Genomic DNA, 125708 nt, shown 5'->3' with positions numbered 1-125708 from the left:
ATAGTGGGTGAAGTTTTTTGGTTAAGCATTTAAAGTTTAGACAAATAAAAACGTTTTTCTTAAATGTCAATGGAAATCACTTTAATTTTATAATATTATTTCACCAAAAGTAAAGTCTTTAATGGATCAAAATTTAGACGGCCAGAACAGTGTTTTGATCATGATAACAGCATAATATATTAAGGGAAAAATTATAATGGGTCATTGATCTAAAAGAGTATAAGCTGGAAAATAATTTGCAAGTATTCTAATAAAAGTAATATGAAAATAATAGTCAAATCTCATGGACATTTACAATTATACATAACGTATTCACACACGACAACACAGGTATAAATATATGTATACGTATATGATGTATCCATAAACTAAATATAATGAACATCTTGCTCAAATGTCACTTCTGAAAATCATATGCATAAACCTGCAAATTGATCAGTATAGTTTAAGCATTTTGTTGCCCGGTATCATTCATCATAACATATATTAATTTAATTATTTGAATTAAATATATTAAATTATTTAACAATTTTCTGTTATATATAATTTTTATATAAAGATACTTTTAAGCAATCACTATTTATATATATATCTTTTTTCCAACAAACAAATGCTATCTACCCTTCCCTCGGCTACCTTGATTTTTGGCTTATATATACGTGTAGATAATTAATATTTTAATATTGTTATCAAATTTGGCCACTTATTAGCAAGGTAGAGAAAATTGAGATTTTACGTGAAATCGAACAAGTAAATAAAAAACGTAAAACGTAAAATCTTAACAAGATTTAAATTGTAAAATCGTCAGACATAGTACAAATTTCGTAAAATCGATAAACTCATTTAAAATCGTAATATCGAAAGATTTTAAGAGTTAAATCGAGATTCTAGCTACTATGCTTATTAGGCTAGCCATTCTCTTTAATTAATTTGAAGTTTGAAGCACGTGTCTTTTTTTTAAAGATAAATTCTTAATTTTGTAAAATAAATAATGTAGTGTAGTTAAAAATTATTTAAAATGGTTATAAATTTATACAACAATCAACAAATTAAATTATTCACCAAATCGAAAAAAGAATAGAAAGAAAAAAACTCGTCACAATATATACTTAATTAATAGTATTTGTTAAAAGGGATTACAAGGGGATAGTAGAAATTAAAAAATAAATAAATAATAGAAAAATAAGCTCAAATCATATTCATTTTTTAAGTTTTAACACAAAATAACACTACAAAACAAAAAACGATGAGTATCATCAAATTTATTGTCAGAAAATCGAATAAAATTCAACAGTATATAAATGTCAGATTTTGCGTCGGTATTTATCTATCGAAATAAATCTTGTTGATAACATAATAGCGACAGGCTTTTTTTGTCCGATGGTAATTTCCGTTGAATATAGCGATGGTAATTTTCGTCGGATATAGCGACGGAGTACACTTAGGAAGCAGAAGAGATCCGTTGAATGTAACACCCTAACTACCAAAGCTCACGCTTCCGGCTGCGCAACTCTGATAGCTCGGATATTACAACGACACTTATACTATTTAATACTAAAATATGAGCCTGTTTAAAACTTTAAACCGCAATACCGCTCCCAAAATATTTTCATCCGATAACATACATCCATAAATACCATACAACTTACAAAACTCATAAAGAGTACATCCATATATATATACAAATATATATATAAATAATATTACAAACATAAACCAATACAATCCCTATCCCTCTTACAGATTATATCAAGATAAAGGCGAGGGTACAATAAACCATAACTAAAACAAATCAGAGCATCACAACAACAATTAAATAAGCTCTTCGTAACTTCTGCGCCCATATCCTGAAAGGGGAAAAATGTAGGGGGTGAGAACATCATCCTCGAAAGGGTTCTCAGTAGAGGGTTTTTGGGAATTACTGTAATAGGATACATGAAGATAAACCGTACCAGTGATTAATAACCGTCTTATGCCTCTTTTCAAAAACAACGGTTTACAATAAAAGTAACGTCGGAAATCTTTTCTGAAAGAGGAACCATTCAATTCTCAAGAACTCAAAAACCTTTCAAAACGGTTTATCTATACTGAAACAAAATAGCCTTTCATATTTTATTCCAAACCAGAAATACAAAACCGAAATCAACCATCGGTTCATCTCATTCCAGCCACGGCCCTAGGCCCAAACAATCCAACCAACAACCAATCACCACAATCCAACAGAGTCCCAGATGCAAACACAGGAAGGAAGTTCAAGCACAAACAAACAGTTATTACAAGTAGAACAGTTAGCAATTAATCACATAGGCAAACCAAGTATAATATGCACACCCAACCAATGTCACACAAATGCATATGATGCATGCCTGTCCCTAGTGGCTGATGATATCATCTGTCAGTTATAGAGCCAACCCGACAAGTCCTGGTAGCTAACCATTGGACTGTCCCTCTGTCGTGTATCCCCAACTCGAGTTATACTCATCATAAACTTGATCATAATCATGATCCATATCCATCACCCTCACTGGTGAATATTTATGGGGGCGAGCTCATCCAGGCCTTTCACAGTGCCCGGCCACACTTACGACATTGGGTTAACAGAGCTTCGAGTCTCAACCTGGAGCACATGGTGGCTAGCCATTGCTACTACCCAGGGAAACCCTCATCTCCAATAGTGGAAGTGCAAAAATCACAATTATCAATAATTCAGCATATACATGCATTCATTCTCATCCATGGATCAACATCCATCTCAGCCATCCGGCTTACGGTTCAGTCCAGAACCAACCAATATTGATAATCACACACAGCCATTCCGGCTCACGGTTCAATCCAGAACCAGTCAATATTCATAATCATACATAGCCATTTCGGCTCATAATAAAACAGCACTTCCACATTCAAAATCATCAAATTCATGAAATCGGCATTTAAGCCATAAATCATTTTCTCAATTCATTTCACTTTGAAATCAAGTTTCAACTCTTTTCAGCCTTGGCTTTAAAGATCTCATTTCTCAAATTATCTCAGGCTCATAAGCCAATTTTACTCAAGGAAAATTCCCTTTTTGAAATAAGCCACTCTCGGCTTCCTCTTTCCAAAACTTCCAAAACCATGGAAAGTTAAAGATTTATTTCAAAGTATTCAAAATCACCCATACAACAATGGGATTTCATAACAAAAGTTTCTCGGCAGAGTCCCAAGTCTTTAGGGGAGAATAACATAACTCATTTTGCCAAATTCATTTAAAATCATTAAAACATTGGCTTTCTGATTTGAGTAAGCAAATAGGATCTAAGCCAAACCGAGTCATGTAATCATTTACTTCTTTCAAAGCCGCTTCCTTTACTTAGGCAAAATCAACTTCAACCCCCATGATAAATTCTAGAACGTTTCAACTGTTCAAAATTGTTTTAGTCTTGCAAGAATTCAGAATTCAAAGAGTACTTAAAACCTTTCTCAAAACATTTCAAAATGAAACTTGTCAATAGACATTCAGGTTCTTTCAAAGTCATTGAAACTTCTTTAATTGAAACCCCCAAGTCAAATTCAAAGGCATAAACCCTTTTCACATCCAAACAGCTTTAAAACACAAGTTTCATCTAAATAACCTTTTCCTGAAAGAGATACAATGCCTTTCTTAAGAAGCAAGACTAAATCACAATTTCCTCTTTATTAATTCATTTCGAAAGCATGAATCATCCTTTTCTCGATAATTCAAATAAAATAGTAGAAGTCTTTAACTCATCATTTTCCAAACAATATTTCAATAAAGACTCGGATTTTATAGAAATTTCGGCAGCACCTCCCCTAAAACTTGGACTTTTGCCACCCGGTTCGGGTCCCAACTAAACCGTTTCTCATTCCTTTTCAACAGCTCAAAACCAGAAATCAATTCAAAAGCAAGCTAAATCCAACAGTTGCCTCAATGGCATACCTCAAGAAAACCATTTCAAAAATCAACTCAATATCAACCGATTTAACTCATTTATAAAGCTTTAAAGAATCGGTTCAGCAATAAATCATTTATCAAAACCAGAGCAATTAAAGCAACCCAGGCTGAATTTCAAGAGCATTCTATTTTCACATCATCAAAATAATTGACTCAATTCAAACCAATCCTCAACGGATTAAACTCATTTCAAATATTTAAAGAATCAACTTCAAACATTATATTTCACAAGCCACACAACAATTCAGCCAAGCCAACATCCATAATCATTCGAGTCAATCAAATAATACATAAGGCAGATACAATCACTAATTACACCATATCTCACATCAGTATCCATATGTAATAATTCCAATAATAAACTGTAGTTTTCAGAAAGTGCCCCTACCTCAAAACGCAATTCCATAAACCAAACGTCTCACAGAGTCCTTTCCGCCTCAACCCGAACTGACGGCAACCAAAACCTCAGCTCCCAGTCACGTGCGCAATAACCATAGCAACACTAATCGCAACATACAATAATCAGGACTCGACCCCACGTTATCAAAACTCATAATTAACCAAACACAACCGAAAACTAACGTGAGGCTTTTCGAAACATAATTTCTTACCGGAAATGACAACACGAAGCAGTTTCGACTTCGAACCGGCCCCGACAACAGCTCCGGCGGCGGCCAGAAGCTTCGGTGGATCAACTAAAAAAAACCGCGCAGCATTAAAACCTTCTCAGATCCAAAATGACCAAAACCGCAAATTAAAACCCTTACCAGCAGAGTTCTCCGGCAATGGCAATAGGGTTCTCCGACGGCAGAGGCAGCTTCGCCCCCTTTTTACCCATAATCAACCACGTCGGAGGTAAAGCTAGTAGTGACGGCGGCGGTTCCGACGGAGGCGACGCCGGCGACGTGAATGGCGGCTGGTTGCGGTGGTTGGACCTCCAGCTCGGCCTCAGCTCTCTATGTCTCCTCTGCTCGGTGTGACTGGACGGCCTTCCTCCCAACGGCACGGAGGTGGCAAACCCTAGCAGTGGCGGCGGTCTTCCCCGGACGACAGTGGCAGTGCGACAGACCGGAGCAACGCGGCGGCAGCGAGCTTCGATCGCGGCAAGGGATGGCGCCGTTCTCCTTTTCCATTTTCGCGCAGCTCCCTTCCTCAAAGCTCGCCTCAATCTCTCTCTCTCTGCTCTACCATAAATGACGGCAACTGCCTCGGTGGCAAAGGTAATGGCGGCACGGTGAGGACGACAGCGTTAGCACACGGCGGCGCAACGGGTCGTGCTCCTCGCGTCACTGGCCCGCGCTCTCCTCCCTCAGTGCCGCGCAGTTTCTCTCCTCTGGGCTTCCTCGACAGCGACGACTCCTCGGCGACGGCGCGGCTAGGAGTGATGGTGTGACGAACAGAGGCGGCGGCGAGCTAGTCGGCGGCAAGTCCTCCTCCTTCTCTTCCTCTTCTCCCGCCGCAGCCCCCTGCCTCTCATCCCACAGATCCCTTTCTCTCTTTGTTTCTTTCTTTCTTTCAAGCAGCTTGCAGCTGCTGCTGCATTAGGTACCCTGGTGTGTACCGGGTCAGGGGAACTGGGTAGGGTTTTTAGGATTAGGGTTTTCCTTATTTGAAAATTAGGGTTAAGGGTACTTTGGTGATTTCAAATAAAATTGGGAATAATGTAGTAATTGAAACCCAAACTAAATCCAACACTATTTGTATATAGAAAATACTATTTGCTCATCAATTTTAAAAATTATTTTCAATAAAATGCCCAAATCTAAAAATTAGAAATAATCTAATTAATTTCTCTATTTTCCAAAATAGCAGTATTAATATTTAAAATATTAATTATTTAATCCAAATCATATAGAAATCCTTATTATTTCACAACTACCAGCTTTATAATTTGAATATAGAAAATAATCCAATAATTGTGGGATTGGATAATGATCATAACTTATCTCAAATCCAATAAATCAAAACTTGCTTTAATTATCTTTAATAAAATAATCTCTTAAATTAAGGCTATAAATAACTGTAGGATTTGAGACTTGATCATAATAAGACTTTTCAAAAGTTCTGGATCTTACATTGAACGTTACCGTCGGATTACGTTGGCGCCATTTAATATGTCTCCGTGCCATCTTACCGTCAGATTATGCCGACGAAAATTTTTTTTATTTTTTTTTAAAATTGGCTAGGCTATTACCGTTGGTGTATTCCGACGGTAGGCTTTTATAATTTTTTTTTTATGAAATTTTCCATCCATATGTCATGTACCCTGATAACCAATAATTGAAACAGTACTTTAAACCTGCTGTGAAATATCAAACATACAAATTATGAACACGGAATAATGGTAATTAAAATATCTGGAACGATGTTAATTATATTTACATTAGCCATATTCAAATTCATCATCTTCGTCCTCTGGTTCACCATCCTTCTCTTCTAATGTAGTTTCCTGACCATCGAACTTAGCTTCCTCCACTTCATCGTCGTCCTCTGGTGTAGTGCGTCGGCATGTAGAATAAGGTCAATGATGTCATCATCCATAACAGCCGACCTAAGGGTGATCAGCTCACCAATATCAACCACTGTTTTTGAAGGAGTTTGGTCATCATTCTGGTAAGGTTTCTGACCCTCTGTCCTATCATCAGACTCGATGCGGCCTCTTGACTTAATCTTAACCACAACCATCCAACTAGACTTGCATGAACCCGGATAAGGCAAATAGTATAATTGTCGTGTATTTTGAGATAGAATAAAAGGATTGTAGTGCTTATATTTCATTGTTACATTAACTTTAGTGATATCTTAGTCATTGTGCTTTCGTGTTCCTTGTTGTGAACTTGGATCATACCATTCACATTTAAACACCCACACCTTGTACGTAGTGCGACTGAAATACTCTAATTCAATTATGTTGTTCAACACACTAAATTCAACCAATCAGAATGACCCTGCCTGAATCATCACGAATCAAAACTCTAATGTGGATGTTTTCTTAGCTAAGAATGTTTCGCAGATGATGCCCTCAATCCAAGCTCTACTCTTCACTGTGCGCTTGAATGAATCAATTATCCTCTCAAATGGGTACATCCACCGAAATTAGACTGGTCCACATAGTATTACTTCATACGGTAGGTGAACTGCTAAGTGTTCTATAACATCAAAAAAAGATGGAGGGAATATCCTCTTTATCTTACAAAGTATGATGGGAATGTTCTTGTCCATGACTGTGAGATTATTAATGCTAAGTTTTGTAGCACATAACTCCCTAAAGAACTCGCTTATTTTTGTGAGGGGTTTCCATATGTTGGTTGGAAGCTTTTTGAACGTCGTAGGAAGCAAAGACTCCATGAAAATGTGGCAATCATGACTCTTTAACCCAACAAGCCTACCCTGTGATACGTTTGCACATCTGCTCAAATTAGAGGCATAACTATCAGGAAATCTTAATCCTCTAATCCACTTACAAACATTTGTCTCTGGTCCTTCATTAGAGCGAACACCACCTTTGGTTTAGTCCACCGCCCGTTATCAAGTTTCTTTAAGTTTAGATCTGACCCTTTGCAAATGTCAACCAAGTCTAACATAGCCTTATCATTATCCTTTGTTCGCTCATCGTCTATTACTACGTGCATGATGTTATCAAACACGTTTTTTTCATTGTCCATCACATAAAGACAATGTCGAACCAAGTTGTCTTTCCAATAAGGCAAATCCTAAAATATACTATGTTTAATCAAATTATTCTCCCTACTATATCCCGGAGGTCTCATACCTGTCCAATTATCGACGATCATTGGCATTCTACTAATACGATGCCAAACTTGCCTACCACCTAACCTTACGGGTGCCTCTTGGTGTTCAGTTGTATTCTTTTTGAACGAGTCTTTGTTGCGCTGAAATGGATGATCCATGTCGAGGAATCCTCGATGACGATCAAACCACGGATTTTTACCGTCATTCATCAACCAAAATGTCTTTGTATCCTCCATGCAACTGGGACATGCCATTTTGCCCTAAGTGGACCAACCTAACAATATCTCGTATGCAAAAAAATCGTTAATGGTGCACATCAACGCAGCACACATTTAAAAGTTTGTCTTTGTTGAAATATCATACGCTTCTACCCCATGGGTCTACAGCTCTTTCAACTCATCCACCAATGGCTGCATGTAGACATCTATTGTGGCCTTTAAATTGCTGGGACCAGGTATGATGCAAGTTAGGAACATGTATGGGTCCTTCATGCACATTTCGGGACTCAGGTTATAAGGAGTAACCACTACAGGCCAACAAGAATACGCGTTGCCGAAATTAGAATTCGGTGCCAACCCGTCAGAGCTCAAAGCTAATCTAACGTTTTTCGACTTGCTCACAAATGTAGGATAGACCCGATCAAAATATTTCCATACTTCTCCGTGTGACAGATGCGTCATGATTCTATCATCTCTCTTGTTGTTGCTATGCCAGGTCATGTGAGGGGTCAAACTCATCGATACATACAATCATTTTAGCCTAGGAATTTAAGGCAAGTAGTGCATCCATTTCATTGGAACTCTCTTTAACCGGAATTTACCAATCTATTCTCTTTCAACTTGAAACCTCGGTGATCTACAGAATCTGCATTCAGTTAGGTTTGTATACCCCTGTAATATAGCATACAACTATTCAAACAACAATCAATTTTCACCGAATTTAGACCTAATTTCAAAACTAGTTTCTTTGCTTCGTAGTGGTTACAAGGGATGTCAATGGTCCCGACAAGTACCAGTTTGTTACACATGGTGGCCCACTTATCAAAAGACTCTTGGGTATGATTTGACTCCGACTTAATACTCATCATTCTAATATATACAGACAACTCTGAATGAATACAACCCTCAAACAACAGTCTCACAGCAGATTCTAACAGATGATAAGATCTCTTTGCCTCCGGGTTAGGCTCTTGTTCAATCTCTTCCAATTCCATAACACCTGTTACATCAAACACCATCTCGTTGTACCTTTCTTAGTTACTCTCCCAAGCCATTTCTTCCATATTTAGTTCTCTCACCATCCGAACCCTCTCGTTGATCGACAATTGGACCTATTCAAATTCGAGGCAGATCGGTTAATTCCTTGATCGTCCACTTCTCTGTGTGTCATCCACATCCAATACCCATCCATCAAAACCGTTATGATAGATGAAGCGTTATATCCGCAAGTCCTAACCACTTAGTCAGCCAATACTTTTCACACAGACACCTGGAAAGCCCTTCAGACAAAAACGATTTCATGCTAAAGACATGCGCAACAAATGCGTCAATTCCCTTAAAAGATTCAGGGTTTAAACTCCCTCCACCATTATCCCTATCATACATCCATAGACGATGACTTTGAATCATATTAAAATACACACCCTAGATTTCAATGAACAACACAAATTATTATATGTTTTAGAATATTCGGCAGAGTGTATCCTATAATTAAAATCTTCCGTCAAATACAATTATCATTTTCTGACAAACTAAACATGTTCTAAAACAAATTAAACAAAATTTTGGCAAAACTTTCTCTTAATTCAGAGACATCCATCAAATAAAGATAACAATTTTTGTAGAGAAAACAACAGTAGACATAAATTAGAACAAACACGAATTCAATAACACGTCAAATCCTAAGCATTCTAGTGTGCAACCCCTTATAACTCCATAATTTTCTAGTAAACTTAAAAATTGATTATAGTTAGAGATAGAAAACCTACATGGAACACGGATGCATAGAATACGATAGAAGCAAAATCCAATGATCTCAGGGATATAGCACTGTCCTAATAAAAAAACTTATTAAACTTATAAGGTGAAACTAATTAATTCAATAAACTACACATAGTCTTCTAATAATATCGATCACTCTTAATCTCACTCTACTTAATCTTTTGTTACTTAATTTAATTTCTATTTACATTAAATTAACATAAAAAATCCTAATAATAAACTTTATTACCCTAATTTAATCAATATTTGATAATAAAATACATAACAAAACCCTAAACTAAAAAAAAAATAAAAAAACTAAAAATCCTAAACCAAATTAAACCCTAATCACAAACTTCATTACCTTAATTTAATCAATAATTTAATAATAAAATACATAACAAAACCCTAAACTAATAAAAAAATCTAAAAAAAAAAACTAAAAATCCTAAATCAAATTAAATCCTAATCACAAACTTCATTACTCTAATTTAATCAATAATTTGGTAAAACAACAAACAAAATGCTAAATTCACAAAAAATCTGAAAGACCCTAAAAAAAACTATGCCAAATTCTAATCATAAACTTCATTACACTAATTTAATCAATAATTTCAAAAACAACTTAACCAAAAAATTCTAAACTCATATAAGAATACTAAAAAAATAAAAAATATTCCAAAATTACCTCTGTTGGTCACTGCAGAATGGTGGAGGCATGATGGTAACAGGAGGCGGCAGTGACCACAGACGCGAATAGTGGCGGCGTTTCCAACACCTCCAGCACTGACCGAGAGCTCCAGCAGCGAGAATGTCAAGTGGCGGAGGCGGCAGCGGAGTCTCCAGTAGATGGCATCAATGCCGACAGCTTCAGCGGCGAGGAGACACCATGAGAGGAGAAAGAGAGTGAGTTTAGAGAACTGAGGGGGGGGGTTTGCGTTTGAAATTTAACCCAATATTATCGTTGGATTTACTGGCGGAACCTTCCGACAAAAAATTGTTTAAATGCAGCGTTTTACTAAAGTGACTTACTATCAACGATATCCAACTGTAGATCCGCGACCGGTATTCTTGGTGCTAAAAAAATAATATTTCGCTATCCTAGGAAAAGTAAGTCTAACATAAAACTTAAACAATTGATTATAGTTTGAGATAGAAAACCTACCTAGAATACGAATGCACAGAATACGATAGAAGCGAAATCCAATTGATCTCAGAGATATAGCACTATCCTAATAAAAGAAAAAAACTTATTAAACTCACAAGGTAAAACTAATTAATTCAACAAACTACACAAAGTCTTCTAATAATCTCGATCACTCTTAATCTCACTCTACTTAATCTTTTGCTACTTAATTTAATTTTTATTTACATTAAATTAACATAAGAAATCCTAATCACAAACTTCATTACCCTAATTTAATCAATATTTAATAATAAAATACATAACAAAATCTTAAATTAAAAAAAATTGAAAAAACTAAAAACCCTAAATCAAATTAAACCCTAATCACAAACTTCATTATCCTAATTTAATCAATAATTTAATAATAAAATACATAACAAAATTCTAAACTAAAAAAAATCTGAAAAAAAAAAACTAAAAATCCTAAACCAAATTAAACCTTAATCACAAACTTCATTACTCTAATTTAATCAATAATTTGGTAAAATAACTAACAAAAACCTAAATTCACAAAAAATCTGAAAGACACTAAAAAAATTATAACAAATCCTAATCCTAAACTTCATTACACTAATTTACTCAATAATTTCAAAAACAACTTAACCAAAAAAATTCTAAACTCACATAAAAATTCTAAAAACATAAAAAATATTCCAAAATTATCTCTATTGGTCGCTGTAGAATGGTGGAAACGTGGTGGTAACAAGAGGTGGGAGTGACAATGACCACGTCCCTATCGTTGACGGCAGTGACCACAGACGCGAACAGCAGTGGCATTTCCAACGCCTCCAGCACTGACCGAGAGCTCCAGTGCCGACAGTTTCAGCGGCGAGGAGACACTATGCGAGAAGAGAGAGAGAGAGTGATTTCAGAGAAGTGAGGGGGAGGGATTCACGTTTGAAATTTAACCCAATATTATCGTTGAATTTACCGGCGGAATCTTCCGATAAAAAATTGTTTCAATGTAGTGTTTTACTAAAGTGACTTATCGTCGACAAAATTCGATTGTAGATCCGCGGCCAGTATTCTTGGTGCCAAAAAAATAATATTTCGCGCCACTTATCACCATCGTGAAATCCGATAGTAAACAATTCATGTAACCAAATATAGCTTGTATCTGACGCAAAAATCAATGCTAAATTCGATAGTAATAGACGTTGCTAAATCCGACGGATATTTCGACAATATTAAGCGTTTTTTTTTTATAGTGTAAATAGCACTTAATCATCTTTATCTATATATATATAAAGAGTTTAGTGTATAAATTTTATGTTCTAAAATATCTTTTATTGTATTTAACCTATAGAAATAGAGTATTGTTATTTCTAATATTCGAATTTTTTAGTTAAGAAATATTTATTTTTACTAATTTTATATTTTATATTTTTTATAATTTTTTAATTTTATAAGTTAAAAAATTAATTTGTTAAAGATATAAATTTTATTTAAAAATTTATTATTGATAAATGAATTGATATATATACAAATTAAAATAATATTTAAATTTTTTATATTTATTTAAATAGACGAATGATGAACTAATTATTAAAATCTTATTTTAATTTATAAAAAAAAGTTGGATTGATATGCACTAGTATATATGTAGTTTTCATTAATTAACTCTGTGCTTTTCTATAACTAACCAATAAGTGGTTGACTTAAGGATAAATAGTACTGCACTTTTTCTCCTATCTATTCTAATTAACATAATGTGATATATAACATCTTAATCTCCTAATTACTTTTTGTGCAAACCATAACATTATTATTTTTTTCTATTAAATAAAAAGAAAAGTATATGATAAAATAATGACTGAGTTTCAGAGTACACAAAAAATATTTACACACAAGTGCTTCTCGATACTAATACAATGCTGTAAAACACGAAAACATGACATTGGTATATAATGTGTGTGGAAAATTCATAATCACATAAAAGCAGCTTTCACTACTGCATCATTTGCAAGCTTACTACTCCTACACCCTAAACCATAGGAGATTGACCGAAATGCCCTCCACAACCCTTTGCAATTATTATTCCTCTTCTCCTTCGCCTCCGGTGGTGCCACCGCGGCAAACTTCGTTCTGTGGCTGTGGCTACGACTGCGGCTCTGCCTGCTTCTAATGTCACTTAGTTCCATGCCATTGTTGCTGGGCAACCTAGACATGCCAAACATGAAGAATAACCACCTTGACTTTGTGGTTGACCTCATTAGGGACACCTTTCCTATTGATGGGTGCTCACATGTGAAATTACTCTTTTCACCCTTCTTTACTTTTTGGCCCTTTTTGGAGTTAATATTATCATTGTAATTCTTCCATGGATGAACAAGTGTACCCTTTTGACGATGAATGTTGTTTTTCCCATCAGCTTCCTTGTAAGGGATGAGTTTCCCACAAAAGATTATGTTATCTGAAATATTAGTTTTGGTAGAGGTGGTGATGAATTCTTCACTGAAGAATTCAAAGAAATCATCGTCGTCATCTTCTTCTTCTTTGGATCGTGAGAGATCAAAATAATCATCACGAACCATTGAACCTACTGACGATGATGAGGAAGAAGAATCGTTGCTATAAAGAGGAAGATCACAAAGGGAGAGAGCTTCGTCATCATCTTCTTGATCTTCTAACAATAAAGGATCATCATCTTTTTCTTTCTCTTGAAGGAGTGTGCTTTCTTCTTCCAAGTAAAACTCCTTAGCCACCATTGTACTTTACACTTTACACTACTAATGAAGAAGAGACAAATAGAATTAGATAGAAGGATTAAATAAGGAATGTTAGTATATATAGATGTATGTGATGAAGAAGGTGCCAATTGAGTCCATTGTATGCATTCCAATTTTATATATATATATATGTGTCATGGAAGAGAAGATTTATTAGATTATTATTTTATAAAATAATAAAGATGAGAGAGTAAAAGATAGTGATGATGTCGATGCCTTCTATGCTTCTAGATGAATAAAGGAAAAAATAAAAGCAGTGGTCATTAATCAAACGATTACAAGGTTCTTAAGTCCACCTCTTTATTTATTAGTCATCTAGAAGAAGAGCAGGCCCCGCTAAACGCCTAGAAGTTAAAGCTCCTCATATTATATGTAGTAGTTATTAACCTAAAAATGTTGTCAAATCGTTTTGTTATATATATAATTCACATAAAATAAATTATATATCTATATCTATATCTATATTATTATTATTATTATTATTATTATGTATATAATGAAAATATAAAAAAATGTGCAAGATTTTTTTTAAAATATATTTTATTATGTATAATCTATAAAAAAAATATTATTTTTAAACTCAAGATTTCTTATTAATTAAGTTCAAAATTATTTATTATCTCAACTAATTTTATTTTTATTATTTTTACACATATTTAATGAATAAAAATGAATTAATAAGTAAGGTAGTAAACACTTGTATATAATGAGAATCAAGTTAAATTTGTGTACAATTTTTTAAAGATGTTTTTCCATAATATTATTTGATAAATCTAAAATTTGAACCCAAGATTTAATCATAGTATAAGATGTTTGTCATTTTGATCAATTAATTAGTCATCATATTTGTTCTTATTAAATACAATTAATAAATAAAGAGGTGGTTATTTTTTTTATAAAAGCTAAATAAAGAAATAGATTAATAGACAAAATTTGGAATTAATATGTTGTTACACACATAATATTACATTAGTGTATATATAATTGTGCCCACAAATATTAAAGAAAGAAAATGTGGCCTAATAATAACAAATTTCTATATAAATAATAACGCGCTAATAGCTTCTAGATGAAGGTTTGCATGGTGGTATGGTACCATTTTCTCTTTTCCTTTTATAATTATTTATGAGTGGAGGCTGCTTGGGATTGGCTCCACATGTCTTAGCCTAAGTTCATGTTTGGAGCATAGCACCCCAAGTCATATACCAAGGTCCCACATGCATTAAGCTCATAGAGGGATTCCTTATTTCCTTTGCAATAATATCTTTTATAAAGCTTGGCACATTTGACATTTTTGGAGCCGGCAACTGTAGCATATACTCTTCAATTTCTAGAGCTGCAATTCTAGATCTTTAATATTTATATTTCTATATTTATACGTGTTAAGTATAGTGCACTGACATTGACTCGTTTGGTTGGGTATTTCGTGTGCTTCATATTATTATTGGGGACTAAGATCTTGAATTGTCGTCTATGACTTGCTATGCAAGATAGATGGAGTAATTAGGTAAATATTTTGGAAAAGCTTTTAAGCATATCACTGTATCGGTGTTTCAGTGATTTTTAACGGTTGATTTTAACTATATATATTTTTTATAATTAAAATTAACCATTAAAAATTACTGAATACCAGTATACTAATATATTTAAAAAAAATTTAATATTTTATTCATATTATGATTTAAAGATAGTCATGATCTAAATATACAAATCTAAAAAATCTAATAGATCTGCATGAGTTAATCTTGTCATTTGTCCCGACTTAAGGGCACGAGAAAATTCTTCAAATATTAGAGGAATAATTATCTACTGTTGCAAATATTTAGATTTATGAAAATTGTCAAACATCAAATATCATTTATCTTTATAAGCATTAGAATCCTTGCAGGTACCCCCACTATCTTCATTTAAGGACGTCGGCTACGATGATGGAAAGGGGACAATAATTCTCAAATTAATAATTTATACACACTAGATCTCTAATTTTTTGGTTTGGTTTTTTTTTTTAATTTTAAATTTTCTTCTCTTATATTTTTTATGTTGGACTCTTCTAACTCCGTCCCTGACTTCACCCCCTCTGACTCTTCATCTAGAATAACTTAAACCTATGTCTATGTCCAAATCAACTTAATTTCAGGTGTTTTTCTAAAATACATTTATTGTCTTGAATTTATAATTTGAAAAAAAAATTACAAAATGTATCTTAATGTAAGAGTAAATAACTTCACATAAAATTGGAAAATAATGCTAATTTTATGCATAAAATTTGTCTGTTGAGAATTCAACATCTACATAGTCAATGAGATACTTGCAAATGAATATTTGAGGATGTTCTGGTTGAAAGGTCAGAGAAATCTATTTGTAAATTGTAAGTTAATTTTATTCAGGGTATATTCATTTTTTGGAAAAAAAATAGAGGTAGTTAAAGCATATATTTTAGGGCAAATCACATAAACAAATTATAGGGTTTTAATTTTATATGAATGTCCTAAATACAAAAAGCTGACGTGAAAGTTCTAAAATTATGTAAATTCAATCAATATAATTTGATTTACCTTTATAACTTCATTTCATATAAATCGAAGCAATGTAATTCAATTTACCTTGATTTTATGTAAATCGAAACAATACAATTTGATTTACCTTGGAATCGTGTAAATCAAATTTATATGATTCGATTTAGTAAGAATGTCTGTTACAGGTATTAAATTGAAACAACTTGTTTCGATTTAAAAAAATTGGTAGCTCATGGTAAATCGAATCTAATAGATTTGATATACTAGAAAAGGCATGCATTTGATTAAATCGAATTGATTTAATTCGATTTACTAAAGAGCGTGTGCTATATAAATAGGATCAGAACGTGGAGTATTCAATAGAGGTAAATTTACAATGGCTAGTGAAGATAATTTTTTAGTTCTAGTGTACTACAAAGGCACGATTAAAAAAAAAAACGCGAGCGGAAATAAAATTTACTAATAAGGATCTGTTGAGTGTCTTTATCAAACTTTCTATGAGCCTTGTTGATTTTTAAAATACTGTACTATAAAAATTGGGACTGCATAGAATGAAACAGGTAGAGAAGTTATATTATAAAATTCTGGTTTCTATTGTTTGCGATGGGTGAAGTACGACTTATTTGTGATAGACAGTGACGAGGATTTGCAAGTTTTATTTCACTGTTGTCACCAATTTTCCGAGGTGAGAATCCTTGAACTATTGGCCAAGCTTGTGAATGTGGTTTCTAGTTCAGGAAGATCGATAACAGCATCATGATGTACGCTCTCGCATACCTCCTGACCGTCTCCTCATCTACGCCCTGAGAAAAGTCACTGAATGTTTCCTGTATCCAAGTGCACTTTACAGTGAACTTGTCAATGCAGTCCGCTGGAGGCAACACACCCAATAACTCCTCGAACCAAGCCCATGCAGGCCAGCCGCCCTCAATGTACTGCTCGAAGTTCATCAAACATCCACTGACGTACTGTCTGTCGATCGAGAGACCTAACTGGTACACAACATCCTGTAGCATAATCGTGCACTTCCCGAATGACATGTGAAAGGTATGCATCTCGGGATGCTATCGCTCGACAAATGCACTGACCAGCGGCTCATCCAACCTAAACCAGTGGTCGTTGAGCCTTGCGAGATCAGCTAAGCCGGCCATCTGTAGGTACGGTATGATCCTGTCGTCTAGGGACATACCATACTGCCTCCTCATGCTGGTGATACATCGGTGAGGCTGTATGACGATGAAAAAATTCTCTAAGAACCATAGCAATTAACAAAACAATTCACTAAACAACCATTAAGTAATATAGACCTTTTCGACAAAATACACTAAACCCTAACAAATAATCTTACAATACTCATATTTCCAACAAATTCAAGAAAATCATATCCAAGCTAAATAAAAATTACCTAAAACGGAGAATTCTAATAAAAATAAATTTTAATATAAAAGATATTGCAACCCTGAATAAAAAATTACCTAAAACGGAGAATTCTAATAAAAATAAATTTTAATATAAAAGATATTACAACCCTGAATAGATAACCTAATATTTAAGAATTAAATTAAATTAAATTAAACCAAATTAAATTAAATTATAACAGAACATAGTTAATCTAATATTTAAGACGTAAATTAAAAAATTAAATTAAATTAAATTAAATTAAATTAATTTAAACTGTAACTAAGTTTCTAGTGTCTCGTTAATCTAACATTTAAGAATTATATTGAATTTAAATAAATTAAATTATATTAAATTAAATCCTTATTAAATTTCTACTACCTAATTAATCTAACATTTGAAACCTAAATTAAATTAAGTTAAACTCCAATAAAATTTTTAACCTAGTTAAACTTCTAACATTTAAACCTTAGGGTTAAGTATGGTTTTGGTCTCTAAGATATAGGCTAAAAATATTTTTCGTTTCCAACTTTTTTTTGCATGTAAAGTCGTCTCTAAGTTTAAAATCAAACTTTAAAATCGTCATTTTTACTTAAATATTAAAATTTTAGATCAAATTAGCCATAACAAAAAAATTATAAAATAAAAAACAAATAAGAGATCAGAAAAAGAGTGTTTCTCCTCATGCGAAGGGGGAAGGGAAGAAGAAGAAGGGAGAAGGGAAGAAGAAGCTTCCACGATCCACCTCTGCATCCGCTTCTGTCGCCACCTCTGTACGATTTTGGTCCCTAAGGTAAGGACAATTTTAAAACTAAGTTAAATCTTAGGGATGATTTTGTATGTAAAAAAAAAAAATTCGGGACGAAAAAAATTTTGGACCTATACTTTAGGAACCAAAATTGTGCTTACAAATTCTAACAGAACCTCTAATCACTATTCTAACTATTATGACCGTTATACATCACTGGAAAGTTATAGCTCGGCTAATTTTCTTGTAACCGATATATTAACTTCGTCGAATTATGATTATAAATGATTTGTTCAATAACGTCGGAAAGGGTATTAAATCCTCTTAAACGTCGGAAAACGGTTATCCTCGTTCCCTAATTATAAAAGAGAACTATCAGAATTCAAAAGGTAGGTCATCTTTCTAAGATAATAACTCTTCTCATAATTCTCATCAACTGACTTGATCGTCGGAGTGCTTTTTGCAGGTGCTCCCCCTCCTGTTTCATTTGGTGACCAAGGCATATCCTGATTCGGATAATAGGTCGGCCAACTCTCGCTGGGAAACAAGTTATAGCTCGGCTAAGGCAGGATATAGCTCGGCTGAACCAGGCAAGAACATTTGGCGCCCACCGTGGGGCCGAAAATTTAGAATATCTACCTTTATAGGCCCCAAATACCCAAACATCCGTCAATGGCCGATGCACCTCCTCCCACCCCGTCTGAGCTCCTTCGGATGGTAACCGAGCTTCAGCAAGCAAACCAGCGTTTGGCCGAGGCGAATCAGCGTATGGCGGATGAGAATCAAAGGATGCAGCAACAAATTCAGCAATTAGCCAATGCTCGCCTTGAACACAACAATAATCGGCAGACAAATGATGAACGTCAATTCGAACCGACCCATATCTCGGAAACGCCTCAGAATGATGATGATGATGGAGATCCTCGGAATGACAATGCTTCACCTGAGGGCGAGGACGATGAGCTTGATAATTCTACAGGACCGTTCACAGCCGACATCATGAATTACCAACTTCCCAGACAATTCACCTTACCGACGACTCTAACCCCGTACGATGGGCTAGGAGATCCTAAGCAGCACATCAAAAAATTCCGATCTATTATGATCGTCAATGGTGCATCTGATCCTATTTTATGTCGTTGTTTTCCGTCTTTTCTAGATGGTCCTGCACTTGACTGGTTTTGCTCTTTGCCTGCAGATTCTATCTCACGTTTCCAAGAACTGGCGAAGCAATTCGAAGATCACTTTGCGGCATCGGCAATATATTTGCATGATTCCGATTATCTGACTACCATTAAGCAAGGTCCGCAAGAAAGTCTGAAGGACTACATTACTCGATTCACGAAGATAGCGATGAGGATCCCCGACCTTCACCCTGAAGTCCACTTGCATGCCATTAAAAGCGGCCTTCGCCCAGGCAAATTCCAAGAAGCCATCGCGGTGGCCAAACCAAAGACTCTGGCCGACTTTCGGGAGAAGGCGAAGGGACAGATTGACATTGAAGAGCTCCGCCAGGCACGGAGGGCTGAAAAGTCGGCAGTCAACAAGGACGACGATAAATCTCGGGATAACAAGAAGAGCTTCAGACCTATGCCCCGCTACGAGTCATACACCCAGTTTAACACAAAAAAGGGATGATATTATTAAGGAAATATTGAACTCCAAGCTGATTAAACCTCCTCGCAAAGCTGGGAGTTATCCTGAGCCAAAGAACACTGACAAATCTAAATATTGCACATTTCATCAGAAGTACGGTCATACAACTGATGAATGTGTGATAGCAAAAGATCTCCTGGAACGCCTAGCAAGACAAGGGCATCTTGACAAGTTTATTGCAGGTCATATCCAGAAAAGAACTGGTCCAACCACTGATCCATCCGCCATAAGTACATCATCAAGAGAAAAGGACAAGGCCCCTACTCAACCCAGAGGCATCATCAATTGCATCTCGGGAGGTTACGCCGGAGGCGGACACACAAGCTCGGCCAGGAAACGCACTTACAGGGCCATGTTGGCCCTTGGGGATACCACTAATAAACCTCAACCAGCCCAAAATGTGCCAGAGCTGACCTTTTGCCCTTCCGACTTTAGTTGCAATGACAGCAATTTAGATGACCCTGTGGTCATCTCCATCCAGTTGGGAGACCTAATAGTTCGGAAAGTTCTGCTAGACCCGGGTAGCAGCGCCGATGTATTATTTTTTACTACATTTGAAAAGATGAAACTGAGTACTAACATTTTGCAGCCATCTGTTGGAGATTTAGTTGGATTTTCAGGAGAACGGGTCCCTGTTATGGGTTCAGTGTGGTTGCAAACCACACTCGGTGAGCAGCCACTATCTAAGACACGAGATATCCAATATCTTGTAGTCGACTGTTTTAGTCCTTATAATCTAATCTTAGGAAGACCTTTTTTAAATAGATTTGCTGCAATTGTCTCCACAATTCATCTCTGTGTAAAGTTTCCTGTGCAGGACAATATAGTGGCTACGGTTCATGGTGACCTTCAAGAAGCTCGGCACTGCTATAACACAAGCTTAAAGCCTATCAAAAGAAGCAGTGAGCGGAGGATTAATTCTATACATGCTGAACAGCCAACCCTTGCCGAATTAGATCCCAGAGCCGACTTTCAAGACCGTCCTCTGCCAAATGAAGAGCTAATAAAGGTCACATTAACCGACGACCCGATGAAGTTTACTTTCGTAGGAACATCCACTAAAGATGGGGAAAAGGAAAAACTCGTCCAATTTTTACAACAGAACGCCGATCTATTCGCTTGGACCTCCGGAGACATGCCAGGCATAGACCCCTCTGTGATCACACATAAACTGGCAATAAGTCTAGCCGCCCGACCAGTATCTCAGAAAAAACGAAACCTTGGAACCGAGAAGAGGCTTGCATCCATGGCCGAGGCCAAGAAGCTCATCGACGCAAATTTCATCCGAGAAATCAGATTTACAACATGGTTAGCCAATGTTGTCATGGTAAAGAAAAGTAATGGTAAATGGCGCATGTGCGTCGACTTTACTGATCTAAACAAAGCTTGTCCTAAAGATGCTTATCCATTACCGTGCATTGATACTTTAGTAGATAACTCCTGTGGTTATGGTACCTTGAGTTTTATGGACGCATACTCTGGTTATAACCAGATTCTTATGCATCCATCAGACCAAGAGAAAACAGCCTTTATAACAGAATATGGTAATTATTGTTATAATGTGATGCCTTTTGGTTTAAAGAACGCAGGTGCGACGTACTAACGACTGATGAACAAGATCTTCGACCGGCAAATAGGTCGGAACATTGAGGTGTACGTCGACGATATGGTCGCCAAGACAAAAGCCGACCACTCTCACATTGATGATCTTACTGAAATCTTCGGCCAAATCCGAGCTTATAACATGCGGCTTAATCCTGAAAAGTGCGCCTTCGGCGTACGAGGAGGAAAATTCCTCGGTTTCATACTTACCAGCCGAGGAATTGAGGCAAACCCCGAAAAATGTCAAGCAATCCTCGACATGAATAGTCCCACAACGATCAAAGAGGTTCAGCGATTAACAGGGAGATTAGCGGCGTTGTCGAGATTTCTGCCGTGCTTGGCATCTAAATCCTCTAACTTTTTTCAGTGTTTGAGGAAAAATACAACTTTTCAATGGGATGAAAACTGTGAAGCTGCATTTACAAGTTTAAAAGAAATTCTTTCTAAACCACCTGTTTTACAAAAACCTAAGATCGGCGAGCCATTATATTTGTACTTATCAATTACTAATATGGCAATTAGTTCTGTTCTTGTTGCAGAAAACCAGAAAATACAACAACCAGTTTACTTTGTAAGCAAGTCATTGCAGAACGCCGAGCTTCGCTACCCGAGGTTGGAAAAGCTCGCCTATGCGCTGGTATTCTCTGCAAGAAGGCTCCGTCCTTACTTTCAGAGCCACACAATCAACGTCAGAACTACACAGCCGCTACGCCAGATACTCGCTAAACCCGAATTAGCTGGAAGGTTAATCAAGTGGTCTATCGAACTCTCGGAATTTGATATTCATTATCAACCCAGAGGATCTATAAAATCCCAGTACTTGGCCGACTTTGTTGCCGAGTTCACCGGACCAAACCCAGAAACAGGGAGTACGCAATGGGTATTATTCGTTGACGGAGCATCAAATCCCCAAGGATCAGGAGCGGGAATACTCTTGGAAAATTCTGAAGGAGTTGTCGTCGAGCATTCTCTTCGATTTTCCTTTAGGGCCAGCAATAATCAGGCCGAATACGAAGCACTAATTGCTGGACTCAGGTTACCAATTGAATTGCATGTTACTGATTTAAAAGTCTACTGTGATTCCTTATTAGTTGTCCAGCAGGTAAATCAGTATTTTCAAACCAAGGATCCGATCTTGTTAAAATACCTAGATATTGTCAGCCACCTTGTGGGCAGTTTTTCAAAGATTGAAATTACTCATATACCTAGGGAACAAAATCACAGAGCAGATTTACTCTCTAAACTAGCTACCACTCAATCACACACTGCCACACTTTTACAGTCTACCCTGGATAAGCCGAGTATAAATCTAATCGGCACTTTTAACATCGTCCATGAAAATAGTTGGCAAAAGCCCTATATACAGTTCCTCAGAAATGGGGATATTCCAGAGGAAGTCAGAGATCAGAAAAAATTTAAAAGACAGGCATCCTTCTTTACACTTTTAAATAACGATTTGTATAGGCGAGGTTATTCTCGACCTCTATTGAAATGTTTAGACAGATCGGAGGCCGACCTTGTTATTGATGAAGCTCATGAAGGCATTTGCGGAATACATTCTGGAGCAAGAAGCCTAGCGCAAAAGATTCTCCGAGCTGGTTTTTACTGGCCGACAATATGGGAAGACAGCAGGAAAAAGGTCAGAACCTGCGATCGTTGCCAGAAGCATGCTCCGATCATTAACATACCAGCTGAAAAACTGCATCACTCAGTGGTAAGCTGGCCATTTAACCAATGGGGAATTGACATCCTCGGACCTTTTCCCACCGCTCCGAGACAGGTGAAATATTTAGTTGTTGCAATTGATTATTTTTCTAAATGGATTGAAGCTCAACCTTTAGCAAGAATTACTTCAAGTCAAATGATCTCCTTTGTATGGAAGAACATAATTTGTAGATTTGGTTTACCTCGACATATCATCACTGACAATGGTCGCCAGTTTACCGACCATAATTTCAAAGCTTTTTTGCAGAATTTGCAAATAAAACAACACTTTTCGTCAGTAGAGCATCCACAGTCAAACGGATTAGCAGAGGCGGCAAATAAAGTTCTCCTACAAGCATTAAGAAAAAAGGTTGATGATGCCAAAGGCTTATGGGCCGAGCTTATTCCCGAAATACTGTGGGGATATAACACTACAGTGCATTCAACAACTAAAGAAACACCATTTTGTTTGGTATATGGTTCAGAAGCAATACTACCAATTGAAGTCTCACATGGCTCCTTCCGAACAGAAGCCGTAGAACATGAACAAGCTCGGCAATCCGAGCTTGATTTAATTGAAGAAGTGCGAAGCATGGCGGCTGTACGACATCAAGCACTACAACAACGGATAGGTCGGCGGCATGACCGAAGAGTACAACCAAGATCTTTTAATATAGGCGACCTGGTACTAAGAAAGACTGAAGAAGCCCGAAGACCTTCCTCCCATGGAAAGCTCTCAGCAGCATGGGACGGACCTTACAGAGTACATGAAGTCCTTGGCAGAGGAGCTTATCAACTGGAGAGATTGGACGGGACAAAACTACCCAATACTTGGAATATCAGTTCCTTAAAACAATATTACAGTTAAACACAGCAGCACCCTAGTACTCTTTTTCCTACCCCGAGATTTTTCCCAAAGAGAGGTTTTGCTCGAGGAGGTTTTAATGAGGCTAGCTTACCTGATTTGAATTTGTACAGGTACTGCATTCAATAAATGTTTCTTTTCTATTTTTACCAAATTCTTATACAATAACGCCTTTGCCATACAAGAATACGCTCATTTCTTACTCTATTATAACAACGTTGTTACTTCAGCAAAAAAGATCTATTTCTTCAAACTAAAAGTCGCATTAGATGACGAATGCGCAAAAACTATGTTAAACATCGTTTAAGCAATACAGCCTCATAATCAAATCCTCTTTTATCAGAGGTATGAACAACAAATTAGGAACAGACAAGGCCTAATTTAACAGATAAATGCAGTCAGCAAAAATTCCATACTCAAAACAGTCTAAAACATCAGTTCTTACAAGGCTTTCACATATCATGTGTCAGAAGAAGCCTTCCAAAAACAAAACACAATTAAAATACTTGAAATAAAAACATCTTTTTCAATCAGCTAAGTTATCATCGCCTTCCTCGGCGACCTCCTCATCATCCACCAAATGGCCCTCCCGAACTACCTTACTCGGATCCATGGCAGTAAAATTCCCATCTGGCACCATGAATTTTGCTTGGGTAACAGCACGCTCGAAACCCTCGGCAAAAGCGTCCAAGATCTCTGCCTCTCGGCTAGCTTCCATCTTCTTCATTTTTAAAGTAACCTCAATCATCTGTTCACTCATAATAGATAAATCGTTCTCCTTTTTTCTCAGAGTTTCAACATCTCTTTCATGATTTTCTTTCTCCAACCTTAATTCTTCCTTAACTACGTCAAGTTCTTTTTTAAGCTTACTTAGGACAGACTCTTTTGATTCCAACTGCCCTTTAAGCACATCACTCTCTACAGCAGTCCGTAGCATTTTTCTATGCTTTTTCTCCTGACTCCGGCCTATGCTGACCAGCTGAAACCCTAATACCTGGTGCACAAACACAACTCACATAATAAATATCATAGCTACTACATATTCCTAAGTAAAATGTGCAGCAAGCAAGCCTCACCTGCATGAATTGATCAATACCCACATCCCCAACCTCATCAATACGAGACACATCAGAAGCAGCCTGAACAACTTCGTCTGCCACAACATTAAAAGGAAAATTTCTATCCCATACAGACGAGCCGTCCCTCCCGTCTTCAAAAACATGAAGTCTTTCTTGCTTCACAGTGAAACTCGATAATTCATCAAGTTGAATTGCCTTATCCTTTTCTTCTGCATCCACGATAACTACCTCAGACTTCCTCTTTTTGAAAACAATGCCTTTCTTTTTCGGTGGCGGTTGGTTAACCTCAGCCTCACCTTCCATTTTTTCCAGATTTGATGAAGACCCTTCGAAATTTTTTACTTTGAAACGGGCCCTCAGACTTGATGCTGAAACCCCGGGATACTTCCCAGCTGCAAAAACAAAGTACAGTTAGTACAATAAATAAGTACATCATCAAAATCTATTGAGATAAATTACGATCCCTCACCAAGATAATTCTTGACTGAAGCTCTATTTTCATCCCAGGGAAGCAAATGTGAAACAGATATTAAACCACCCTTGCTGACCATTTCCATAAGGAAAGCTAATATACATTCATTCCTAGGAGTTATAAGCTCAGGGCCTAATATGTGCTGGGGTTGACAGCACCAATAAATCGGAAATTTCTCACCTAAGTGTTCATCCAAATAAAATGGAAATTCTTCGTCAACCGTTTTTACTTTAAGAAACATTTCCTTAAAATCTTTGAAAGAGGATTTGTATAACTTGAAAACAGAAAATCCAGGGGTGCTGTTCAGATTAACCCAGAGCCCCTTCCAGACCCCTTTGGCTTGAAAAAGGCTAAAGAAAAGTTCAATTTCTGGTTCAATTTCAAGAAACTGCATCAAAACTTGAAAACATTTTAAAAATGCCCACCCATTCGGATGAATTTAGGAGGGTGCACAGTTCATCTGTTTTAATACATCACACTCAAACTTTGTGAAAGGCAGTTTAATGAAAAGTTCCTCAAGAACACAGCTATACATAAAGAAGTTTTCAAAATCTTTCTTCCTATGAAACACACGATCCATGCGATTGCATGGCAGCAACTCAATTCGAAAACCAGGCCTAATAATCCTGGATAAATTCACCTCACTAACACTCCCCTTGTTAACAAAAAGAGAAGCTCTTATCTTAACATCATTGTCTACCCATTCGTAAGATTCATCATCATCAACCTTAGGCAAAACCTTCACTTTCTTCTCAACCATTTTTCCTTTTTGAAAAATCAGAAAGTAACTAAAAGGTTAAAGAGTATTTTTACTAACCTCTTTGAGTCATTCTCTTCGTGTCTCTGGAACCAGCAATAGTTAAAACCACAACGCTTTGTTTCAGTAAGTGTAACTTGAATTAATTCCAAGCCATCCATTCAATAAACCATTCAGTTCCACAATAAATCCCAACCCTTCATTAAAACCCCATTCCAACGGATACAAGCCTGCTTAGGAAATTGCACCATTTTTTGATTACAGTTAACATTAAATGGCACTTATCACGACTTTTCCAATTTCTTAAAAAAAAATATATATATATATATAATAAAAATAAATAAATAAATAAAAATAATAAAAAGTTTAACTTCCTTTAATAGCCAATGAGACACGTTGATCTGGGGGCTCCCTCACGCCGAGCTATAATTCAGATTCATAAAGCTCAACCTGCCTCATTTTAAACCAGGCTAAGCTTGGGGGCTGTGTTATAACCGTTATACATCACTGGAAAGTTATAGCTCGGCTAATTTTCTTGTAACCGATATATTAACTTCGTCGAATTATGATTATAAATGATTTGTTCAATAACGTCGGAAAGGGTATTAAATCCTCTTAAATGTCGGAAAACGGTTATCCTCGTTCCCTAATTATAAAAGAGAACTATCAGAATTCAAAAGGTAGGTCATCTTTCTAAGATAATAACTCTTCTCATAATTCTCATCAACTGACTTGATCGTCGGAGTGCTTTTTGCAGGTGCTCCCCCTCCTGTTTCATTTGGTGACCAAGGCATATCCTGATTCGGATAATAGGTCGGCCAACTCTCGCTGGGAAACAAGTTATAGCTCGGCTAAGGCAGGATATAGCTCGGCTGAACCAGGCAAGAACACTAACTAACAGTTATTTATCACTCCTCCAACTTGCATAACCTCTAATCACTATTCTAACTAACAATTATTTATCACTCCTTCAACTTGCATTTGTAGTTTCAAAATTCTAACAAACTACTAAATCACTACTCTAACTACCATTTATAGTTTAAAAATTCTAATAACGCATATAATAAAATTCTAAGCGACTTAATATCACAAATAATTTTTATTTTTTTTAAAAAAATAAATTTAATTTACTAATCTCTTCATGGATAGAACAAGTAATATGGGCAACTCTGTCCAATTGATAGATACGATTCGGATCGTCTTCTATTTTCGCAGTTTGAATATTGTGGTTTTCTTTTCTCACTTTTCTTTGGATAGTGCGTTTTGGGAGATGGGGATTTGGTAAAATGCAATTCGAAACAAGTGAATTTGAATTCTATATATAGGTATATATATACTAAATCAAATCTAATGGATTCGATTTACCACTAGTAAACGTTACTACTAAATTGAATTCAATCAATTCGATTTACTAAGGGATTAAATCGAATTCAATCAATTTAAATTACTAGAGGTATAAACCATAGGCCTAAATCGAAGTACCTAGTTTCAATTTACTATGGGTAGCTCAATTCGAATTTCAAATCATAGTAAATTAAAGCTATTAAATTCGATTTACATATAAATCTAGTAATTCAAATCTTATTGATTCCATTTAATACTAGAATGGCTAAATCAAATTTAGTAAATTCAATTTATATATAAATGTCAATCAAGACATGCATATAACGTTTTCTATTTTAGGACATTCATATAAAATTAAATCTTATTTAGTTTGTTTATTTAGGTGATTTGTCCTATATTTTATTCTTAAACTTTTAAATTTTTAAAAGTTTGTATAATATATAATTGGATTCAAATTTTTCTTACATATTTAAAATGAATGTTAGTTCTATTTTCATTATTATTTTTCTAACCGTTAACATATAGTCAAATTGTTGCTGCCACTTTTACTTTTATTGGCAAGTTTTTTGCTCTGAATTTTAAACTTTAATATATAGCGTTATATATTAAGAGGCCAAATGTATATAAAAAAACAACAATCGTCTTAAATATATACAAAAATAATTACCAAATTAATTATTTACATAAAATATATATTACAATATAAATTATATATTAAAATATGTAAAACAACTTAAATATATGCACAAAAATACATAATATATATAGTTAATTTGATAGTTTATTTTTTCTGTAAACATATTTTTTTTTAAATATATTTTATATAAAGTTAAATTATTTTATCAATCTTTATATTTTTACTAAATTTATAATTAAATTTTTATAATTTAAAAGTTTTGAATTGGACTTCTGTTTTAAATTTTGTAATTAAATAATTACCGTATTAAAAGATTATATTTAATTCTTAAGTGTGAATATTGTCAATTTAAAAAAATATTTTGTTAATTATAATATTTTTTAAGAATTTAATTATAAAAAATTTAGAATAACATAAAAAACTAATAAAAAATTTTAAAATTGTACAAAATTAATTATAAATTAGTGACATTATAAGGTGAGAGACTATAATTTATTTATATATATAACACAATAAATAAATAAAAAAACTATTGCAAGTTGGTAAACGATACTTTCATATAAATTTGATAATGGTATGTTTAGACTTTTGATGAGATACAAATGGAAAAAATTAACATTTGTATATTCATGTTTAGATATATGTCTTTTTCTTTTTTAAATAGTATTGATGATACAATGGACATATAGAGTAACAAGTTGGTGAAAAAGGGGGAAAGATATTGTATAGATATTTTGGAGAATTTGATAGAGTAAATCTTTAAAACGGTTTTTGAAATTAACGTTCTGTATTAAAATTATTTTTAAAATTTAAATTGTAGTAATTATATTTTTGAGATTGACAAAATAATATTATGTTAGTTTCTGATCTCTTTTTTGTTAACGATACGCTGACGTAAATTTTTGCTGTGTTTGATTTTGTGGACATGAGAGAACATATCATAAAATAAAGACACTAAAAATTATTCTTTATATATTGTGTTTAGATATAATATATAAGACACTAATATAATATTTAATTTTTTTGGTGACACACTATTATAATATTTAATATTATGTTTAGATACACATAAACAAAGTTAAAATATTATACAAAATAACTAAAATATTTTTATTTTAGATATCACTCATACCCTCCTTTCCTTCTCTCTGTCTCTTATTCCTTCTTTACTACCTAATCCTTTCCCAAAGCACGGTGGAGGAATAATGATACCTGCTATATATATTTGCTAAACTCTACTTCTGCCAATTCAATTTTTTTTGCCCAACTCAACGTTCAAAATTTTTTTTGTACAATTCATTTTTGTATTTTTTTAAAATTTTTTATTTTTTTTTGTTTTTGAATTTTTATTGTGTAAATTGAAAGATTCAATAGATGTTGAATTTGGTCTTTTTACCCCAGTTGAAGGAAGAAGAAGAACACTATGAAAAAAAATATAAAAATAGAGAAAAAGCAGAAAAAAGAGAGTACCTTTCTGTATTCTCTGAGTACCTCTTTGAGAACCTCTTTGAGAACGACAATATAGAGAAGAAGTTTAAATTAGGATTTAAAAAAAAAACGGGTAATTATATGTAGATAAAAAGAAAAAAGTTTCATAAAAAATTCGTGTCCACCCTCCCAAATTCCATGTTCATCAATGTTCTTTATTTAAAAGTAGACACAAAAATGAAAAATACTATTAATGTCTCTTTGTCCAAATACTTTTTAGATGTTTATTGTCCATGTTTCTGTGTCCTGTCCACAAAAACAAACGCAGTCTTAGTGATACGTGTCATTTCATGGTTTGGCCACATATAACAGTATGATGACGGATCGACCAGTGACACATGGCATGCTGATGTTAATTCTATTTTTCACAAATTGTTTAAATATAAGTATTTTTATAAATTTCAAGATTTAGTTTTAATCATACAAATTTTTTTCCATAATAATTTAATATCGATCAATTTTGTAATATATAATTATATTATTTAATAAAATAATTATATGATTAATTAAAAAAAAGTATGGAGAGACAAAGAGTTTATTGTACAATTTGTATAATAGGAGTAAAATTAAAATTAAAATTAAATAATAATTAAATTAATTAATTTTTAATAATTTTCAATTTGAAATTCAAATTAAATAAGGATTTGCAAGTAAAACGGTCTCCCTCTCCCCGTGCAAGGTGACTTCCTTCTCGCCCAGACTCTCCTGTCTCAACGGTGCCACGCCGCCACCGACAGTAGCCGCCGTCGTCCATAGCTCCGCTTGACGTCGCCGTGCGCACTGCAAACACCCGAGTAGCACCGTCGTGCAGTTTGTGTCAATCGCCCAACCTCTTCGCGTTCCGCTTGTCCTCCCCGTCGCGCCGTTATTGTTGTTGTGCCTCGACGCCGCCCTTACTCCCACCGATTCGACTCCTCCTCCTCTTCCATCTCTATCCAATGTTGTTGTTGTTACGTTAGTTATTGTTCGCATGCTGCCATGGCTAACAACTTTCTGGCGTTAACCTGCGTATGCAACGATGGAGGCTTGAGTTTCGGCCACCTTTTGCAACGTATATGTTCTTAACAACTGTGCTTAGGTCCTCTTCTACCCCACTTTTGTTAACGAGGAGACCATTTAAGAGGCCATTGAAGATGCTGGTTTTGAAGCTACCTTAGACAGAGACGAATTCAATGAAAGAAATGTTCAGGTATAAGGATGCACATCAAAGGAATGACTTGCACCTCTTGTTCCTCCATCGTTGAATCTCCTCCCCTGCTTCCATGTGTCAACGTCGACTCTTTCTACCCATAAATGTGTTGGATGTTCAATTCACTAGGTACGTAGATGGTTATTTTAATTCTTAATTGGATGGTTATTTTGTTCAATTCAGTTTAAGTATATACAATTAACAAATGTTGGATGGTTATTTTACTAGGTAGCCGGATGATTATTTTAATGAGGAATGCTAGGGGGCCAGCAACTTTTGTGATTTGTAGCCATCAAATAGCCATCAATGATGGTTTTAATGGTGTGAGATTGATGTGAGATTTCATCCAATGGCTCACTTTTCTTTGCTGGTTACATGCTGGCCAGAATTTAACAAAGTTGCTGGCCCCCTAGACTTTTCCTATTTTAATAACTATGTGGATGGTTGTTTGATGGCCGGTGAGGGAACTTCTAAGGCCGGAGAGGTGAGATGATTGATGAGGGTGGAGTAGTAGACGGCTTGGGGGAGAAGCGGATGTTTGAGTAAATTCCTTTGATAAATTGGGGTTGGGATGGTTAATTTTTTGAAATAACTGTTTGGGTTTTTTTTTCTTGTATTGGACCAAATTCAAAACCCATTATACATATTGTCAAGATTTCTCATTGTCTTCTTAGTGGAGTTCAATTAAAAAATATTTTTTTTATTTTAGTCTAAAAAACATGTATTTTATAAGAATCGAAAAAATAAAAAATTGTGTATTTTCTTAATTTCTTGTTAAAAATATGTGTGATTTTAGACAAAAATAAAAAATGTGAGTTTAATCAATTAAATAATTCTTTTATTAAAATAGCATACTTATATATTACAAAAATTTATCTATATTAAATTTTTGTTGAAAAACATGTATATAATTAAAACTAAAATCTTAAAAGATTTTATAAATCCACTTGTATTTAAAAAAATGTGAACAAATATAATTCAAATTAATGTATCTAAAGATATTGAAAATTTTGAATTTACAAAAACAAAAAAAGAGACAAAATTGGCGAAAAACTAATTTGGTGTATGACATTTAATTTTAGGGACTAAAATCAATCACTTAGTGCAAAGTAAGAGACCAATTTGATGCATCTGTAATGATAACATAGCAAATGACATATGGACAAATAATATTGTGACACGTGACACAAACTGACATGTGGTCAAATAATATTGTGAGATGTGGCATAACCGTCTATGTTAGCATGCTACGTGTCATTGACTGACCCATCATCATACTATTACACGTGGCCAAATCATGATGTGACATATGTCTCTTCACGTCATCATCACATCAGCGCTTCGTTGTTAATGGAAAACGGGTCAGGGACTAATGTGGTGCATTTTAACCAATTTCAAAGACATAATTGGAGCAATTAAAAATTCTAAAACGATTTTAGTACACAATGCCAATCTCAAAAACTATTTTGTTGATTTACTCATCTGGTGCAAGATTGTGAGGTAATGTGACAAGTTTGTTTGGATAGTTTGTTAGCATATTTTTTCTATTACTCCTTCTGTAGGTAGCAAAATAAACGTGTGTATATAAAGCTGGCATCAACAATAGAATGAGTGAGATTTCATCACTCTTAAAACAAGCTTTTATTTTTTGAATTTCTTTCCCTTTCATGGAGTAAGTTCCATTGTTTTCATCACCATTCTCTACAAGTTGAACAGAGATTTAACATAGTGCAATGAATATGGAGGCTTGCAAAAAGAGTGACTTGTTCACCTTATGATAGGATCTGTTTTTTGAAAATACATGAAGGCTAGTTCTGTTAATTTGACTATTAATAGCGTCAAATAATCAAGAGGGAGTGGTGAATCCAAACAACCCACAAACGAAAATTTTCAGTGACTGATTTCTAAAATTTTGCATGAATGATAGCTCAATTTTCTGCATTCCAATCTCAGATAGCAAGAATTGATCCATTAATACAAGACTAGACCATCTACTATTATATTCATCTAGTGAGACTCTAAGAATGGTTCTCACTGCCTCACCATTGACCACATTGAATTATCATTCTTGGTCAAGGTCAGTGTGAATTCTCTAAAATCCAAGAAAAGGTCAAAGTTCGTTGATGGTACTCTTCCTAAACCAGAGAAGAATGACCTAACTTTTGAAGCTTGGGACCGTTGTAACACCTTTGTATTGTCTTGGCTGCATGGATCCTTAAGCACAGATATTCTTTAAAGTGTGCTATGGTGTGATAATGCTTTTGATTTATGGATGGATCTAAAACATTGTTTTTATGAAAGCGATTTATTCAGGATTGCAGAATTGAAGGAGGATATGTTCTCAACCAAGCAAGGTGAGATTTCTATTACTTTCTATTGTATAAAACTAAAAAATATATGAGAAGAACTTGATGAATTTAGACCAATTCCTACATACTCTTGCATCAATAACTATAGTTGTGGTTTAGAAACTATGAGATAGTATAGACATTAATCTTATACGATTAGAATTCTTCGTAGCTTGACTGATCAATATATATGCTAGTGTTAGATCCCAGATCATGCTACTCAAACTACTTCCAGATTTGAACACAACTTTTTTTTACTTCTGCAACAAGAAAGGAAATGATGATGCATGCTTCTAATTCTAATCTTAAGGTTTCGATTAATGTTATAAATACTAACAATTTTGGCTCCTATCACAAGAATGTTGGGGATAATTCTAAGACTACCAATGCACCATTTCTCAATAGCTGTGGCAGAGGCAAAGAACGTAGTGGTAGAAAGCGAGAAAATAAAAGAAACTCATTTCGATTGTGTTCATTCTATGGTAAGTCAGGATATTTTATTGATACCTGCTACCAAAAGCATGAGTACCCCATCTCATATGCAACAAAGTCCGTTGAGACAATAAAAAGTCCATCAACAACTATAGGACTAAAAATAATGATGAATGCAGTCTATCACATACTTCTTTTTCAAAGGATGAAAATTTATTTTTGATGGTCTGTTTTCTAATAAGCAAAAAGAGGTGATCCGTACCTATAAAAATGGTCCAACGTTATACCTCGTGATCCGGCCGTTACAAATCCAACATCATAAATCGGCATTGTCATTCATAACTCGGAATTATTCACGTTATTATTCAAAAAGCTGGCGTTATAGTTCGGCATTACAGTCATTAATCGACAATAAACACCATTAATCGGCAACTTACGTTACAACTCAGCTTAACGGACTGCTCCCCAAAAGTGAAACGTCCAACCTAACATTTCACCCTTATTATTGCTCTTTAATACAGGCAATAAAGCAGAAGCATAACCGACTTGCACATTTCCACCCATAAAAGGTATGATCTTCCATCCTAAAAGGACACATTGAATTCTCAATACTGACTTAAGCTTCGGAGTGCCTTTTGCAGGTACACTCCCCCCCTGTTTCTTGCTCAAAACCCTATGCGATTGGACATCCTCTTGGAGTAAAGCTCGGATTACCACAAAGCTCAAAGGTCACACCGAAAGTAACAACTCGGTGTCGATTCCCAGAGACCGAGCTCTCCCTCCAGGTATCCATACAAGAACAATTGGCGCCCACCGTGGGGCCGAGAATATAATCCCTTCCATATATCATCGGCCTCGAGATTCTCGCTTGAGTCATGGCTGAACTACTTCCACCTACACCATCCGAACTTCTTCAGATGGTGACCGAGTTACAGCAAGCCAACCAGTGCATGACTGAGGAGAACCAAAGAATGGCACAGCAAATTGCCAACTTGAACAACTCCCGAATCGAAAAGAACAATGATCGGCAAGAACGAACAGAAGAAGCCGAGCAGCAGTCAGGGCCAACACACGTCTCAGACACTGCTCGGCAGGAAGAGGAGCAACCCGAGCATAATGAGGAAGCTCGAAAAGGCAACGAGAATGACGATCAGGAAAGATCCCCTAGACCATTCACGGCCGAGGTGATGAACTTCGTGCTACCCCGGAGGTTTACTTTGCCGACCACCTTAACTCCCTATGATGGGCTAGGCGATCCGAAGAAATACATTAAGAAGTTCACCTCCATAATGATAGTAAACGGTGCATCTGATAAAGTTTTGTGTCGTTGCTTTCCATCTTATTTAGACAGCTCTGCACTTGATTGGTTTTGTTCTTTGCCTGCAGGTTCTATTTCTCGATTTTGAGACATCTCAAAGCCCTTTGAGGAGTACTTTGCTGGACCGGCCATCTACCTACATGACTCCGATTACCTGAACACGATCAAGCAAGGCCAGCACAAAAGCCTCAAGGACTACATGACACGCTTCACAAAGATAGCCATAAGTATACCCGACCTCCACCCCGAGGTGGAACTACACGCCATAAAAAGCGGATTGTGACCAGGAAAATTCCAGGAAACTATTGCTGTGGCCAAACCTAAGACTATGGCCGAGTTTCGTGAAAAGGCAAAAGGACAGATCGACATCGAGGAACTCCGGCAAGCTCGGAAAATAGAAAAGCCTCATTACAGAGATGACGACAAAACTCGAGACAAAAAGAAGAACTTCAAACCGACTTCGCGATATGAGTCCTACACTCAATTCAACACTAAGCGCGACGATATCATCAAGGAAACCCTGAATTCAAAATTAATCAAGCCACCAAGAAAAGCCGGCAGTTACCCAAATTCAAAAGGTACAGACCGATCAAAATACTGCTCTTTCCACCAGAAGTATGGACACACAACCGACGACTGTGTTATCGCCAAAGACCTACTGGAGCGACTAGCTCGGCAAGGTCACCTGGACAAATACATCGGCGGCCATATACAGCGGCGAACACCCCCCTCTGAAGATCAAAGCTCGGCCACACAACATGGCCGAGATAAAGATCGACCGAACAACAACCATCCCGAACAACCAACACGTATAATTAACTGTATTTCCGGAGGTTTTACAGGTGAAGGAGCCACAAGCTCGGCAAGAAAGAGATCTTACCGAGCCATGCTTTCTATCAATGCCGATCAAATTCAACAGCAGACACTACCACACTCCCCGCAGATAACATTCCAGACAGACGATCATAATAACAATACAGCAAATCTCGATGACCCGGTCGTAATCTCCGTGCAACTCGGAGATTTCCTAGTAAAAAAGGTGTTGCTGGACCCTGGAAGCAGTGCTGATGTACTATTTTACTCCACATTCCAGAAGATGAAATTGAGCAGCAATATCCTCCAACCTTCCATTGGAGACCTGGTGGGTTTTTCAGGTGAGCGAGTGATAAATCACTATTTTATAGTTTATCTTGTGTTTTATTGAGTGGTTTCATCAAGTCTTCACCCACTTATTCATACTAAATGCATGGTTTTACATTTTCCTTCCTAGTATTGTTCTATGGTTGAAACCTTTCTTCCTAAAGATCTTTAGTTAGTATATTTTAATTCTCCTTTATATCATTCGATATCGTGATCCGTGTGTTAAGTGTTCCAGGCTTTATAGGGCAGGAATGACTTAAAGAATGAAGAGGAAGCTTGAAAAAATGGAAGGAACACAAGAAACTAAGGAGATGATCAGCGAACGCCGACGCGCACGCATGGCTCACGTGAGCGCGTGGAATGGAGAAAATTGCAGGGACGCGTGCGCATGCCTGCACATACGCGTGGATTGGACTCTGCACGAATGACGCGAACGCGTGGACGACGCGTACGCGTGACAAGGAAAATCGCTGAATGACGCGCACGCATGACTGACGCGTACGCGTGACCTGCGCGATCTGCAGAATTAACAGAAAATGCTGGGGGCAATTTCGGGCCGCGTTTTGCCCCAGTTTTCAGCCCAGAAACATAGAATAAAGCCAAGGAACATGCAGAGACTCAACACACCTTTCACACAACACAATTTTAGATACATTCACATTCTTATTAGGATAGTTTTAGGTTTTTAGATCTGAATCTAGAGAGGATTACTCTTCCTCTAGGTTCTCTTTACATTCCCAGTTTATTGCTTTTGCTTTTGGATATTGAAGAGTCATTACCTCCGTTGAAGACATTATTCTAGTTTGTTTCCTTACTTACTCTTTTATTTATTCCATATTCTTAATTCTTGTTTAAAGTAGTAATTGGATTATTTTCATGGATTGTTAATGCAAATGATTACTTTTACTTTTAATTTAATTTAATTTATCATGTCTTCTTCTATTATTTTTATGAGCGTTATATTCATGTCAATGGAGTAGACTCCATACTTGATATGGGGGTTGATTAAAAGGAGACACTTGAGTTGGAAGGCTTAAGTGCTGATTAAACTGGAAGTTGTTGGCTAGTTCTGTATTTACTAACGCTAGACCTTCCCAAGGGAGAGGACTAGGATTTGCGAATAAGAGTTAGCTCAATCACTTGACTTTCCTTTATTTAGTAAGGGTTAACTAAGTGAAAACAACAACCTTTTTAATACTACACTCAAGAGACCCAAACAAGGATAGAACTTCCAATTAATCATTCCCCCAATCAAGGCTTTTTATTTACAATATTAATAATCATTCTTAGTTTTTATTGCTTTAATTTACAATTATTTAATTGCTTATCAACCAAACTAAAACTCTCTTGGAAATTCCTAATTAATAAAATAGCATCCTTTCTCGCAACTCGTTGGGAGACGACCTGGGATTCATACTCTCAGTATTTTTATTCTAAATTTTTGTGACACCCATTTTTAAATTGGTGAGGCAGATTTTAGCTGGTTAAGAGCTATACTTGCAACGCTGTTCTCTTATTAAAAATCTCTTAATTGGCCTAACTTCTGCCACGCACCAGTTTTTGGCGCCGTTGCCGGTGAGTTGCGATTGTGTGCTAAATTATTAATTAGTGTACATAATTTTTTTTATTTGCATATTTTATTTTTATTTTATTACCATGAGCTATATGTTTCTTTCATTGAATGACGCGTTCACTGCCTGATCCGAGCTTAGCCGCGTTTAATCCTGAAATTGAAAGAACTATTTCACGTATTAGGCGAGCTCGATGTTGGTTAGCCTCTGAGGGTGGTGAAGTGATTGTTATCGATTCACCAGTCTCATCTGAGGGTGAATTTAAACCGCCATCTGAGAGTGAATTAAGCTCCTTTACTACTGATTCAGTTGATTCACGTGTAGATAGAATGGCAGAACCTAGGAGGATTACTCTCCAGGAAGCTGGAGCCCCAGATTTTACAATTCAGCCGTATCAAGTGCATCATCCAACTCTGGCTGCAGATTTTAAACTGAAGACTGCACTAATCAACTTGATGCCCAAGTTTCATGGTGTACATGCCTAGGAGCCCATCAAGCACCTCAAGGATTTTCAAATAGCCTGTTCTAATGTTAGGCGTCAGGGTGCGAATGAAACTTCTATTCTGTTAACTGCCTTCCCGTTTTCTCTTGAGGAAAAGGCGAGGGAGTGGTACTACTCCCAACCTGAAGCGACTGTTACTAACTGGGATACGCTCAGGAGAGAATTTTTGGAGAAATACTTTCCAGCTGAAGTTACAAACAGACTAAAGAAAGAGATCTCATGCATTGTTCAAGGTGAATCAGAAACTCTCTATGAGTACTGGGAGCATTTTAAGAACCTTCTAGACGCATGCCCCCATCACATGATTGACAGACTAGTGTTGATCAGCTATTTCACTCAAGGCATGAAGCCTCGGGATAAAACTACACTAGATGGTGCTATTAATGGTTCTCTGAAGAAGTACAAGACCGCAGATGAAGCATGGCAACTGATCAGCGACTTAGCTGAGTCTACTAGGAATCACAGGCACATGAGCACCCACTCAAAAGCTGTTGCAGAAATTTCCTCTAGTACTGAGACTTCTGCTCTTACACAGAGTATATGTGAAATAACCAACCTATTGAAGCAATTACAGTTGAATCAATAACAACAATCTCAGCCTTCCCCACCATAGCAAAGCCAATAGTTAGTCCCCCAAAGAGTATGTGGCATATGTGCTGATTATAGTTATTATACGGATGAATGCTCGCAGCTCCAACAAGAAGATAATACTGTGGCAGCTACTCATAACTTCTATGACCGCCCGAATCAAGGATACAATCAACAAGGCGGCAACCACAATCAAGGTGGAAACTATAACCAAGGATGGCAAGACAACTCCAACCAAAGTTGGAGGGATAATTCCAACCATGGCTGGAGGGACAACTATAACAGAGGAGGCAGAGACAATAATGGAAACCAGAGGTGGAATAACAACAACAGACAGCAGAATCAGAACCAACATTACAGAGCTCCTCACTTAAGACAATCACAAAGACCCCAGCATAACCAACAACAAGTACCTCAGATCACTTATCCCACTTCCTCATCAAATGACGAGATGCTTCGTTCTCTTGCACAAGGACAACAAGACATATAGACTACACTAAACTCTACTCTAAATGGTCTGAATGCCACTTTACAAGCTCTCGTTGCCCGGATAGATTCATTACCTACTTCCACTAACCAACCTTTAAACTCCAGTGGAATTCCTTCTCAACCCTTACCTAACCTGAAGGGTGGCATCAATGCCATTACTTTGAGGTCTGGAACCACACTACAAGAGAGGAACCAAGAGGAGCCAAGCCCACAAGTACACGCCCCAGCTGAGGATGTGATAGAAGTGGAAGATGCTGAAGAAGAAGAGGAAGTACAAGACAATGTTGAAGAAGAAGCAACTCAGCAAAGGAATAGAGCCCCAAAGGATGCAAAAGCTGCAAGTGGTGCCATTCCTATCCCATTTCCACATCTTGCAAGGAAGTCCAGAAAGCAGATGGAACTTGATCCCAAAATGGTAGAAATTTTCAAAAAGGTTGAGGTAACTATTCCCATTTTTTATGTTATTTAGCAAGTACCTAAATATACAAAGTTTCTGAAAGATTTATGCATACATAAGGATAAAATTAATGAATTAGAAACTATTCCTTTAGGTAGTTCTATATCTGCTTTAATGGGAGGTATACCTGAAAAATGTAGTGATCCAGGTCCATGCATGGTTAACTGTACGATTGGAGGTGTAATATTTTCTGATTACATGTGTGACTTAGGAGCATGTGTTAGTATAATGCCGTTGTCTATATATGATACTCTAAGGCTCCCTCCCTTAAAAAGGTCGGCAGCTCGTTTTGTGCTAGCAGATAAAAGTATTATTACAGTAGTTGGAATTGCTGAAGATGTATTAGTGAGCATTAAGGGGCTCACATTTTCTATTGACTTCTATATCCTGGAAATGCCCCCTAATGACTCAGGAAGACCATCATCAATCCTGCTTGGAAGACCATTTCTGAAGACTTCAAAATTCAAGCTGGATGCATTCTTAGGAACTTACTCCTTTGAGATAGATGGCAGAACAGTGAGTTTCAGTTTAAATGTAGCTATGAAGCACCCTCCGGAAGATCATTCTATCTTCCAGTGCGACATCATTGATGAAACTATAGCTGAAGTTCACCAAGAAGAATTAGAAGAGAAGCACATGGAGCAAGATCCAAGTGTGGGGACACCTCTAAACATAATGAAGACACTTTACCATTATCACTAGCCCCGGATGATCCAGAGCCTAGCCATGAGCAGCAATTGGAATTAAAGCCCCTTCCTCCACACCTCAAGTATGCTTACCTTGAGGATAATCAGAAGTTTCCAGTTATCATTGCAAGGAAACTCACTTCCCAACATGAAGAACAACTACTCAGTGTGCTGAGAAAACATAAGAAAGCAATTGGGTGGAGTTTGGCGGATATAGTAGGCATCAGCCCTCAAGTTTGTGAGCACAGAATATATTTAGAAGAGGACTTGAAACCTTTCTGTCAACCCCAAAGAAGATTGAATCCAACCATCTTGGAAGTTGTCAAGAAAGAAGTGACCAGGCTACTTGAAGCAGATATCATTTACCCCATCTCAGACAATGAATAGGTCAGTCCAGTACAAGTGGTGCCCAAGAAGTCTGGAGTCACAACAATAAAGAATGAGCATGGAGAACTCCTGACAACAAGAGTGCAGAATTCATGGAGGTTTTGCATTGACTATAGGCGTCTCAACCAAGCTACTCGCAAGGATCATTACCCCTTGCCATTTATTGATCAGATGCTCGATCGCTTGTCAGGTAAATCCCATTATTGATTTTTAGATGGTTATACATGTTACTTTCAAATTCATATAGCTCCTGAAGATCAGGAGAAGACCACTTTTACATATCCCTTTGGAACGTATGCTTATAAAAGAATGCCTTTTGGCTTATGTAATGCACCTGCTACTTTCCAAAGATGCATGATGAGTATCTTTTCAGATCTTATTGAGAACTGTATGGAAGTATTTATGGACCGTTTTAGCGTATATGGTGATTCATTTAACCTTTTCTTGGATAGTTTGGCTAGAGTATTAGACAGGTGTGTTAGTACAAACCTTGTATTGAATTGTGAAAAATGTCACTTTATGGTAAAACAAGGGATTGTTCTAGGACATGTTGTCTCTAAAACTGGTATTTCAGTAGATCCATCAAAGGTAGATGTCATTTCTAGTTTACCTTACCCCTCCTCCGTGAGGGAAGTCCGTTCGTTCCTAGGCCATGCAGGTTTTTACAGGAGATTCATTAAGGACTTCAGTAAGGTAGCATTACCTTTATCCAGACTACTGCAGAAAGATATTGAGTTCGAGTTCAGTGAGGACTGCATGAAAGCGTTTGATAAGCTGAAAATCGCCCTGACTCAAGCTCCGATTGTGAGAGGACCAGACTGGAGCCAGCAATTTGAAATTATGTGTGATGCCTCCAACCATGCAGTAAGAGCGGCACTGGCTCAGCACGAAGGTAAGGATCCTTTCATAATTGCTTATGCATCTAAGACCTTAGATGCTGCTCAGTCTAATTACACTACTACTGAAAAAGAGCTTCTTGCTATTGTTTTTGCTCTGGATAAATTCCGAGCCTATTTACTTGGTACTAAGGTAGTAGTATACTCAGACCATGCAGCTCTAAAATATTTATTAGCTAAAAAAGAGTCTAAACCAAGATTGATACGTTGGATACTGTTGCTGCAAGAATTTGATTTAGAAATTAAGGATAGGAGTGGTAACCAAAATTTAGTGGAAGACCACTTGAGTCGCCTTGAACACATTAAAGATGACTCTACTCCTATCAATGATACTTTCCCATTTGATAGCTTGCATGCAGTGTCTGAAGTAGTTCCTTGGTATGCACCTGTAGCTAATTATCTAGTTAGCCATACTTTCCCTCCCAATTTCACTAAACATCAAAGGGACAAGCTGAAAAGCGAGTCTAAATATTATATATGGGATGACCCATATCTATGGAGGTGTGGTGCTGACCAGGTAATTAGAAGGTGTGTACCCCAATCAGAATTCCATTCCATTTTAGAGGCATGCCACTCTTCTGAGAGTGGAGGACATTTTGGCCCTCAAAAAACAGCTAAAAAAATTTTAGACTGTGGATTCTGGTGGCCTACTCTTTTTAAAGATGCTGCTGAATTTTGTAAATCTTGTTCCCCATGCCAAAGATTTGGTAATATATTCAAGAGGGATGAGATGTCTCAATAGATTATGCTTTTCTGTGAAATTTTTGATGTTTGGGGCATTGACTTTATGGGTCTATTTCCAAACTCTAATGGTTACCTTTATATACTGTTAGCTGTAGATTATGTTTCTAAATGAGTGAAAGCAATTCCTACCTGTACTGATGATGCTAACACTGTTGTTTCCTTTGTTAGAAATCATATTATCTGTCGCTTTGGATCACCACGAGCAATCGTGAGCGATCAAGGCACTCACTTTTGTAACAGGAGACTAACAGGATTACTGAAGAAGCATGGGATAGTTCACAAAGTAGCAACAGCTTATCATCCCCAGACCAATGGACAAGCAGAAGTGTCTAACAGAGAAATGAAACACATTTTGGAGAAGATAGTAAAGCCTTATAGGAAAGACTGGAGTGCCAGGCTACAAGATGCACTCTGGGCATATAGAACAGCGTATAAGACACCCATTGGAATGAGCCCCTTCCGCTTGGTATACGGAAAGGCTTGCCACCTTCCAGTAGAGGTGGAACACAAGGCTTTCTGGGATGTAAGGGAATGCAATATGAATTTTGAAGAATCTGGTGCTGAAAGAAAGCTGCAACTAGCAGAATTAGAGAATCTTCGCCTAGAAGTATATGACAATTCCAGGCGATACAAAGAGAAGATGAAGGCTGTCCATGACAAGCACATAAAAAGGAGAGAATTTAGACCAGGGAAGTTAGTTCTTCTTTATAACTCCAGATTGAGGCTTATGCCAGGAAAACTAAGATCAAGATGGGAAGGTCCTTATAGAGTAGAAAAGGCAGAGCTATACAGAGTTTTTCACCTGCGTCATCCTTCTAGCTTCAAATTCATTAAGGTCAATGGACATCGCCTAAAGCTTTATCATGGAGAGAAGATGAAGGATCACAAAGAACTAGAGATTTTCCTCTTGGAAGACCCACCAACAGAAGCAGAATGAGCCTGCAGACGTCCAACTTAAGGACGTAAAAGCAAAGTGCTAGGTGGGAGACAACCCACCATGGTATGATCGTTCTGTTTCAGTCTTAGTTTTATTCTACTTTATTCTATTTTTATTTTTGTTAATGACTCTTCTCATAACCTCTGGATACAGCTGCATATAGCCTGCATTTGCATTTGCATTCTGCATATATAAAAAAAATGCACATGACGCGTAAGCGTCGCTGACGCGTCCGCGCCATAGGTGCATTCGAAACAAGGAAGAAAAGAAGCAGAGAGTCACGCGAGAGCGTTGCTAGAGGCGTGCTTTAGGCATAAACATACCCACGCGACCGCGTCGCTCACGCATCCGCGTCATCTGAAAAATAGCCTCCCCACGCGTGCACGTCGCCCATGCGCTCGCGTGGCCCTGCAAAATCGATGTAAAGAGGTGTATGGCAAAGAGTTATGATGGAGCTGGGATGGAATGGTGCTGGAAGCACAAGCCTACGACACGAACGCGTGCCCCATGCGGCTGCGTCATTTTTCGAAATATGGCCATTCACGCGTGCGCGTCACCCACGCGTGCGCGTCACCCAGATTTTTGGCAAAATGCATTTAAAACAGAGAGTTGTGCATACGCGAGGCTGCACTCGCGCCAATAGCACAAATCAGGTCACGCAATCGCGTGACCCACGCGTCCGCGTCACCTGAACTTATCACCCACCACGCGATCGCGTGCTCCACGCGTCCGCGTCACATGCGACGCACAGCTTATCCAGATAAACGCCAATATCATATCTTTTCTTTCCCAAATCTAATATTTTCTTTTCCCTTCTTATTTCTTTCTTCTCTCTTCTTCCTTCTTTATTCTTTCTCACTTTTTACTTTCTCCTTCCATATTTTTCACATCCATTATCAAGGTTCTTTTATTTCTTTTTTTACTTTTTACTTTTCCTTTATTATTTTTTTATTTTTCTTTTTATTTTCATTATCTATATTTTCTTTTTCTTTTTCTTTTCTTTTTATTCCTTTAATTGGTGTTAGAAACCTAATTGGGTGATTATTTTCTCTTATATTTTGCTTGTGATTTATTGTGGAATTATTTGACAATTAATATTACTTCTTAAAGGGTTGCTTGCATGTTCAATTTAATACTTTCAATAACATATTCATCATGCATGCTATGTGTTTGTGAAAAAGTCCGTATGGCATTGTGCATTATTTTTATATCACTCTATTCTACTACTCTAATGCCTGTTTTTTTTTTTCACAAAGCCCCTTTTCATATTTTATTATTAAAATATAATTGTCAATACAAACAGATTTTTAGTTTAAGAGACTTGATAATCAAATTGAGCATTTAATGCTTGATCTATGCTACTCATGCCTTTGCCGGCATGCCAATAAACATCTTGCATTTAATAGCCATCACATGCACTTGCTATATTTCCATTGATGAACTTTTCACATGAAGTCATGACCATGTGTTAACGAAATCCCTCTTTACCGTGCATTGATGATCACCTATACATCCTCTTCCTTTATCGAACCCTTAGCTTTAAATATTACTTTCTTTTTCCTTTTTCAGGATGGCCACCAAGAAGGGTAAAGAGAAAGCTACTCTCAAACCACCAGCAAGGAAAGGAACAAAAATAGCACTAGTGGCAGAGCCATCTTCAACAGCAGTAAAGCCCTCAACAAAGCGAATCAAGAGGACCATCAAGGTCGATGAAAAAGAGAAAGCTTTCCCAGCAAAGGATACTGCGCGGTTCACTAACCGCTACTGTGAGCAGATGTTCCCCATCCTGGCTGAGAGAAACTATAACAATGAGTACCTTTTCGTCCTCCCGACCAACATTGTTAAATTTGTTGAGCCCTGCATCGAACAAAGACAATGGGATTCCTACGGAAACAGCTACGGTAGGTTAATCTATCATGGGTAGTTGAATTCTACTCCAATTTTCACATGCCAACCATGCAGTCTGTCTATGTCCGTCAGAAGCAAGTTCCCATAACTGAAGAGGCCATTCAAAAAGCTATAGATCTTCCCCCCAGACCAGAAGGATTGGACGCATTCCAAGAAGCCTCATTCAAGCGCCAGACATACCAATTTGACTGGAATGCCATTCTCAGAGTTATAGCACAACCTGGCAGCAGATGGATCTATGGATACCATCGATCTCGACCTAAGAGCATATTGGCTTCAGCACTCACCTTGGAGGCTCGAGTATGGACACAGATTATGTCCCATTACGTCTTTCCAAGCACTCACGAGTCCTCCTTCACTGCAGACATGGCTGTTCTACTCTGGTGTATCCTTACAGACCAGCACCTCAATTTACCAAGACACATTCGGCATGCTATGAGACACGTACAGATTGCAGGCAACCTACCTTTTCCCACCTTAGTTTCAGATCTAGTCTCAGCAGCCGGAGTCTCCTACAGAGCTGGGGACACCAAGGCCATGATTCCACGGGATGATCAGTACGTCCCTAACGAGAAGTATATTAGACCGCCAGCAGCCACTGCTAGCCGGCCTGCAGACCTGGCCAAAAATATTCCTTCCCCTTCCACATCACAAGCACCTTCAACAAACCAACTGCTCCATCAGATACTTGAGAGGCTAGACCGGCCTGACCGAAAAGGAAAGCAAAGGGAGCACCGTAACAAGCGCCAATTTACATACCTCAAGGAGCTGCTTGTTGGTAACCACCCACCTAAAGAAGACCCAAACACCCCGGACTCCACTTCATTTACAAGCACAGGGAGCCATGACGGTCCCGATTGTGGAGATGCTGCTACTAGCCGCCCGTTGTTCCTGACTGATAGCACCGAGGACGGTGCCAAGCTTTAAGTGTGGGGAGGTCGGTCAGTACCTGACTTCCGGAGGTAATTTCTCTTCCTTAAACACCAATAGAATAGGATATTTAGTTAATTTTTCTTTTGTTAGGATAGGATAAATTGCATAGGTTATTTGCATGCATGTTCTATTTGGTTAGAAAATAATAAGTTTCTTTTTGAGACCCTATTTTTGAAAAATTTCACTGATTTAAACCAAAATTTTTGAGTTAAACTTGTTTGGAAGTTGTATTTAGAACATAGTTAAAAGCTAGAACACACAACCTGTGAGACTTGAGCTTAATGACATGGTTACACTATTTAACCATAATATTTTTATTTTTGTGTTTGCTTCTCTATGATTGTGATCTATATTTTGTTCCATCCTATATGTCCAATATTTAATGTGTTATATGCATGCATATGATTGAGGCCATTATTTTATTAACTCACTTACCCCAAATAGCCTACCCTTTCAATCACCTTTATTAGCCACTTTGAGCCTTTTTAATCCCATTTGTTCTATATTTTACCACATTACTAGCCTTAAGCAGAAAAACAAGTAATACCCCAAATTGAATCTTTGGTTAGCTTAAAATAGAAATTGTGTATCAATTAAGTATGGGAAATTGCGGGAACATCGGTTAATAAGGGAATGTGTCATGATAAAATATTAGAAATTTGGGTACCTACTCATGTGAAACTAGAAAAAATTAAAAATCCATGTGCATTGGCAATGTTATGTTTATTTTTATGCTTCAAAAAAATCCAAAAATATTCAAATAAATAAGTAATTAGATAAATAAATAAGGGGACAAAATTACCCCAATGCTAAGTTAAGTTCAATAAAAATCAATGCATGTGTGATACAAGTTAAGAGGAAAGTTGATGCATGAATATGTAAAACAAAAGTGGGAAAACTTTGGGTAGCTAAGGATGATTTAAAAGTATAGAGTGTATGTATAGGTAAGAGCTTAGGTTAATCAAGGATTCAACTTATAGCTCACTCAACCATATATATACCCTCACATTTATCTTGGCCCCATTACAACCTTGAAAAGACCTCATGATGTTTGCATTGGTACATTAAATACTTGTTGATTGGTTAGGTGAAGAACAAGGTTTAGAAAGCATGATTAAAGAAGAGTAGAGTGATTACCCTATACACTAGAGTGACTAGAGTGCATATACACCATCAGTAAGGGTTCAATGCTTAATTCTATGTTCCCTGCTTTCATGAGCTATCTTTCTATGAGTTTACTTGCTTTTACTGTATAATTTGAATTAGTGGAATTTGATTTATTTTTGTCTTGAAAAACTTATTTATTTTTTAACAAAGTCATTTTATCATATAGTTGCATTCATATACATAGATTGCATTGCATTGCACGAGTCTTACTTTTCCCTACTCATTTGTTTTATCTCCTTAAGCTAAGTATGAGGATATGCTAATGTTTAAGTGTGGGGAGGTTGATAAACCACTATTTTATGGTTTATCTTGTGTTTTATTGAGTGGTTTCATCAAGTCTTCACCCACTTATTCATACTAAATGCATGGTTTTACATTTTCCTTCCTAGTATTGTATTATGGTTGAAAATTTGCTTCCTAGAGATCTTTAGTTAGTATATTTTAATTCTCCTTTATACCATTCAATGCCGTGATCCGTGTGTTAAGTGTTTCAGGCTTTATAGGGCAGGAATGGCTTAGAGAATGAAGACGAAGCTTGCAAAAATGGAAGAAACACAAGAAACTAAGGAGATGACCAGCGAACGCCAACGCGCACGCATGGCTCACGCGAGCGCACGGAATGGAGAAAATTGCAGCGACGCGTGCACGTGCCTGACGCGTACACGTGGATTGGACTCTGCACGAATGACGCGAATGCGTGGACGACGCGTACGCGTGACAAGAAAAATCGCTGAATGACGCACACGCGTGACTGACGCGTACGCATGACCTGCGCGATCTGCAGAATTAACAGAAAATGCTGGGGGCGATTTTGGGCCGCGTTTTGACCCAATTTTCGGCCCAGAAACACAGAATAAAGCCAGGAAACATGCAGAGACTCAACACACCTTTCACACAACACAATTTTAGATACATTCACATTCTTATTAGGATAGTTTTAGGTTTTTAGATCTGAATCTAGAGAGGATTACTCTTCCTCTATGTTCTCTTTACATTCCCAGTTTATTGCTTTTGCTTTTGGATATTGAAGAGTCATTACCTCCGTTGAAGACATTATTCTAGTTTGTTTCCTTACTTACTCTTTTATTTATTCCATATTCTTAATTCTTGTTTAAAGTAGTAATTGGATTATTTTCATGGATTGTTAATGCAAAGGATTACTTTTACTTTTAATTTAATTTAATTTATCATGTCTTCTTCTATTATTTTTATGAGCATTATATTCATGTCAATGGAGTAGACTCCATACTTGACATGGGGGTTGATTAAAAGGAGACACTTGAGTTGGAAGGCTTAAGTGCTGATTAAACTGGAACTTGTTGGCTAGTTCTGTATTTACTAACGCTAGACCTTCCCAAGGAAGAGGACTAGAATTTGCGAATAAGAGTTAGCTCAATCACTTGACTTTCCTTTATTTAGTAAGGGTTAACTAAGTGAAAACAACAACCTTTTTAATACTACACTTAAGAGACCCCAACAAGGATAGAACTTCCAATTAATCATTCCCCCAGTCAAGGTTTTTTATTTAGAATATTAATAATCATTCTTAGTTTTTATTGCTTTAATTTACAATTATTTAATTGCTTATCAACCAAACTAATAAAATAGCATCCTTTCTCGCAACTCGTTGGGAGACGACCTGGGATTCATACTCTCAGTATTTTTATTCTAAATTTTTGTGACACCCCTTTTTAAATTGGTGAGGCGGATTTTAGCTGGTTAAGAGCTATACTTGCAACGCTGTTCTCTTATTAAAAATCTCTTAATTGGCCTAACTTCTGCCACGCACCAGCGAATCCCGGTTATGGGCTCTGTGTGGTTACAAACCACACTTGGTGAGTTTCCTTTCTCAAAAACATCAGACATTCAATACCTAGTTGTTGATTGCTTCAGTCCTTACAATTTAATACTTGGCCGACCTTTCTTAAATAGGTTCGGCGCTATAGTATCTACAATTCATCTTTGTGTTATGTTCCCTTTGCAGGATAACACAATTGCAACCATTCATAGTGATGCCCGAGAAGGCAGGGAATGCTACAACAATATTCTCAAAAGACCTAACCGAAATACAAAAGCCCATGTTCATAACATCGGCAACATGAACGACCAATAAATGCTGGCCGACCTTGACCACAGAGCAGAAACACTGGAAAGGCCAACCCCAACAGAAGACCTGCATAAAATCTATTTCACAGAAAGTACGGACAAATTCACATACGTCGGCTCAACATTATCCTCAGAAGAAAAATCATCATTCCGAGAATTCTTACAGGAAAATGCCGACCTGTTTGCTTGGACCCTAGCTGATATGCCAGGCATCGATCCATCCATCATATCGCACAAGTTGGCGTTAGACCCATCTGTCCGACCAGTAACACAGAAAAAGAGGAATCTCGGCCATGACCGCAAACAAGCCTCCTTGGAGGAAACCAAGAAACTCATCAACGCGGGCTTCATCTGAGAAATCATATTCACAACATGGCTGGCGAATGTCATCATGGTTAAAAAACATAACGGTAAATGGCGCATGTGTGTTGATTTCACCGATCTCAACAAAGCATGCCCCAAAGATTCCTACCCTTTGCCTTCTATTGATTGCTTAGTTGATAATGCATCTGGTTTTGAAAAACTCAGCTTTATGGATGCATACTCTGGGTATAACCAGATCCAAATGCATCCATCCGATCAAAATAAGACAGACTTTATTACTGAATATGGAAACTATTGTTATAAAGTCATGCCATTTGGCCTTAAGAATGCAAGTGTAACATATCAACGTCTCATGCACAAAGTCTTCGCCAAACAAATCGGCAGAAACATTGAGGTCTATGTTGACGATATGGTTGCCAAGACAAAGATCGGCAACAATCACCTTGATGACCTCGCAGAAATCTTCAGACAACTCAGAAAATACAACATGCGCCCGAGAAGTGCGCATTCGGGGTCCAGAGTGGCAAATTTCTCGACTTGCTGCTCACTAGCCGAGGTATTGAGGCAAACCCAGAAAAATGCCAAGCTATTTTAGACATGACAAGTCCACACACCATCAAGGAAGTCCAACGGTTAACAGGGAGACTTGTTGCACTCTCTAGATTCTTACCTTGCCTAGCTTCTAAATCTTTATGTTTTTTCCAAACTTTAAAAAAGAAAAAGGCTTTCCAATGGACGGATGACTGTGAACAAGCATTCACAAACATCAAAGAAACTCTTTCAAAACCACCAATTTTACAAACCCCCTTACAAGGGAAACCATTATTCTTATATTTATCTGTCACTAACTGGGCTATAAGCTCCGCTCTTGTTGCAAAAAGGGAAAAGAAACAGTTCCCGATCTATTTTACCAGCAAAACATTACAGAATGCCGAGCTTCGATATCCGAGCATTGAGAAACTTGCCCTAGCCCTTGTCTTCTCAGCCAGAAGACTCCGACCATATTTTCAGAGCCATGAAATCCATGTCCGGACAGATCATCCTTTGCGGCAAGTCCTTCAAAAACCTGAGCTGGCTGGCCGACTAGTCAAATGGTCGGTGGAGCTATCAGAATTTGACATCAAGTACGAAGGCCGGGCATCCATCAAATCCTAGTTTTTGGCCGACTTTATCGCCAAATTCTCGGTACCATGTACAGCTGAAGACTCCATCAAATGGTCTTTACATGTTGATGGGTCCTCGAACCCACAAGGGTGTGGAGCAGGTATCATTCTTGATGATAGCCACGGCAACGTCATCGAACATTCCCTAAATTTTTCCTTTAAAGCAAGCAACAATCAAAGTGAGTATGAAGCGCTAATTGCTAGCCTTAGACTCGCTGCTGACCTAAACATCACCGAACTTAAGGTATATTGCGACTCCTTACTTATCATCCAGCAGGTAAACAACTTATACCAAGTAAAGGACCCTTTGCTTTCTAAATACCTGGATATCGTACAAAATTTACTTTCAAAATTTTCTAAATATGAAATACAGCACATACCAAGGGAGAGTAATGGCCGAGCTGACATTCTGTCTAAGCTCGCCAGCACTCAACCTAATGGGTCATCACTTTATCAGTCAACACTGCCTAAGCCAAGCATTGAACTAACACAAATCTTAAGTGTAACACAGGAAGCAGATTGGAGATCTCCATACATATAGTATCTCCAAACAGGGATCTTGCCAGGCAACGTCGAAAATGCTCGACACTTCCGCCGACAAGCCTCATTTTTTACAATTTATAATAATTGCCTATATAGGCGAGGATTCTCTCGTCCATTACTTAAATGTCTTTCCAGAACATAAGTCGACCTTGCACTTGCTGAGGCACATGAAGGGATCTGTAGTACACACCTCGGAGCCCGAAGTCTGTCGTCAAAAATCCTCAGAGCTGGATTATATTGGCCGACAATACCATAGGATTGCCAAGCAAAGGTTAAAAGCTGTAACAACTGCCAGAAACACAGTCCGATCACACACCTCCCGACCGAACTCCTACACTATTCCGAGGTAAATCGGTCGTTCCACCAATGGGGCATAGATATACTCGGTCCTTTCCCCACAGCAGCAGGACAGGTAAAATTTCTGGTTGTAGCAATTGATTACTTTTCCAAATGGATAGAGGTGTAGCCCTTAGCCAAAATCATATCACAACAAATGATTTCTTTTGTCTGAAAATATATTATTTGTTGATTTGGCATTCCTCGGCACATTATCACAGATAATGGTCGCCAGTTTGCCGACCAAAAGTTTACATCCTTTTTGCAGGAACTAAAAATCAAACAACAATTCTCCTCAGTCGAGCACCCACAAACATCTTAGCAGAAGCTGAAAATAAAGTAATACTACATGCTCTAAGAAAGAAACTGGATGATGCAAAAAGTCTTTGGGCCGAACTTATCCCAGAGATCATATGGGGATACAACACAACAATTCACTCAACCACAAAGGAGACACCATTCCGTTTAGTCTATGGTTCAGACGCAATGATACCACTGGAGATCTCCCAATCCTCACTACGAACTGCCTTGGCCGACCAAACTACACAAGACACAGCTCGGCAATCCGAGCTTGACCTCATTGAAGAACTCAGATCGTCCACAGTAGTCAAACATTTAGCCATGCAACAGCACATTGCCCGAAGATATAACCAAAGACTTCATCCAAGGTCATTCCGTGTAAATGACCTTGTGCTCAGGAACACAGAACAAGCTAGAAAACCATCCGCACATGGCAAACTAGCAGCTAATTGGGAGGGTCCTTACCGAGTAACAGAAGTAATCGACAATGGAGCCTACCGACTACAAACCTTAGAGGGTAAAGATCTCCCTAACACTTGGAATGTATCTTCCTTAAAGTCATATTACAGTTAATACCAGGGACAGGCCAGTACTCTTTTTCCTACTACCAAGATTTTTCCCACAAGGGTTTTGCTTGGAGAGGTTTTAACGAGGCTAGCCTACCTGAGCCTTTGAAACCAAGGGTTCTTCAATAAATAAATTTCTTATTTTATCAAATCATTATTTTCTCAATTTTATATTTCCGCTTCATCTATAAACATTTAATGCCGACCTATACTATCATTCCGACCATTCGGATACTATCAACACCGATCATATGCCAAAATAGGTCATTTGGAATCTATCCGTTAATCCGATATCCGACCTTTAACAGAATTCGATCACTTGGATACAATCAGTCATTCTGACTGCCGACCTTAAAACGGAATCCGATCACTCGGATACAATCAGTCATTCCGACTGCCGACCTTAAAACAGAATCCGATCACTCGGATACAATGTCATTCCAACTGTCGACCTTTAACGGAATCTGATCACTCGGATACAATGATTCAATCCGATAACCGATCTTCATCTGAAAACCGATCATTCGGAAACATTCAATCAAACAAATATCCGATCTAAATCAAAATTCGATCATTCAAACAAACCTCCGATCTAAATCGGAAGCCGATCATTCAAAATTAAACAAAATATCCGACCTCACTCGGAATCCAACCACTCGGATACTATCATTCAATCAAATATCCGATTATAATTTGAACCCGACCTTTCGGCAAATATCAGTCGAAACAAATCCACGATCTAAAACAAACTACTCTGACTTAATAACAGATTGCCGAGCAATACTCAGAATTACTGCCGACCATTAAACAGAATCCAGTTACACATCATACTATCAATGCCTATTAAATCGGCATCTCAATAAACTCTGCCCACTCAGCCTTTCAATGATACTTCTCCATCAAATTAATGGCATTACACCATTAACACAATTTTGCCTAAAAAAATAAATTGGCTCCAAGCCACAATCACAACTAGGCAAAATTCACCTAACATAACATTATATATTTTCTACAAAATCAACATGTGCAAATAACAAAAAGCCAAATAAACTGTTTACATAAACAGTACCAAAATTAAGAACATACACAGTCATAAGCCCACTACAGGAGCAAAACGAATCACCAACATACATGTTTTAATACACAAAACATACACACTGATCAACTATTCTCATCCTCTTCCTCGGCATCTCCGTCATCTTCAACCATAACTCCATCTCTGACAATTTTACTCGGATCCATCTGAGAAAAATCACAATCGGGAGACAAAAACTTTGCTTGCAAGGAAGCTCTTTCAAATCCCTCAACAAAAGAGTCTAAAATTTCTGTTACCTTACTTTTCTCAACTTCCTTCAATCTCGCTATTACCTCTACAACCTGGGAAGTCATAGAAGAAAGCTCGGCCTCTTTTTTCTTCAAATCTTCAACCTCTTTTGCATAATTTTCCTTCATCAATTTTAGCTATTTCTCAAGATCAGCTACTTTACTCTCCAGTTCTGTAACCCTTACATTCTTCAAGCTCAACTGTTCCTCCAACTTCCCATCTGGCTTCTGCTCGGCCACTTGACGATGTTTCTTTTCTCGGCTACGCCCTAAACTGGCAAGCCTCAGACCAACAACCTTATACAAACAAAGAAAAAAAGGAACCAAATTGGTCATCCATAAAAATATCAAACCAAAACAAACAAATAAATTGCACATTACCTGCATGTACTGATCAATAGCCACATTTCCCACCTCTTCAGCTAAGATAACATCGGCATGAGTCTGACAAACTTCATCGGCAGTAATCATGAAGGGATAATCCTTTCCCCAAAGAAAGGAACCCTCACTCTACCCAACGACCTCATGCAATTTTTTCTGATTATCATAGAACCTCCGCAGCTCCTCAGCCGGAACTCCGACACCATCTTCAGAATCCTCTGACAAATCGACCACGTCAGATTTCCTCCTTTTCAAAATTATCTTTGTCCTCCTCGGCTTTGGCTGATCAACCTCCCCAGCACCTACCATTTTATCTGCCTTTGATGTTGAACCTTCCTTCTCCAAGTTTTTGCTCTTCACCCGAGATCTAAGGGTAGCCGCAGAGACCCCGGGATACTTTCCACCTTCAACAAACAATAATTCAAAATCAGTTACAAAATGAAAACAATTCTTATCTAGACTACATCATTTACAAATAAGCTCACCTAAATAATCCACTACAGCCTGCCTATTCTCATCCCATTTCAACAACTCAAACACCGATAACAAACTTTTCCGATCTATCCCCTCCACCAAAAACTCAATAATACATTCATTTCGGGGACATATTGATTCAGGCCCCAGAACACTCTGAGGTTCCAAACACCACCACAAGGGGAATTTCTCACCCAAAAACTCGTCCACATAAAATGGATAGTCATCCTCCACACTCCTAATCTTCAGATACATCTCCTTAAAGTTTTTGAACGATGATTTGTACAGCTTGAACACAGCAAACCCTGGTGAACTGTTCAAATTCACCCAACCACCCTTCCAAACACCTTTTGCCTGGAACAATGAGAAAAATAACTCCACTATAGGCGGCTCCTCCAAAAACTCCATCAGAATCTCAAATGCACGAAGGAATGCCCAACCATTGGGATGGAGTTGTGAAGGCGCACAGTTCAATTGTTTCAGCACCTGACACTGAAAATCGCTAAATGGAAGCTTCACTCCCAACTCCTCTAAAACACTACTATACATATAAAAGAACTCAAACCCTTCCCCCCTGTAGAACACACGTTCATCAACTGTGCAAGGAAGCAACTCCAATCGCACCCCACACCCACCCGTCACTATCCTACTAACTTCTATCTCCTTAACAGCACCCTCGTCCAAAAACAGCGACGGATACCTCTTCACATCCTCATTCACCCACTCATATGACCAGTCAATCTCTTCCCTCTTCTCTTTCTCAAACCCCATTATCAACCAAAAAACAAAAAGAGAAAGAACAAGAAAAAAGATAACAGAGAAGGAAAGCAAAGATCACAGATGTCAGAAAAAGATGATACCTCTCTTGCTCATATTTTGCTTCAAACTTCTTCTGAAAAGGCTCACACAACCTTATGTCAAACCACCAAACCTTTTCAACTCCAAAAGTTAATCTCAAAACCCGAAAACCGCTTCCCAAAAACCACCAAACAGTCACTTCAACTGACCCAAGAGATATGATGTGCTTTGAAAACACACACGTCATTAATAAGTACGCGCACTATTCTCTCTCTCATTAATATTAATTTATTAATTGTTTAACAAAGCATCTTGAACTGGGGGCTCCTAGACCACGTCAAATGCCGAGTTATGCACCAACTCAAATAACTGACATGTTCATTAAAAAGCTCAACCTGCTTCATTAAACACAATTCCCAGGCCAAGCTTGGGGGCTATGATCCGGCCGTTACAAATCCAACATCATAAATCGGCATTGTCATTCATAACTCGGCATTATTCACGTTATTATTCAGAAAGCTAGCGTTATAGTTCGGCATTACAGTCATTAATTGGCAATAAATACCATTAATCGGCAACTTACGTTACAACTCAGCTTAACGGACTGCTCCCCAAAAGTGAAACGTCCAACCTAACATTTCACCCTTATTATTGCTCTTTAATACAGGCAATAAAGTAGAAGCATAACCGACTTGCACATTTCCACCCATAAAAGGTATGATCTTCCATCCTAAAAGGACACATTGAATTCTCAATATTGACTTAAGTTTCAGAGTGCCTTTGCAGGTACACTACCCCCTGTTTCTTGCTTAAAGCCCTACGCGATTGGACATCCTCTTGGAGTAAAGCTCGGATTACCACAAAGCTCAAAGGTCGGTACCGAAAGTAACAACTCGGCGTCGATTCCCAGAGACCGAGCTCTCCCTTCAGGTATCCATACAAGAACACATCGGATAGACCACGTCTAACCAACGGCACAACTACTGCCAGGTCAAAATCAGATCACACGACTCTAAGAGAAATATCCGAGATTCAGCTCGGATAGAATACTAAGAATCTCGAACCGAAGTAACGTACACACCTTTCGAGTTTAAATAGTGCTATACAGATAGCCTAAACATAAGACAGACACAGACAAAATACAAGGCTAGTCAAGTCATCAATATTATTACTGTTCGGATGTGGAAGGAATTTGCGGTACAGCATATTGAAAAAAGACGTCATTAGCATTTTTTCAACTGCCACCAATCTATACCTCGAAATTAAGTCCTATACCTCTTTCAACTGCCACCAATCTATACCTCGAAATTAAGTCCTATACCTCGAAATCAAGTCCCAAACAGGAACAGGAGGTATTGATTGTTTTATTCCAGTAGTATAAAGACCCTCTTTATAATAGATAATTGGCAACTGTATTTGTTTTTTTTTTTTTTTTTTTGTAAATATACATTAAATTATTTCTTTTTCAAGTCATGCTTTCAGCTTGCATAATTGATTTTGGAGACAGAAACCACTGTTTAGGTATTTTTTCATTAAAATTTTTTAATTCATTAAATATATCAGTCTACTAAAAGTTATTATATCAAATGGTTCAGAAGCTGGAACAAAAGAAAAGAAAACCGCCAAATAAGCTGCTGCCATCCATGAACCAAAAGAAAACCGCCAATATATACATTGCAATTTGCAATACCACCCACATTTTCTGAGTCCAAAAAGCGATGATAAAGCGATCGCACTGACGCACTCCATGTTAAATCTTAATAGTTAATAATACGCATTTCTTTTCCTCGGTCATAAAGCACGCACTTCGTTATTGACCTAACTACTGGAGTGTTCAATGTATCATGTATGATCAATTTCGCATTCACATACACAAGGTCTAAACTCTAAAGTACTATGTAGTTTGTGCCAAATCGCCATATTCAATTCAATTTCAAAACTAACTAGTGCATCCGACATAGTAATAGTAATAATAATCACATAATAATTAAGAATTAAGATACATCACATGTAATTGTAACCAGTATGACACCTAATATACTAACATTACTGCTATCTCATACGGTAATTATACACATTACTAATCTTAGTATTTTCAATATTGTTATTTCGACAACTGCTTGTAAATATTAAAATGTATTTTCTTATTTTAATATTTTTGTGGTCAATAATTATTTAGAAAAAAAACACCCAAATACTATTTACATTTATTTGATATGTTCACACATTGACATTGATAAAACTTTTCTCGTATCATATTATCTTCGCATGAAACAGCAAGAGCTCCACTTTAAATTGTATCCTTTTTAGTGCGCTATTCTTTTTCCCACAATATCCTTTGGTAATCACGTTTGAAGGAAAAAATCACGTTAGAGCTTTTTGAAAACTTCACTTTTTTGTTTGGCTAAATTTCTTCTCTACAAACGGAGAAGTGATTTTGTTCATAAAATCACGTTTAGAAGAAGCAATAATTTCTAGCTTCTCCGTTGCACTAACGTGCTTTTAGCCAATACCTTCAATATTTATTTTTCTTTTACCAACTTTATCCTTTATACATGTTATTGCATTATTTATAGAATTCTTATTATTCTTTTCTATATGAACTCTTTTTTTATTATTTATTATTTATATTTTTTATTAATTTTTTATTTGACATTATATATTTTTATAGTTATAATTTTTGTGTATTGTATTTATTATTATTTTTTTATAATAGAATTTATTGATCCAATCAGGTAAAATAAATTAAATAAAAAAATTAATCATAAATAATAATAATAGTTAAAAATTATAATGTACTAAAAAAGAGTACTAAGAGTATTAAAAATATACTATATAAAAAACATATAAGAGAAAAGTATAAAAAAAATTAAACATATATAAAAAAATAATATTATAATTTAATGTCATGTCCTTTTAAGTAATTATCTATCTAGAAGTGATTTTAACTAATATTATCCAAACAATATTTATTTTATCAAAATCAATTTTGGTAAAGAGTTGCCAAACATAAATCATGTTAACACAAACTTACTTCTATCCAAAATCAATTCTATAAAATCACTTTTATTCAAACTCCAGTTTCACCAACCACAATCCAAACACACACATATCTTTTTCCTACTTTATATATCATGTTATATTATATATTCATTAGGGGGAAAATCAATGTTAGCGATTATTATTGGATTTGGATCCTCTAAATTTTGAATTTCATTTTAAAAGATAAAGTTTGATTTCTTACTATTTATTTTATAGGTGGAACTAAGAAAAAATATAAGAGAGAAATCATTCAAGAGTGAAAGATCACATAATTTACCTTCTAAAGTGAAAATTCAAAATGTAGAGGATCTAAGTTTTTTTTTTGGTTGCCCATGGTATCTCCCAACTCGACAGGTTAAGGACTAATCCGTCGTGGATCTGAGCTCCATTTAAGGGTCTGCCGCTGGCCAATGGGTTGCTGCATGCACAAGGCGGGATTCGAACCCCAAACACTTGCTTAAGCGGATGAGTGAGCTAACCACTCGACCAACCCAAGTTGATTTTTTTTTGGACGTGGCTTTGGGCCAGCAGTCCGACCCAGCCCAAAACAACAGAAACAATTCGCCGCGCAACCCAACCCAGTCCCCGCATGTAATACCCTAATTAGCCTAAGCTTTACCTCGCGTCGTAAAGCAAAGGTTAATCAGAGATTACGACAGTTCTAAGCTCATACATATAATATATATAGAAGGAATAGTATAATCTAGAAGTCCGATGAAGGATATAGCTCAAAAACAGGATTCCAAAGCGCCAAACGTACTACGAAACTACTAACTTAAAGCATAAGAAATAGATGTGATACAAACAAGATAATAGTATAATAGTGTAATATCATAATGAACTAGCCACGACTCGCGGAGTTTAAGCCGGCTAGCCATATACAGACCATACAGAAACCTGACAGTTTAAAAACAACTTATACAAGTTTTTCTCTCATAATACAAGCCTCTAGGCAAAGACAAAATACAAAAGGAGAGATGTATAAACAAGATAAACCAAAAAGACTCCAAAAGAATCTAAGATCCTCCACTTCTGTCACCATCCAAAGCAACTCACCTAGGTGGGTTGCGACCTGCATCTGAAAAACACAACAGAAAATATGGTATGAGAACCGGAGGTTCTCAGTATGGTAACAGTACCCAGTGATGTAGGATATAAGACTCCGGGACGCCAAAGGCAATCCTAAGCTCCATATCTATCACAAGATTCAACTTAAAGCATTCTAAAACAAATAAGCATAATCATATCAACCTTAACTTAAATAAACCAGGTAATCTATCTTAGGGGATTTCTACTCTAACCAAACACCGCTGTCCCACAGCCTTCACCAACCGATCCTCCATGCGATTCCATCGCCACCGCCTTCCGAACCTCCTCAATCCCAGTAGAAAACACAGGTAATATACAATGCAAGTAAAACACAAGTAGAAGCATATAATGCAACAATTCAAATATCAAATAGGCATGTTATACAAATAGGCAAACCATTTCAAATAGGCAAAGCATGCAAACAGATAGGAAATGCATATGATGAATGCCTGCCCTACTAGCTGTGATATCACATTGTCGGTTCAACTGCCAACCTGACACATCTCCATGGAGACGTCGCCCTTTGGAATTCTCATATGGGAACCCCCGAGATATAGTGCTCGGATCACTGTCCAGGTACCGGCGCCTGCACACTCCATAGATCCGAAGGGATGCGAGTGAGATACTCTTGCCACAGACCTCACATCTCAACGCAAGCGGGACGAACCACTGCCCTTACGCCACCGCCGCTACCTCGACAGGCGGGATCCAACCGCCGTCCCTGCCGGGCGCATAGCGTCTCATAATCTCAATATAAAATAATGGTACAGTAGTTTTCAGAAAACATTTTCAGTATAACGTGGATCCATCAATCTCATTCAGAGTCCTCGACTCATCTCAACCACCGTCAATCCGCAATTCAGTTTCCGAACATCAACAATTCATAATTTCTCATCTCATATATCAATCACCCTTCTCATGACATCAAACCATCCTCAGCCCACTAGAAACCTAGGACTCTGTTTTCTAAGTTTTCCAAATAATCATCAACTAAAACCTTTAGGTTATATCCCATGGTCTAATACTCAAAACCAAGCCCAAAAGTCTTAAAATGGTGTTATAGAAGCTTACAAGACCTTGTTGGGAAGGTAGAATAATTGAAAACAAGTAAAATTTGAGAAACAGGGTGTGTGCAGCCGCACAGGGGTGTGTGCATGCGCACGCCCAGGAAGTTTTAAAAGTGTGCGTGCACACAGGGGTGTGTGTACACACGGATACTGAAATTTATAAAGTCTGTTCACTCACACAGGGTGTGCTAGCGCCCCCAACAGACTCCCCTTCCTGACTTGTGCGCGCACGGGGTGTGTGCGTCCGCACAGGTCGCAGTTCTCCAATGATGTGTGCGCGCACCAGCTGTGCTAGTGCTGCAACCAGTGAGCACTTCCCTGCCTGTGCGTGCGTACGTCCGCACAAAACGAAATTTTTACAGGGTTGTGCACGCACACAAGGCTGTGCGTGCGCACACATCAAAAATCATAAAATTCTGCAACTTAGCAAAATTTCAGATTTTTAACACCAACTTTGAAGGATCATAACTTCCCCTACAAAATTCCAAGTTTTCACAAACTTTATATATCTTTAATTCTAAACAAATTTCATCAAATTTTGAAAATCGAGGCAAACGTTATGATCAGACAAAGTTCACCAAAAATTCCTTTTTACCCAACTTTCACATGTACCCAAATTTACCAAATTCACAAGTCACATCCAACTAGATCAATACCAAACTTCCATTTCAAGCACAATCTGCCCTTTTTAAATTACATTGCACCATTCTCAATCATCAAACACCAAATATATGACACTAAGCTCAATTGTTCCCCCAACACATTTACCAACCATCAATTTATTCCTATCAATTCTCACCATCAATTTCATTCATACTTATATCAATATCCAACCACATACAATCATTCAAATCATCAAACATCATAACTCAACATCGTTATTTCCCAACAAAACAACATCAATTTAGCATAACTTCAACCAACTATCATCAACAACCATAAAAATTCAACATATCCTATAGGTCACTAGGTTAAGTGTCTATGAATATTATATACTACATAGAGAAAACCGAAACCATACCTTGGCCGATTCCCTATATGTACCAAAACTCCAATTTAGCACAAACAAGCTCCCAACCACAATCCAAGCTTTCAATTCCACTCCAATAAGCACAAATAAATTTCCAATAGCTCCCAAAGCCACAATAATCAAACTATATGCATATAAATCACCTCAAATCAACCTAGGGTTCCAATTAAATATAAATTCACGAGGGTTTAATGGCTCTTACCTTTTTCAACAGATTTAATAGCAAAAATCCAAGGCTAAGCAAGGATTAGAGCAAACCTAAACATCCAAAATCACAAAAACTTACTTAATCACAAACCCTAAGAACTGAAATTTTGGAGAGAAGAATAGAAAAGATTTCGTGGTTACCTCTCCAATTTTCTGTACGGGTTTTATAGAGCTCTTCACGAGAAACGCGTAGCCACAAACGGTGCGACGATCGGAACTCTCTAGCTCAATATATGAGCTTCGGAAGATTGAAATGAATAGTGAAAATGGAGGTTCTCTCCTTCTTCTTCTCAGCTGGTGTGGTGTTGTGTTTATGTGTGTTATGCTGAAATGGGTTCACTTATGAACCCTTTTATATGTTGGGCTTGGCCCAACTTCGGGCCAAATTTTTAAAATTAACGTCCGGTTTTCCATTTCTAATGTTTTTCTAAGGTTTTTGATGGTTTTCACTTTTTCTCGTGCGGTATTGGGTTGACTTGAACCGGTTCAACCGGTTCAACTGCCGGTTCGTAGTTTTTTACGGTTTTTCGCAGAAAACACATTTTCTGACTCAAAAAAACCCACTGAGTCCAAAAATCACCTTTAAATCCTCAAATTCTCACTCTAACTTTTTGGAATCTAATTTGGATAATTAATCACTTAATTAACCGATTGATTAGTTACGGTTCTTACACCGCACCCGACCCAGATGAAACCCGACCCTACTGGAACCTTAGCTTTGCTCTTCGTCTCCTTCACGCTGAGTTCTGCCACTACTATTGCTGCTTCCTTCAGCTCACCTGAGGTTTGATGCATGTTCCTGATTCCAAGCGCCACCTTTCTGGATGCCATTGTCATCCCTAATCTGGAGGATTTCCTTCTGAATTAGGCCATTGCTGCGCCTCACCGAGGATGCACCTTCCTGACCTGCAACCCCTTTCCTCCCGCTATATGCCATTCCGCACGCCATTCCGCTTTCCTTGGGCTGCAATTGGAGCTGCCCTGAAGCCCCTGGCGATTCTGTGACTTGATGATCGCTACCACTTCTCTGCCATAACGCGTTCTGCGACTCTGTAAGATCGGCTGCGCCCCCACCTCGGTCCATGTCTGCTCTATTGATGGCGTCCTTGTGGTTATCGTTGGTAGGTTGGTGCTTTGCTGTGGGTCGATGTTGCTCCTCGTCTTCAGCTGCTTGCTTGTCTCGAGTTTCCGTTTCCACCCTCCCAGGTAACCCTTTTTCCATATGAAGTCCCTAATGCTGGTTGAGTCGAAAACCTTGTTGACTTGATTCTGTATACCTTGATTATGCTGAATTGATGCGAAACTTGCTTCTGTTCTGATTGTATTCCTAACTTGAGTAGGTGGATTCGTTGTCCACTGTCTCCGTAGTTCATTCCCCGCTGCCATCGCTGCCAGTTGGTGAGCTAATTTGTTGCCATTCCTTGGAGTCCAGGTAGCTCCCACATCTGGAGTCTCATCCAGCAATTGGAGAATGTCTCGGATGATTGCATCTGCTTCCGCTATAGGCATTTTTGCCTTGATTGTCTGAACCAGAGGTAAGCAGTCTGTTTCAACACTATGGGTTTTGGGCCAACAGCAAGTAACAAATGATGGGCCCAAAAGAAAGGCCCAGTTTTAATCACCATCTAGTTGAATAGTTTGGGCTGGTTGTATCTCGCCAGTGTCTATAATACATATTTGACAAAAATGAAAAAACCAGGACTTTTGCCTCCTACTGGTTGTGTGATACGTTATCACTTGAGTTATGGAATAATAATTAACTTAGAGAAATTTGAAATGTTTGATGAAAAAACAAATTGTCACAATGTAATCTTTTAGGATCATTTTAACGTTTAACTTATGTTAGTGTGCAGTATAATATTTCATTTTATTTTTTGCTTGCAATATTCAACTTAAAGCCATTAAAAATAGGATAAACCCATAATTTGTGTGGTTTTAACTTTTGATAAAAAAAAAAACTCATAATAAATTGAAAAAATTTTGCCTTCTAATATGCATATATAGGATTTATGAAGAGTAATTCTGAGCATAGAAAAAAAATAAAGCAATTTTTATTTATTTTGAATATGTATTACAGAAAAAAAAAAAAGGAAAGCTACTTATTATAGACATAGCACTCTCCAAGATAACCAAGAAAAGTATCAAACTATTAATTATGAACAGAAACTTATTTAGAGATATTTATTAACTAAAAGTAATTGATTAATATACCTTCTATATTCCCCCACAAATTCAGAGTGGTTTATTGTGCAAATTGAGTTTGTTCTTAAACTTATCAAACAGGATAATGAATAACGGTTTAGTAAGAACATTAGCTACTTGTTCATTAGATGGTATATGAATGACTGAAATTAGACCCTTCATTACAATTTCTCTAACAAAATATAAGTCCAGGTCAAAGTGCTTTGTTTGCTGATGTAGAATAGAATTGTATGCAAGCAATACTGCTGATATATTGTTGCAAAAAATACTTGGTGAGGTGAGACAAGTCTGTTGCATTTTAAAAGGTAAATTCTAAATCCAAGTTAATTCTGCAAAAGTTGCTGTTAGTGCTCTAAACTCAGTTTCTATAGAACTTTCTATTGATTGAAGCTTGTTTGGTACATTTCTATAAAACCAGATTATGACCATAATAGATGTAATAACCTGTTGTAGACCTCCTATTATCAAGGTCCGAAGCCCAACCAGAATCTGAAAAAGCAGTAATTCTCAAATCAATTGACTTATAAAAATGCAAAGCTTGATCACTAATGCTAGCAAGATATTTTAAAATTCTCTTGACTGCACACCAGTGATCTTGATAAGGTTTAGCCATAAATTGGCTTATTTTATTCACTGAAAAAGCAATGTCAAAGTCTTGTTATAGTAGCATATTTGAGGCCTCCAACAATGCTTCTAAACAGGGTTGGATCCTCGAAGGGAACATTGCCTCGAAGAAGAACCTCCTTAGTAGCATGCGATTTAACCAATACAAATCATGCCAAAAAAATATACATTATTATCTTTAGCAAACCTAGAAACACTGATGAGATTGTTAGCAATTGAAGGCACATGTAATAAGTCATAGAGTTTATATTTTTTATAAATAGGAATATGATTCAAACTAGAATACCCAATATATTTAATATCCATACCTGTACCATTACCTATGTAAACTTGTTCATTTCCATGATAGTCTTCAGAGTGGTGAAAATTGGATAAGTCTAATGTGCAATGATGTGTGGCTCCACTATCAACATACCACGAAGAATCAGCAACAGAAATAGGTATAGTATAAGGGCTTTTGGGTTATGGAAAATGGTGGTGGGGGAAGAGCAGTGTGCGTGGTGGGAGAGTTTGTATGTTGTTGAGCATGCTGAAAACCTTGATCAAATCTGAAATAGCAGTAACAAGTCACATGCCCTAATTTTTCACAAATTTGGCACTGTAGTCTTGTGAAATCGGACCAAGATCCTCGTCCTCCTCTAGTTCCTCTTCCTCATCGACCTCTTCTTCCGAAAGTACCTCTTCCAGAATTGTTAGAGGCTGACCTACCATAGCTAAAAAGATCTTAAGAGCCATGAGTTCCTCTTCTATAAGTAGAAGATTCTAGGCTTCTTGAACTTGATGATGTGGTTTGTGTAAAATTAACTTGAACCATATTTAATTTTGGCTTGTGAAAGTGTTCGATAATGTCTTCGTGAGCCATCAGTAATGCTTCAGGATCTGGATAGAATATGGGGGTTCTTTGGCAGTAACAAATGTGATGAATGATAGTGGTGAACCTACAGCTGCTAAAGAGTTAGCAATCTTCTTGATTTGAAGTAAAGACTCAGATGTGGATCCTTGCTTTTTCACTATTTTGATCTGCATCTGGAGTTGGCGAATTCGAGCTTTGGTCTGTGAAGCAAAGTATGTATGAACACGACTCCAGGTATCATGGACAAATTGACAACCAAGAACTCGATGCTTGAATGAGGAGTCCATGGATGCAAAAAGCCAGGAAGTGACATTGTAATTATTTACTCGCCATTTTTTGTAGGGCTTTGATTCTGTATTTGTTGTTTCATCTGCTGAAGATGCAAATCTTGAAAGAACTTCTCTTTTTTCAAATGATCCTGAAGTTGTTGTCCACAAATTGTCAATGTTGCTAAGTGCTGCCATGTGAAGAAGTTAGTTTTGGCGAGTTTTTCAGAAAAGGGAACAATAAATGGTTTGGTTGGTGGGGTGGTGGTGGTGCCAGAGTTGGCAAGAACGAAAGCTGAGTTTTTAGAAGGGAGATCGTCTATAATTTTATCCATCATGAATCGATGACTCTTGATACCATATAAAATTTATGAAGAAGAGTAATTTTGAGAATAGAAAAAAAAAAGTAATTTTTATATATTGAGGATGTGTATTCTAAAAACAATCCTGCTACGTTATCACTAGGGAACCTACCAATTTCTGCCAATTTTTATTGGGTTCGATCCCAAAGTCCACTTAAATAAAAAAGCCACATCCCAAATTAACCTAGGTTAATCCTAATGTCACTAGTTTACTACTCTAACTCTAATTTACCCTTTACTCATATGTTCTTACTGTTGAAACACTCTCCCAAATCCATCTCCACTTTCAGCGCCGCATAGCCATCCGCCTTACCGTCTTCGCCGGTCGCCGCCGTCAACGGAAGTCAACGCCGCCGGAACACCAGACAGCGCCACTCACGAGTACGTTCTCACATTCGCCCAAGTGTCGCCGTCGCTGCTGCATGTCACCGTCAAAAGTGATTTGAAGACGCATTGAGTTGTCTATCCTTTAACCCGACGCCGCATCCTAGCTCCGCCTCAACACACGCCACAGCTGAACTCTTCCGGCCTCGTGGAGTCACTAACAATGCCACAACTGTTTGGCCAATGCATCCCCCACCCAGCACCTCCCCCTGTCTCACGTCCGAGCCCGCCTCACAGCGTGTCTTCCCTCTGGCACCGGTGCAACAGTAAGAGGTAAGTGGGTCTTCAAAGTTTTCACTAATTGCTGGTACTGGTTTCATTTGTGAGCATTACATTGGGGTTGAGATTGATTCAATATGGTGCTGAGTCTGTTGCATGTTTTATTTAGAAAATTAGAAATGGTGAATTAAGAGTTTTTTTTGTTGACATGGTTCCCTGTACTAAGATGGTTTCTTATACTGTTATCAATTATTTGTGAACATTACATTGGGGTTGAGATTGATTCAATATGGTGTTGAGTCTGTTGCATGTTTTATTTAAAAAATTAGAAATGGTGAATTAAGAGTTTTTTTGTTGACATGGTTCCCTGCACTAAGATGGTTTCTTATACTGTTATCAATTATTTGACAAAAATACTGTTATCATGATTTTATGTTGTTATCAATTACTTAAGAGCTCTTATGTTGATATGGTTTTTTTTTCTATGCATTTTGATTGTGTTATGGAATCTGAAATATAGTTGTGGTCCCCCTCCTATACAATATTGTTGCCATTCTCAACCTTTTTGTTGCTTTTCCCCATGTTTTGGTTTTAATATTCTTTTGAATAATTTAGTAATATATTTAATTTAGTATATATGTCTCCCAACCCCATCAATAGTTTAATTTGTGGAGCCTATCTCTGTTAAATTATTCACTACTCATGAAAAAATAACAAATTAAAACAGTGATGATGAGCCTTATGACGATTCCTTTTGATATGTTACATTTTTTTCTTCTATATCTAGCTATGTATGTGTTATCTTTCATGCATTAACATGCTATTGTGAGCCTCATCACGTTAATTTAGAAAACTTTACCTCAGATGTGTCTTCACATCTCTTTTTAAAATTACAACTTAACTTGAATTGTATGCATATCTCAGTTACTTATTTGTTCAATTTACTTTCAACAATTGTTTATAATTTTTTATCAATAAACTAGATCTAGATATAATAAATACAGGTTTAAAGTAGGAACAATTTGCATAGGTTATTGTGTCTTGTGCTAAATTTTATTATGACACACACAACAGTAGTAAGTAGTACTAAATCTTTTTGCTTTTTGAGCAAGTTGACATGTTAATCAATTTAGTTTATAAGCTTTTAATTATTGTCTTGCTCTTTAGAAGTAAAAAGAAAGTATAAAAGTAACCTTCTGATTAATAAATGCTTCATGCATCAAATAATAATTCACTGAATAATTAGTCAAAAAATTTGCTTTAAAAACACATTTGCTTGTTTTTCAATTAACGCTTGCGATTTCATCCTCAAGATATAATTTTTCTTTTATTATGTGTGCATTGTAGTACAATTGCTATTATCTAGTGAAGTATTGTATTGTAGTTCTCCTTCATTTGAACTCTAATAACATAATTTCTATGATTGTAATTCTAATTCTGGTAATATTGATGTGCACGCATATTACTTGTGCCTTTAGCGTTACAGTAATTCTTTGATTAATATAGGTGGTTTTTGAATTACTTTATGTCTTCTTATCGTTGTACTTGAGATCTAGTTAATCTAGAAAATAAAAAGCTAAAACACAGTTTTCTTTGGGGCTGAATTGTATTTTGTTTAATTATCTAGTACTTAACTTTATTTCATCATGTTCTTGTACCGCTGACTTAGTTGAGTTTGGAGAAGAAAAGACAACTTCAACCCTGGACATAATTTTTAGACTGTTGCAAGAAATCAACTTCAAGACATGGGAAAGCCGGTTTACATCATTCAGAAACTTGTGTTTCATTCTAATTTAGCATTTTGTTTGTTTCTGAAGGACTTGTTTTATGTTGACAGAAATTATTAGAGACAAGGTTCTCACCATGCTACATCGCAGATTTGTTCAAAGATCTGGAAACAAACCAGGCCCAAGCAAAGCTAGATGAGATAGAAGCAATGCGTTTTGGTTTCCTGAAGCTAGTCCCAAAGTGGCATGTTAAACAAGGAATAATGGTGATGTTGGCCAAGACCTACGACACTGAAACGAGCACCCTCAGTGTAGATCATGGAATCATCCGCATTGGGCCCGAGCTATTCCAGTGTGTTTTTGGAATTCCGCCCGATGGTGAGTATACCTTTATCTGTTACGCAGCATTCAATTAGTTAAAATGGTTTCGATCTCCGTGGTTTTTCCTTTATTCTTCCTATTCCGCTGATCATTTTACACTATTTTATACACATCCATGTTGCAGTTGATGACTTCCCACCATTCGACGGCGGGAATGCTGCCCATGTCTTAATAAAAGAAGATTTCACCAGTTGAAAACTATAAAGCTGAGGCATTTTGTCAACTAGTGTGCTATGGATACTAAAGATGACAGGATGGAGTTCAGAAGGCATTTCATCTTGCTTGTGCTGAAGATGTTTCTGTGTCCAACTGTGCAACATGTTATCTCACCGTGACACATCGATACAATACTTGATGTATCTAATTCCGGAAGATACCGTTGGCTGTTGCATATTTTCAAATCGTTAGAACAGGGAATTAGGAAGTACCAACGTAAAAATAATAAGTCTTGTGAGGGCTGCATGTTTGCCTTGCTGGTAACCTTTTGAATTCAAAATGCATTGTAATCTGACTAACCCTTGCATCCCAAAAATTAAGTTGTGTATGTAATATCTCCAAGTGTTGTACTTCCAGAAGCTAAAGCATGGTAAACTCGAGAATTATCAAGAGCCTGAGTTGTGGCTTTCTGCATGGACTGCCGAGGAGCTTTAGCGCTATGGCAGCAACTGTTCAACCTGAGGTATTTATAATTCGAAGCTCGTTTTCTCATGTAATTAACTGCACGTGCCCTTTTGAAGACCTGGCATTTATGGTTGTGCATTGAATTATTAATTACTCTGATTTGCCGGTAATGAGTGTGTCTTTTGTTATAACCATATTTTGGTGTGTTATTGCTGGATGTGTCTTTAGCTGTATGTGTCTTCTGACCAGTTGATGACCCAAAACAAGATTGCAGCGAACCCAGCGGGAACGATAGTGGGGTCATGGAAGGTGCCACAAGAGAGGATACAATGGGCACAGGTCTTGAAAGAGAAGACGCGAACCACACAATAAGACCTGAGGGGTGCAGAAAAGTGAGTTAAGATTACCATTTAATAAATCTTTTTTTTACATGTCTTAAACATAAATCAAGAGAACATTACAGCTTATTTTTTACCTTTTGCTGCTAATACCATGCTTATTATTCCTTAAAGAGACGTTGTATACATTTAAGTTGTGTTGTTAGTGTGAATTGAAGGCACTATGTGCTTGTTGGGAATGAATAGTTTGGTGTTGTAAATTCAGGGATCTGATCGCAGAGAGGGTTTTAGAAACGGACCGATGGACACGGATGCACATGCAATTGCATCGGAAGGTGATGACGATGACGACGAGCCCATTGCAAAGAGACTGCATCGAAAACATGATTGGACAAGGACACCTCAATCTTGTATGACAGAAGGGGAGACCGGAACGACTAGCGAGATAGACAAAATAGAGAACCCAAAAGTGAGTAAAATGTTACGTTTTAAGAATTTGTATGTTGCATGTTTCCAAGTTAGAACACGAGCACGGGTTTAACTTATGTTTAAACAAGTTACTGTTGATGCCATGTTTCGATAAAAGCTATATGATATTCTGTATTAGTTTATCTTGCGTTCATTGTGTGATGTGAATTCACTTTGAGGTTTTTGTGTACCACTAGTTTCATGTTTCGGTTTCAGGGATCCGACATGAAGGCGGGAATTAGTAGCACCTCAGTAATAAAAAATGCTCATTCAATTACATTCGACAAAGATGACGATGATGACCAGCCCATTGGCAAGAGACTCCGCATCAAAATGCACCAAAGAAAAACACCATAGCATCAGAGGACAGAATTGAAAATCATCACAACCAACCTGCCAGAAACAACAAAGCAACCAACCAAGACGGATGATCTTGAACCAAAAGCTCTGACAACAGCATTGGTTGAGTATTCAGGAATTGAGGGATATTCTAGTGAAAAGCTATGGGTAGATATCGAATGACGTTACCCATTGAGACCATTAGCGTCAATCGAATCCAAACAATTATTCCAAAAGGTTCTTCCTACCGCACACCTAGTCCACAGTGCCCATCATTCTCACTTGGGATGACGCAGATCTTTAAAACACCCGCACTATCCCCCCTCGACCCATTCATCCGTTACTTCGGGGACAGAAACTCATTGAGTGGGATGAACAAAGAATCAGAGGGTAGGGTGTGGACACATCTCTTGATATCCAGTAAACAGTGGCGTCGTATGAGGGTAGACCACACCTAGTGCTGGCAAGGGAGGACTTATGCACGCTGAGACCACGTGCTTGGCTCAATAACAATGTATGCAATCCAAAATCTTGTTAATCCAATTTGTTTTGATATCATATTTTGGCGACATTTATTCTTTACAATCTGGTTAAACAGGTCGTGCACTAGATGTGTTATGCATTCAATTACTCAGGGTTAAGAAGATTCATGCATGACTTCTACTGTGTGTGTACGGGGATTCTGGTAAGGATACTTTTATATGAATCATTTATGTACATTGAAACTTATGAACAACTGCATATTCATCTTTGGACAGGAAATGCTGTTGGTCCCAAAGAATATGATGCAATTTTAGGACGGGTCAAATCTGGTGTATGTGGGATTGGGTGAACACTTTGGTGCTGATACAAGGTATTTTGACAAGGTAACAACTTCAAAGAGAAAACGGGTAAGTCTATTTGTCATATGATAAGTTACTATCACGTTGCACCCGAACAATGGCTATGTATTTTTCTTTATAAGTGCACGTAATATGCCTAATTACAATTGTATATTGTTGCAATAGTTTTTCTCTGTATGTATAACCCATCACTGGTGGGTGTATGCATTTGATGTATCTGGAATAAGACTGTTTGTACTAGATAATTTACACAATAAACCACATGATACAGCACGGAGCAAGCTAGATGCATATCCGGTACCACAACATCTCATCACTCTTAGTCTCTATTTAATTCTTGTTATTATATTCTGTTTAAGTGTTTTGAATGTGGTTTAGGTGAGGCTCATTGAAGACATAGCACAGGTGGCCATCCCCACTTATAAGCCCACTCAACAAGGGCTGCCTTGCACATATGCCACTATTCCAATATAACCAAATGGGTGAGTCCCCCGCAAAATCTTCAAATGTATTAATTGTTAAGTTTTATTTAAATACATTTCGGTTATCCTAATACAGTCCGTTATTTTCATTCACATAGTTTTGATTGTGGGGTGTGCGTAATAAAATTCATGGAGTACTGGACCAAAGGCGGGAGTATGAATGACTGGGATTATGTGAGCTTCCAAATTCTAGCTCTAACTAACTGATTTTTTTAACACGTCACTGTCTATACCTAGATGCAGTCATTTAACTGATTTTCACATGCATGTGACTATCAAGTTATATAGGTTGGAAATAATGCTTGACATCATCCTATGTCACAAAAATTCAGTCATTAGAGATGCTTTGAATGCCCTTGACAGCCGTGCTTGACCTCCTGTGCATTGCAACTAACCAAGGAACAAACATAAGGAGGTTAGGACACCGTTCACAGCACCTAGCACAAAAAGCATGCTTCGACAAGCTGCAAGAATGCTGAAGAAAAAGACGATCAAAAGAAGATAAACATGGGAAGAAAAAAGGTTGCATATTACATTCTTGTTTACCTAGGGCAAGGATATCCTCACATTCTGAGCTATATTTTGTTGGGACTATATATTTTTCTTGTATTACAGAAAGAGACAATTTGTTTTGGATTCTTATGCTGTTAGCGAATAGTTGTTTTTTGAACCTTATTGAACTTTGTTGGTTATTTCAACGAGAATACATGCAATGTGGATGTGAATCTTGTCTTTTGCACCTTGGTTTGGGATAATTTTGTGCATAGACTCAACACCTGCTACACTTTGAAATTTTTTTGTTTCTAGTGGTTAATCATGTTGAGGTTTGACTGTCTTATCTTTGGAAATCTCTACTTAAGTTAGTTATGTATTGTTAGTAATGTATTGTTCGCAGGTGCCTGAAAACAAAACTGTTTGCTGATGGAAGTGTCTTGATATATATGTGTCTTCAGTTGCAGGTATCTATCTTAGTCCTGTATTGTTCACAGGTGTGTCTTTTCACAAATGTGTCTTCTGATGGAAGTGTCTTTTTCCGAAGTGTCTTTCGAGTTTTGTTTAACCATGGATGTGTCTTCTGTTGGAGGTGGCTATCTTAGTCGTGTATTGTTCGCAGGTGTGTCTTTTCACGGATGTGTCTTCTGGTGGAAGTGTCTTTTGCCGAAGTGTCTTTTGAGTTTTGATTAACTATGGATGTGTCTTCCGAGGGGCGTTTATATTTTTGTCGTGTCTTCTTCGGAGGGGTCTAGATATGGATGTGTCTATAGATGGATATGTCTTCTGTTGGAGGTGTCTTATGCGAATGTGTCTTTCGTGTTTTCATGTAATCGCGAATGTGTCTTCCAAGGGTCGTGCCTAATATCGTCGTGTCTTCTTCGGAGTTGTCTAGGTATGGATGTGTCTTATACTTTTCAGTAGTTTAGGACAAATCACAAAAACAAACCAAAAGGAGGAGTAAATTACACTATTCTACCAAAATAAAAAACGTTACCTGGATCTCTTAAAACCACCATCTTATGTAATTCGAATGAGTCAAATTTGAATTAGAAAAATCAATAGTAATTCGAATTAGACCAGTTTGATTTAGTTGGGTTGTTAGTAATTCGAATTAAACCAATTCGAATTATACATGCCTGCAGTCGTAGTGTAGTTCGAATCAGAGTGATTCGGATTATGCATGGATGTAACTTATGGTAGTTCGAATGAGAGGGATTCGAATTATGGAAGCATGTAGCGAAGGGTAGTTCGAATCAGATAGATTCGAATTATGCATGAGTATGTTCGAAGTTGGCTGCTTCGAATTATCAAGCCACCCACGTGAATTCCATGACATAAATCTAATCCATGCAATTATTTTAATACACCAACAATTATATCTATTTGGAGCCAATACTAAATCAAATTCAATTAGTTCGATAATACGAGTTTATGAAAAAAAAATGACATTTTATAAAGTTTAAAAATTTTTATTATATGATAGGTTAGTAACGAATACATTACAAATTTTATAGTACTCATCGTAAAAATGTTTAATTTAATAATTGTTATAACAATTTTAGTTGTACTTCGTTACAAAATAAATAATTACAATAATTTTTTTATAAAATTTCCTTAAAAGATACCATGAGTATTATAAAAAGTATCTTGAATCGATTTACATAAATTGACTTACAAATTTTTATAGTACTCATAAAATCTTCTAAAAAATTTTTACATTTTATAAAATTATTTACAATAATAATAATAATAATAATAATAATAATAATAATAATAATAATAATAATAATAATAATAATAAGGTTTAAACATACTTTATTATATCAGGTTAGATAAAAATTAAACTATTTAAATAAATAATTTGGTGTTTAGAAGTCAAGCATTAGAATAGATTTTTGGGAAGTATTTATCATATTTTAAATTCATAATTATGTAAGTATGTGAAGGATTTATTTTTTAAATTATGTTTTAAAATTAAATGGCTTTCAATATTATTAGATTGTCCTATTTTTAAATCGGTCAAGTTATTTTATATTTATATATTGTAATTATTTATTTTGCAATGAGTACAACTAAAATTTTAATAACAATTATTAAATTAAACATTGTTACGATGAGTACTATAAAAATTTGTAATGTACTCGTTACTAACCTATCACATAATAAAAATTTTTAAAATTTATAAAATACAATTTTTTTTCATATACTCGTATTATCGAACTAATTGAATTCGATTTAGCATTGTCTCCATATAGATATAATTGTTGGTGTATTAAAATAATTGCATGAATTAGATTTATTCTATAGAATTCACGTTCAACTGATATTTATAATCTTTTTTTTATACTTTTTGTAATATATTTTTTTATATTATATAGTATTTTTTTTAATATTTTTGGCAAATATTTCACTAATTTTAAATACTAAAAACTAAATTCTAAAGCTTAAATTTTATAATTATTTATATACGTAGGGGGCTTGATAATTCGAATTAGCCAACTTCGAACATACTCATGCATAATTCGAATTTATCTGATTCGAACTACCCTTCGATACATGCTTCCATAATTCGAATCTCTCACATTCAAACTATCATAAGTTACATCCGTGCATAATTCGAATCACTCTGATTTGAACTACACTACGATTGCAGGCATGTATAATTCGAATTGGCTTAATTCAAATTACTAGCAACCCAACTAAATCAAATTGGTCTAATTCGAATTACTATTGGTTTTCCTAATTCGAATTTGATCTAACTCACACCTTTTTGGGTTAGTAACCGTAACATAATAAAACATAGCCTAAATTAAATAAATTTACTTGCCTTTGTCCTCCACTTTAATAGCACTTAACATTCATGATTATTTTGTGAAGCTAATTCAAACGTAACAAACTTGTAACAGTATGATCATATTAGTGGATAAAAAAACTCAATAAGTAATGGTATATCCTCAGCTTAACAATGTTAATTAAATAAAAAACTTGAATACTTTGTCAAAGATAAGTGAAAAAAAGGTAATAATAAAGAAAGAAAAATGTCGATACAAATCTATAATCAAAATTCATCTAAGTATGCCGAAAAGAGTTTAACAAAGACAAGAATCTGCCATGTTCCTGTGATTTATTCGCTCTCACAGCAGAATCCACCACTATATTTGGATTGATTGCTTCATTATTTTCCTAAAAAAAACAAACATTCATAAACAAAAAGTAAATAACAGTTTCAACTTTATCCATCAAGTCATGTTAATAAGTGGTTCGAAACTAACGAAATGGTAAACACATACCGGAGGTGGATTCTTCTTCTTTCTTCACATAGATTTCTTGATGGAGGTGTCCAGTTCAGATCCAAGCCTCTTCAATCTCTGCTGACCCTTCATTGTGACATTTGAAAGACCTCAAATCTTAGAGGCACCAAGAGTGGGATCCTGCTGTGTCACCATGCTGTTCTGTGTAGTTGGAACACTTATGAACCCCAAGTTCGCATGATAATCAAACAACTTGGCCCTTAACTCATCAAGACCCGAATGTAACATGGCTGTTTCTTCTTCACATGTCACGAATTTTCGGGCAACATTAAAGAAGTGTGAACACAGTCCTCTAAATAAGTTGTGGCTTTCATCCGATCACTTCTCATTGTGGCTACTCTTGATGAAAGTGTGTTTGCACTTTACATTCTTGCTCCATCGAGGGAGAACATAGCAAGATGGTACTCTGTCTACTCCGTAATAAAAGAACACAGCAAGAAAGTGACAACAAAGAATACCTCTTGATTCAAACATGTTGCACTCACACCGAATCTTGTGTGTCACTGGGTCAAAATTGACACTGTTCGTCCAGGACCTAGGCTCCCTATATAGTAGGTATTGCTCGTTCACGGTCACACAAAACAAATCACCCTCTTGAGTCACACCACGGACTAAACAATCCCTTTTTTTCCTGAATTCCTATTGTACTTCCCTAAACTTAGAGGTTGTGTACTCACGCTAAAATTGTCTTTCAATTGTAGAGCTCGATGAACAGGGGACAACTCCTTTAGAGTCTGCAGCATTGTCCTCCAATTCCTTCTGCTCCTTGTTCCCAAGCACGTTGTCATACTCATACACGAGTTGAACCAGTCCACTCTTGCAATGCAAGTAACCACCGAAAAAGGTGTGCATACTCTCACTCTGTTGGGTACTTCTCATACCAGCCCAAAATTCCCCTTAAAAATAGATTGGAACCCACATTCGACGATCGTCGTAAAGTTCTACAAAACCAAAAGAAAACAAAGCACTAATCACCATCATGAACAATTAGCTACATCACAACACACGACTATAGACTTAGTGAACCAAGTAGACATCAACCTTTCAAACAGAGATATCCCATAAAAGTATCCAAATAGGATACAAATTATCCGATGACAATGGGACCTAAATTCGAGTATAGTTAAAACAGAGCCTGCATAACAAACCTACTATCCAAAAATAACATAAGAGCACAATACAAAACGAACCTAATAGGCATCTATTTTGCTCTAAGTTAAACTCAGCAATGAATGCACACCAATCCTTCTCGAAAGATTCCACAGACCGGGGATTCCAAATAGTGCCATTCATTCTAGCATCTATTTCTCTGTACTGAGTATATCCTCTAAGCTTATGTGGTATCTTCTTCATTATGTGCCATATGTACCATCCGTGGTGAGTATCTAGAAGGACATTCTTAATAGCACCAAACATAGATTTGCACTGGTCCGTGATGATAGTCTGTAGGGGACTTCCCATGTACTTTAACCATTGCTTAAAGACCCATTCAAAGCTACGAATTTCCTCATTTTCCAGCAAAGCACATCCGAGTAGAGTGGACTTGCTGTGATGGTTGACACCAACGAAAGATGCAAATGGAAGTGCATGCCTGCAATAGATCCAGCCAAAATGACTAGATCACGATAGTGCGAAAACATTAACCCTTTCAATAGAGGTAGAAACACAAACATACTTGTTTCTACTGTACGTTGTATCAAATGATATAATGATACTACGTCTCCATAATATTCATAGGACGCCCTGCATCTTGCATCTACCCAGAGGCGCACTCTTAAACTTGTTAGCTTCGTCCACATCAACTGCATAAAAGAAATTCAGGTTGATGTCTTTCATTCGCATGAAATAGCTAATCATTTCCTTCACATCTGCGTTTTCGTCAGTACAGCGCAGATTGCTTGTAATGTAATTTCTCACATTCTTTTCTGAGTAACCCAACTTTGACGACCCACCATCCTCGTTCTCTAGTGTGAGATAAGTTTTGTTGGGCCGTATGCCAACCTCATCGTTGTCCTGAATCACACACTTGGCATGCATAGTCAGGTCCCTGTACTAAGTGTAATGCACAGCTTGCTTAGCAAAACACGGGTGGGTATGCTTTAATTCTAATTTGGACACCATCTAATTATCCTTCTGCCTATCAAGCATCATGTACATCCTTGCTTTGCATCTGACTGTTGTTATTCTCTTTATTCGAGTTGCTGCCTTTACTCGAGACTCTTGAAAACTTTCACGATTGCAGTGTATCGATCGGTTAATGGGTATCCTTGATTCCTTCCTAGTCTTGTCAAAGTTGTTATTCCTAATCCTAGTCACGAACCCAACTTTCTTTGCATAATTAGAATAGAACTCTTGTGCACGCTGCAACAAAATAACTCTCAATCCTACATACGGGATTTCCTTGATTGGAATGCCAGTGTGATCCAGCAACTACAAATCCATTCAGAAAAAATATCATTCAACACAAAAAATACCCAAGTAATAAATTTCCAATATCTTGTTAATTTTGTGACAAGAATAAAATATATTTCACACATCATGATTCACTGTCGTAGCATCATCTTCTAATTGAATAACGTCTACAGATTCTTTCCTCTGAAATCGATAACCGAGGACATATCACAAAAAAAGATAACCATCCATTATTCGACACTCATAAAAACTCTTCCAACAAGCACTTATTCATTGATTACACTAACTAATAAACAACCAAAACTAACTGATATAAAACAACACTATCCATGTTCATATTTATAAAATAAAAATTAATTAAAGTTGCAAACATCAACTCAACATAGTGAATAAAAAGAATAATAAAACACATCAAATGTAGAAAATGTAACATCGTTCTAGCATAATTGAAAGAAAGAATATACACACCAATTCAAATTAAACAAACGAAATCGCAATCCTTCCAACAAAGCGTATCACTGTTAACAACTCAACAATAAAATAAAAAACACATTGCAAATAAACATAACCAAATATACTACTAAGACACAAATTACCTTATCCACACGTTGTATGTCATCTTCACTCAAAGACGAGACATTAACATCGGTGGAATTAGAATGATCACTCACATCAATGTAATGTGGTCCACTCACCTTCAACGGAGACACATACACTTTTCTCTTATGGATTTTAAAAACTATTTGTCCATGAGAGTGGTTGTTCACGTTGCCGGTGGTCTGTGAAGGCTGTTCACCTTGATCCTATGGAGGAGGAAGGCTATGGCTTAACGGAGGTGGAACGCTATGATTCAATGTGCATCCACAACAACGACGACACCTATGGTGGGGTGCGATAACGGTGCGTATGATGACTTTATCTCTCACGGGAATCGCAGTGTCACAAAATTGGTTCACGTGGAAGAGGCTGTGTCACAAATCGAACGGTGATTGCAGATTCCTGGTGACGAGAAAAATTTCAGGACGGAGAGATTACTAGAAATGGTTGAGGAGAAGAGGGTTGCGTAACACCTTCATACACTCACGTCGTAGTTCTCTTCCAACAGACTGGTGGTGCCACAAAGTGAAATCCGAGAAAAAGGGCAGTCACCGTCGAACAGTAACGACAGCATCCCGGTGACTGGAAAAAAAAGAAGAGCTACTTATACTAACTAAGCATAACTCTCCAACATAACCAAAAAAGGTAACAAACTATTGGTTACAAACAAAAATTTATTTAGAGATATTTACTAACTAAAAGTAATTGGCTAATATACCCTCCATAGCATATTGATTCATGCCTAGTTATCAATGGACTAAGAATCAGATACCAATTTATGGGTGAAAGGATAATATTGTTTTTATTTAATTGTTATGTTGAAGGTAAAACAAATTGAAATATGTTATTCAAAATTTTCATTACAAAATGGCTTTCTTCTCTTGCTTTTTTAATCTTTGGTGGAAAAGGTCGGAGAATGAATATTAAAGCCAATTAATCAACACATGTAAGTTGGTGTAGCAAAATGTTCATTAAAGCAACCTAAGATGTTTAAACAGATAATTACTTTTAACAATGTACTAATACATGACGAAATATGTATGCAAATTGTTATTACAAATAAAATCCTTACTATTTATCACAATCATTGTGATCATTTTTTGAATCGTTGAATGTTAATATTTATTTTATTATTTCATTTTTATTCAATAATTTAATTAGCTCTATAAATTTTGTATTCTAAAATATATAAGAACGTCAATTAGAAAATAATTTCGTACCATATATGGATTATGAATTTAACTAATATGGGTCATTTAGATTATTATTAATAGAAGACTTTAAATTTTTTATGTTAATAAATATATAACAAGGATAGATAAAGTTTAATTTTGATACATTAACAATATAAAGTGCTTTACACTATTATCTAAAAAGTATTTATTTTTGTTAATATAGTACTACGTAATTAGATATACGTATAAAAATATAAAACTGCTTTATATTGACAGTACATCAAAATTAAATCCAACAAAAATATTATATAATTTAATATTTTTGTTGGATTTAATTTTGATGTACTGTCAATATAAAGCAGTTTTACATTTATATATACATTTTTTTAATATATATATATATATATATATCAAACAATATATAGTCGTGGTTTCATCTCCGAGCTGGAGACCTCTCCGCGTTTCACGCTGGTTCCAATCCCAGGTGGAGCCTCTTCTCCACGGTGGCATCTCCTCCAGCGTGGCTTCTCATCTTCAGGGGTGCATGTGCTCCTCTGTCATTCCGCCGTCAGCCATCCCTTTCATCTCCTGTCTCACGCAACCTACCTTCCCTTTCATCGAATCGCTGACGCAACCTACCTTCTTCATGGATTTGTTTGAACAGGTAATGATTAGTTGGAACCCTAGGAGCTTTGCTTTCTTCTCTTTACTTTTTCGTCCTCTGCCCTACCAAACTCTGTGTACGAGCCCTGTTTTCTTGGGAGTTTGCTTCGTCGCCGTTCATCCAGATTAGTGATTTTCCAGTGGAGGCTCAAATCCAAGATCTCCGATCAATCAATCAGGTGCATCCAAACCTATTTTCCTCTTCATCCTTTTTCTTTTCCTTCATTGTGTACATCCTTGTGATCAATCTTGGTTACTGTTCGAGGGTTAACCCAGTTTTAATTGTCTAGGGTTTGTGAAATTTCTAATTGTGCAAATTGTGATTATTTTTTGTATCTGTTCCATGGTTAAGCGAGATTCTATTGTCTAGGGTTTGTGAAATTTCTAATTGTGTAAATTATGATCATGTTTGGTGTCTGTTCGATGGTTAGGCGAGATTTTATTGTCTAGGGTCTGTGAAATTTCTAATTTTGCAAATTGTGATAGTTTTTGGTATCTGTTCCACGGTTATCCCAGATCTTATTGTGTATGGTTTGTGAAATTTGTAATTTGAAAATTGTCTATGTGATTTGGTTTGTTTGTAGGTTCATGTTCTTGGTTAGATTCTTTCCCAGTTGCTGTTAATTTTGAGTATGGTCTATGAATCTATTTCATCTTCTTGATTTCGTTATTTAGAATTTGATGTGATTATCATTTCTCCTTTTGCATATGGTCTTGAATTGTTTGTTGCATGTGGTTTGTTTATTTCATCAATTTTTGGGATTTTATAATCATTATAAAGATTGTCTTCTTACTTACCTTTTCTTATATTTATGGATGATGGGTTTGGTTTTGTGAATGATTGTCTAGGTATGGGGTTTCTACCTAATCTACTTTCTCCATGATAATGTGATTGACAGAGTTTTTTCAAGAAATACAGAGTATAGACCAGCTTCTCCTATTCAACTTTTGCATTCCCAATTTCATTCTCTCCTATTCAACTTTTGCATTCCAATTTCCATTCTGATTCAGTAATCTCTTTGAATTGTTTGGGCTGTATCTAGCAATTTCTAATTTTATTCTCCATTCAGAATCAAAATTTATAGACCCAGTTTCTCCTATTCAAGTTTTGCATTCCCAATTTGATTCTCTCTTATTCAACTTTTGCATTCCAATTTGCATTCGCATTCACTAATCCCTTTGAATTGTTTGGACTGAATGTAGCAATTTATAAGTTTTTCTGCATTCAGAATCAAAATTCTCTTATTTATGTTTGATGTTAAATTTTATGAAGCACTTAAATAATTATATTGATGAAACGTTTTCTTAGTCAACTCAATTGCATTTCAATTCTTTATTGGTTATGCAAAAAAATGTTGTATATTTCACCTCTTTCATACAAGTAGAGCTAATTATCATGCATTTGTGTGTTTCATTTAATTATATCCAAAGTAGACCGATTAAATCCTATATATCAACTGATGAATCTATTTTTAATTTTTTACTTTGTATATATTCAAGAAATCCATTGAGTTTTTATACTGTTTTTTGTATTCAAAATCATGTTCTGTTATTTATGTTTGATTTCAAATTTTAGAGTAATTACCCAAATCAGTCCCCGAGGATTTTAGAATCGGACATTTTAGTCCCCAAGGAAAATTAATACACAGATCAGTCCCCAAGGTTTTACTCCGGCAGACAAATCAATCCCCAGTTCATTTTCCGGCAGAGTAATTACCCAGATCAATCCCCAAAGATTTTAAAAACGGATATTTTAGTCCCCAAGAAAAACTAATGTACAAATCAATCCCCAACGTTTCTCTCTGTTAGACATAATAGTCCTCCGTCCAAAAATAAAATAAAATAAAATAATTATTATTATTAATTACACAATAATATTGTGCTATATTTTTTGTATTTTTTAGACAAAAATAATGATAAATTTATTCATTAAATTCTTAATATATATATATATATAGTCACTCAATAATAATAATAATAATAATAATAATAATAATAAATGATTAGATATTATTTTACAAGAAATTTAAAGTTAAAATCATTTGATATTTTTGTATTTAATATAATCAAAAGATGTCCTATGTAAAAAAAAATTATATATGTTTATATTAAAAAATATGTATTAAAACAAAATATTTTAATTTGAATTTATATTAAATACATATGTTTTTAATACAAACATATTTTTTAAAATAGTACCTCTTTTGATTATATTAAATACAAAAATATCAAATGGTTTTAACCTTAAATTTCTTATAAAATAATCTCTAATAATTTTATTGATTATTATTATTATTATTATTATTATTATTATTATTATTATTATTATTATTATTATTATTATTGATATTGAGTGACTATATATATATAAGAATCTAATGAATAAATTTATCATTATTTTTATCTAAAAAATACAAAAAATTATGGTATAATATTATTATGTAATTAATAATAATAATAATAATAAATAAAATTATTAGTGATTATTTTACAAATAAATCAAGGTTAAAATCATTTGATATTTTTGTATTTAATATAATCAAAAGATGTACTATTTTAAAAAATATGTTTGTATTAAAAAAATATGTATTTAATATAAATTTAAATTAAAATATTTTGTTTTAATACATTTTTTTAATATAAACATATATATTTTTTTACATAGGACAGCTATTGATTATATTAAATATAAAAATATCAAATAATTTTAACTTTGAATTTCTTGTAAAATAATCTCTAATAATTTTATTATTATTATTATTATTATTATTATTATTATTATTATTATTATTATTATTATTATTATTATTATTATTATTATTATTGAGTGACTATATATATATATATATATATATATAAGAATCTAATGAATAAATTTATCATTATTTTTGTCTAAAAAATACAAAAAATATAGTACAATATTATTGTGCAATTAATAATAATAATTATTTTATTTTATTTTATTTTTGGACGGGGGACTATTATGTCTAATAGAGAGAAAAGTTGGGGATTGATTTGTACATTAGTTTTTCTTGGGGACTAAAATGTCCGGTTTTAAAATCTTTGGGGACTGATCTAGGTAATTACTCTACCGAAAAATGAATTGGGGACTGATTTGTCTGTCGGAATAAAACCTTGGGGACTGATCCATGTATTAATTTTTCTTGGGGACTAAAATGTCCGATTCTAAAATCCTGGGGGACTGATTTGGGTAATTACTCCAAATTTTATGAAGCACTCTCATAATTATATTGAGAGTAAACCCATTGAATGCAATATTAAAATTTCATGAATCTTTTTTTTTATTTTGTGTATATTCAACAAATCCATTAAGTTTAGATCAAGTGAATTGGTGGTTGCATGTGGGCTGTGTGAATCATGATGAGGGAATGGATTTTGTACCTAATTTATTCTATTGGTAGTGATGTGATTGACAGAAATTGATGTATAGCTTGCTGGTTGTTTATTTATATGTTTTGATTTTAGGTCAATTTCATTCCATTTTTTTATTGTTTATATAAAAGAACTTTTTGTCTAACTAGGAATTCCCTCCTCCAAAAACATATACCTTGAGTAGGTTATCTTCCCTTGAAGATCTCTTCTGCACGGATAATGATGTTCTGCCATACACTCTTCACTAAAAATGTGGGTATCCCTATCAAGGTATAGGGTTTCTATCTATTTGGTCAGTGGTGATGTGATTGATAGGAAGGAAGTGGCTTTCTCACAATCAGATGGCATCACTCCACTGTTTGTGTTACTAGGGAATTCTCTTCTAGGTAGTCTATTTGATGAGTGGTGATGTGATTGATAGGAATTGATTGATAGCTTCTTGGTGATTTATTTCGCCTGTTGCATAGAAGTAGAGCTTATTGTCATGAATTTTTGTGCTTCTTTGATAAAGGAATATGCTTTTGCCACTCCCATTCAAGTTTTGCACTCCCAATTCCATTCTCTCCCGTTCAAGTCTTGCATTCCCATTTCAATTCTGATTCAATAATCCCATTGATGAATCTTTCTTTCTTTTTTTTTAAGCTATGTCCATCAAATCCATTAAGTTTACCTAAAGTGAATTGCTGGTTGCATGTGGGTTGTGAGAATCATTATCAAGGAATTGGTTTTGTAGCTAATGTATTCTATTGGTGGTTATGTGATTGACAGAAATTGATGTATAGCCTGCTGGTCATTTATTTATTTTTTAAGTTTAACTGAATTGCATTACATTTTTTTGTTGTTTGTGTAAAAATTATTTTATATATCAGCTGTTGGATGGACATATAGCTCTTTGCCCTGAACTTAAGAGGTTCATTGAGAAAAGAATGGCCTTGTGCGAGTAAAATGGCTTCATGGTATTGTTTATCTAACTAGCACATCTCTTTATCCAAAGAAAAATCTATCCAGTAGCTGGTCTTCCCATGAAAATGTCTTCTGCACACATAATAAGGTTGTGCTATATATTCTTCATTGGAAATTTGGCAATCATTATCAAGGTATGAGGTTTCAATCTCACCCATTTCCTGAATGTTGATGTGATTGACAGATTTTTATTGATGTTTGTCTATACTTTTTTTTCCATTCATTTGCTGTTTCCAATGTATCCCTACCTAAGACATTTACCAACTCTCATTGCCATGAGTACAATCATTGTTTGGGGTAACCTCATGACTGCCTTCCCTATGGTGTAATGATATGTAGGTGCACTGTAGCAGGTATGGTGTGATATCTCATTTTTTGGTCCCTATTTCTTGATTTCTTGAAAGTTTCACTTGTTTTTCCTGTTTTTGTGTTAGTTCAGGTTTTTCCCCTCTGATTTGTTGTCTCTATGGCATTGAATGGAGATGCATATGGACTCATATTTTGTTTTCCCTCCATTTTCATCTTCAATTTGAATTAAAAAAGGTGAGCCTAAAGCCCTGGATTTTTTCTATAAAAGGATGGTTGGTGATCCACATTCAATGCACAAACATTCTGCTTTGTTCTATTTCCTCCTAAGCTCTGTCTACATTAGAATTTTTTTGTTTATATTTGATCTATTTCATCAACTCTGTTTACCTCCTTTGTTTTCTTTTTTTTTTCTACAATGCCTCTTCCATTTGATATGATTTCTAAGATGCATCCTCCTAGAGAGGCTTGGAGGTTGAAAGTTAGGGTTCTAAGGCTTTGGGTTGTACCCTTTTTTGGGAATCATGAGGTTCCTAACTCAATGGAGATGATTCTCCTTGATGAGCATGTTAGCCCCTATTAGCTTCTCTTTTAAATATGGTGTTACTTGTTGTTTTTTAAGTTTTCAACTTTAAATTATGTGTTTCACTAATTTGATTTTGTTCTTTTGTTGGATTTCCAGTGTGGAAAAATTCAAGCTACAGTTAAGAAACCACTCCTTAATAGGTTTAGGGATCATATAGTTGAAGGTCAAGTTTATAGAATGGCATACTTTACTGTTGTGTCAAATCATGGTAGTTATAGAGCAACTTCTCATGAATTCAAATTGGTTTTCCTTCACCGAACCACTGTTGTAGCTGTTGATGAAGATATTATCCCTAAGACTTGTTTCAACATGTTTCCTTTTTCTGAGCTGCTGAACATGACCCAAGATTATGATTTTTTAGTTGGTGTGTCTATCTTCTTGGTCTGCTGTTATTCAAATTTTTTTAACAAATGCTTTGAATATTTAATAGGTTGTGTTTATTTGGAATAGGTGTCATTGGTCTTTTAACTTCAGTGGGAGAAGAGAAAGAATATGCAAAAGAGGGGAAAATTGTGAAAATGATTGTGCTTGAATTAACTTTAAAAGAGTATGTTGATTGAGTCATTTCTCCTGGTTTGTGATTATTTTTTAATCATCTTTTTTCCTAATTTTCTGTTTCATTCTTTGTCATGTTTTGAGTTTTAGTCTTACAGTGAGATGTGCATTGTTTGGGGACTATGTTAATCAAGTAAATCATTTTCTTGCCTCTGGCTATGTGGAGCAGCCTGTTGTAGTCATTCAACTTGCAAAAGTCAAGTTCTTTAGGGGTACATTGTTTGTTTTCTGTACATCTCATTACTACTCTAGGTGTTGTCTCCAATAAACTTTGCTAGACTCTTTTTGTGTTGCTGTGTAGGTCAAGTAGGCCTTCAAAATGTGATGTATGCCACTCAAATATTATTTAATCCTGATCTTCCTGAAGTTGTTGAATTTAGGCAGAGGTTAGCATTGTTTATTTTGTTGATTTTTATTGTATGCTTTATTTACAACCAATCTGGAGTAACAAGTACAAGTATTTGCATAATTTTTTTTTAAGTATGGTTGAGCAAGGTGCAATGGTACCCAGCCACTGTTTATTGCAAATGAGGGTAAAGTTGTCTCCTTGGAAGATGATTTCATACGTTTAACTAGAAAATGTACTATTGAAGAGCTTCAAGATAACAATCAGGTTGTCTTCTTTTGAGTTAGTTGTGTTTAGTTTATTTTATACACAAATGAACTGAAAATAAGTCAAATCAAAGAACAATTTCCAGATCTGTTTTTTCATTCATATTGTTAACAAATTTTGAAATGCCGATTGCATAGGAGGGTTCTTTTATCATTTTTGGTACAATCCAAGGTATTGTTGAGGATAGAGGTTGGTGGTATTCTGCTTGTGTGTGTGGAAAGGGTATCTATCCTCAAAATGGTGCATATTACTGTGATTTTTGTTTGAAGCACATAACTAATGTGACTCCAAGGTCAGAAATTTTGTTCAAAATGTCTTTTCATTTTGTCTTGTGGATTGTTTATAAAAATAATGTTTCTTGGTATTATTTATTCCGAATCATTGTGTTCCTTTTTTTTTCTCTCTGCAGATTTAAAATTAAAATAACAGTTGAAGATCATAGTGGGGAGGGTATTTTCCTTCTCTTTGATCGTGAGGCATCTTATTTGCTTAAGAAATCATGTGCTAACTTGTTTATTGAGGTTCAAAGAGATGCGAGTGTATGTTCTTAGTTTTCTTTTGTGTGTTGTTCACTTTATGGGATGTGATATGTGTTATTTAAAGTCTGTATTTCTTATGTATTACTTTCAAAATAGCTTGTATGTGGGGATACTTATCCTCCCATATTCCAAGGGCTCATTGGAAAGAAGTTACTGCTGAAGGTTGATACCAAAGGTGTCCCACATGATACATTTTATCGCACTTTCCGAGTTAGGAGAATATGTGATGATCCCACCATTATTGCCATGTTTGAACTTCCCAATTATGATGCTGATGACGAGTCTACTCCAAAAAAGGTTACATATACATATAATTATTTTTAAATTGTGTAAATTCATGTTTTGTTCCTTTTTTTTATTGTGCTGTCGTAAATTTTTCTTATGGTCTTATGTATTTTTAAACTTTTATGCCATATGAATAGGAGCCTGATTTACCCAAATCTGTTCCTTGTGGAAAAGGAGATATTGGTATTAAGAAGGAGTCATCAAAGACTCTTATCAAAAGTGAGAAAGTTGCTGGTGAGTCTTCTGGAATTTTATCTAAATCCCCAGTTCTTATAGATTTTCTAGCTGAAAAATAACCTGCTATTTTCGGAGGGACTGAGTTTTCTACGTTAATTAATGGTGAAGATGGAAAAGATGAGAAAACACCTAGCAATGATACTGTTAGTGATGATCTTTCTACTGAACTGGATATATTGCTTAGCTCACCAGAAAAAGAAACTCAGGTGCTGTTACATAATATTTTTTTCTCCTTCCTATGTGTGTTATTTCTGAATGGTTTTTGTATTCTTGAGTGAGTTTGATAGCTTTTGTTAATTTGTTTGTCATAGGAGGTGTTGTCCCACGTTCTCCATGCACCTTCCCAATATGGAGAGAAGCTTATTCATGAAAATGATGTTGTGACCTCGAAGGGCAAGAGGAATTTGAATCCCCAATTTGAAAAGGCGGCTGCTGATGCAGATGGGCGTGGGTTCAAGATTGTCAAGGTTAATGGAGTTTGATTTAAGGTGTGGAATTGAGCTGCTGTGTCTAGGTGTATGTGTTTTATATAGTATATCTATAAGTATTTAGGAAGGCTTGTGATCAAATAGATGGAAATGTAATCATGCTAGCTAGATGCTATTTTGATTTGACTTTTTTGGATTATGTCCAACAAATAGGATTATCAGATATAGGGGTTTTCCTTTTGTGTTTGCTCGGGTCATGTGCCAACTAGGTCTATTCTCAACTCCTTCTTTTGTAATAGTGACTTTGCTAGGGATTGGACATATTTTCAATATTATTGTAGCCTCTTTAGGTTACATAGTAGGATATGTAGTCAGTTGTTGGAATCCTCCTTATCATAGGAGAGATAGGCATATGTAATTGTGTATATCACTATGAATATTTTAATAAAATGCAGCAGTTCTTATTTGTATTTATTTATTGTTGTACAACTTTATCTTTTCATGTCAATTAGTTATTGGTGTTGATTATAATACTTTATTTTTTTCATTTTCTGTGTTATCAAAGGTGTGCATGGTTATATAAGTTCTTTGTTGGTGTGTTTACCTTTGATAAACTTAACCTCAATAGTTACACCCCCCAAAAAAGAAATAAAATCTGTCAGGGAATAGATTCACAATTTCTGTTCCCAGCCACCCCCTTTTTTTAATACTTGTTGCCTATAGGTACTTAACAATGTGGATGTCTTTTTGGAAATGAATTAGGGGTAGTTCTTGTGGTTTATGTTTCAAACTCTTGTTTTGTTTAGTACGCGTAACAAAGATGTCTCAGAATTCTGTTCGTGCTAGAGAATATAGGAGAAATTCTTTGAAAAGAAAGCGAACACAAAGTCACCATCGAAACGCAAAAGGTCAGTATTGAATTGACTTTCGTGATATTTTTAGTGTTTTTTGCTTCAATTTTCAATGATTTTATACCTATGGGAGTCTTTGTAATTTCTTTTCCTTTTCTAATCCTTTAAAGGTCCTCCATTCGTCGACGCCTGTTGTTTCTTTGAATGATTATTTGGGTAATTTTTATTGCTCTACCTATATTTTTGTAGTTAATCTTTATGTTTCTAATAATTTATCTGTTTATTTTATGTTTCCAATGTTTCTGTTCATTTTTATCTTTTAGAAAATTTAGTTGAAGTGTCCCAGAATGTTTATCAGAGTTCAAATTTTATTTTTTCAGGTACAATAATATCTTTAAGTATTCTATCCCTGTCCAATTTTGTTTTTGTTAAATTATATTTTAAGTTCTTTTGATTTATATCTAATAACACATTCGTTTATTGATTTATTATTGTTTTTTTACACTCTTATACCTAAAAGGTTTACTTTAACTATTAGTAACTCATAGAATTCCTAATTAAACATATCAGGAGACTTCTGTACTTGGTCTCTTTTTAATTTGACATCTCAATTAATATTTGTAAAATAAAAAATGATATAATTATTCTAAATTGTGATAAGTTGTTATTAAATTACGTAACATAATCGTGAACTTGTTTAGTTCTTGTTGTTTACATGGCTGAAAGTGATTAAAATAGTTAATCCTTGATTCAAAGCGAACAATTACTTAAGGTAATTAAATTAGCTAGCGTAAGCCTGACCAGTTACCGCATATGGTTGAAAGAATTAATCCCATGATAAATTTGTTTATAGAATCATTTGGATCACTATATAGGTTTAATTTATATAGTTATTTCAAACATACACAAGTACTAGAGGTTATTAAACTGTTTAATTAGGGTTTACTCTTGTCTTCGATAATATGAAAAGTTTTTTGGTTATGTGGTTAGATTCACGTAATTAGTTAATTAATTAACTTTTCTAGCTATATAATACACGACGGGTATTTGTTGAAACTTTTTTTAATTTGGTGTCATAATCAATAATTGCATATTAAGAAAAAAATTTAATTACTCTGTCGGTCCTCTAATTTTTTGAAATTTTCTATTAGGTGCATATAATATTTTTTTCTTTCAATTCTGTCCCTCAGAAAAAATTCCTTTTTTTAAATTAGGCCACTCTTGATATTGATTCGCTCAATTGTATAAGGACGTATTTACAACAAAAAAATATGCTGCATGGATTCAATTGAAAGAAAAACAAAGCCTTGGCAGCCAATTAAAAAAAAATGGTGCAAGGACTCAATTAAAATAAAAAAGAAAAAAGGGACTTGGTTAAAAATTTTGGAAAATGCTATGGACCAATAGAGTCATTAAAGTCTAAGAAAATACAAAATGATTCTAATTGTGATTTAGATTATCTAATTCGAACCTAGACAATTAGTATGAGTGATTAAAATAATTAAACAAAGTCTATTTTAATGTTAAAAAAATCAAACTGTTCTTGAATGTGCATTAAGCTTTATTTATATTTAGTTTTTTAATAAATCAATGTTAATTCAGATTGGTTTTCGTAGTTTATTACATTTTTAATGTTCAATTTGCACGCTGATTATTAAATAATTAATTGATTACTTATTTCATCATTAATTTTTTTTATATTTGGTTGTCAAATATATATTTACATAAATTTGTGTTGTTTTAAATTAAAATGGATGATATAGACCAATCAGAAATATATGATCCTTCGATAAATTCATTCAGTCAAGTTGGTTCTGTTATTGATCATCCTCTGTTCTTGCAAAGTGAGATACAAGGTACGCTCTCTTTCTTAAATCATCTATTATTCAAGAATAGTAAAATAGAATTCTTATTTAGTTAGTTCTAAAAGATTCCATTGTGCTTCTGTGATGAGATATTATTCAGGCACTGTAAAATAGAAGTAGTATTTTATGATATATTTTTTTGAAAAAATTTAAAGGAGTCAAGTATTTATTATATATTATATTTGTAAGTTAATGATTTATTCATTTTATGTTGAATCTATTTCATGCCATCTAATTGAGATGAATTTTTTTTATTGTTATGCATGTTTTTTTCGCCTTTATCTTTACCAGGTTGTCTTGATGTTGGTGATCCTAACTATGAATGTTCAGTCTGTGGGGCGTGTTTCTGGTTATCAGAACGTGTTGAAAGAGACTCTACAGTTAATCATCCTATTTTTACTATTTGTTGCTCAAAAGGGAAAATTCAGTTACCTTATCTCCGAAAGCCCCCAGATCTGTTATATAATTTGATTAACGGACATGATAGCAAGAGTTTGTATTTTCAAAAAAATATTCGATCTTATAATAGTATGTTTGCCTTCATGTCTCTTGGTGGTAAGGTATTGGATTCAATGAATGATGGGAGTGGTCCACCGTAGTTTATAATAGCTGGTCAAAATTATCATCGGATTGGAAGTTTGCTCCCAGATCCTGGTCAGAAGCCTAAATTTGTGCAATTATATATATACGACACTCAGCATGAGATAATGCATAGGCAGAGAATCTTTCGGTATGTGTGTTTGAAATTTTGTTGTTTAGTTTTTTTTTTATTTTATTTCCCTGATGTTTTAATGGTATTTGCATTGAAAAATAGGTTAATATCTGTCATTGCATAGTTATATTGTGTTTTATTCCCATTATAATGCGTTATTAATCATTTTTTGACTAATAATGATGTATCAAAATATATGATAATTGTATTCTGTATGGTTTTTAAATATATTTTTGTGGTTAATGTATATTTGTTTTAGGCAAACATTTGAGATAGATAGAGAATTGATAACTGAGTTGTTGCAAATTATCGATACTCATAATGTCATAGCACAGCCATTTCAAAGAGTCAGAGAATTCTATCAGTGTCATCCATTCGAGATCTTCTCTTTGAAGTTGTATTCGCATAGGAAGGTTGATCGAAGAACTTACAATGCTCCCTCTTGTGATGAAGTTGCTGCTTTGATTGTTGGAGATTTTGATTCGTTGGATCATGGTTGTGACATTATTTTTCGATCTACTGCTGGTCAGTTACAGCGTATCTATGAAACTCATGCTCTGTATTGGCCCTTACAGTATCCGTTGTTGTTTCCATATGGCGAGGATGGTTACCAGTTGAATATTCCTTATCGAGGTCAAGTTGATGGATATGTCCCTGGAAGGAGAACAAGGGTTTCTCTCAGGGAATTCATATGTTTTTGTCTGCAGATTAGGGAGCAAGAAGATGGAATTATTCACAAGTGTAGGTGATTATTTCAATAATTTGTTGTTGATTGTTTCACCATGATTGAGTCCCAAAGGTTGTATGAGATTAGAATGAAGCAAAGTACAATTAGAGGAGAAGTGCTTCAAGGAATAGAGGAGGCTATGCGTTGTGGTGATGACGAAGCTTCTTCAATTGGGACACGAGTCATTTTTCCTTCTTCCTTCACTGGTGGTAGACGTTATATGTTTAACCGTTGTCAGGATGCGATGGAAATTTGTAAACATTTTGGCTATCCAGATTTATTCCTCACTATTACGTGTAATCCAAATTGGCCTGAATTTCAACGATTCACAGAGCGAGAGCGAATTCCCATCACTGATCGTCCTGATATCTCTTGTCGTGTCTTTCATGCTAAGTTGAAATGCCTCCTAAGCGATCTCAAGGAAGGTGTGTTTTTTGGTCCACTTAGTGCGAGTATGTTACTTCTCGCTTGGCATTTCAATTTCTGTTTGTTGTCCTCAGACATGTAGTTGTCTGGCTTCTTAATGATGTTTTTGTATTTTAGGTGTGTATATATACTATTGAGTTCCAAAAAAGAGGTCTACCACATGCACACATGTTACTTTGGCTTAACGGGGAAAGCAACTTACAAAGTGTTGAAATTGTTGATGAATTCATCTGTGCTGAGCTACCCAATCCCCTCAAATTTCCAGCTCTTTATAATGTTGTCACCAAGTACATGATCCATGGTCCATGTGGTCGACTTAGACCGAGTTCTCCTTGCATGAAAGATGGTAAGTGCTCAAAATTTTATCCAAAAAGATTCGTTGACCAAACGAGCTTTGATGAGGATGGCTATCCGATATATAGACATCGTAATATGGGTGTGACAGTGAAGATCAATGATGTTGATATTGACAACAGATTTGTTGTGCCTTATAATCCATTGCTGTTAATGAAATATCAAGCTCACATAAATCTTGAGTTCTGTAACAAGTCAAATGTGATTAAGTATCTTTTCAAGTATATCAATAAGGGTCCGGATCGGGTGACTACAACTGTTGGAGAAACATATCATGTTGGTGAATCTTCTCAAGTGGTTGATGAGATCAAACAGTATTATGATTGTCGTTATTTATCACCGTCTGAATCCATGTGGAGAATTTTTGCTTATGATATTCATCATAGATGGCCATCAGTACAGAGGTTGACTTTTCACTTGCCTAACCAGCAACATGTTGTATTCGATGATGCTGATATCACTACTCATGTTTATTTGCGCAACAAAGATTTGCTGACGATGTTTACGAGTTGGATGATGGCCAACAGGCGGTTCCCGGATGGACGGTCTTTAACATATGTTGAATATCCAGGTAAATTTGTCTATTGTTCGAACAGTAGGGAGTGGAAGCCGAGACAGAGGGGATTCTCAATTGGAAGATTGAGTTTCGCTCATCCCTCATCTGGTGAACTTTTCTATATGCAGATGCTTTTGAATGTGCAGAAAGGTTATACCAGTTTTCGAAGTATAAGAACCGTGAATGGTGTTACTTATGATACATTTCAAGAGGCATGTTCCGCCATGGGATTCTTGATAGATGATAAGGAGTATGTTTCTGCTATTAAGGAAGTTGTCGAGGTAGTGTCCGCTGCACAGCTAAGGAGGCTTTTTGTGATGTTGTTGCTATCTGGTTCCATGGGAAGACCTCTGTCAGTTTGGGAACAAACTTGGGCTTATTTGTCTGATGATATTCTTTATCGCAGAAGACATGAGCTGCAATATCCCGGTAAGAATTTTGTTCATGATGAATTTATTATATGACAAGCAGGCACACACGCACACAGACAGTACAGAAAGGATATTATGGTGCTAATATTTATTAATTATCGTTAAACGTAGATCTAACGATGAGTCAGGACGAGTTGCAAACATTTTGTTTGTTGGAGATTGAGAAACTATTGCAGAGTAATGGAAAATCATTGAGAAATTATGCTGGCATGCCGGTTCCTAATAACTCTTTAGTCTCTCAATCTAGCAATTTGATGCTGTTGCGTGAGTTGCAGTATGATACTGTTTCTTTGACTCGTGAGCACGATGCAAATATCTTAAAGTTAAATGAAGAACAGAGGGTGGTCTACGATAAAATTATTGATTGTGTTTCGAATAAGAGGCATAGATTCTTTTTTGTGTACGGGTTCGGTGGCACTGGAAAAACTTTTTTGTACAGAGTTTTGTCGGCTGGATTGCGATCTGAGAAAAAGATTGTTATAAACATTGCTTCTAGTGGTATTGCTTCTCTATTGTTACCTGGTGGTAAGACGGCGCATTCTATGTTCAATATTCCTGTTGAGCTGACTGAAGATACTATTTGTCGGATTAAGAAAGATAGTGCAAAAGCTGATGTAGTCCAATTGGCCGATTTGATTATTTGGGATGAGGCACTGATGGCTAACAAATTAGCATTTGAAGCGCTCGATAGGACATTACGTGATATAATGATTTCGGTCTCTGATAGGAATAAAGATTTACCTTTTGGTGGGAAGGTGGTTGTTCTCGGTGGTGATTTCAGGCAGGTCTTGCCAGTTATTCCAAAAGGTTCTCGTGCTGAGATTGTGATGGCTTCGATAAATTCTTCTGTCCTCTAAAAATATTGTGAAGTTTTGTGTGGTTAACAATCGGATTGGAACAATCAACTGCTCAGGAGTTAAGGTCATTTTCAGATTGGATACTTTAAATCGGTGAAGGTCGATGTGGAACGGTGGTCAATGATAAACTTTTTGTTGATATTCATTCTGATCTAATCATTCCTGTCTTGGAAAATCCAGTGGAAGATATTGTAAATACAATCTATCCGAATTTGGTTTAGAATTTTCGTGATCCAAGTTTTTTCCAGGATAGGGCAATTCTGGCTCCGACTATCGACAATGTTGAAGAGATAAACAATTATATAGTTGACTTGTTGCCCGGTGAGGAGAAAAATTATCTCAGTGCTGATTCGATATGTGGTAGTGATGTCTATTCTGATGTTGATGTTGATTGGATAAATGTTGAATTCTTGAATCAGATTAGGTGTTCTGGTCTACCTAATCATTCGTTGAAGTTGAAAATAGGCGTGCTTATTATTTTGTTGAGGAATATTGATCCAGCTGGGGGTTTGTGTAATGGGACTCGACTTGTTGTGCGAGATCTAGGGAGAAATGTGATCAGTGCGGATATTGTTTCTGGTAGTAATGTTGGGGATAAAGTTTTTATCACCAGAATGAATATGATTCCCAGTGATACGGTTATACCGTTTAAATTCCAACGCCGTCAATTCCCGGTTTCTTTGTCGTTTGCAATGACAATAAACAAAAGCCAGGGTCAGACATTATCAACTGTCGGTTTGTTCTTGCGTCGTCCTGTGTTTTGTCACGGTCAACTTTGTGTAGCTCTTTCCCGAGTTAGGAATAGAAATGGTCTTAAGATTTTACTTTGTGATGAAGGATTAGTTGATCCTATCAGGACTGAAAACGTTGTATTTACGGAAGTTTTTTATAAGATATAATGTAGTTTCTTGTTATACCTTCCAATCTTATCTGTGTAATTTATAGTTTTGTTTCGGTCTATGTTTTCTTTAGAGAGGGACATTTTCTTTGGGGTATGTCTAAAATCGTCTCAACCATTTTGTGTGCACTAGATGCACCATTTTTTTATGAACGGTTAGATTCTATTAAATGAAAATAATTATTAATAAAAAACAATTATTTGTTTTTTTATAGAAAGAAAAGTCAGATGACACCAATGCAAATTTGATTTTAATGTCATAAAAAAATTTAATTTTAATCTGGATTAGACTCTGTCCATACAAATTTATTTGATTTTTGTTATTTCTAAGATATATATTTAAGTAATATATATTATTAGTAGTAACTTTTTTATAATGTGATATATCAATTTTTCTTGGCACCTGTTTATATAATAATTTGTAAGAAATAAGAAAATACAAGTTATAATATACCTTTCTAATTTAATTTTTAATAGTTGAACACGTAAAAATTTATTCATAAATAATTTAATAGTTACCCGATAAGAAAAAAGAGAAATGCTAGGGGACTAGCAATTTTGTGATTTGTAGCCATTAAATAGCCATTAATAATGGTCTTAATGGTGTGAGATGGGTGTGAGATTTCATCCAATGGCTCACTTTTCTTTGCTGGTTACATGCTGGCCAGAATTTAACAAAGTTGCTGGCTCCCTAGACTTTTCCAAGAAAAAATATCATCAATCATAATTATTTTAAAATGATCATCCAGGTTTTATGTATCAATTTTTCTTGGTGCCTGCTGTCTTCTATTTTTTTATTGTTATTTTGGTTTTTAATATTTAGGCCAAATTCTAATTTTTTTTTTTACCAAAGATATGAGACTCGAACCCGCAACCTCTTAATTGAGTATGGGGAGACTATACCATTTGAGCTATTACTCATTGGCGGCCAAATTCTAATTTGATGTCTAATATTTTAAATATTTTATTTTGGTTCAAAATAATTTTGGACGAGTTTAATATTATTTTACTCTTAAATGTGATATAAATTCTTTGTATTAGAAAAGATTTTGTATTAGAGTATTCACATTTAAAGTAGCTAATTATACACTAAAATGTTATGTATTTATTAGAGTCTATCAATGTTCTTCTTTTATATTAACCTTTGATTTCTATGTAATATAATCTAATGGTCTATATAAATATGGCATATTCTATAAGCATATAATTGTTGTGCTCATTTTAAAGATACCCTTTTTTTTTAGTGGATAAAATTGATGCTTCATATTTTCATATTTTATTTTGATTCCTTTTTTTTTTGTTTAAAAAGCCATTTTTTAAATCCAGTTATTTTATCCGATATCAAAAAGTTACTTGATTATGTGGTTTTGGAAGTATTAAAATTTATTAAAAAACTTGATTATTTACTTTTTTAAATCTAATATTATTTTTTCCAAATAAATTGAAAGAAACTATATTGTTAATATATCAATAAAAATAAAATATCATGATTTTATTAATAAAAAATAATTATTTACCTTTTTATACAACGAATAGCCAGATGATACCAATGCAAATTTGATTTTAATCTGTCATAAAAAAAATTGATTTTAATCTAAATTAGACTCTATCCATACAATTTTATTTTATTTTGTTATTTCTAACATATATATTTAAGTAATAAATATATTATTAGTAGTAACTTTTTTATAATGTCATATATCAATTTTTCCTTGGCACCTCTTTACATAATTTGGTTAATTTATCCAGATCTCAATTGATTTTGTTTTTTTTTTTTTTGTTAGTTAAAACATATCTCTTTTAACAGATGAACCAGATTTTTATTTCATAAAAAAATCAATTCAAATTATTTTTTTTAATACGTTGAATTTGCATAAAATTAAAAAATTAAATATCTAAAATTATTGATATTTTTTTACTATGAGTCTAAAAACACTTGGTTACAGGATTTTGTTTTTATTAATATAATCATCTCAATTCAACCATAAACGTAATTAAAGTCAGATAATGTGAGTTATTCTAATTTTGTTTTACCAAATTCATCAATTTCAGTTCATTAGGATCCCTAAAAGACGTTTCGACCTCACCCCATCTTCTTCATCCCTAACCCAATCTCCATCCGTCGCACCATGTCTGCACCCCCATCCTCGACTGAAATTTCGGCTTCTCTCCTCAGTTTTGGCCACATGCAGAGAAGCTATGGGTATCTCTGCGATTCCATTCGATCCCACCATGAGGGTGTTGTTCTCTTTATTGTGTCTGTTCCTTCTCCCCAAGGTTCCTCTGTCTCTCTCTGTCGATCATACCTCATTCTCCATCTCGATTTCTCCGTTTTGGATAGCATACGTTGCCACCGCCGTTCAAGAGGTATATGTGGGCTATGGTTCCATTCTCCTCCTTTTCAATCTCTTTCTCGATTCCTTCTCCAGTTTCAATTTCTTTTTTGTGTTAATTGTTACTGTTTTCTGGATCCATCGTTTAATTTTGAGTTGTTTGGTTTCTGATTTAATCATGGTGATTGTTACTTGTTTTTGTAAATCAATGGTTTTCTCCTATGTTTGTACTCTTGGTGTTTCTGTGAAATAATTTTCTTCTTGGGGGGTTTGCTCATTATAAATTATATAATTTTCTTTCTGCTATTGGACTGAAGTTAACTGTAGTGTTAGGTATAGTTGACTGATGAAATTCTGTTTTTGCTTTATTGTGAATTGTCAAATCAACTATATGTGGTAGGTATTTGGTAATTTGTAATAGGCCTCTTCCCATATTGTTTTTGCTCTTTTCCCATGAGTATTTGGTTACTTGTGATATCTTCCTAAATGATGTGTGTAGCCATATCAATTTATATATGCCTATTAGTCTATCTCTGTCCCATATGTGAAGCTTACATTGTAAGCTTTAGTGTTTGTTAACTTTGGGAGTTTATAACTCCAACTCATCTGTTTATCTTCTCATCTTAGTTCTGAATTTTTCTCTGTATATTTTCTCCTTTTGGTGTTCTTATCCTATATATGTTGGGAATGAATAACCGTGTTGATTTGGTGGAGAAAATCACTCCGTGGAGAGAATCATGGAAAGTGCATGTTAAAGTTGTGAAGTTGTGGTACCACAAGAATCCTGCTTTGGATCCTTCTCAAAATCTGTTGCATATGGTCTTAATGGATGAGAAGGTCAGTTTTATTTTATGTTAGCATTTCCTTAAGTTGTTGCAACTTTTCTTCTTTTTTTTAATATGCAGAAGGGAATTTTTTTTTGGTTGCAAAGTGATATGTTTTTGTTGTTTTATTTTTTTAATCAAGTGTCTTTATGGTGTTTGGATACCTAAATAAGTTAATAAATTCAAAATATGAAGCAATTTTTTCAACTGCAGTTACACAAGATCCAAGCAACGATTAGAGATAAGCTTATATAAAATTTTGCCGTGTCTCTAAATAAAGGGGATGTGTACTTGATGACCCATTTTACAGTTGTACCAAACACTGGTTTGAACAGAGTGATAAAACATCAGTTCAGACTTTTGTTCCAATACAAGACCTCTGTTGTTTCTGTGGTATCTCCAAGGATACCTCATTCGGGTTTGTGTTTTAAATCAATAGATGAAATTGATCAAATGACAAAGGACGACAATTTCCTCATTGTTTCGTACAACTTTCTTGCTCTTCCCTTTTAGAATCATAGTATTATGTTTTAAAAAGTGTGGTTTCTGATTCAAATTTGTATATGTTTCAATCTAATTAATAGACTTTGTTGGGATCATTACTGGTGTTCGAAAAGAAAGAGATGTAGCATCATATGGGAAGCTGATCAAAGCAGTTGTGCTAGAAGTTTTTACTGATGGGTAATATCTCTGACTTTCTCCCATATCAGTAGTTATCTTCTATTAATTCTATTTTTTTGTTCCAGCCTTTATGTTTATAACAATAAATATATAGTTAGATCCTTTTGATATTTTGAAACTTATCTATTCAGCAAAAAGGTACAATGCAATGTGTTTGGAAATGATTGTGATCTGTTAGAATATGATAACTTACAAAAATATCCAAGATCTCCACTGATTATCCTCGAGTCTTTTAAAATCAAAGCAATTGAAGGTTAGTTTCAGGCATATTCAGTGAATTTTTACTCTAATATTTACTTTTCTATTTTTTGACCTTTTAATTTAAATATGGTTTGAGGCTAATAGAATAGGATTCTTGCATGCAGGGGGGTAATCCTACAGAATGTGATAAATGTCTCTAGGTTATTCATTAATCCCGACATTTCTGAGTCTGTTGAGTTCCTAAGCAGGTTAGTTGTGATAAAAATATTGAAAAGCTACAACCTGCTATGCTTATTTTGTTGGTATTCATGTATATGTTTTGTGTTATGAAGATTAGTTATTGTATCTTGTATATAGATTTAGTGTAGCCAGTTATGGATTCTCAAGACTTGTGACCAATGACCTTAGATACTTAGTTTCTAAAGTTGATGGTGATTATTTCAATCCCAAAGAGATCAGCAATATTCAAGATCTTCATGCAGATAATGGGGTACTATTTTAGATTCGCAAACTCTCCATTTAATACTTAAAGTTGAATTTCTTAAACATGTGTGTCGGGTTTCGTAATCTGGTTTGTTAATCATTATTCTATAGTATATCATTGTTTTTAAAATTTTTCAGGATTCACATTACTTTGTTATTGGGACAATTAAGGAAGTTATGGAAGAACCAGATTTGTGGTACTACTCATGTGTATGTGATCATGCCATTGTCGAGCATGAGGATCTCTACCTTTGTGATGTTTGTGGTTCATGTGTTGAACATGTTATGGTCAAGTGAGGTTCATATGTAACTCTATTATGGAATAGATTAATTATCAATCTTTTGGATTTTTTGTTAGTTCTTTGTTATGCGTCCCTCTATGTGTTGTTAAGAAGATTTCTTAGTTTTAGTTATCATTCTTGGTTGTTAATTGTGTAAGATATGGGATTCGGGTAAAGATTCACCATGGTGGGTGTGCTATTTTGTTTGTTCTGCTTGATAATGCGGCAACAAAATTATTTGGAAAAACCTGTTCTGAAGCATTTCTCAGGATAGAAGAAGAATTTCCTGTTGATCATAGTGTGCTTGCAGTATGAACTCTTTCATAGCGAACCTCATTTAATCTTTGTTATTTTTTTGTGTTCAAGTTTATTGATTCTTTTATATTAAACTCCCAAGGTCTGTCGGTCATATTCTCCACAAATATTTGATGATGTTGTTGGAGAGGAGAAAGTTTTCAAGGTTGAAATTCATTCTGCAGTTGATCCAGATTACTCCGGGTGCTTTAAAATTGTAAATGTCTTTAGTCATAATCCGGAACCAGCTGCAACCGATGATTATATCAATGTATGATTCCTCACCCTATGTTACAACATGTTCATGCAATTTTTTTTCTCAATCAATGCATTCGATACTTATTCTAACCAAATTATCCCAGGCAAGGCTTCACGGTCCCATTTTTCCACCAATCTATGACACCTACTTGCAGTATGCAACTGGCGAATATTACAAGACTCAAGTAGTATGTGATAATTCTATTCAATCCGAAACTATTGAAGATATTATTACTGATCTTATTTCACCCAATCGCTGCTATTCTGATGCTGAGAACGTATATTTTTTTCCTCATTTGCAATAAAATCTCTTAGATCATTCGTTTTTGTTATTCTTGTTATATCATACCCTGAAAAGTTAGTAAATGGTATTTTTGTAAATTATTTGAAATTTGAAATGCTGTAATCATTTTTTCTTTGCTGGCAGGGTGGTTTCGTTTTTATTCTGGTAACTATATCATTTGTTTTGAAGAATCATAAGTGGTGGTTCTCAACTTGTTTATGTGGTTCTCTTGTGTCAGCTAATAAAAATATTTTATCATGTGATCTATGTCAGCTTCAATGCATTGATGCTGTCCCAAGGTATTTTGTTCTTTAATTTTATTATGTTTTGGTAACTAATTATTATTTCAATGTTAACTCAAATTTTCCTTGTTTTCTCATGGTTTTCAAGATTCTGCTTGAAGGTTGTAGTGTCTCATGCAAATGGCAACAATATATTTGTTCTTAAAGATCGTGAAGTCGTCCAAATAATAAAGACAAGATGCTCGAGCTTTTTGGATAATCACTCAGAGTTGAATTAGGTTGTCATCCAATTGTGGTTTTAATTAGTATATAGATATAGATATAGTTAGTTTGTTTCTTTTGACATTCCTAGGGAAAACATAAATTATTATTATGCTATTTGTTAAGTATTTTGTTTTTTTTTTAGGGATCTTATTGCAAAGTTGTTCCATTAAAACTCATTTCAAGTCTTTTGCACAAAAAAGTTGTATTCATGGTTGATGCTAGGCCTGTGGGTTATGAGATGAATCGATCTGTGTATATTGTTCAACAAATCTGGGATGATACCTCTGTTATTAATGTTTTTGAGGCTGCTGCTGAGATGAATGAGCATAAGGTCTGCTGTATAGTTTTTATAATTTGTTCAATTATTAGTGTTTAAAAATATCAATAACTGAGAGGATTTCAATTTTGTCCAGATTCATGTTCTGGTTGATTCTATGCCTGAAGTTGAAGATGCTTTCAGCCAATGTGAAAGCGATCATGAGGCTATAGAGGATTTGCATGCTTTTTAGTTTAATATGTTCATATACTACTTTAAATTGTTGTTTGATTTGTGATACTTAGTGTGTTTTGAATTCTAATATGGATATAACTGTGATATTTATGTATTTAATGAAATTTCTTTTTAATTACAACAAAAGAAAATATGCGTTTATTTGACCAATTTCAAATGAACTGGTTCAATAATTAATTAATTATTACTCTGTTGATAAAAACAAGAAAAAATGATAATCAGCCAAAAAGATATAGATGCTGGTTAATAAAATGGTTTACATTTACATTTTTAAATGTATCCAAGCTAAGGTTAAATTTAATTGTTATTAAAAAATATATATATCTTGTCTTCATTTCAAAAATTATAACATTTGAAATTGAAATTTAAATATGAAAGCCGCTGCTGGTTGGCTAACTCCAAATACAGAATCGATTTTGTAGAAGAATTCCGGTCTTCATGAAAGCACCATAATTCTTAGATGACAACGCAGTCAAAACACAAAATATGTCGTAGTTACAACAAGTCCATTATCTTTTATTTCAAATTATCCTCAACGTGTACGTAATAAAATAAAAAATTAAAATACAATTATATTTAAAGAATTATTTGTATTACTTTTTTATTAATTTATTAAAAAAATAATTAAACTTTAAACTTATTGGCATACTCTTTTCATGCTCACCTAAAAGATCTTATATAATATTTATTGAATTGTGGTGTAAATTTTTTTTTTCATAGTATTTGAACCAAGAAAAAATAAAATCTTATTTTAAGAAAAAACTAATAATATATTTTTAAACAAAATAATAAATTTTAAATATTCTTTTAAATAATATATAAATCTAATTAATATAAATATATATACAATTTTAGTTAGCTTGCTTAGCAAGGTGAACGTCGTATCATTATCATAGGGTGGCGGTGGCGGTGGCGTGGCGGTGGCGGTAGGGTGTTGTACCGTCAGCCGTCTCATCAATCACTAAGGCTATAATACAGAATAATATATATTTTAAATATTCTTTTATATAACACAAAATCTTCTATTATTGTATTTATATTTAATATCATAATTTTGTTTTACACAAAACAAAATTTATTTAAATTTTCATATTATATACGTAATATATATTTAATATTATTTTTTTTAAGATTCTAATATATCTTTTTTTAATTTAGTACATAGATTTTCAATTTTTTCATGTATTATTGATTTTAGTTTTAAAGGCCAGTAATTTCTTTTGTTGTACAGATATGTTGCTTTTAATATTTATATACTATTTTATTTTTGTTTTGGACTTCAAGCTAATATCTGAAACTTATAAAAAAATCTAAAATTAAAAAAAAAAGGTTAACCTGATTAACATGTTACATTTTTAAATCCAAACCATTTAAATAAAATATAATAAATAAAGAGTTCAGATTTAACGAATTAACAAAATGTGCAGCACTCCATACTTACCAAGAAGTGTTTAAGGATGAGCTTTCATTGTTGCTGGTTTTATTTGCTTTTAATTACAATAATATTGAATTAATCTTATCCACTATAATAATCTTGGAATGTTTAGTATTGGTTTATTTTGGTTTCATTACTTTGTTCGGTGCTCAATGGGTTGAAATATCAAAAGTCATCTTCCTCATAACTTTCTCCTTCTTTACCGAGACCTCAGCAGTCAGCCCTACCTTTCTCTTTTCTCCTTTTGCTAGCTGTTGCCACTCTTGCCTTCCTGCCTCGATATTCTCTGTGGTTGTTGTGACCCCGATTCGTTCGTCACCATCGTCAACCCAGTTTTCTTTATCCCCATCCAGTTCGTGTTTCTGGATCCTTTCTTGGATTATACGAGTTTTCTCTCTCTCAAAAAATTGTGGATCAAGGTTACCCACTTCGATCGACGTTTTCTGTCTCAAACGACCCCTCAGAACAGTATTACTATCATCATCGTATTTTCTATGATTTGTTTGCTTTTGTTTCAAATGGAATTCTAATTTACTAATTTTTATACTGTAATCTGTTGGTAGATGAAGATGTATAAGAGATCAATTGAGAATGCATCTGGTTTTGGATCTGAAATTGCAACCCAGTTCTACTAAAAATGGAAATGGGGTCGGAAAATTTGCAAGAAAATTAAGTTAAATAATTTTTCTTCTGACCTATTTGTGTATAAACTATGTTCAATTGTGATCGGTTTTTTCATTCTTCTCACCAACTGTTTGGGTGATTTTGTTTCTTTGTGAGTGTGTTCAGGTAGTGAAGGAGACAAGGGATTCAAGCGGGAAGCATACAAGGGACTATACCCTTTACACAGGGGCTCTTGGGACAGCATACTTGTTTCTCCTTTGTAGATTTTTTTTCCTGTTTGGTCTCAAGAAAATTGTGTCATTAAAATCTATGCTGATAAGAATCAAACTACGATGTCAAGATTTCTTCAATTGAAATATCTCCAAAGCCTGTTGTTATTGGGAGCTCTACTATCTTTAAAAGCGAATTATTTGAAAAAGGGATACCGCTTTTTATGTTCATTTCTGTGTCAGGTTAAAAACAAAATTATTGATGAGAAAAAAAGTGATTCGTTGATTTTGAATTAGTGTGGGTTGGTCTCAAATTTATGTTTTTTTGGGTGTAGTTTTAACTTTGTTTTTCAGCTCTGTTGGAGTTTAAGCTTAGTTCTTCTGCATGATTGATAAAAGTTTGTAGGTTTTATTTTATTTTTATTTTATTTGGATCAATGTTCATCATGTGTTCTATTTCACCACTCATACTAATCAGGAACAGTATAATTATATAGTCAAAGATAGCATGAATCAATAGGTATGGTTTGTTTATAGATAGATAGATAGATGTATATAGATTCATAGATAGGTTGATATGACATAGCTATATATAGAGGTATAAGTATATGTAATTTAATTAGCTATTAGCTATGGACACATTAAATGTCATATGTCAATCAATCAATCAATCTATCCAAGAACTTTAAGAGAAACGTATTCTACAAGCTTTGCCTTACAAACTTGCACATTTCTCTGCTATAAGTAGTGATGAGGTGATGGAGTATTTTGCTGATCTCTCAAAAGCTATCACTTGTTCCTTACTTGCCTTTCTTCTTTTGCATTCCCTTCCATTGAGATAAAACTCAGATCCGACACAGTTTTCTCTTGCCAAGATTTTGCTTTTTGTTTTTTTCATCTACATTCTTTCATCTCTACTATTTATAAGATGAGTCTTACTATTGATGCTCTTGGGAAAATCTCTCCATGGAAGGAAGCTTGGAGTATTGAGGCTAAGATCTTGACCATTTGGGAAGATGCTAGCATTGTTAATGAAAATATGAAGAAACTCTTGCATATGGTCTTGATGGATAAGCAGGTGAATATGCGTGTGTGTGTGTGTGTGTGTGTGTGTGTGTGTGTGTGTGTGTGTGTGTGTGTGTGTGTGTGTGTGTGTGTTCTATCAAAAACTCACTTTTTAGTTAACTAAATTCTGTTTTTTAAAATTGTGTATGTGATAATTTTTACCATGTAATATGTCATGGTATAATATTTATAAAGGCTGAGATGATTTTTTTCTCTTTCTTATTTTTCAGCACCACAAGATCCAAGCAACTGTTAAGGATGATTTGATCACAACTTTTATTCATCGCTTAAAAGAAGGAGATGTATTCATTATTTCTGACTTCAAAGTGATACCTAATGGTGGATTGGTCAGGGTTACAAGACATCGGTTTCGCATCCTTTTCAAGTGTAGTACCTCTGTTGTTGTAGCTGCAAGTACAGTCATACCTAATCCTGGTTTAAGTCTAACTTCTATGGACCAGATTCTTCAAAAGCGCATTGATTATGAGTACTTAATAAGTAAGTTTCACTTCTTCAAATATGAATCATTATAAAGGTGTTTTAAATTGAAATTAATAAGAATTCAAGGAAATGTCTCATGGTATTCTATGTGAGGGTTTAATCTTGTCTGCTATAATTTTACTAAACAGATTTTGTCGGGGTCCTTTGCGGATTGAAAAGGAAAAGGGACGTTGAGTGTAATGGAAAGATATTGAAAGTTATGATCCTTGAAGTTTTTGTTGATGGGTATCCATTATCTTTCTGTTTCTGATCCTTTTTATAAATTACGTTATGACTATTTTTCTTGTTTTTTTACTGCTCTTGAATTATTCTATTGTTGTCCACCCTTTCTTATAATCATTACCCAGGAAGAAAATCTCCTGCAATCTTGTTGGTGATTGTTCTGCTCTTATAGACATCAATAGTTTGAAAAAGTATTAGAGACCACCTGTTCTAATTCTGCAATCTTTCAAGATCAAAGTCAATGGAGGTGAAGAGTTGTCCATGTTGCACACATGTCTCAATTTGATTTGTTTAAATCTTTTTTTATGAATGAATAGTTTCTTTATGAATTAATTTCTTCTTATTGTCTTCTGTGATTTGTAGATAAAGTCAGTCTCCAAAATGTGATCAATATTTCTCGAGTTTCGATCAATCCTGATATGCAGGAAACTGTGAATTTTATGAATCAGTTAGTCGTATTCAATTCTCCTTAAATTTTGTGTCTCTGAACTCAAAATTTGTGCCTCTCTCTCTCTCTCTATAACTGTCTTGCTGAAATTCTTTTATCCTAATATTATTTTTTTTTACATAGATACAGTATAGCAAGCCACTATTTTAGTAGACTCCGTAGTTATGAGGTTGGGGATTTAGTATCTGTAATTGATGATGAATCTTTTGATTGGAAGCTAATACGGACTATTGATAATCTTAAGGGAAACAATGAGGTGCGCACTATTAGTTTTTTAACATCTTTTAGTGCTATGTAAGAAGTACTCATGTTAATTCATTTTTGAATATTGTAGACATGACTTACCCATTCAATTCATTAATTCTTTTTTTTTAATAGGATGGACAATTCTTTGTGGTTGGAAAGATTAAGGAGATTGTTGAAGATCCAGAGTGGTGGGTCTTTTCTTGTGTTTGCGGTCATCCTATTGTAGATGATGATAATGTGTTCCATTGTCAGCTGTGCAGCAGAGAGGTCTAGCATTTTATGATCAGGTAAATCCAGGTTATGATTTACAAATTTTCTTTCGTGTGTTCTCATTCAATAATATAAGTAGGCTTCATGTATCAGCCTCTTCTTAGAATCACAAATAGGTTAATCTCATATTTACTTTCTTTGTTATAGTTACAGGATTAAGATACTTGTTGAAGACGGGACTTCTTGTGGAATGTTTGTGTTGTTAGACAATGCAGCCACTAAGCTATTAGGGAGAACCTGTTCTAATGTGTTCTTGTTGTTAGAAGATGAAATGGATGTATGGTTTATCCACTTAAATTTTATTGCTATATACTCTACGAATAACTATTTCTTATACTTCAATTTCGTCCGCTAATTAGTGATCACTTTTCAATATCTATGACAGAGAATTGAGCACTAATACTGTCCATAATTTTTTCATCAACTCATTGGAAAAGAAATTGTTTTCAAAGTTCAAGCAAAGAGGATTAGCGCTCAAGGTTATTGCGGTACATTTAAAGTCATCAATGTCATTAGTGATGCACGTTTTTTCAACAAACTTCAGGCTAATCAGTGCATCAAGGTTAGTACTCTTTCTTTATGGTAGATATGAATTGGAGGAATCATTTTTAGATATACTTTGTTAATCCCCAATTTCTAATTCTTTGGCTGTTGTTTTAAATGGTATCCTTTACATGCCAACATGATTTTGCCTCATACTTTAAAAAGTTGGTTGCGTTTTATAATTCATGTTTTTGTTTCAAATTTTAAGGATGTTAGTTCTGATTCGGCCTTTAGCACAATATTTGAAGACTTCTCTCAGTATGGACAACTTGGAAATGATGGCAACCAAGTCATCTCTGGTGTTCCAATACAAGTGCATATCATTAAAGAGATGCTTGCTGACATTCTTTGTGCTAAAATATATGCTTCCGCATCAAAAAATGTTAGTATTTATGTTTATGTTTTCAACCGTGTCAACTGTGTTTCAGCATGTGTAGCGTGATAAAAACATGTATGATAATATACGAATTACTGTTTGTCTACAGGATCAGATTTGTTTTTTGATCGGTGAGATTATTGATGTGCTGAAACATCAGAAATGGTGGTACTACTGTTGTTTGTGTGATGCACCCGTTTGTCATGTTGGCAATGTATTTTATTGTTATCTGTGTAGAGTTGAGTGTGTTGATGCCATTCGAAGGTATCTATTTTATCTCTCGGAGTTGTTGGTACCAGTTTACTTTTTCCTTTATTGCATCTTCTGCACATGTTTCTCAGTGTGTATCATTCTTTTGTTTATATTATTTAGGTATCGCATCAAAATGATTGTTTCCCATTCAAATGGCAGCAATATTTTCATACTTGAGGATGATGAGGTGATGCAAATACTCAAAAAGAGTTGTTCAGACTTTTGATAGACGAAAGAAATTCCTCCCAAGTAATCATTTTGGTTTTGATTTCATTTAATTGTTCTTCTTTTCGGTTTAGTATTTACGGTTCAGGTATGTAAATTTTGCTAATGTACATTTTCTTTTTTTTTCTTAGTCAACCGATGATTACACTGTTTCGAATAGCATGATTTCTCAGTTGATGAACAAGAAAATTGTCTTCATAATGGATCCTAGACCTGTTGGATATGAATTGAATACATCTCTTCATGTTGTTCGTGCAATATGTGATGATGTTGATATTGTGAAGTTTTTGGAGGACTCCACCCATGATAATCAACATCAGGTGATAACATTGTTATGTGAATCTAATGTTGAGTTAGTCAAATTTGTTTCTAATCAGGTCAACCTGAATTGGCTATATTATTTTGTGTTTTCCATGTGTCATGTGTTAAAGGTTACTGATATTATTCCTCTGTTGTTCGATTTAGAAATTTGATATGGATCCCTTTGTTCCTCATTTTCCTTTCGAATTTAAGAATCCAGTTCAGTTTCACTCCAATGCAAGCATTCAATGTTCATCGAGCTCAAGTGCTCCAATGGGTCAGGCTTCACCCATTTCTGTTCTCAACTGGAATTGTTGGGTATTTCTTGACCTAATGCACTTTGATTCTTTATCTCTTAGTAAACTATGTGAACAGTAATACATATATGCATACATATGTATCGCTTAAATTTTTTTACTTTATTTGTTTAATATTTGTTCTATTACTCTTCAAAGTTTCATCATACCTGATTTCTTTCTCATCTCATTTTTTTTGGCTTCTGCATTCGTTGTTCTTATATTTTGTTGTGTTATCTGTATACTGTTAACCATGATTTTCATGCAAGAATTTTGTCCTCACAAGGTTTTAATTTATTTGGGAATCATCAGCCTCTCACTATTAGGGAAGAGCTTCGGAGTGCCTTTGGACAATGTGAAAATACTGTCGAGGCTGTTGAAAGGATGGATGAGTGTAGTGGCTAATCATTATTTTCATTACAATATATATAGATATCTATAATATAATTCCAAGTCTGTAAAGAATTGTCAGAAGTTTGCTTAGTTGTGCTAAGTAGTTGGAAAATTGGTAAAGTATGTTGTCAACGGATCTATTTTGGTATGTAATATGAACTGATTTCCGGAGTTGTGATGTTTATGAAACTTATTGTTCTCTTTGGTATACTTAAATTATTATATGTGAATATGTTTCTTTGTGTTTTTGAATAAAACATGGTTATTATATATAGAGATGTGGTTTGTTTGGTATATATTTTTTTTCTTAAAAGTTATTAAAATGTATCGAATAATTTAAATAATGAACCCCAAGATCATTAAAAAATGTAATTTTTTTCAACCGTGTTATAATTTTATATTTAAATATCTCATATAAAAAGATATTTTTAAGTAAAATAAGTTAAAAGTACTTTTTTATTTATTTATCATGTGAAAAATATATTTTAAAAAAAATTTAAAAATATAAATTTTAACTTCTCAGAAAAAATTATAACGAATTTTTTTAGTAATTTTACTTTTATTATTAGAAATTTACCAAATAAAGAAAAAAGTAAATAAAAATATCTTTTTCATCAATTTTTTTTATTGATTTAATCACACCTAAACAAATACTTAGTTGCTTTTATTAGTTTATCGATGTATTTAACATAGTTCATTTTCTATCTTAATACTTTAAGAGTCTAGAGGTAGACATGTTTTGGTAAAAAAAAGTTAAAAATTTCTAGCATACTGGATGCATTAGATCAATAGATGTGGACCGCACGATGGAGTTGGAACGATTCTAATTGGGGAACATGCATGTTCCATTGGGAACACAATATCTCTTCCTCACTACTTTCCTTTTCGTGAAGCCGATTCTGGTTCGGAGCCATCTCACTCACACATCTCCTCTCACTCTCTCTGGAATTCCGGCGAAGATAGAGTCCGATCGAAAGAGGAAGAAGTCTCCGGTGGTGCCGGCGGAGCAGAATGAGAAGCATAAGCAGCATTTGAACAAGACGAAGAAGATGTCGTCGTGTAGCAACAGCCACGGTGGTGATGGAGGTGAGGTTAGGGCATCGCACATACTGGTGAAGCACCAAGGCTCGAGGCGCAAGGCGTCGTGGAAGGATCCAAAAGGCCAGGTCATCAGAAACACCACCAGAGACAGCGTCGTCTTTCAGCTAAAGGCCTTCCGTGACGACATCGTTTCTGTCAAAGCCAAGTTTGAGGACATCGCCTCTCGCTTCTCGGATTGCAGCTCTGCCAATCGCGCCGGCGATCTCGGTCAGTCCCTCTCTTCGTATAATTCCAAATTTAACCACAAAAATATCTATTTACTTAGTAGAGGAAGTGAAAAGCGTTGTTAACATTTTCTATTATGTTTAGATCTTGCTTGAGCAATTAGGTATCATTATGAATTGTCGTTGTTTACTCTGCAATTTGTTATTTGTTATCAACTTATCACGATAAATAGGTCACTCCCAATTTGGATTGCAGAATACTTCAAATACTGCTAGAGGATGGGAACCATCTTGATAAATTTGGTTGTTAAAGGGGTGTTTTTATTTACACTAGTATGTGATCAATTGAGATTTGTGTTGGAACTATTCCAAAATTCGAAAGGGCATTGTGTTTGAATTTGGATGGCTTCATTTGTTGGTTTGTTACCTTTAGGATTGATGCTTTTTTTTTCTTCTGATTGTGAGTTAATTATGTGTTTTGAGAATCAATTTTATGCTTATTAATTTGTAGGAATTGATCATTAACATTAATTAAAGCTATGTTAGTATATTTTCTAAGTTCTTCTTATGATTTGATACATGATAAATAGATCAGTTCCAATTTGTGTCTACTGCAGAATAATAATATTTGTTTTTTAGTATCTATTAATTGAAAAAAGGAGTTTATATTTCTATGAATTTTCTTAGACTTTATATCTGATGGGCTGGTGTGGTTTGAGTAAGATGTATGCAATTCACTTGAGTTTTGGTGGACTTTAACTCATTCTAATTATTGATCTATAATCTACTAATTAAGAATCATGATTTTCAGGTGATTCTTTATCTAATGGGGTCTTCTCTTCTGATTGAGGCAGCAGTCTTGCCAGCAGTCCCGATGATAATAGTTCCGATGGGATCAAACTAGATGAAAATGAAGTATGGCAATTCCGGTTTGCTTATGGCAATACATGGCAGGGAATGGTACTTGCAATTTGTCGTTGTCTTGATTGTTACTTCCTGGCATCAGCTGGCAATACTGTAATTCATGAAACTTGCCCTTTTTGTCCATTTATTCTGTCACTTCCACACTGCCACGCCATCCTTTCTCAAGATTTTCTCATTTAGCTGTATTTATGTTCTTATATAATCTACTCATTAAGATATTTTCTTGAATACAGTTTTATGTTTGTGATTTCCCAAATGACAATCCCCAAAGGGTGAGAAAGTTTGCGCACCGAAGGACATGTTTCTTGGTAACATGATTGACTGTACATTTCACTAGAATCGCTGTTGGTATTTGCCGTGATGGTGTCCTTTTCTATCCTTACGATGAGGTGAGTGGTACTGCGATCTCTATTGTGGAAATCCCCCTCCCTTCCCCAACAACTCTGCCTTCTTCTTTTTTCTTGAAAAAAAAGGAAAAATAAAAGATAAATGGAAATAAGAACTAAATTTTTTTGGTTTACTTTTCATTGGATCTTCTTGGGATATTAAAGAACATTTTCTGCATTAATATTGTTTTAGGTTTTCTGCTTTAATTATGGATGCTTACACATTATTTTTGTATTCTTTTCCTTCTAATCAAATTTCTTATTATATGAACATCATCTCTCTCTCTCTCTCTCTCTCTCTCTCTCTCTCTCTCTCTCTCATTTCCTTTAGTAATAAAAGTTATCTTATGTTTGGTATAGTAGGATAAAAATTCACTTATCTTGATATGTTTTGAGGAGGTTGATAAAGTGATCAAGTAAGACTTTAATCACCCTTGAAATAAGATAGTAGGGCTCACAAATAATAAAAGTTACAAATTCAAAGGTGATTAGAAGTTTACTTTTCTAGTTTACCAAACCTCCACATTTTAGATGATCTTTTTCCCCCTTCGTTACCAGAACTGTTTGACTTTTTTGGTGAACTGTTTCGCTTATAAATTCTAATTTAGGATACAAAAAGATTGGAGCAACTTTACTCTGACGCATTGCTGAGGTTAGTTGCTGATTGCATTCTTATGGATGCTGAAATGGGTATTGGCTGTCGTTTCGGATCGTAAAGGAAGCATTGCTATTTTATGTTCAGATAATGTTGAAGGTTAGCCTTCTTTTAAACCAGCTTCTCCTTAATGATTTTCTAATCTCGGTTCAGGTTGAAAGAAAATTATCGACGAGAAAAAAGTGATTAGTTGATTTTGAATTAGTGTGGGTTGGTCTCAAATTTATCTTTTTTGGGTGTAGGTTTTATTTTGTTTTTCAATTCTCTTGAAGTTTCAACTGAACTCTTCTGCATGATTGATAAAAGTTTGTAGCTTTTATTTTATTTTTATCTGGGTCAATCTTGATAATTCGTGGGTTTAAATGAATTTTCTAGAGAAAACATTCTGCTTTATTTGCAAATTGGATTCTTGAAACTTAGCTTATTACTCTAAAGATTTTGTGTCTACTGCAGAATAATAATATTTGTTTTTTAGTATCTATTAATTGAAAAAAGGAGTTTATATTTCTATAAAATTTTTTAGACTTTATATTTGATGGGCTGGTGTGGTTTGAGTAAGATTTATGCAATTCACTTGAGTTTTGGTGGACTTTTAACTCATTCCAAGTATTGATTTATAATATTGAGTAAGATGGATACCTTATAATCAATTTTATGTTTTCTTAAATAGATAGTCACATGGGCTGGTAACATGAGGTCTATATATTCTCCTCCCATTCTCCATTCTCTCGACTCCACTTCTCCTCTCTAGCTCTCTTTAATTTGTCAAAGCTTTGGAAGATATGGGTTAGGTAGCTCTCTCGAATGGGCAGAGCCATTCTCTGAATGGTTATAGGAAGAGCTGTTGGTATGAAGAAGCGATTGAAGACAACTTAAGATGGTGTTTTGCTCTTAATAGGTACATCTTTTTAACTACTCTTCTTCCAAATTCTTAAGTAGGCAATCCAAATGTATCATATCTGCTGTTTCGAGAAACCACATTGCACTTTAGTTTCCTTAACTTCTCATAAGCTCTTTTTGACCTGTCTCTATAATAGGGAGACGAGAGAACGCATAATGAAAACAAAGACAAGGATTTTCTATTGCAAACTTTAGCACTATATCAAATATTTTATTAATTTGTTTCAAAGACACCAGTATAACATTAATTTGTTTCAAAACCACTCACTATACGACTTTGTACATATCACACTATCATGGTTCTTCTATCACATTCTTTGATACAGTTTGTTTTTTTTTTAATTCCTATTTCTTATACCATTATTATAACTATATATTTTCCTTAGACTCAATTATAATTTTAGTTCTCATAACATTCAAGTTATTTATAAAATCATTTTTGGAAAAAGGGATATTTTAAGTTTTCAAATGTCATCTTAATTTGATAAACTTTAAAATTTCATTTTTGTACTTGAAAATAATTCGTATATTTAATTTTTTTTTTTTTGGTTTGTGGGTTAATTAGAAACTTTATTCTAGAATACATATAAACAATTATTATCTAGATAAAGTTTACCTTTCTTTTTTTATGTTATAAAAGTTATTCATTCGGCAGATATAAGAAAAAAGGAAAAATTACTTTAAAAAATTGTTAGGAATATTTAATTATTAAAAATAACTTTTAATACTAAAATTATTAACAATAATTATTTTTTCTTTTAACATGTATCATATTTAAGAGGAAGGACCAAATTTTTTTATAAAAAAAATAAATATGTTCTTAATTATTTTTTTACTTATTTTTGTTAATTTGTATGTTAATCTATTTTATATTGCCTAAAATTTTCATTGATTAATTATTTATTTATTCTTTTATTTTTCTGTGATTTTCCATCATTTTTTTGTCTGATTATCAATAGAAAATAAAAATGAAAAAAATTGTGAAAATAACTTAAACTTTGGGGGAAATAAAATTTATTGATATCAAAAACTCTGAAATGAATAAAAAAATAATATTATGATATATTTTTCTCAATATTTAATTCTTTTTAACTATCATAAATATTAAAAAAAATGATTAATAATTATGTAATTAATTGTCTTCTCTGATAATTAATTCGTCATAATCGTTCTTTTAGTGTAATTTATTTAAAAAAATTATCCACATCATTTTAATTATAATCTTCTATCTTCTATTAGTATTTTTCCCATCTTTAACGTTACCAACGAAACATTAAAAAAACCAAAGGTCACTCCCTCCTCTCCTAGCCCTCCTCCCCCCCCCCCACACACGCAATAAAAAGAAAAAAAAGTCACAAATAAGACGTAACGCAGTGACTGTCCATCCTCTCTCTCTGGGGTCTCGGCTCACTCAATCCAGAAACACACCGCCCAACTTTTTCCACGGTTAAACCCGAAATCCTCTTACAACATACAAACTTGTCGTCATCTCCTCTGGTCCCGGCGCCTCCATTTCGTTCAACAGGTAAATTTTCTGACAATCGAATAACAAGTTAAGGTTTTGCCCTAACTATTGCAGTCCCAACATAATCTTCTCTTCACTCTTTTTTCTTTTGCTTTTCTTTTCATTTTTGGTAGCTTTCCTTTCGGTGATTTCATCAGCTAAAGTTTTGTCTTATGAAAATATCCAGTTAATACGTTTATGTGAATGGGTTCAGTTCAAGTATCCTTTCTGATTATTTTTTTTCGTAAAACTAACATTTTTGTTGCTCTCACATGTTGCTGAATCTTAATGTGAACCAATATAAGATATTGTCATATATTTGGACATGCATGTATCATTCAAGGAAACCTTCGTCCCCAATTTAAAAAGAAAGAAAGAAATATTTGATTTCCAAAACAAGGCATCTCTGATATTTGGTGGATAGTTCTTTTTCTTCAGCTCTTGACAGATCGAGACAATATACTTCACCCAAGTAACAAGGAATGTGCTGTTCAGGTAAATCCTCTGAAAACTGAAAACCGAAGAATCAAGTTCAGCTTTTGCCCTAATGGTTGCACTGGCAACGTAATTTTTTGTTTAGTATTTTTTCTTTTGCTTTTCTTTTCAGTTTTGGTAGCTTTCTTTGCCTTTAAACTTTTTTTTTCTTCTTTACAAGGATCAATTATTTTGTAACGTACTCCAACTATTAATTGCAATTTCATCTTATCAAGTATGATTTTATTCTTTCAGGTTTTGTAATTTCTTCATTAGTGTTAAAAAGTATAGTTATTATTTACATTATTTTTTCAATTGTTTTAAAATATAACAAATCTTTTGTTCAGTCTTTTTTCTTTTGCTTTTCTTTTCAGTTTTGGTAGTTTTCCTTTCGTTAATTTCATCAAGTGAAGTTTTGGGTTCTGAAAACGTTGAGTTAATAACGTTATGTGAATGTGCTAACTTCAAATATGCTTTTTGATTATTTTCTTCCTAAGAGTAGTATTTCTGTTGGCCTGACATGGTGCCGAATTTTATTCTCAGCCAATATAAGACATTGTGATATGTTTGGACATGCGTGTATCATTCGATGAAAGCTTACCTGCCAATTTGAACCGGAAGAAAGAAACAGTTGATTTTCAGAACGAGACATGTCTCATACTTGCTTGAGCGCAACATCTCATTCTTATTAAGTTGTTTCTGTTTATGCTTTCTCTTAGCATGATTTTAAATTTACATTTAAACTTTTTTTTTCTTCTTTACAAGAATCGGTTATTTTGCAAAGTACTCCAACTATTAATCCCAATTTCATATTATCACCTATGGCTTTATTCTTTTAAGTTTTGTAATCTCTTCCTCAACTTAAAAAATATATTTATTTTTTACATTGTTTTATCAACTATTTTAAAATATAATAAGGATTTTTTTGAAATCACTTTTATCATATTTATAATTTTTGAATATTCATTTTGGTCTTTTATATTTTATTATTGATTTAATTTTTGTATATTTTATTTTTTTCATATAGTTTATTATGCATATTCTAATTAACAAATTCATTATTCATGTTGTTTGTTTAAATAATTATTAGTAGTGGTGGTTAGCTTTCTGAAACTTCTGAACATTATAATTAGGATTAGTAGAGATTCAATTTACTAGAATAAATAACGATATTTTTGTTCATCTATTTCTTCTTTTGTTTATCAACGGTTGCTGTTCCTTCTTTATGTTTCTTCTTTATGTTTCTGGATTCAATTTTATCACTTGTTTTTCTTGAATTTGTTGAAATCTGCTATTAGGGTTTACTTTATTATAATACTAGAGACAAGATCTTTAGTTTGTTCTTGAATCTTTATACGAAGTCTCTCTATCTGATAAGGCTGAATGGCGATGGATGCCGATAGAGAAGATCCAAACAGGTATGGTGGTGAGCATTAGAGAAGATCTTTTCTTTGCTGCATTTTCAATTTCATTGAAGTCTCATCTACTTTTCCATTCAATATATTTCACATTAACTTGTGAAAATTTTAATGTCAATTAAATATCGATGTTATGCCATCTATAGTTTTTTTAAAATTCTTTCTTAGATATTTTTCATGTTGTAATTTAATTTTATTGGCTTTTCATTTATATGTAGGCCACATTTCATAACTTGTCGTAATCTCTAAAATATGTTGTATAGTAGTTTTCCAAAGTGGTTTCTTTGGTATTTTTCATAAATATGTTTTTAATTTATTACTTTTTTTTGTATACTTAGTTAGTTGGTTTCTTGGTTAAAAGTCTTAGTCTTAACCTCTAATGATACCATTATGTCCTAATAGGAGGTTTTTAGCAACTCAATAATATTGGCCCAACGGAAAAGAACGGATTTTTAGATTTCGCCTTTTCGATGACCAGGTAACCAAATATATTATGAAATATTATATCATGCATGTTAACTGATTAAAGAGGTGGGTTAAATCTTTTACTTCAAATTTAGGTTTGTTTTTAATTTATATTCAGTTAGTGGCCTTTTCTTCTTTCCTCCTCTTGATAGTTTCTTTTGCCTGTTAGATAAGTTTGATTAGCTAACTCTGAGTTCCTGATCTTTCTAATCTGAAATGGGTGTAGACTACAACAACTCTAAAAAGATTAATTTTGATAAATTATCAATGTCCATTCAAAATAAATAATATAATATTTACTAATCGTACATATAATGATAGTGACTTTGAAAATTCAGCATTTATTAATACGTGAAAAATATGATTCGATGTTTATGTAGATGTCTTGGTTTCAGAATCCATCAAGATAACAGCAATTTCTTTTTTTATTGTTTCTTTCAAAACTTCAGTATTTTTTCTTGGACATTCAAAAAGACCTGATATCTGTTTCCTACTTAGTTACCTATTTTTGTGATGCTCATTATAATGCCATTTTATTTACATGATTATTGTTCTCTTGTGTTGCTCGGGTGGTAATAATGGTAGATTTAAATGTATATATACCTCTCTTTGCTAAATGATTATGTAATATTATGTAATGCATTTTTAGCATGTTTTGTTAGACATGAATTAACTTTAGGAAGAAAATTGAATATAGGGAGAGCGAGCTCTTCCCCGAACTTTTGTTTCAACTCATGTCGAAGAATTAAGGACAATGTTCTATGTCATAGATGAGCTAGACAATTGTTTACTGCTAGAGCTGAGAAAAAACAATGATCAGTTACTTATAACTGACACCTCATTTGAACAGATTAGATCTTTCTATTTTATCAATAGAGGGGCATCTGTTCAATTTAGGTATGTCGGTTTTGGAATTTTTTTTATCTCATTGTGGCATCAGGACAACCAGCCCATCCAAATTTACCTTGATTCTGACTCATATGTGCCTGAGGTGATGGACCCAGAGACACTTGATAATGTATCAATAGTGTTCCACATAAAGTATACCAGGATTAATGAGGACTCATCACCTGATGTGATGGTTCTATCTGGGTCTAAACCATCTCATGATGAATTTTCATCAGACAATGATGAAAACAATGATGAAGATGGGACACGGGAAGGGGATAATACGCATAATCCCATAGATTTGTGTGGTGGAAGTAGTTTATCAATGGAGGTCAACGAACAAAGTAATGAAATAAACGAATTGTCTGACCATGGGTAATGCTAGATGTAACTTTTTTTCCTGTGTTTTGGATTTTAATATCATGGTATAGATCGGTATTTTTTAATGTGGTGACTAACATGTTTAAAATATTCTGAATTAGATTCACTCCAGAGGTTTATTATCAAAAGACCATCACAGCTTCAGATATGGGTCAATCTAGACTGGTAAGTCGATCTCAGAAGAGTGATTTCTTTATTTTTTTTCTTTGCAAGCTTATTAAATATTCTTGCTAAATCTGTTATTCATTGTGTATGAAAATACTATATTTATCTTTAATATGAATTATTCATTGCAGTATCTGGCTTCGAAATTTGCTGCATATCTTAAACTATCTGGAGATGATTCGATTTGGACAATCACTGGTCCAGGTTCCAATGTAGAGAAGAATGTGTTCTTTTTCCACTTATTGAAAAGTGGAGGAAGAGGTGGAGAATGGAAGTTTGGGGTCGGGTGGAATGAATGTTCTCGAGTATACAATTTAAAGGAGGGGGACAATATTACCTTGAAACTCGACTCGTTACCTAATCGCCGGATAGAGTTGTCGATTCAACGATGTTAGGCCTCCTATGTATAACTCTGTTTGATAGATATTTGAGTAAAGTATCGTTTTTGTCTTTAACGTTTGGGGTAAGTCCTAAAATTGTCCCTAATATTTCAATCATCTTATTTAAGTCCCTAACGTTTTAAAATTGGCTCAATGTTGTCCTGCCGTTAGGAATCCGTTAACAGAATTGACGGCAGGACAAAATTGAGACGATTTTGAAACGTTAGGGGCTTAAATAGAACAAAAACGTTGGAGACAAAAACGATACAAAAAAATAAATTTTAATTTTATCCTTCAATAATATCACTTTTTTACTGTATATAATATTCAATTATTTTTTAATCACATGTAAGTAAATTACACTTAATCACACTACTTTCATTCTAATAAAATTTTTTATATTTGTATATTAACTTATAACTTTAAGTTTAAAATTATAAAAAAAATTAATTTATTTAGAATGAAAGTTATGTGATTAAGTGTAATTTACTTAGATGTGATTAAAAAATAATTGAGTATTATGTACAGTAAAAAATTGATATTATTAAAGGATAAAACTAAAATTTATTTCTATGTATCGTTTTTGTCCCCAACGTTTTCGTCCTATTTAAGTCCTTAACGTTTTAAAATCGTCTCAATTTTGTCCCGCTGTCAATTTTGTTAACGGATCCCTAATGGCAGGACAACATTGAGTCAATTTTGAAACGTTAGGGACTTAAATAGGATGATTGAAACGTTAGGGACAACTTTGGGACTTATCCTAAACGTTGAAGACAAAAATAATACTTTACTCTTTTGAACTATATGTTAAATTGTTTTGGACATATTTTATTTTTTGATTAATGAACAAATTTATGTATGTTGTAAATATTTTGTTTTGCTATCAATAGATATCTTGACAATCTATGTTTTTAAGATTATGCATAATAGTAAACAACATCTCTGTTGGACTTTTTTTCTGTTTTTTTAGTGTCTAACAATTTGTATTATATTTTATTATCTTAGAAAACATGTTATACCATTCATTGACATATTGAATAATTGTTGTATTCTATTGTTTTATTTTAATGTAGTGATAATTTTGTTATTATCCAAATTTAATACAACATATCTATTTTTATAGAATATATTTTAGTTATATTCTTAGTATTTTTCTTTTAAAAACCTTTAGATTACATGAAGTCCGTGCATTGCACGGGTTATCACGCTAGTATATATATATTAATCTAAGATATAATTAACATAATTATATATATATATTAATTTAACTAACATAATTATATAAATATCTAGATTTGTCATTTAATATATAAAAATATAATGATTAATTCAATTTGATTAAAAAATAAATTTATAATTATTTTTTTCCACTTTTTACATTATGAAAATATTAAATAATAATTTTAATAATATTTATACAAGACCAACAATAGTATATTGAATTTACTTTATTTAGTATAATATTTAAAATATTTACTTTTTTTATTATAATAATAATATTTTTTTGCACGATTAAATCTTTTATATCTCATTTAAATTTAAACATAGTATATTCAACTCCGCTCTTTCTTTTTTATTATCTTTAATTAAAAGATGCAATTTTTTCTTAAAAAACAAGTAAGTAAAATAAGATTATTGTATTTTTTTAAGACACTAAAAAAAATTAATCATTGTATTTTTTTGTTAAAACTAACTAATTAAAAAACAAATAATTATTAAAATTTATCTATAGAAATTACATTTTAAAATTTAAAATGAAAGTAAATTAAAAATAATTTTAATAGTGGGGGCAATTAATAAAACTAATGGAGACATCTATTATATATATTCATATATTAAGTAAAGGAATTAAAAACTCTTGTGGGGCACTTGCCCCCAGCCTCTTAAATGTGGATCCGTCTCTAGTTGGTCGAGTGGTAACTCATTCATCTATTAATCATATCTAAATTTAAGGGCAATGTACTTATATAAAATAAAACAGAGAAACCTTTACCTAATTACAACAATTGGAAGTTCCTTATGTGCATGTCCTGTTTTAGTTTCTATGTAAACTGTGGTGGGTAACCACAGTTTTAACTTTATAGGTAAACCGCTTTAAGGAGCCACGGTTTACATGCATGGAGATTTGAACGTAAACCGTGGTAGGCAGCCACGGTTTACCCTTGGAGAATGCGAGCTAGAAACTGTTGGTGGTAGCCACGGTTTATGAATAAAATATTGTAGGCATAAAACCTCGTGGGCTACCACGGTTTATGCATGAGACACTATAAATATAGAATCCACTGTAAGTCATGGCGGATCAATTTGAGCCAAATCAAATTTTGTGAAGTTGGGTGGCTGAAAGAGAATCCGGGGAGCTTTGAGGTTTAGGGGCCGGTTTGAGGTTTTGAACCAGTTAGGTGGTGGACCGATGGAAGACGAAGCTCGCATGTACCGGTTAAATGGCGTTGCGCATGTGGCTGGATACATTGACCAAGAGGTTAGTTAAACAAGTTTATTATTATTATTATTATTATTATTATTATTGGGAGTTGTTAGTATTATTATTATTGTTGTTGTTAGTATGTTTATTCCTGTTGGTATTGTTAATTTTGTTATTGTGGTTATTATTAGAACTATTATTATTAGAAAAAATAGAAAACCAATGTGGGTGTATAATAGTTTTTTTTAATTATATTAGCTGTTATTAGTATTGGTCGTACGTTGAGGATTTTTTTATCCATATTTTGCAGCCTACTAGGGTTATTAGCGGTGTCAGGAGACAACAGAATATGCCTTTACACGACTGGATTATACTGTATCTGGAGACCGCAGGCTTGTATCACTTGGTTAGGCTGAACAGTCAGTGGTTCTGGGTTGATGAGCCTCTACTTAGCGCATTCATTGAGAGGTGGTGTCCTGAGACCCACACCTTTCACATGCCCTTTGGGGAGTGCACTATCACTTTGCAAGATGTGGCCTATCAGCTGGGTTTGCCCATCGATGGGGAGCCCGTTAGTGGGTGCCTGACTGACTTTGAGAATCTGATGGAAAACGGAAGACCTGCATGTGTGTGGTTTTGCGAGTTGTTTGGGGAGTTACCTCTGCAGATTAAAGTCAAGCAGATGATAGTGTGCTACACATGGTTCCATGAGAGGTTTCGGGTTCTCCTAGCAGATGCTAGTGAAGAGACCGTGCGTATATACGCGCGTGCCTATATTATGATGTTGTTGTCCTCTCAGCTGTTTGTAGACAAGAACGCAAATCGGATTCACCTTCGGTGGTTGCCTTATTTGGCATCGATGGATGACTTGAGTCGATATAGCTGGGGCTCGGCTGCACTGGCCTGGTTGTATAGATGTCTTTGTCGTGGGACAAACAGAAACGTTGTTAACTTGGCCGGGCCACTACAGCTTCTACAGTCTTGGATTTTCTGGAGGTTTCCCAGTTTGAGGCCTAGTAGTTTTGATGTGTTTGGGTTTCCGCTTGCATCCAGGTACGGTTTATTATTTTCGGTACAAAACTTGTTCGATTACATGTGTTGTTGTTCGTTATGACATGCTTTGAATGAAACTTGTAGGTGGGCAACATATCTACCGAGAAACGATACAATGGATCAAAGAGTGGTGGCTGCACGCCTTTCTTTAGATAGATTGCGTTTTCATGATGTGAGTCGTTTAGTTATTGCTCTTACAAGTAGTCGTTCGTGTTTACTCTTATGGTCTTACCTAACATTACCTTCTCCGATACAGTTCATGTGGGAGCCTTATTCTTCTCCCGAGGTTGTTGCTGTTGTTCATCCGGAGATACTAGTTGACGAGCACCGTAGGCTATGGACGGCAGTCACTAGCCTGATATATTTTGCTGCGATTGAGTGGCATCAGGTGGATAGGGTGATACCGTAGTTCGGCGGTGTTCAGCATCTCCCTCAGTTGGCTCTGAACATAGATTGGCTCCATGCGAAGGATGGAAGGGGTGGAGATCGATAGTTCCCCAGATATTATCAGGAGTGGCATTTACATTGGGAGAACCGGGTTGATTCAGTCATACCAGTCGATCGAGTAGCTGACCTCGGTCCATCAGCTGAGTACTTGGACTGGTGGTGCCATGTGGCCCACAGATTCCTATCCTCAGATGTTGCATTTCATGATCCGAGGCCGATTGTATTGACGAGGAGGCTCGTCACAGAGGGTCGTCGCAGCACCTCCCAGGGTGCAAGTTCCCGACAGACCGAACAACAGGCGAGTGGATCAGCGTCGGTGTATAGGCACACGTACCACCGATCGAGAGTGGCGATGGCTCGACAACCGTTTGGATGAGGACCTAGGTGGTGCTGATGATGGAGATGTTGTGGATCATCGTGTTCCTCGACGTAGAGCCAGACGATAGGGTGGGCGGGATGGTCGTGGACGGGCTCGAGGTAGAGGACCATCCGCTGAGGATGACGGTGCTTAGCATGCTGTTGGTAAGGATGTTGGAGGTTTGGACACAAGGATGGATCAGCCCACGTACGATGGAGGGGGTAGCTTTCAGCAGTTCGGGAGTGTCGAGCCACAGGTATTTGCTGACTTTACTACCGCGGCCGTCGGCATGGACATCGATGATCCTGTTAGTCAGTCAGAGTTCTTTAGGGATATAGCAGACATGCTGAGGGACGACGATGCGACCCATTATAGGCCACAGATGCCTGAGGTTCATTCCTAGTTTGCCGAGTACCAGCCACCGAGTCACGATGTTCAGCCTCAGTTGCCGGTTGACCTCAATGAGCCTGCAGCTTCCCCATCTGACCCATGGTTCGCATTAGGAGGGACCCAAGCATCAGCATTCAGTGCCGTTCTGCCACAGACATCCGCACCAGAGGCGGATCAGTGACCGAGGAGGGTGAGGCGTCCTCCTTTGTGTGGAACCGGAGGTCATCTGCTTGGTCATTTCGACGATGATGACAATGACATGGATCGAGGATTCTGATTAGTTATGTGTTCTTTTTACATATGGTAGGAACTATGTTTGATTATGTTCTTAGCATCATGTTTAAGGTTTTATGTTTTAGACTGTTGTTGTATGTTATTTGATATGTATGTGATAATTATATATGTTTTAGGATCTACGACTACGTACTAGCTTGTCACAACTATTACGCGCATTCTTAAGCGTACCAAAGTGTTTCAAATTAAGACTTCCTAATAAAACTTAGACAACAACCTTACATTACTCA

At 35.1% G+C, this 125708-nt stretch overlaps 8 protein-coding genes, 1 non-coding gene and 1 pseudogene across 9 annotated transcripts; 7 read left to right on the top strand and 3 right to left on the bottom strand.

Moving 5' to 3' along the window:
- Positions 1-24614: 24614 nt before the first annotated feature.
- Positions 24615-25521, bottom strand: LOC148546759 (uncharacterized). The gene is made up of 2 exons (XM_088498079.1): positions 25165-25521; positions 24615-25082 (listed from the first exon to the last, which is right to left on the bottom strand). Exons 1-2 carry the CDS (start codon positions 25468-25470, stop codon positions 24615-24617), a joined length of 774 nt encoding a protein of 257 aa, XP_088354205.1. The 5' UTR covers positions 25471-25521.
- A 9188-nt stretch (positions 25522-34709) lies between these two features.
- On the top strand, positions 34710-49670 carry LOC148546757 (uncharacterized; annotated as a pseudogene).
- On the bottom strand, positions 38565-38672 carry LOC148546758 (small nucleolar RNA R71). Its single transcript, XR_015901587.1, has one exon. It is a non-coding gene; the product is annotated as a small nucleolar RNA R71 (small nucleolar RNA).
- Positions 49671-70247: 20577 nt separating the features above from the next.
- On the top strand, positions 70248-71108 carry LOC110267262 (uncharacterized). The gene is made up of 3 exons (XM_088498415.1): positions 70248-70337; positions 70549-70752; positions 70968-71108. The coding sequence occupies exons 1-3, from the start codon at positions 70248-70250 to the stop codon at positions 71106-71108; spliced, it is 435 nt and encodes a 144-aa protein (XP_088354541.1).
- A 5790-nt stretch (positions 71109-76898) lies between these two features.
- LOC148546756 (protein FAR1-RELATED SEQUENCE 5-like) lies at positions 76899-78257 on the bottom strand. The gene is made up of 3 exons (XM_088499341.1): positions 78001-78257; positions 77590-77811; positions 76899-77091 (listed from the first exon to the last, which is right to left on the bottom strand). The coding sequence occupies exons 1-3, from the start codon at positions 78255-78257 to the stop codon at positions 76899-76901; spliced, it is 672 nt and encodes a 223-aa protein (XP_088355467.1).
- A 7890-nt stretch (positions 78258-86147) lies between these two features.
- Positions 86148-88189, top strand: LOC110267261 (replication protein A 70 kDa DNA-binding subunit C-like). The gene is made up of 9 exons (XM_088499340.1): positions 86148-86297; positions 86412-86679; positions 86766-86862; positions 86961-87082; positions 87172-87256; positions 87366-87483; positions 87621-87775; positions 87893-88020; positions 88119-88189. The coding sequence occupies exons 1-9, from the start codon at positions 86148-86150 to the stop codon at positions 88187-88189; spliced, it is 1194 nt and encodes a 397-aa protein (XP_088355466.1).
- A 79-nt stretch (positions 88190-88268) lies between these two features.
- On the top strand, positions 88269-89026 carry LOC148546755 (uncharacterized). The gene is made up of 4 exons (XM_088498180.1): positions 88269-88319; positions 88445-88541; positions 88662-88750; positions 88856-89026. Exons 1-4 carry the CDS (start codon positions 88269-88271, stop codon positions 89024-89026), a joined length of 408 nt encoding a protein of 135 aa, XP_088354306.1.
- Positions 89027-93182: 4156 nt separating this feature from the next.
- Positions 93183-103302, top strand: LOC110266298 (uncharacterized). The gene is made up of 15 exons (XM_088499339.1): positions 93183-93579; positions 93819-94892; positions 95006-95701; positions 95851-95942; positions 96000-96486; positions 100391-100487; positions 100853-100936; positions 101046-101178; positions 101310-101464; positions 101611-101761; positions 101850-102017; positions 102109-102282; positions 102432-102452; positions 102936-103124; positions 103207-103302. Exons 1-15 carry the CDS (start codon positions 93183-93185, stop codon positions 103300-103302), a joined length of 4014 nt encoding a protein of 1337 aa, XP_088355465.1.
- Positions 103303-106500: 3198 nt separating this feature from the next.
- LOC148546754 (uncharacterized) lies at positions 106501-110721 on the top strand. Its single transcript, XM_088499338.1, has 12 exons — positions 106501-106650; positions 106868-107135; positions 107724-107808; positions 107932-108064; positions 108187-108242; positions 108472-108601; positions 109076-109249; positions 109353-109507; positions 109616-109682; positions 109852-110097; positions 110186-110338; positions 110629-110721. Exons 1-12 carry the CDS (start codon positions 106501-106503, stop codon positions 110719-110721), a joined length of 1710 nt encoding a protein of 569 aa, XP_088355464.1.
- Positions 110722-122924: 12203 nt separating this feature from the next.
- LOC110266297 (serine/threonine-protein phosphatase 7 long form homolog) lies at positions 122925-124398 on the top strand. The gene is made up of 3 exons (XM_088499337.1): positions 122925-122993; positions 123247-123989; positions 124074-124398. Exons 1-3 carry the CDS (start codon positions 122925-122927, stop codon positions 124396-124398), a joined length of 1137 nt encoding a protein of 378 aa, XP_088355463.1.
- Positions 124399-125708: the final 1310 nt, after the last annotated feature.

Source organism: Arachis ipaensis, chromosome B9, assembly GCF_059453495.1.
Source record: "Arachis ipaensis isolate K30076 ecotype BB chromosome B9, ASM5945349v1, whole genome shotgun sequence".
In the NCBI taxonomy this organism is placed as follows: domain Eukaryota; kingdom Viridiplantae; phylum Streptophyta; class Magnoliopsida; order Fabales; family Fabaceae; genus Arachis; species Arachis ipaensis.
The sequence above is the reverse complement of the archived record's forward strand: the minus strand, read 5'-3'. Positions and strand labels throughout refer to the sequence as shown.

Bases quoted from the DNA above. Each gene is read 5' to 3' on its own strand.
- LOC110267262 (XM_088498415.1), top strand. From the start codon at position 70,248: ATGGAAGGTGCCACAAGAGAGGATACAATGGGCACAGGTCTTGAAAGA. The intron at 70,338-70,548 runs GTGAGTTAAGAT...TTGTAAATTCAG, and splicing joins GACCTGAGGGGTGCAGAAAA to GGATCTGATCGCAGAGAGGG. The intron at 70,753-70,967 runs GTGAGTAAAATG...TTTCGGTTTCAG, and splicing joins ACAAAATAGAGAACCCAAAA to GGATCCGACATGAAGGCGGG.
- LOC110266297 (XM_088499337.1), top strand. From the start codon at position 122,925: ATGGAAGACGAAGCTCGCATGTACCGGTTAAATGGCGTTGCGCATGTG. The intron at 122,994-123,246 runs GTTAGTTAAACA...CATATTTTGCAG, and splicing joins CTGGATACATTGACCAAGAG to CCTACTAGGGTTATTAGCGG. The intron at 123,990-124,073 runs GTACGGTTTATT...TGAAACTTGTAG, and splicing joins GGGTTTCCGCTTGCATCCAG to GTGGGCAACATATCTACCGA.
- LOC148546755 (XM_088498180.1), top strand. From the start codon at position 88,269: ATGTTTGAACTTCCCAATTATGATGCTGATGACGAGTCTACTCCAAAA. The intron at 88,320-88,444 runs GTTACATATACA...CCATATGAATAG, and splicing joins ACGAGTCTACTCCAAAAAAG to GAGCCTGATTTACCCAAATC. The intron at 88,751-88,855 runs GTGCTGTTACAT...TGTTTGTCATAG, and splicing joins CACCAGAAAAAGAAACTCAG to GAGGTGTTGTCCCACGTTCT.
- LOC110267261 (XM_088499340.1), top strand. From the start codon at position 86,148: ATGCCTCTTCCATTTGATATGATTTCTAAGATGCATCCTCCTAGAGAG. The intron at 86,863-86,960 runs GTATGTTGATTG...TTTGAGTTTTAG, and splicing joins CTTGAATTAACTTTAAAAGA to TCTTACAGTGAGATGTGCAT. The intron at 87,484-87,620 runs GTTGTCTTCTTT...CCGATTGCATAG, and splicing joins AGCTTCAAGATAACAATCAG to GAGGGTTCTTTTATCATTTT.
- LOC148546759 (XM_088498079.1), bottom strand. From the start codon at position 25,470: ATGGAAGGTGAGGCTGAGGTTAACCAACCGCCACCGAAAAAGAAAGGC. The intron at 25,083-25,164 runs GTGAGGCTTGCT...TTTGTGCACCAG, and splicing joins GTATTGATCAATTCATGCAG to GTATTAGGGTTTCAGCTGGT.
- LOC110266298 (XM_088499339.1), top strand. From the start codon at position 93,183: ATGATTGAGTCCCAAAGGTTGTATGAGATTAGAATGAAGCAAAGTACA. The intron at 96,487-100,390 runs GTTTGTTCTTGC...TCTAATTAATAG, and splicing joins TCAGACATTATCAACTGTCG to ACTTTGTTGGGATCATTACT. The intron at 101,179-101,309 runs GTACTATTTTAG...AAAATTTTTCAG, and splicing joins ATCTTCATGCAGATAATGGG to GATTCACATTACTTTGTTAT.
- LOC148546756 (XM_088499341.1), bottom strand. From the start codon at position 78,257: ATGCATGCCAAGTGTGTGATTCAGGACAACGATGAGGTTGGCATACGG. The intron at 77,812-78,000 runs GTTTAAGAGTGC...GATCTATTGCAG, and splicing joins GATGTGGACGAAGCTAACAA to GCATGCACTTCCATTTGCAT. The intron at 77,092-77,589 runs GTACATATGGCA...TGGTATGAGAAG, and splicing joins CTAGATACTCACCACGGATG to TACCCAACAGAGTGAGAGTA.
- LOC148546754 (XM_088499338.1), top strand. From the start codon at position 106,501: ATGAGTCTTACTATTGATGCTCTTGGGAAAATCTCTCCATGGAAGGAA. The intron at 108,602-109,075 runs GTATGGTTTATC...TCAAATTTTAAG, and splicing joins TGTTAGAAGATGAAATGGAT to GATGTTAGTTCTGATTCGGC. The intron at 110,339-110,628 runs GTATTTCTTGAC...GGGAATCATCAG, and splicing joins TTCTCAACTGGAATTGTTGG to CCTCTCACTATTAGGGAAGA.